Here is a 141881-nt window from a genome sequence, read left to right on the forward strand (position 1 = left end):
TACTATTTTTGGTGTAAATATTGATATGCTGATTGTCATGTTAATGCAGTCCCTTTCTCATATCATGGATGCATCAATGGAAGATCTAGCTCGATGCCCTGGAATAGGAGAGCGCAAGGTACTTTTCCATTGTTTAAAGTGAGTCAAGTCATACTATAATAGGTTCTTGTTTCTTGTGTGATGTTATTCAGTTGATTGCATATATAAGCTAGAGGCATTTTTAAAATTTTGAATACCTTTAAGTAAAGGAATTGATGGTGTGAAACAAAAGGAATCTACTCTGTTCATCAGGTAAAACGCTTGTATGACACTTTTCATGAGCCATTCAAGCGTGTTGTTGCCAGCCGCCCTGCTGTTCCTGAAACTCCTGTCCAGAACAATATTGAACCTGTCTCAGTGAGTGAAGAGAAAGGAAAGGAGAAGGCCACAGAAGATGCAAGCAACAAGAAGAATGAGCCTGAATTGACAGTTAAATCTGCCCTGTCTGCTGCTTTTGCCAAGTATGCTGATAAAGTTGGTCAAAAGAATGCAAAGATGGCAGGGGAGAAGAAAGGAGAAACAAGGGCTAGTGTCGAATCAGAAGCTGAAAAATAAGAACTCCTTGGGAAGTTGCTCCAAGTGGATATACCTTTCCAGATCTCAAGGTAACCACAAGCAGGAGGGCTGGGTAGAGGGGAAATAATTGATATTTTCCCTTATTATGGCGCACTGGGAAGAAAACTGATTGTGGCAGAGCTGCAATTGCATTAGTGAGGCACACTTACTCTAATGCTCTCCTATATGAGGCGGTATAAAAGATCGGAATCACCAAATTTTGTTCAACTGGTGGTCAACACAAGATATAAAATCTGAAAGTCATTATGTATTGGTATGTATATAGACACACACCTTGAAGCAAATTTCTGTAGTGCTAACTATCATCTTCTGCAATGAAAATGGGCAGTCTCTTCAAAGGTTGCCAAAAAAGAAAGAGCACTATAATGCCCTTGAGTGGCTCATAAGAAATTTGTTATATTGAATTCTATTTGTATGATGAACTATGTGGTATGATTTATAGAAGCTTGACAGACTCCCAGAAATAATGTTTCATTCTTGATGAACTTGTAAAGTAGGTTCGCTACATTGCTTCAGAATCTGATGTACATCGAACTAGATTGGAGTTAAATCACCATGCCTGCAGTCTTTATCTTATTATTAGTGTGGAGTTTGACGCCTCACAGCATAAAATGCCAATGTGGGATCCCTTTTATTGATGCTTGCAGGGTTACCATGTTTGCATTATTCTCGATGCATGCAGTGTTAGTATGTTAAAATTGGTTAACTGGTCTGGGAAAAACTGAGGATCCCATCAAAGTCATGATGATTGTAAGTTGATATAACTAGATGGTGGGAGATGATGAAATTTTGCAGGAGACAAATCCCGGTCAGGAAGTGGCCCCGATATTAAGAATAAGAGAATATAGATAAGGAATAGAAGGAAGCTGTAATCAGATATTACAGTCTGAAACTGGCCAAGGCATTTTAGTCTATTTATGCATGGTGAGATCAATGATGAGGACTGTGAAGCACATGAGACATGCAGTGATAACATTTTATCATCAAGCATTTGTTAAAAAGTTTCTAATAAAAGGAAACAGATTTATTAGAGAATCTAAAAGTTTGGTGCCTCCTTTGGCAGAAATTGAGTTCAGAATAAAGTGAGATGGATGGTTTTAGATGGAACAGAGATTAGAATTCCTTATTGGTAACTCCAACCACTTAAGGTTGGTTACTTGGTTGCATAATTTTAATTATTGTCTCGATTTTTTATACTTTGAACATAGGCGTGCCGTGTGTGTAAAAACCGTGTGTGTAAAAATGGACGTGTATCTATCTAGCCTTTCAATGCGCAAAGACACCTAGGACAAGCCAAATCCCTCTTCATCATCTTATACCAATGGAGTTAATGCTTTCTTAGTCAATGTCCATCAATGCCATACTGAATTAGTGTTAATGGGGTAAATAATGAGAATCTTAGTAATTAGAGGTGAGGAAAAGAGTGGAGAAATAAATAAACAAACAAAAGTTTATACTAGTTTATTTGAGCTAGTCACATCTATAGTTCTATACCATTCTAAGTTTCTAACGGTCCCAAGCAACAGTGACGCAAAATTTCAAGGACTTCGCCTGTTACAGAATCTATCTCATGTTTGTGATGCATAATTCTTAGGTTTAAAATAGTAATAGCGACAGTGAAAATTAAGCAATAGGTATAAATTAAGGTTTCAAATTAATGTTGAAAATATTTCAGATTGAAATTTTTAAATATCTTTACTTGCAATTTTTGCCCAATTCTTGTACAATACATTTTCTCGACTCCTTTTTACTAGTTCAATATTTCAAGCAGCTGAAAGATTTTTGAATATTTGGGATATGTTCACCTGAAAGTACAAGTTCAATATATGTGCAATGTAACTTTTGCATGTCACTACAGCACTACACCTTAGCTTGCCTTGAATCATCAAGTGCATGTAAATCTAGACCATCTAGCATTTGGCACTCTTTTAACCCCAAAGGTTAATAGGTGGTGCAGACACCACATTATAGCACATTCATGGAGATTATCAATATCATTTATGTTATCTTTATCTTTATTTGGGTTTATCATTAGAATTTGATTAGTATTTGAGATTGTTTAGGAATCGTATTAAGAGTTTATCTTTATCATTGTGATTCCTGGAAGTTGTATATAAAACTCCAGTTGGTTTATTTTGGATTCAGATGATTATTAATACTAGTTGGAAACCCGTGCAATGCATGAGAAATTTTTGCCTAAAAGTATGTTGGTTTCGAGATTTGCATAGAAAGTATAATCAAATTATATTAGTTTCAAACTGAAACAATAAATAGGACATTAAGACTTAAAAAAAATTTGGTGTGCATCTAACTAAAACTTTCTGTAATCCTCTCTAGTTTCTACCATATAGGATACCAAAAATATTTTTGCACCATAGATTATATGCTAAATATTTGTGGCTAGGATCCTATAAATTGTTTAGATTTTCTGAATGGACAAATGCTATTAGAATCTATGACATCAGTATCTCAATTGTTTGTCAATATCTGAACTTATGATCATCTTTATGCTTATAATGGACTTACCACTTTCAGGCATTTGTGTAAAAAAAAAAAATCTACAATTTGAATGCATCACAAACAATTTGGTCCAATTTGCTATGACTTTCTTAATCGGCTATAAGAGCATATCAAAAGTTATATTAACAAATTGGTCTTCATACCTAGTACCATAGCACCACAGACAACTCAAAATTTAATACGAATTGAATGCAATATGACTATTGGTGCCTAACTGCCTATGCCATATTGCATACCATTTGACAATTTTTGTTACACATCAAGAGAAGCACTCAGTTATCTTAAAAGACAATCCTTCCTAGGGGTGTTCACCAAACCGCACAAACCACCAAAACCGCCCGCAAAATAGCATAACTGCACTGCACCGCAAGTAATAGTGCACCGCACCGCACCACACTGCATGGTGCAGTGCGATTTGCGGTTTTATAATAAGAAACCACACAAACCGCACCGCACCGCAGCCTCTCTATATATTAATATATTTAATTATTTTTAATATTAAATATATTATTAATAGTTTAATAATCCTAGTTTTCAAAAAAAAAAAAAAAGTTTGATAATCCTAGCAAGTGTTGATTAAGAAAGCCAGCCCAAAATAAAGAAAAACTAGTTCAATAGTTTAAAATTTGGACCAAAATAAAGGGAAAGATTAGTTTTGGACTGGGTAGAAAAAACCCAAAATTTGAAATATATACCAATTTCAAATCATTCAAACTGCATCTTATACACTGCACCGCATATGTGACCTCAAAAATGAGATGCGGTGCGGTTATGGTTTTAGCTAAACTTTAAACCGCACCGCACCGCACCGCACTGCACATGTGACCGCAAAAATAAAGTGCGGTGCAGTTATGATTTTAACTAAACCACACTGCAAAGTGCGGTGTTAAAAATGACCTAAAACCACACCGCACCGCACCGCGAACACCCCTAATCCTTCCAATGTGTAGCCCAAAGGTAAGATTGAATATTAACTTCAATTTGGAGAATCCTAATATACCACTCAAAATGTGAGAGAGAGAGAGAGGTTTTGGAAGAGAGAGAAGATAGAGTGATGGGATTGTTAAGGTTAGACTGCACATTTCTTTCCTTTTTTATTTTTTATAGTGATTGTATATCTTCCTTGATCGTACATCTCCATTAGTTTACTCATAAGGGCTAAATTAGGACTTGAAAAGTGAGTAAGAATGTTGGTTTGGTAGATGGGATCACTGAATTAAGACTACAAAATTGTTGTTTGCAAATAAGTTGAAGAGTGTGTGTAGTCCGAAAGGAAGCTTGTATGAAGGAAGAGAGCTTCTAAGTGAGTTAGGTTTTTGGTTTTCAAGTTTCATCTACATGTGGGGGAGGATAAAGAGAGTTTGTTAGTGGGTTAGAGTTTTGGCTTTCATTTACATGTGGAAATGATCATGCTTAGGTCATAATATGTAAGGGAATAAGTGGGTTTGGGCTTTTCATAAGATTTGATTTGATTTAGTCTAATCTCCAATAACAACCCATCTTTTAGATTACAGTAAAAAGAATTTAACCTAATCTTTTTGGTAACAGTGAAAAAAAAGTTAATGAGAAGAGGTTAAAGAGGCTAAATGCAAAATTAAAGTGCCGCTTGATAAGACTTCATGCTTTCTCACATGAGGTCTCTGCTTTAATATTAGATATATATTGATATTGATTATTCAGTGTTTATTCATGCAACATTTGCATTACGTTGATGGTGAATCCAAACAACCTTAGGTGGTGAAGCCTAAGGTCTACGGTGGGATTAATCTAGGTAGTTAATCTAGGTGGGAAGCCTAGGTTGTCCTATCGAAGGATTCTAAGATGCTTTTAAGATACTTCTTATACTAAAATTATGCTTCCTGAATTTAGTCCTTTTTGTTTGCTTTGATCTTTAGCTTTCGACAGTATTCCCCTGCAGACCCTCTTGTCATTTTAGGGCAGATGAATTATTCCACAAGACACTCTTTTTGTCTCTTACCTTAGAGACTTCTAGGGTCGATAATTCCCTCAATAGTTGTCTCCCAACAGATAAGACTGACAGGACAAAAAGGACATACATAAGGCTCTCTTTTAATTTTACTAGGTACCTAAAATATATATTGTCTCATACCAATCTTATAATTCAAAAAAATTATTCAGTTGAAAACTTTTACACATTTTTTAACCTAGTGATGATATAATACCCAAGATGAGAAGTACTTATTCTCCCTACATATTTTACAGAAGGGAAACGTACAAGGTTATTTACAAAGCATATGTCAAATTATTGAACTGCTCCTTCAAGATTCTCTGTGGTCAGAATTTGAGCCTATGAGGAAACGACATCATAGATAGCTCTGCCCTTTGGCCTTTCCTTTGGTCCTTTTAACATGGTTATCTTCTTTGCCCATTTGATTCTGTATATTTGGGCCCCATATAGGCTGCATTTTCAAGCCTTGCTTTCACCAAATGCAGTAAAATATGATGGCTTCTTATTGTACCATGTTTGAAGGGGCCTCTCCAGGATGAAAATTATCAATAAAATGAATTTCACATCCATGATTTCCTTAATTCTTCTTCTTCTTTTCTTTTTTTCTTTTTTTTTGGGGGGTGGGGGGTGGGGGTGTTTACAATTTGCATAATCATCACCTGCAAACTATGTGCATTGCCAGTCCAGGGAGATGAACCTAAAGCTATAATTTGCTAGAGCCTCAACCAACTCTTCCAAGAATATGGGTAAGCACTTGTTTGGGTGAGTTTATTTTCATTGGTTTATTGAGTTTAAAACTTATAAATAAATAAATAAAATGTGTAAAATATATATATATAGAAAGAAATAATATTGAGAGCTTATTTTCAACTTACTTAGTTTATCTGGTTTTTATATAAACCAAATAAACTAAATAAGTTGAAAATAAGCTCTCAATATTATTTCTTTTTACAACTTTTTCAAGGCAAAAAAATGCGAGTTGATTCGCTCGACTAGGCATTTACTTCTCATATATATATATATATATATATATAATTCTCTTGTTACAATATACCATCAACCCTCAAATATTTGATTCTTTTCTGAGAATTAGAGTCAACAAGAGAACATATATAGACAACAATATCTTCAAGTTATACTCCATGCAACCGTTGAACTTGCTTATTCACCCTTTCTTAAGGCATTTCAATGCTCCCATGGAAATGTAATTATCTAGCCGAAGTTCCTTACCCCTTGGTACTTATCCATTTTGTTTCTCAAAGCATTTAAAGAAGTGCGTTAATTCCTCTGAGTGTGTATGGCCATTTGTATGATCCTATGTGTTAGAATAATGATAAAATGATTAAATTCACTATTTCTTAATCCTGTTAAACTTTGTTAAGCGGTATTTTATCATCATAAATTGTCCCACCCTTCTTGGAGTTTATAGTGTGTTTTTGTATTAGAACCTCATTTTCTCTTCCTTGTGCATGTGTGTGTGAGAGAGTGGTTGGGGGGGGATTGTTTCTAAAAAAAAATTGTCTATTTAAAAATTAATTTATTATGGTACTCCATTAGAAGAGTAATTTGTTCCTTGAAATTCATAAAAAACATAAATGTAAAATTTTAATTCCACTAGGAGAACAACTAATTCTTGACAAAAGCAAGTGATGAAGCCTTATATATATTGATCTTTTACAACACGTTTTTTTTTTTTTTTTTTGGGGGGGGGGGGGGGTGTCTGAACAACATATATAAATTAATCTACAAAAAATTGTTACTGAAGATACATGCTCAAAGGAGAATCACAGCTTCTGTACCAGGCCCAAGTGCCCCAAGCTGCCTTTGACCTTCAAGTTCAGATTTATGAGTACAAGTTTCAAGTATGGAATTCTGCTTACAAGATCCCATGCATGAAACTGCTATGTTTATATTGCAAAAGCTCTAGTCAAGGCTTAGAAATCTAAAAAGCTCTTGTCAAGGTCTCTTAGAAATCTAAAAGCAATTGCTGTCTCTAGTGCTGCTGTTATTCTACAAAATGTACTATTAGGGTCTCAGAAGAAACTGAAAAAATCAAGCCAGCCTGCTATGATCACCTTGGAGGAAATGACAAAATCTTCTTTTGTATGGTAGAGAGGAGAATGTTGCACATTTTGAAAGTTTATATTTGAAAGATAAGGGTTTTATTTTTCACTGTGAAATTGTAGGATGGTTGTCACTTAGTTCTCACAAGAACCAGCTTAGAGTTACTGCGACAGCTTGATCACACAGTTTTCAATGTAGCCCTTAACAACTGGGACTTACTGTTTGACTTAGAAATCTACAGGAACTAGAGGAAGAAACAGAAGAGAGGTTTTTGATTAGAGGGATTAGTGACTGCACAACATCAGTCATTAGAGGCCGATAATCTGCTTCTGGTTGCACACACACAGCTGCAATAGCGGCTATCTACAACATCAAATGGTAAAAATAGAGTTAGTAGGATTTTAGAATCAATAATGGTGATAATGATTACGATAGAAGCCAAGCTGACCTGAACTAGATCCTTCTTTGAATACTGGCCCTGTAGAGCCGGATCAACCATTTCCATTACTTTTTCTCTGTTGGTTAATCGTGGAAGAGCCTGTAAATCACAGAATAGATAAAAATTTACACTTACAGAACTTTTGAACATTAGCTCATTGTTTAGGACTATAGGTATTGAACAAAGAATCAAGGTATAATTACTTCAAAGAGTCTTTGGTTATTGAAAATTTGTTGCATCACATTTATATTTAGGGTGTCTTTTAGTGACACAATATACATGTATTTTTTGTGGGATTTTATTAATGTGTGCCCTTAGGGCACACATTAATTTCCATTTTTGGGAAATTTTTTTTCGAGAATTGAAAAAGTAATGACAGCTTTTTAAATTCTCGAGAAAATGTTTCCAAAAACAGAAAGTTTAATGTGTGCCCTTAGGGCACACATTAACCAGACCCTTTTTTGTGTTTATGAAGAATAAGTATCCTTTCAGTGGTTTATGGTGTTGCACTCTCTAGAAGCCTTATTTTGAGACATAAAGAACTAACATAAGAAGCTTGCTACTAATGATATAGACGTGGGAGGAAGAAGCTCTAACTTAGTGAATTCATTAGGAACACCATTTTTTATACTCTAGTCATTGGAATAATAGCACAATAAGCATTCATAAAGCTCTAGTTAAAGATACAATGCTGGTTCAATGATGCTGATATTACTTCTCAAAATGTGACTACAATAAATAGGCTATGATAAAGAACATTTCATTCTTGATTATAGATATGTTTGTGGTTTAAATATATATAGCATCACAGCTAGCATCTTTATGAGAGAGAAATTGATGAGAGAAAAGTTGATGGAGCTTGTCTACTAAGTACTAACCCATGAGACGAGGACATGTTCTCCAGTGGGTCGTTCCGTGTCAACTGGTACGCGACCTGTTAATAGCTCTAGGAGTACCACACCATAGCTATACACATCTGATTTTGTAGTAAGCTTACCCGTTGAAGCGTACCTACATAAACCAAAAAAATTTACGAACTAAACAATTGATAAGAAGCTAATGATTTGTTAAATGCTTTCAAATTTTTTTCATCTTTTGAATTAAGGACAAGGCATTTAAAATTCACATGGTCATTTTGAATTTTTGCTATGCTAAGAAAGTGACATCTTGCCTAATTAACAGGGACCTTAACATGCCCATGTGCATGCTTGTATAACACTGCATTTTCACAAGTATAGTAGTGATTTTGAAAGACAGATCAGGTGCATGACTGTGATGGATGCACTCACTCTGGTGCCAAATATCCAGTGGTCCCAAGAACACGTGTCGAAATCTGACCATTGATTTTGTCTGACCCTGTCTTGGCCAATCCAAAATCGGACACCTTGGCACAAAAATTTTGATCAAGTAGAACATTGGTGCACTTGAAGTCACGGTGGATAACTGGGGATGGGGTTGCATGCTCGTGGAGGAACTCAAGGGCTTTAGCACAATCAAGGGCTATCCTCAATCGGGTACCCCAATTCAATGGCCTATGTTGAATGTGAGAGGGGTGGAGGTGGTGTTGGAGTGTACCATTAGACATGAATTCAAAAACCAATAGTCTATGATGTTGGTCAGCACAATAGCCAAGTAGCTCCACCAGATAAGGAGAGTGTAAGCGGCTAAGCAGATCCACCTACAACATTAAAGAATAAGCAAAAATGTCATAAAATAGTGGCTCACCCATGTGCAAGGATAAAAGCCTTCATTAATGCTTGCTGGCAAATACATACATAGAAGAAAAATTATTTGTATACTCCGAAATTCATGGTTTTATTTTCTACCAACAAGACAAAATATGTCCTTAAGTTGGGGCAAACAAGTTCAAAGGATTCACATTGGATATTGTTAGAATAAAAGCTTTTTCAAAGTAAATCTCTCTTTTTTTTTTTTTTAATTTCACCTTTCTTTAGTTTCAGTTTTTTAAACAACCCTGTTTTCAAAAAGTCGAAATATAAGTTGTACTAAACTGGCATGATATTTATGTTTATGTACGACTCTGTGCGTGTGTGTGAGAGAGAGAGAGAGAGAGAGAGAGAGAGAGAGATTAGAAGGTCAAGGCAAACTGTTTATGCATGTGATATTAGAAGATGAGGTAAGAAGTGGATTTCTGCATATTAAACTAAGGCCTCTCCTTTCCTATCTCAAATAATACAACTGCTTACAAGCAATAAGGACAAAATGGCTATCTTTTCCAAGTCTGTTAACAAAAAAAACACAATAGAAGCAAGAAACTAAGAAAGAAACAAATGGAGGAGAAAGAGCAAATAGGAACAGAAAATAATAAATGAAGTCAGTCAGTTTAATCACCTCAACTCTGAAAGCACGCTCCCCTTGCTTGCCTTCCCTATGCAACATCTTAATTGCCGCCACGGTCCCATCACTCAGGACCCCTCTATACACCACTCCGTATCCTCCATTACCAATTATATTTGCTTCACTAAATTTTCCTGTGGCCACTTCAAGCTCCTTGTACGTATAAACTTGAACCCCTCTAACTTTAGGTGGTGCTGTCCTTCCCTTATTCCCTCCATAAAGGCACCCACCCTTCACATCTGCCACAATTTAAGACATGCCCATCAAAATTAATTGGAATAGAATTTGAAAGGGAGAAAGTTTATTAAGAAATAAAAAATTAAAATAAAAAGGAACAAAAATCCAATAGGGTCATTTTTAGTCATAAAGTTATGTGGATAAATCATGTGAAAGCACATATTTTTGATAACTATATGTGAAAGCAAATTTGGGTGGTTGAAAATGATTTGTTTTGTGAAAATGAGATAACAATGGAGGGCCAAAAAGTGGTGATGATAAAAGGACATTAAAACTTACCATGAAAATGGAAACTTGGATACATTTCCTATAAGCCAACATAGCCTTAAAAGACCAACATCTTCTAAAAATATTGAATTAATAGACTTTGAAAAGAGGTAATCACCTGGGCTAGAATTGACATTCACAGTGGTGTGAGCAATGAACCTGCGACTTGTGTTGTGCATGCTATTGTGCTCCTTCCAATTGCCATTGTTTTTAGCAGATTTGAGTCTTCTGAGCAGAAAAATGATTAGGATTATGGCGAGGAGGAGGATAATAAAGATGATGGATATGACGAGTATAAGAATGGAAGTGGAAGAGAAAATGCCATGGTGATGGCTTTGGCTATGGATTTGTGAATGTAAGTGATGGTGTTTTTGTGTGTGGTTGTTTGCAGTACTAGGAGCTGGTGGGCTTGCAGGTGCAATAGTTTTGTTGACTTCCATGAGCACAAAGAGCAATGCAAGATAGAAAAATGGCAAAGCCTTAGAGAGAGAGAGAGAGAGAGAGAGAGATGAGTTTTTCTAAAAGATGGGTTGCAACTTTGTATTATGGAGGTTGAGTTTCCCTTCTTATGAGGTTACTCTCTCTCTCTCTCGTGATAAACCTCCTGGTTTTGTGTATTATTAATTTATTGTATTTCATTTCGTCCCATCTTATGTATTTTCCATAGAACTGTCTTTGTCTTTGTATCAGAAAAAAACTTGGAAGCTTTTGCACCATTTCACATCCATATACCCATCCAACTATGATTTATTTGCTCTTTCTCCACCAAAAAAAAAAAAAAAACTATGATTTATTTGCTAATTATGTTCAAAACAGTGTGCAAATGTTACATCTTTTGAATTCTTTATTTAGCTTGTTGGTAGATAGATTCATAGATATTTTGATGATAGCTTCTATCACAATTCACAGATGAGGGTGGACTAGGAAACCGTGCATGTAATGTCACCACCAATAAAATTGCTGCTTGACCCACAGGGAATAGAAAGCCATTACAATTTTTGGTTGCCTAGTGCCACTGTGCCACAGAAAAATGATTTAATTACACATATTAAAAAATAATTTGAAGAGTTTGTATTGTACTAGACAATTTTAAAAATTATATATATAAATGATCGGATTTGAATTTATGATATTGGTTCTATTTGAGGATTGTTCTTTACAATCAAGCCAAAATGTCATTTGAATTTTTTTTTTTTTTTTTTTAATGAGATTTGAAACAAATTTTTTATTTAATAACAATATACTTTACGAGCTAAATTAAGTTAAACCCATGAATTAGATGATGTCTTCATTAAAGTTCATTTGGCATGATATATATGGTTCCAATTCCTTGTCAAATCCATAACTAATATTTACTGAGAAGATAAAAAGGAAAAGAAAAGAGGAGAAGAATTTTGTTCAGTCAATGGCTGCATAGAATTTTGGGAAACAGAACTCAATCATTGGACAGTACTGGCAAACTTGTGAGGGATTGCTAATCATTAAGCAAGGCCACATGTATGTGTACCAGACAAGCTAAATCTTAAAAGCCAATTTGTCTAAGAACCATAGAAAGAAAGTAAGAGTTCTATAAGTTTTTTCTTGCTTTATTTCTGAACTGGCTAATCTACATTTTGACTCCTAGGCCCAGCTGGTGAGCTTGACTTTTCAGTATCAAGTAGTGTCTAAGAAATGAATTATATACGCAGCCTCAACTTGTCATCAGATTTCAAAATTATCATTTGTCTTACTTGGGTCTGTCCTAGCAATTATGGTTGAAAAAAAAGAGTAATAAACACAAAATAGGATACTCGTGAGCATATATACTATACTTGTCTAGGAAAGAGCCAAGGTGAAGTTGGAAGTAGGATTTTAAACCATCTAAATTGATCATAAATATATAGTTAAGAGCTCATGACTATTGGCCCTACCATATATACTTGTGTTTGTTTGATTTTATAGATAAGGTCATAAGGTATAAAGTTACTGTTTTTAATTTATTGGTAATTAATACATTTTATTTGTTATGAATACAATCAAACATCTCATAATCAAGAACAAGATATTGTTCAAAAAATTAATATGAAAAACTTTAATAGGTAGTCTACTACCTTGGTGACGAATTCAAATTGACCTAGTATTAAGTTTTTAGTATCCACCTCAACTAGTAGCAAGGATCCCTTAGTTTCTCAAAAAAAAAAAGTAAGGATCCTTTCCATTTGAAATGGATCCATACAAGGTTCATACTAAATTGTATAAATAAAAATGTATCCAGAGTCATGTCACTAAAATTTTAAATGATGTGGCACTCTGTATACTGTTACATTCAGGAAATAAAATCTTAACTATGAAATGAACTCTTTTCCATTTCTATTGATATTGAGAGGATCTTGTTCCCTCAGCTAAGCTTAATTCGGCTTACATCCCTAGAGCAAGTAGCATGCCTAAATTTATTCATACATGATCAAAATGAATTTACGGTATCTGGAAAACTTGGAGCCGATGCAGCAAGTCTGAATTACATTCCTATGGTCTACGGTGCCTTTCTAACCTGGATATTGTTCATGTAAACGGGCTTTGGCACTTGAAGATTTTTACAAGACTTGCTGAAGGAGTAATCTTCTCCAATGAAAGACTATTTCTTATGGCAAACATACAAAATCAGTCTTGAAAAAGAAAATAATGAATGAATGTCACATGATTGAACTTTTTTTTTGGTCATATTTGGTCTCATTCATTGATCCTCCAGATAGCATTCACTCATTGGCTTATTATATGACCGACTTAATAAATTCCTCCATATAGCATTTACTCATTGGCTTATTATATGACCGACTTAATAAATTCCTCCACACAGCATTTACTCATTGGCTTATTACATGATCGACATTCGACTAAATAAATTTTTCATAAGAGATAAATTTTTCCCTCCACTCCTCTTCCCTTTATCCCTTTCGTAATAGTGTGTGGCCACAATTCATTATAATTGTAAGTAAATGACAAATAAAAATTGATTACACATCCATGTAAGAAAAATAATAAGACAAAATTCTGGATAAGAGTTGTTTATTTATAAGAATTCATGAAATTTTGGTTTTTTTTGTTTAACAAAATAGTGAAAATTATAATTCTTAAAAGCATTTCAATTCTCTTTAAAAACGCAAAATTTCACATTCAAGGTACAAAACAACAGTTCTCACTTGTGTTAAAAGGATCTATGAGTAAACTTAATTAAAGAAAAAAAAGTTATTTATCATCAAAATTATATTTATTTTTAAGAGTAATTTTGTTATTAAGAAATTATCCACAATGATCAAATGATTAATTTTATAATTACTACTAAGAGGCTTGTGGTTCATCGTCATTACCCAATGTCTCCCATGGGGAAACTTGGTTCAAATTCTCCATTTTCCACTTATTGTAAGGAAAAGAAAATCTATAATAAATGAAAAGAATATTTATAATATTATATTAAACAAATAAGTTTTAACATGAATTCTAATTTGAGCACATTTAAAACAAAAGAAATGTCAATTCTCCAAAATTCTAAGTTTTATAAGTTCTATTAGCTATCAAAATCTGTAATCCTCAGCAACCAAATCATATGGCGTGATTTTTATTCTTATTTCTTTGGTATCTAGCAAGAAGAAAATTCTGAGTTTTTTTTTTCTTTTATGAGGACTAATGTTGTCCTTACATGCCAATAAGCATCATCAAAGATTAATACTCCCAATCACTGTTATGGCTTTATCCTTCCCTTCCTGTCCCCTTCTCTTACACTTGGGATTGAGAGTGACAACATGTAAGACCTGACCCCCCCAAGCAGTAGTAAATCACTATCTGCATGGGTTGCACTTACTGATCTGTCTCTCTCACACCAGAGATCCCCCTTCTTTGACAGAAAGAGAGATGAAAATTGCTCATCTGTAATTCACAAGAAGCCATGTGGCCGTCACTTTTGGTATAAATTGTTGGAGTACAAACATGCATTTAAGCCAAGTAGGGCCAAGTTCAAATTCATAGCAAGAGTATTAAAATGACAATCATGTTAAAGGCCCTCCCTTTCACATATGTATATAATGTATGTATGTCATCTCAATCTGGTATCATGTGATCTGTGATCTTCACTTACCTAATCAACTGACCGCTCAAAATCAATCACATGATCACTGTTTTTGGAAAGCCATCATGCTCTTTCAATATTCCCACCAACCTATCCTGCAACATAGGACTTATGATTGAGCACCCAAAACTCCTTAATGTACAAATTAATTATCTGCAACCCAGCCAAACTTTGACTAGAATCAATCACTACCAACTTTGCTTCTAGATCAGAAAAGTCAAGAGTAAACAAATTTGTGCCAATCTTTTATTCCAGCAAGTAAATAATTTCCAAAATTTTCAAAAACTTGCATATAATTAATAATTTGTACAAAATATACTATGCAAAAGCTATAACCAAAAAAATTTCCCAAAAGAAAATTACATAAGCACTGAGGCAAAGCTTATTCATCATCACAAAATTTACAGCTCAATTGTACATGCAAAAGAATATCTCTGAAGTGGTAAATTCAACAGTTTCATTAATCATCTGGGAAACCTAGAAACTGATTAATAAGCTTCGCAACTGGCATTGCATCACCTGGAGGATATGGGAGGAGAGACTCCAAATCCATAGACTCTATGGTTTGATGAAGTGTTTGAGGACGAGCACAGTATAAATGCTTCCTCTCCGCTAGTTCTTCTGCTAACTCAATTTGATGATTGTCCATCAAATCTTCATTCACCACCACAATTAAAGGCTTACCAAGTCGCAGTGTCTCAAATATGCTTCCTGACCCTGCACCATGGTCAAAATCAGTCATGGATGTAATCATAAATTATTACAGCAAATATGAATCCTCTGACAATCCAAGACATAAAAACAGAACTATGGCTATGCAACTCTCTCTCTCTCTCTCTGTTCCATTAGTTTAGAATAGAGTTACCATGTAACAGGGTGCAAATTGGAATAAAATCTTGATGTTTAATATTTGCCATTTCCCCACTGGAAGAGAGAAGAAAGTGAAAAGGAGAGGGGGAGGGGGGGGGGATTGAGGGGGCAAAGTTTAGGCTGATACATTCCGAGGAAGCTTCTAAGCTTACCTCTGCATTGTATCCAAAGTATGTTGGGGTTTGGAATCCAAACCCCAACATACCAAACTGCAGGCAGCTTAAAGTTCTTGGACTGCATAAATATCTTAGCTGATTTGAAATTGGTACAGGTTGAAGGGACTTTGGTACAATTTTCCTAATCATTGATTCTCTGGGTACTTCTATTTATTTGCTTCATGGAATTTTGGTGACAAATACAAACATGACCCTCATGAATGGAATGGTAGAGTATTAAGAAATAAGGTTTGCCTGCTAAAAACTTTTCATTTCATGTACTGATGTTCACAAGTACAAATTATACATTCCTTCTAGAAGACAAGACAAATCCTACCATAAGCCTGACTCAAATTTGATATTACCATTACAGAAGTTCATTGTGTGGCAGGCTAAATTCAACAATCAAGTAAACAGCACCATAGGCAACAAAGCATATCCAGTCCAATAATAGAATATCAGAAGATTGAGCAATGGCAACTATTGGAATGAGAATTGAAGGGAAATCACATACATATTGTAGCTATTATAACAATAATATTACTATAAACACCATCCTGATGATATTGTAGCTGTTTAAAAGCCAAAGGAGATGAAATGTCCAAATGACTGGTATCAGTCCGACGAAAGATTTTTTGACAAATAATAATCTTTATTGAAGAAAAAACAGTCTAATGAAAGACTTGAACCAGTAATCCTCCAAATGAAGCCCAATTCGTTAGATAATAAATCAAGCATGGGCAAGAAGGAAAGTGTTATATCAGTATAATCCGGCCATTTCCAACAAGGGATAAGAATTTAGAACATAACTATAAATTGCTTACCTGCGTGACTGATCACCAGAGATGCTGACCTCAGATAATCAGCAATGCTTGATGAGAAAGTAAAGAAGTCTACAGCTAGAGACCCATCTTCCCCTCCATACTGCATAAAAGAAAAGGTTTAGAACATTCATATTAAATGTTTGTGGAAATTTTTTTTTGGTAAATATTTTGACAGAACTTAATTCTAAGAAAAAAAATTTTTTTTTTTTAAAGGTAAATACAAATGCAATTGGTGGCTCTTGAACCCATAAAGTAACCCTCCACCTTGTTCTTAGAAGAAGAAGAGAATATGCCAACTTCAGCAAGAACTCAAATTATTGTTAATATGTTTCTTCTTCTTCTTCTTCTTGAATTTATTTTTTCCAAGTTGAATTTAAAATTTAATTCTTTAACTCTAAATCACCTTACTGTATACTCGTTTTTATAATTATTTGTAGCCCCTTCCCATCTCTGGTGATTAGAGGTGTTAGCTAGGAATGGATGCACAGATACTCCATTTTTGCTCACGTACCTATATCCGATACGTATTCTACCGGTATCATACCAGATACCTCTAAGACACATACCCAATCATTTAAAAAAAAAAATACCAATACATCTAGGATACACCCGTGATATGACTTGGATATTGTTCTAAACTAACCCCTGATAGTGAGAGATAGCCCAAACTTGTAAGAATTTTCATTTATATGTTTTATGTATTGGTTTCAATGTTAAACACTTACCTAGTTATCTATTATTTACTCTTTTGATCTTGGTTTGTATTCTAAACATCATCTAATGGCCACGAATTCACTTTATTATCCATTATTGCTTTTAAATTGATATATACAAAAAATCATATTTAATAAATTATTAATACATGTATCCCTAACGTCTTGTATCCTAAGTTTTTTAAAAAAAGTTGTATCCCCGTACCCGTACCCATACTCGTATCCGTACCCGTGCATCATAGGGTGTTAGTCACCCTTTTTGCATCTAAAGTCTCAACAGGTATCCTGAAATTTATATATAAATCTCAAATTTTCAACAAAAAAAATTTATGACACAGCACAACAGATGAAAACAATCTGAAAAAATCTTCAAGATTAACAAGCATTTATCTCACTCAATTTCAAACTAGAGAAGCAATGTTTCAACAACACATTGAAAATACACTACAATAATTTTATCAGAAACCAGAACAACACACATATAATACCTTCGTGGGTGTGTAGGATCCACGACCCATCTGAATGACAAGATGGGTATACCCTCTTTTCAACAACTCTTGCTTAACTTCCAAACTATCCACTGCTCTAACAAGAGCGTCAAACAAAGTCGTTCCCACGGTTACAAAAACCGTTTTCCTTGCCTTTTCACCGTTCTCGGTGTCTCCCATTTTACGATGGCTTGTTTCTTTCTTCACAATTCAAACCACGCAAATGCCTATAACAAAACCCAGCTGAGAATTAAGCAAATAAAACTATAAAGGGTGAATTTTTGGAATTTCGATTCTGAAGAAAATTCTGTACCTTATTCAGCTGAAATCTATATTCCATTGGATTAGAGAGAGCTGTGATTTTAGGGTTTCAGAGAAGAAGAAGAAGGAAAACGCACCGTTTTTGCATTCTATGTTTCTCTAGTGAAACGCATGGGACAATGGCCGTTTTAGTTTTGCAGGATTGGGCTAGCATTTGGGCCTGGCCCACTTAAAGGAGAATTCATTTTTAAAAGCCCAAAAGAAATAATTAAATACCCATTTTTAATGAGAAATAAAATCCAACTTTTTTTTTTTAGGGGAAGATAAATTCAAAATTTCTATATGCAATTCTGGTTGCTACAAAATTAAAAAAAAAAAATTATGTCAACAAGAAAAATATGTAGATATGAGAGTTTTAAATGACGTTCAGGTTGAATGGTATATCCAACTCTTTCATGAATGAGCTCGATTGCTCGAGTTTGAAGTCCATTGAGACTACATATCCCTTTTTTAGTAATAAATATATAAGAAAAAGTTGTCAATTTTCTTTAGGTCAAATGGCATGTTTTAATTATGTAGCGATACATACATAGGAGATGGCATATTTGACTCCTATAGGATGAGCTTAGGTTAGAACTGGAAGTCCATTGGCACAAAGTCCTCCTTAGGCAATAACACATATATAAAGAGAGAGTTTGTCCATTTGTCTATATTTCATAGTCAAATTAGTGATAGCTCTTAGTGAAAAATGACTAAGGCCCTGTTGTTGTTGTTGTTGTTTTTTTTTTTTTTTTTAATTACTCATTACTCCTCACTTAAAATACCCCAATTTCTTATACCTACCCGTTTGGCACACATCACTCAACTTGTCATCACTCAATTTTTTCAACTTTTTTGTGGGCCCCATACTTGTTACTTGGTCAGAGCAAAGCTGTTAGCCTACCTGCGGAAGGTTTCATCTCCATTTTTTCTCTTTTCTCATTTCCCCTTTCCCCAACAAAGCTGTATTCCCGGAGGAAAAATACAGCCGATGGGAAAAATATATTCTATCTTGAGTAAATATTTTATCACATTCACAATTGGTGGGCCACTCAGCAATAAGTGGGAGGAAGAAAAGGTATACTTTCTTAAATTGATGAAGCATGCGTTGGATTTGTGCAAGAAAGTGGGAGATCTAAGAGGATTGAGATGGAAACCGTTGCAATTTATCTTGGCCATCCATTTACAGTTCACACCCACGTATATTGTAGGCCAGTTCTCTCTCTCTCTCTCTCTATTTTGATGTTTCTCTTGAGTTTTCTTTTGTTTGTGTGTGTATCAACACCAAAAAAAAAAAAATGAAAACCGATGCAAGGCGCGAACCGATGCAAACGAAGTTATAGCCAAGTGAGCTAAGGTCTCAGTAAACACAACACAAAAATGCAAGGTGTGAACCGCTGCAAACCAAGTTACAACCAAGTGAGCCAAGGTCTCAATAAACACAACACAAAAAATGGAGGAACAAGAAAAAAACAAAAAATATCAAAATAAAACCCAGCAGCTTCGGGCATGTAAACAGATGCAGGGGCTGAATTTAGGTCTCACCGGAAACAAAAATTGGTGAACGGAGCTGTGAATGCTTGTCTCGGGCAGAAGGTGCTGATCGGCGAAACTGGAGCTCTGCTTCAGTTATTGTGGGTTTGGAAGAAGGAAAAGGGAAAGTGAAATGAAGAAAGTAAGCTTGGGTAGTTAGGAAAGTTAAGCCAAAATATCCGTTAGAGCTTCTGTGGGTCTGCAGTGATGTAACTACACACTGCTGTGGGACTCATTGGAAAAAAAATTACGAAAATGCAAGGTGTGAACCGCTGCAAACCAAGTTACAACCAAGTGAGCCAAGGTCTCAATAAACACAACACAAAAAATGGAGGAACAAGAAAAAAACAAAAAATATCAAAATAAAACCCAGCAGCTTCGGGCATGTAAACAGATGCAGGGGCTGAATTTAGGTCTCACCGGAAACAAAAATTGGTGAACGGAGCTGTGAATGCTTGTCTCGGGCTGAAGGTGCTGATCGGCGAAACTGGAGCTCTGCTTCAGTTATTGTGGGTTTGGAAGAAGGAAAAGGGAAAGTGAGATGAAGAAAGTAAGCTTGGATAGTTAGGAAAGTTAAGCCAAAATATCCGTTAGAGCTTCTGTGGGTCTGCAGTGATGTAACTACACACTGTTGTGGGACTCATTGGAAAAAAAATTACGAAAATTGCCACTGAGTTAATAAACTCATAACTTGAAAACAAGCTTCTGGTGTTTTTGAAATTGGTAACTCAAAACTCAAAAAACTCAGTTTTGTAAACTAAGTAAGCAAACAAAAAATCATCCAAACAATGTTTCCTTATGTGGGCCCCACGAATTTTGAGTTATGAGTTAACAAAACTCAATTTTGTTAACTCAGTTTTGCAAAATCCAAGGGCTTATTTGGATAGTCCAAAAACTGAGTGATATCACTCAATTTTCATGATCCATCATCTAAAACTCATGGGTCCTATAAATGATGCAATGTTTGGATTTTGGATGTTTGTTTCCATCACTCAAAAACTCAAAATTTTGAATTTGGATTATGGAAACTGAAAACACAATTTTGATGTTTTCACATTTCCAAGTTATGAGTTATATGGCATTTTAGTAAATACATAAAAATAATGGGACCCACCTAAAGTCTTGTCACATTAATTTTCTTTCTTTCTTCATTTCTTCTTCAGGTCACACAGTTCTCCCTTTCTTTCTATTTTTTATTTTTTTTTATTTTTTATTATTTTTCTTTATTCCTTCTTCACTCCATCGCCATTCTTCTCTTCTCTTCTCTTTCTTTGTTTCCTCACACCGATTTTTTTCTTTCTTCCTTCACACCATTTTTTTTTTCATTCTTTTTTCTTGATGGGTTGTTATAGTCTTTTCTGGGCATTTTTGGCTTTGATTTTCGGACTAGATTATTTTAGTTTTTTTTTTTTTTTTGGTATTTTATGGGTTTGTGATGTTTGTGCTACTTATTGGGTTTATGACATGAGATCAAAGTTTCAAATATCAACACCAAACCCTTAAAACTGAGATCTTTTGGCTTCATTTTCTAGGTTTATTTTATGAGATCAAAGCTTTTATTTTTATTTTTTATTTTTTTTCACTTTGCATTCTTCTTTTATCTTCAAGTTGTAGCCGTTGGGTTTTGTTTAAAGAGATGAAGATGTGAAGTGGAGAGGATGCATTTTGTTGAGCATTAATTTTTATGGGTCCCATAACTTTACTTAAAATTGAGTTTTTGAATTGAAATACCACTAAGAATTTCTAGCCAAACACACTACCAATAAAGTTATGGGAAAATTGAGTTAGAGATAATAGAATTGAGTAATGAATTTCAGTGATGAGATTTGAGTGTTGAGATATGAAAATTGAGTTAGCACCAAACCAAACAGGCCCTAAAGTTTTCGACTATTTGTTTCTCCTCTTGTTTTATTTGACCGTTTATCAAAAAAATAGAAGAAAAAAAAGTTGGATGGATATGGGGTTTTAGGATTTTGCTAATTGTGAATTGAATTGAAATAAAAAGGAAATTAAAAACTCAAAACTATACTAAATTCAGGAAGAGTGAAGGTGTTTACTATTTTTATGATCATCTTATCTAAACCCCCAATCCCCAAGTTTGAGTGGTATAGTCTCAAGTCTCAACTCTTGACGTTCAAGGCTTGTATCGCCATAATCTTTTAAGAAATTGACTATTACACTAATGATATTCAATCTAAAAACTCAAACTCATTCAAAATCATTAAGATTATTTTAAATTTGTATGGTCTCCTATTCCACGTGGGTTTCAGTTGGCCTAATTTATAGTCTAATGTATTCGAAAAGAAACCTAGATTCAAATATCATTTACACTAAAAAAAATTATATTCTTTTATGATAATTTGCTAGTTACAATAATAAAAAAGATGAGATTTGAACCTTGGAAGTTTCCATTAGAAATTATTTAAAATACCAATAGAATTATAAGACTTTTGACTTGTAATAAAAATCAATTGATATCTTGAACCGTAAATAGAAAACAGGAAATGGACACTTCAGGTTAAAAAAGAGCCCACTTCCAAAACCAATTCAAAGCTTCTTTTTATCTTTTGGAAATTATAAGTTAGTACTATTGTTATTCACACATATATAGCTCCCACTTATGAGTTTTGAATTTCAACCATCCCATAAAAAGGTATAAACACAAACACATTCTCAAATGAGTAATGATTATTATACATTTGTTATTGGACACTCTTGAGAATACGATTTCAATCGAAGTGATGAAATGTGCAATTTCAAAACATGATTTGAAAGAGAATATATACAAAATCTACAAAAACGAGTGTCTACCCAAATTTTCCCTACTCAAATTACCAATTGTAAAATTAACTAAACACAAACTCTCTAATTGCTACTTCTAAATTCTATTTTCTTTATTTTGGTTAGATTAGCTCACAGGTCACTTCTTCTCTTTTTTTGATACAAGAAAAAGAGAAGTCACTTCATTCTAAAGAAGAAGAAACTATCATTACCAGTACCAACCCACCGTCATCAAAACCAACAAAGATCAAAACCCACCTCCCTCTCTGTGTCTCTCTCCTTCACATAACCCAACTCCCTATTCTTCTTTCTCTACAACAGCACCCTTTTCTTCTTCTTATTTAGCATCAACCCCACAAAGGTCACACCTTTTCTCATCCTCCACCGTGTCCAACACCACCACCACCACCACCACCCACCTCCGCCTCCACCACCAACCCCTCTTATCCTACGCCACCAATGCCACCATACCTGTATCTGACTGCAATAACCGAGAAGATCTACAGTCACGTAAAACTTGCACAAAAATACCATAAGGGTCGTGGTGGATGAGAATGACAATGACCCGGATTCCCCATTCGGTTTCTCTCACTTTTAATCCTCTTGTTGATGTCAGGTGCATGCTCTTTTTTCTTCAAGTTTGCTTCTTTATGTTGTGCCTTTGTGTATGTCTTGTACTTTTGTGCTTTGTAGTTTTTGTGTAATGAGAAATTTTAGGTGCATTGATGAAATGGTTGGTCACTTTAATGTGAGTGTTTGGTTTGGTTTCAATGTAGCTATTGAGCTGTTCTTTGTTTGTTTGGATACAAGGGATTTCATTCGTGTGTATTGTAAAGTGTGTTTACTAAGTGAAGAGTTGCTGGGTTTTTTGTGGGTTTGGTGGTTGGAAAAGATTAGGATTGGTTATTATGTAATTAAGAACTTGAATTTATTTGGTAATTTAATTTTATGTCTTTTATTGGGTATGCTTTAATTGGTTTATAGAGCAACTAAACAATGGAATTGGGATTGTTGTCATTTATTCCCACTCATTGCCTAGGTTCAATCTCAGGTAACAATCTGTGGCTGAAATTCTGAACTTCTTAAAAAAGAAAGTGTTTTATTTATTTATTTTTTGATGGGTGTGTACCGATTACACCAATTTTTAGGGTGTTTAGAAAGAAGCATAAAATGAGATAATTTCTCTTAAAAGTTGGGGGCTATTCATAAATGCAAACTTGTTGAGTTGCTAGTCTATTGCAGAGTTGCTAGATTTCTAGAACAATAACTGGTGCATGGTATTTTTTTTTTTTTTTTCTTTTTTCAATTGGGAGGGGGACAGATTTGCAATGCTCTTTGATAGACGTCCAATACCAATTAGAAATTTAGGGAAGAAACGAATAGAATTATGGTTTACTACTTTTGTAATAGCATGCATATAAATTGGATGTAATTTCTAACTTGCACCATTTTTTTCGAAGGAGCATGAAAAATTCTTTGAGGCCATTGTTCTGGTTTGTTGGAAGAAGCAAACAAATCCTTGGGGGATAAAAAAAAAAATGATATATTCACATTTGATTGTGTCATAGAGGTTATTTCCTTTTTCCATTTGTAATTCTTTAGGCTACTTTGTGTCTCTTTTCACGAAGTAGTCTCATTTTAACAAAATTATTCTTACCTATCAAAATATAGAGGTTAATGCCTTTTGAATTTTGAATTGATAGAAATCATGGTTTAGTGTGTCTAGGTGATCCATATATACTCTTTTGGGTAATTGGAGAGCTATTAGACAGGCCAAAATTCAATGACTGTTAGTCTGCCAATGTTGCTATTTCAAGTGAGCTTAGAACAAGATTAGTCAGGTAAAGATCATTCTCATTTCCTATATGGCTTGTCCATTTATGTTACTTTAGAATTTTTTATTATTCATTTATAATCAGGTTAGTTGGTTCTTTGCAAATATAATTCTATGATAATGTAGTATTTTAGGAGAATATTGTGTGCACATCCTGTGTACATGAGGTATCTCCTCTATTCTAATCAATTTTTTTCCACTTATAAAAAAATCAGGTTAATTGGTTGACAGAACCTGGCTACTACTAAGTGAATTTAATGGTTTAGGATGTTTCGTCAAACTATATTGGGAGATAGAGATACTTATGAGAATATAATTGATACAAAATATTATCATTGGCCAAAGATGGGTCATTTAGCATCTTGCTTACTCCTCTGGCATGCATTTTTCTCCCATGCATAATACATTTGTGTTATTCTTGGTTGCTATCCTAAAGAGTTTGTTTCAAAATTTTGAGTGCGGCATACTTATTTCTATTGAATAAGTGGACATGGAAGAAAAAAGAAAAAGAAAAAAGAGTTTAGGTTGCAGGGGGACTACTGTTGGGAGATAATTCTTTAGCTCATTTTACAATCCAGAATTAAGATGAAGCTAACTACGGGATGAGATGGGAAATTGAAAGAACTGAAAGTTAGGTAGAGATCATTAAAGTTCATACAGTTTAGCTTTCTGGTAATGAAACATCAGTTTAGATTCTTATAGTCATAGAAAGATATAAGTTGTGTAGATACCCTACCAATTTCTTGATAAGAAGTGGCTATCTTTGAAGTCCTATTGAAACGTTTTCTGCGTGCAAACTCTTATATGAATTTTTTCATTTATTTTGAAGGTCAAGTGTCTGCTTCTTTTTCTTCCTTAGCATTTCCCACTCTGGTTAGGAAATCTTTAGAAACATTTTTATTTGAAACTATTTTCTTTGCATTGTTCTGTGATAACATTACTTTTTAGGTTTTTTTTTTTTTCCCAAATCAATTGGTGTCCAAGGTAATTTAATGACTTTCAAATTGATGATCCATTGGATTTTGGAATTTGACCATTTGTCTATTTAACATTTTTTACTGTTCTCTATGGTTAGTTTGAGGTTCTGCTGTGCAATTTTAAATGGCTGATGATTATGAATTAGAATATCTGTGATTGGTTTGAAAGAATGATATATATGTAAATTTTTTGGGGCTACAAGTGAGTAATTTGAGTTGATTTTTGAAATTTAAATTGTTGAGTATGAACTTTAACTGCATATTTGCTTCCTGCTGTCAATCGCTATCTTGATAGAAGTTGGTTAGTTTGAAGAATAATTGAACTTTTGAAGACTACAAATAAATATACATTCATTTTTTTAGTTGTGGCTGGACAATTTAACTGCAGTGTATTGACTTAAATTTTGAGTTTTGTTGATTTCTTGTTATATTTCTTTTCCTCATTTATTTACATCTGGGATCTTTTAGTTCATCATACTTATATAAATGATGACTGACATTTTTTTCATTCCTCCTTCCCCCTTGCTTTTGATGGCAGTATCACCATATTTTTACTTTGCCACTGAATTGGCCAACTGCACGTTCACTTCAGTATACCTTGAAATATATATGCATAGGAAAATCCCTTTCCAGAAAGCTCTAAGCTGGAATTTCTATCAGCCTTCAGGAACTGGCATTGATTTAGGCTTCTTTGAAATGAATAACCTATAGAAGCCCTTACCAAGAGAAGACATCTTCCCACTTGTTATCTTTGAGGAAACATGGCTTGCCACCTCTCTCAACTGCTGTGCAACCTAATCAGCCTTTGCCAACCATGTTTCCTCATGCTCAGATAACTCAAGCTGTCCTGGAGAAGAATAATGAGGGCCATTTTCAAGTGAGAGTAAATATAAGGTATTGGTAAAGGGTTCGTCATACACATATAAATGATGACTGATTTTTTTTCATTCTTCCTTTTTTGAAATAAAATTCCTGGAGAAAAGGTGATTAGCTATGGTAAATAATATGCTATTCACTATTCAGTATGGTTTCTAATTGGGCCAGTGTGGTGGGCTCTTTGACCTGTTTTTAATTGGTGATGAGTATGCTTCTCTTTGTTGGCCCTGCAAAATCAGAGAATAGCTTCTTTTTCTTTTAGGTAGAAGTAAAGATGAATGGTTGGTCCATGTATTTCTTGGATTCCTTGATGTCTATGTTCTGTTGGTCCATGAACTACTTAGATAGGAATGCAAGAATCCAATGAAGGATCTGACCATTGGGTAGACTGTACAGCTGACTAGATGGGTCTTTTTTGTGGAAAATGAGTTAAGAATTTAATGCATACTGGTAATAATGCAAACTATTTTATCTAGGAACTAGTCTAGGTCCAAGATGATGCTGTAAAGGATATCAGTAGTGCTATCAGTTGGCAATTATGGGCAAGGTCAAAAAAAGTACTTGGTTGTCAAAGTTGGGCGTCATAGGAATGGGGATGGCTACCCCCATTGCTTGATGTGGTGTCTCTATAGAGAGAGGAATAAGTGAATAACTACAGAGAGAACTATTCCTGATCATTATTATTATTATTATTATTATTTTTTTTTTTTGAACTTTGTTGGATTGGATGTCTATTTTATGGAGTCATTGTCTTTGTTTGATTTCCGATTTGATAGATCTATGTAATTTCAATGTTTGATTGTATGGTCCCCAGTCGTATACTTCCTGTATACTTGGGTGACTCGATTTTTTGTTATTAATGTAACCTTTTTACTTATGAAAAGTAAGTACTTGGTTGTTGAAGTGATAAATTTCAAGAACATCTCAGATAGTTTAAGGTTCAGTCTTGGAATTGGTTTAATTGAAGCAACCCATCGCTTAGTCTGTTGATGATTTAACCAACTGGGTCTGTCTGGTGTGAAAATGCTTGCTGTAGTAGCAGCTGCTTATTGAGATACAGGTGTCTGGTCCAGAAACTCAATTGGGCCTTCAGTTGCCCTACTAGTACATCTTGTGCATCCTAGTTATTGACAATACCAGGGAAAGGACAATAGTAGGTGATATATGAATGGAAATCAAGAAAATCTTGTGTAGATCTGATAAACATTATTCCAGTCATGGCCGTCTTAATTGCAATACAAATTATGTCATGGAAAGGAGCATCCAAGCATGTACTAGGCAAATGTAATTATTATTTTTTGGGACTTTGCTTTCATGCTTTGCACAGAACGTGATGTAATCTGGAATATGTTCCTGTAGTCCTTAAACCAGCTTGTTCAATAAGTTGGCTGAGGTTTTTTATTTTTTACTAGGGAATATTTTCTGATGCAAGACTTAAAGGTGGAAAATAATTAAAGGAAAAAACTATAATGATCTTTCTTTAGTATCTAATATTTCATTAGAACTGTTCTATGATAATTTTCCAAAGTTAAGCTGCTTGAGTTTAGTTTTGTTGCAAATAGCTCCACTTGGTTTTGTTTTGGTTTGAATTTCTCTCTCTTCCAATGTTGAACAGTAGTTTTTGCATTTTCAGTGTAAGTGGCCAGCCCAGGAGCAAAAAAAATAAAATTAGTAAAGGTAAGAATTCAGAAATGTTTTTGTTTATATTGGATTTTGATGACCTGTCTTTAATATTCTTCTCTGTTCACCCCCCCCCCCCTCTTTAAAAGTTAAAAAAAATCACCTTTCACATGTTCTAGTTTTCTCTTTTTTACCCAAGAAATATCTTTGCCTCATGTAATGTTATTTCTGTTTTCACTTTTCAGCATCATCCTAAGATAGGAAATTACCAATTTCTTTGCACTGGTGAAAAATCCACAGGACTCATGGGTTGTTATCACTCATACAGCTTTTGAAGCACAGTCCCAATTTGGTAAACAGCTATAACTGCTCATGTAAGAAGTTGTCCATAGTTGGAGATCAAGTTCTCTCTGTATGGAATTTACAGAATCTTTCCTTGGTTTATCTCTTTGAAAATCTGATACAGTTTTCTTAACATTGGGTGAGTTACATACCAGAAAAAAGAAAAATAAAAAGAAATCTTTCTTTTACTACCCTTTTATAGAGGTTTTTTATTCTAATAGCAGGAAAAGTTTACACCTTTCTGTTTAAATTGCATTTTGTTTAGGGAAGATTTTATCTTTAATATGTATTTTTGTTTAGGGTAATTAGGAGGAGGAAATTTTCATCATGTAATAATAATAAGAGTTAATTACAATTATTCAACTTTAACAATGGGGGATGTTTGCATTGTGTATCTAAACGATAAAATTCTGCAATCAACATCCTAATTCAAAATTAATTTGCAATTCACACTGTACCATCGAAATCAATCCATAAATTAATAGATTAGTGGATGGTTATCCATCCTAAACTTTTAGGATATTTGTAATGTGCATAATTTTGTAATTAGTACCTTAATTAGATAATATTTTATTTACAAATGTAACTCATTTCCAATTTGGATGATGGAGTGGATATTGCAACTTAATCTTGAAATAGGATGTTGATTATAAAATTTTGTAATTTCTGCATATTACAAATGCCTATTGTTAGGATGGATGGTTATAAATAACCTCACAAATAATAAAGCTAATATCCTTAACTACACTAATTAAACTATATCATGAATCACGATACCTCTCTCTCTCTCTCTCTCTAGAGCTTGTTAAGGGGGAGGCCGGGAGGGAATATTTGCTACACAAGTAACGGGGAAAAGTGGCTTGGAATGTCCAAAAGTGGATGTGAAAATTGTGGGTGCCATGGGAAAAGGGAACAAAAGTGTGGTCTCCAGTCTTATATAGTGTCCAAAAGTGCAAAAGAATCACTGACTACACTTATTGCTGAGGATTTGAATCTTGCTGAGTTAGTTCTTTACAGATGAAAAGTAATCACCTCGATTTTCATGTTACTACTGTAGTACCAGCATTTTTTTTATTGGCATGGTGATTATCTAGCTCACTTTCACTGCTACGAGGAAGATTGCCAGTCCAACTCAATGAAAGACAAATAGAAAAATGAATAGAAAAAAAAAAAAAAAAATATATATATATATATATATGTATGTATGTATGTTGCAATAGGCTTCATGGTAGTAGCAGTGTATGCTAACAAGGTTGGACCATTTTTTGTCCCCTAACATTAACAATCTAATAATTCACTTTAGCTGTCACCAACAACCATCCCATCCAACATAAAGGAGCCTGTGTCCTGAGCTTATTATAATAGCAGCTAGGGTCTCCCTGACCTTAATGTTGGGGTCCCAACTCTTATCTTTGCTTGACCAAGTTTAGTTTATGAAAGACTGGTCCTTCAGCCTTTGTGTGATTGTCCCTCAATTTAGAGGATACATGACCCTTTGAGTGGGGACCCAACTGAGCTCGTTCAGTCCTTTAAGACCAGCTGTTCCTGTGCCTGTGATTTGTGAACAAAAGTCACCACCCAATTTTCAGACTTCAATATGCAGCAACTCTTTGACAGACAATAATAAAACATGATTTTACATCTCACTCCAGTCACTCCACCATTGTTGTGACCCTCCTGTATTTTATTTTTACCTCATTGATTCTAAACTAATGTATAGAAGAGAATGAAAATTTTCAGCATATTTTGTCTTTCACTCTTGTCTTTTCTCCTTAATAAAGAAGAGTGAGAGGGGACTAGCAGTGGTGACCCTACATGAGCGTGAGCCTAGTAAGTAACCTGTGTCTGAAATCAATGTTTCACGGGCTTGAATGAATGAGGGAGCTGTAAAAGGCTTCTCATGTGGAGTTGGTATCTTGGGTACCCGTCCTATGGAGTGGGTCTCTCACAAACGTGTGGGTGCCCTTCAAGTGGAGTTGATATTTGTGTATCCGTCTTATGGAGCGTACCTCTCGCAAGTATGTGGGTGTTCCCTCAAGTAAAGTTGGTATCTTGTGTGTCCGTATTATGGAGCATACCTTCCACAGACATGTGAGTGCTCCCTCAAATGGAGCTGATATCTTGTGTGTCTGTCACATGGAGCGTACCTCTCACAAGCATATGGTGCCCCCTCAAATGGAGCTAGAATCTTGTGTATCTGTCCTATGTACCTCTCACAAGCATATGGTGCCCCCTCAAATGGAGCTAGAATCTTGTGTATCTGTCCTATGGAACATGCCACCTATGAGCATGTCACATGTCTGTGAGAGGCACGCTCCATAAGACAGACACATAAGATAATTTTTCCCTCAAGTGGGTTAAGACCTAACATGACCTTAGCACCGCTTAAACCACTCAAGACCAATCCATGTGAAGACCTTAAGAACTAGGCCATGAATTTGGAAACTAGAGAAAATGTTAGTATTAAAAACTATGAAGGAGCTACCTTACATTGATCCTTTTATTTGATGGAAAGTAATATTAACATTAGTAAAACATGGATTGCACTATTGATCCTTTTCATTATCTACATCCTTATTTTATTTTTCATATATTCAATGGAAATTTTAATGCTCATTAAGTCTTGCGTCTTAACAAAAGAGTTCATTGCACTATTGCTATAGTGACATCTTGAGGGAAGTAATTCCTGTGGATTTTTCATGGAGGGATTGCTATTGTAAAGGCGTTGTTGTAATTGTTAGGAGGACAATTTTTTTAATGTTTTGAATTTGAAATGAAGTCGTGCTCTTCATCAAAGATTTCGTACACATCTTGAGAGAGAATAATGGAAAGTAATCACTTTCCATATTAACATGAGTAATTTCTAGATTTGAATAAATCAATATTATCAATTTGTAATACTAATCCAAAATGTGAAATTAATTTGTAGTCGGAGACAAACCTTGTCCTGTCCAAATATAGCATCCATTCTAACATGTTATTAACTAAGTAAACAAAGGATTTAGTTTTTTGATTTTTGGAATTGTGGACATATGTTTTATGGCTGAACCACAGTGATTCTACTTAGAGGTGTGATTAAACGCCTAAAGGACCCAACTCACCCGTGTAACCATAGTCGATAGGTTCAATCGATTTTGACATTTGTGATGGTTATTGGTTAGTAACGAATCAAAACAAATAACACCTGATTTTATTGGGTCGAGTATCAGATTTTCCATATTGAAACTTGACTATTGAGCTTTTCCCACTACTAGCTTTCCATGTTGCCGCTATTTCACTTTGTGTACTATTTTTAAACCCAAAAGATGAATCGGCTTAAACCTAAACCTAACTGTCTTGTGAACACTCCCTATCCTTTTATTCTTATACTATTTTTTATGTAATAAAAATGTCATGTCCACAATATTTTTACAACAAATCTTAATTAACAAGTTGTTACTTGCTATTTCTAGTGGGCAACAAAGTAATTTCAATGGTAGATTCAAATTAAAAACTCGTAACAACCTACCAACTAAGATTTATTGGGAAAATATTGTAAACGTAGCACTTCTCTTTATGTAAATATCTAACATTATTAACAAAAAAAAAAAAAAAAGGAAATCTTATTTCAATTTATTTTTGTTATGTACATGTGAAGGAGTCTTTTAGGAGCAAGATGAACTTAGTTAGATCATATCAATGTAAAATAAAGAATAAGTAGACACAGAGGAACATGGCAAAGTACAAGTGAAATTGCGCATGCACCTGCACATGTGTGAACAAAATGTACCTAATAAGCAATTAATATTTGCTTGTTGCTTTGCATGATCATGATCATGAGGTGGGGCTGAAGAAGGTACAACTGACAGTCAAGAAGAGCCATAGGGGACAGTCAATAGTAGCGCAGCAGCAGCAAGCAAAGCATTAGATCTTATATTTATTATTATCATATTTTCTCTACCATTCCTCTTCTTCAGCCCCTACTTTCACAATCACATACGACAACAATGCTGAAAACAACAACACCACCAACAACAACAAATACTGGTGTTGTAGTGTCATTTCCAAACTATTAATTGGTTGGGTTGCTTCCTTATCTTTTCTTTTTCACTGCAGGTTGAGTGGCCTGAATAAGTATAGGTAGTGTATAAGCAACTAATATTTTTTTAGAATTCTATGTCGTTCTTTTTCATAGGTTGAGTAGTTTGAGAAAAGGGTAGTGTAGAAGCAACTACTAATGAGGTGTAAATAACACTTCTCATGAAAAAAAAAAAAATCTTAGAAGTTAGGACATGGGTTATGACTTATTACTGAAGTTTATACTTTAATTTAGTGTGTGCTTGAGATTAGGTTTTTATTTTTTTTTAATTTTTTTTATTTACATTTTTTAAAATCTTTAATTGTTTTTAATACTTTTTAAAAGTACAAATATACTTCAACATACTTTTAACAAAAAAATTCAGCAAATGCGATTTTTTTTTTTAATAAAAAAAATGCTTATGTACAATTTTTAATTTTTAATTTTTTTTTTTAAGATGTAACTATACTTTAACTAGCTTTGGACAAAGAAATAAATTAGTAAATCTGTAAAAAAATGCATGCTTATGCACGTGATTCTCATGAAGAATAATATATAGTAAATCCCATATGTATATATATATATCATCTGAATCTTCCTCCGAGGTTTGTGCATAAATTTCTACGGACTAAAATTATATGTTTGTGCTCAAGAGAGTGAAGACAACAATTTCCATCTACTTTTATTGTTCTGTTTTATCCAGAGTGTTTTATTTATCCTTTTTCGGCATGCAATTCTGCTTTAACTGTGACAAAATTTACCGTGTCTTCATTCCCATGCAGATAATATTCCTTAGAAACTTTGACTCTGACTGTCTGACATCAGGTAAAATCATCATCAGACTTAATCAACAATCCCAATGGCAAATATCTCTACCTTAATTGTAGCTCTAGATATATATACTACATGAAAATAGTTACAGTTCTTGACATCTTGTGTTGTGTTGAGGACTAGTTGTACCAAGTTAGGCATTGATTAACATAAATCCAAATCTTAAACTTCATTTTGAGCTCTAACACCATGAAAGTGGTTTGGTTTAAATTCAAAAAGAGCATGTTTTAATGGTGAAATATACAATCACTCCACTAGAGATTGCCTTTAAAGGATTCGAATGTTCGATGAATTTAATATGGCTGCCAAAGAATTGGATTTTAGCCCTCAAAATTTGAACCATTAAAGAGTTCAATATAACTATTTACTTATAATTCCAACAAATGCAAATGAATAAAGAAGTTGATTAGTCAATGTTTGGCGATAGCAAAAGCCAATTTCTGAGCAAACCCATGCACAAACACAATAAAGCACATAAGCATGATAGATTTTTTTTAGGGGTTGTGCCCTGTAGAGGGGGGGTCTTTTTGTCACCATCCAAGCATCTTTTACAGGCAAAGGAAGGGTTTAATGACAGCATTTCCTTCACTGGCGAGGCTTTTAAGAAGAACAAATAACAATAATAATTTGGTTGCAAAAGAAGGGTCCAAACACTTTTTAATTCTGTGTGTTTTTGACTCTAGTGCATGTCTATATAAGATCCATTTGGAATAGTTTTAAGATGCTGTGTGTCCGTACTGTAATGATAATAGTAATAAATAAACAAAAAATATCTCACTGTCTCTGAAATGACAATTTTGCCTGCCTTGAGATATTTGTTTGAACTATGCTCTGAGAGAGAGAGAGAGAGAGAGAGAGAGAACTTTAGAAAATAACCTAACTTTGTTATCTACTATGGCCTAGATAGTTAAAAATATTTATTATTGCTAGATAAAATCTAGGATTATAATTTATTTGCCACAATTGTAATGTGAAAGAGTGTGTGGTGAAGAAAAAATAATAGATCCATATATAAGTAATAGACATTTACTCCTCACGTTAAAATTGTAATAAAAAGTTGTGAAATAGTGTGTAGTTCTAAATCTCTCTCTCTCTTTATGCCTAGAAAGGGAGTAAATGATTGGTCAAGGGCAAGTATTTAAGGGTCAAGTTGGTGCTATAAAAACAAAAGGACCACTTGAGCATAAAAACTAAGATATGGAATAATGGGCATTTAAACAAAATCACAGTATTCTTCTCAAATTCATATCACTATCAACCTGTTTTCCATTATAACAATTCTCCACAATCTCCCAATATAGTCAAGTTTGCATCCATACCATACCTCCAAAAAGCTGCTTCACAAAATAAGTGGCTTTGATCTAAAAGGAGTATTTTTAATAGAAAAGTGGAACCAAGATCGATAGTGCATGTTTCCTATAATGTTAAAATATAAATGCAATCTTTGTGTAAGATGATCACACACACACAAACCGAGTAGAGTACAATCATTGCAGCAATGATGCGACCATGGTATTTCAATACTGTGAAAAAATAAAATAAATAAATAAATAAAACCTTAAAAAAGGCCAAGGTTTCTGTTTTAGCTAAAAAATAAAATTAAAAAAAAAAGTCTGATACAACTCATGTGCTTGATGAACGTCACAGCAGTTAATTATTGTGGTGGAGTGGAGGGGTCTCACAGCGATATACAATACAACTCATGGTTTAGTTGTATATGTCAAAAATTATTTTTGCTAATTTAATTTACTATTTAATTTATTTTTTCTATTATTTATGAGTCTCGTTGTATTTGTTGGTATTATTTATAGATTTTATTGTACTTTTTCAGTTAATTTTTACCTTTATTTACAATATTTTCAACAAAATAAGCCGTTGTCAAAAAAATCTTTATTTTATTTTCATTTCTGTTCAATGATTGATTAAACAGTGTGTAACTCTTTTTGATAAACAATGTGTAACTCTGTTCCTCTATCACAGCCTCATTCTTGCCATGAGATTTTGATGTGATTTGATTAACTCATTTTCTATGGATTTGATTTATACTGTTTAGTACAAAATTAAGAAACTTTACTAGCTAGGTATATAGGTTTATAGATACCATGTTTTCTTATAAATCAACTTTTTTGTTCTTCCTCAAAAAAAAACTTTTTTGTTTTAAATTACTAATTTGGACAAAGTTGAGCTTGGTCCTTCAACTATTAAGTTTTTAAAATCAAATCGATTTCTGCGTTCAAATCTCTTCTCCGTCAAACGAGATTATCTAACAATGACATTAATAAACATGGTTATGAAGTGTGCATTTAAAAATTGATATCGCAATTAATATATCTTGAAAATTGAGAGACGAAACTGACATGTTTAAATTAAAAACTGGGAAACAGATTAAATTTACAATTTTAACCTCAAAATCTTTTTTTAAAGATTGGATCCAGCTTAAAAGTTGATAAGCCCATATGCAAATGAAGCCCATGGAAAATGGGGTAGATGACAAGCTTGTGCAGTGGCGCCTCTTGGCTAGTGATAAATTGATTTATAGTGGACTTTTGGCAAAAATAATTTTTGCTAACTTATTTTATTATTCAGTTTATTTTTACTATTATTTATAAGTTTTATTACACTTTTAGATACGAGTTTCACTATACTATTTTAACTAATTTTTATTTTATATATCAGATTTACAACAAGAATTTTTTAATTTCATTAAAATAAACTAGTCTCAAACAGGACCATAAATGTAATTATGTCTTTACATATTGCCAAGTTAGGCTGTTAAGCACTTTTACCCAAAAAGCAATGTCTAGACAAGCCACTTCCAGTTGTTTATATATACTATAAGATATTTCTTGTATCTCGAGCAACCGCCTTTTGTGCTTGTTAAAATATTTTAAGTTCAAAAAACAACAGACTGGCATGAAACACAGAGACAAAGCTTAAAGATAAGTGTTTAATGCTCACCAAGCGCCTTTGAACTCTCAGACTCTCTTTTATAGCACCCCTTAGTTAATTCTCACTATTCTCAGCTTACAGTTCCAGCCTTACAGATCCATTTCCTTCTTCTCTCTCTCTCTCTCTCTCTCTCTCTCTCTGTGAGAAAAAAAGATGAATAAACAAGATGTCATGAAGATGCAGGTACACCATTCTAACTGTTTTCATGTTTCATGTTCTGAAATGAAGCTCTTTTAGGACCCTTTGTTCATTTCTTCCACTGTTTCTCAATTGATATGTTCTTTTTTTTTCTTCTTTCCTTGTAAAAATTTGGTTTTTGTAAGTCATTTAAAGTTGTTTGTGGGTTGCTTTTCCTTGCAGTCTTGTGTGCTTAGAGTGAATATACACTGTGATGGATGTAAGCAGAAAGTAAAGAAACTATTGCAGAAAATGGATGGTATGTACTTTATTATCTGATTTTTTGTACAGAATTTAAGTTCTATGTTTTAAATTTCTATGCTAGTATGTGATTTTTTAGTATGACTTTGTAATTTTATGTATGTACAATTTAATTGGGTGTATATAGTTTTTATTTAGGCTCTTGTTACTTTTGTTTCTGTGTAGGAGTTCATTCTACCAACATAGATGCAGAGCAAGGCAGGGTGACTGTGACAGGAGTTGTTGATCCAGTTAAACTCATAAAGAAGTTGGAGAAGTCAGGGAAACATGCAGAGCTATGGGGACCTCAAAAAGGTTCAAACTACAACCAAAACCAACTCAATAACCAGTTCAAGAATATGCAATTTGAGCATGGAAAAGGGGGCAAAGACAACAAGTCTCAGAAGGGTGGGAAGGACCAAAAGGGTGGCCATGGCCAACAACCACAACACCAAATGAAAGGTGCTAAAGATTTGAAGGTGCCCATTAAAGACCAGAAATCTGTCAAGTTCAGTTTTCCTGAGGATGAATTTGATGATGAGTTTGACGAATTTGATGATGAGTTTGATGAATTTGATGATGAATTTGATGATGAGGAGTTTGATGATGGTGATTATGAGTTTGCTCAAGGCCATCACTTACCCAACAACAAGATGGGGCCTGTAATGGGTAAAGGCCATGGGCCATATGGGCCTAATTTTACGATGAATGGGCCTCCCATGAATGATAAATGGGGTGGTGGTGGTGGTGGAAATGCCAAGAAAGGTGGTGTTATTGATATACCTTTAGAAGTGAAGGGTGGTATGGGTGGAAATAAGGATGGTAAGAATGGCAATGGAGGGAAGAAAGGTGGTGGTGGCGGCGGTGGTGGGAATAAGAAGGGAGGTAAGCAAAACAAAGGTGGTGGAGGAGAAAAAAAAGGTGGCAAAAGTGGTGGTGGGTTTCTAGGTGGATTGCTAGGATTTGGTAGAAGTAGTAGCAAAAGAGAAAGTGGTACTGACAAGGGTTCCAATAATCATGGCAGTAAGGGTGGTGGTGGTGGAAACAATAATGGCAATGGAGGCAAGAAAGGTGGAGCCAAGAATGATGGGGTCCATGAAAGTAACAAAAAGAAAAATAACTTCCATGACATTGATGCTGCTTTCACTAATCATGGCAAGGGAAACAAAGGTGGTGGGGGTGGTGGTGGTGGTGGTGGAAATGTTGGTCAAATGGCCCAAAGAGGGCAAATGGATCAAATGGGCCAAATGGGCCTTAAGGGTAATTATCCTATGGGCCAAATGGGCCAAGGAGGTCAAATGGGCCACATGGGTAGTTATCCAATGGGCCAGATGAGACAAGGAGGTCCAATGGGCAACATGGGTAATTATCCAATGGCCCAAATGGGAGGTTATCCTGCGGTGCAAGGTCTACCTGCGACCACAGCAATGAACGGTGGATATTATCAAGGAATGGGACCTGGAATGGGGCCAGGCAATCCGTACAATCAACAACAATACATGGCTATGATGATGATGAATCAACAAAGGGCAAATGGCAATGACATGTATCAACCGATGATGTATGCGCGGCCGCATCCGGGCGTTAATTACATGCCGGGGCCACCCATGCCGCACCCTGCGCAGTCCGATCCTTACACTCACATGTTTAGTGATGAGAATACTGGTAGTTGCAGTATCATGTAAATTTAGCAGAGATTTTTAAGTTATATTTTGGTTTGTTATCTTAGGTATGTGTAATTTGTGGTGGTAGTGGTGATAGTGGTACGAAAGTGCAAAAGTACCATTGCTTATGTTACTTGGAAATGATTAAAATTAGTAAATTTTGTTCCATTACTTTTTGATCCATCAAAACTTCAATTCATCTGTGTGGTGATATTATTCTTTCCCTTGGGCCCAAAAAAAGCAAAAGGGATAGTATTTCATAATGTGTAAAAAAGATAAGAAACATATAAAGATGATGTGCACTTTTATGATTTCATTGGTACATTTCACTTGAAGACTCCTTTAGCAAAAGAGAGAAGAGATGATTAATTAGAATGATAAAATCAAACTAATAAATTTTGTATTATTCTCCTCTCGTACCTTCCAATGCATTTCACTCCTCCCTTTGAGTAGAGAAAATTTTGATAAATTTATTTATCAATTATTTATTATCAGATATGAATAGAGATTTCAGATTAGAGAAAGCTGTATGGTGGTGTCTCGAGCACATAGACAACTCTCGGGTCTCGAGTTCAGTCAACACTGTAGAGAAAGCAATAATTGACTTCCTGAGATTCTTGCCTAAAGATAGGACTGCTACACCCAACTCCACAATTACCAACACAAGTAATGGTTAAAAATCAGGTGATCATCTTTGGTAATATGTCACTACGTAAGATTCAATATAAATAATTACATGCCATAAGGAAAGTAACATACTAAGTACACTTCACAATTACCAACACAATTAATAGTTAAAAACCAGGTGATCATCTTTGGTAATATCTCACTAAGTAAGATTCAATATAAATAATTACATGCCATAAGGAAAGTAACATACTAAGTACACTCCACAATTACCAACACAATTAATGGTTAAAAATCAGGTGATCATCTTTGGTAATATGGCACCAAGTAAGATTCAATATAAATAATTACATGCCATAAGGAAAGTAACATACTAAGTACACTTCACATATGTAAAGTTGAATTTATTCAACTATGTGTTGGCTTTATTTCATACCAAATTTGTTTGTAATTCAGCAATTAGAAACCTTGTATTTAGGTGAGTTTTATATAAGGGTTGTGTGTGAGAGAGTGTGAAGAATTGATCAAGTGTGTGCATCAAAGAGCATTTCACGATTGACTCGCGAGTGGTGACTTGCCAAAAGTGTCACATGTGTGAAGTTGAAGGATCAGGACAGCTGGATCATTATAGGATAAAAAGTACAGTTTGACTATTTTGTTATTTGGCGACTGGAACTCGTGACTCATCCCAGTTGCGAGTCACTCACCAAAGCACCTTGTTTTCCAGAAAAATGACTTTTTACATTCCTTCTCATACCCTACCATAGATACCTTTATACCCACGAAATGCAGAAAGCTTCCAGAGAGAATTTTGAGAGATAAACCTTAGAGAAAAACAAGATTGACTCATCCATAATCTTATACATTTGATTCTCCAAATTCCTCTACTCCCACCTTCTCCATTGTCATACCCTTGAGAGGATCTTTAGCCAAATCCTTACCTCACCATATTCATATCAGTGAGAAGGTTATTTGGTGCTTAGGAAGCAGTTTAAGAGAGAACCAATTCATTTGGTTGATACAATGGGCTTATCGCGGGATCCGATAAACTAGAGAAGACAAGGTTAGGCTTAATCCTGTTGGAGCAAGAAGTTTGGAGGGCTTAAGAGCATCGGGTAGATTAGGCTTGGAGGGCGACAGAGAGGTTTTTCGTTGAATTCTTTGGTTTCCTCTTCAATAACACGTGCTGGTGTTATCTTGCATTTGCTTCTCTCTATCCCTTACTCTTTGCATTTAATTACTGCCGTGTTGTGATTAAATTATGGCTTAGAGTAGTTTGTTTATTTGAGTATAGCTTATATTTATCATTCCACACATATATTGTTTGAATATAAGCTTGTGTTGGTAATTTTGAAATTGGGGGTCTAAACATTCACTAGTGTTTTACACACTAAGTGAGCTTTCAACATATTTGTGAATTCTTCAAATTAATTTCTAAAAATAGTATCATCTAACTTAGGCAAAGGAGATGTTTAGGCTAATACTACATCGGCATCTTTCTAAATGCTTTTCTTAGTGTTGGTGTTTATTGTTCAAGTCAATCACAAAATTAACATCAAAAGTATTATAACTCAGCTGACACTTCTTGGTAATTTTAATGAAAAAGGTTCAAAGATGAAATCTTCTCTTACCCATTGTTATAATGGATGAGTATGGCCATAGCATTGAATGTTATGTTGTCTATAGCATTGAATACACTTAATAGCAAAAGAGTAACGTATTAGTCAATGACCACGGAAAACAATAAAAGTTTGATATTAATGACAAGCGTTTCTTGGCCCATAAATATGAACATTCATTACAAGAATGAATGAGAGGGATATAAAACTCGCACAATGTAAAAGTAAAATGTACGCACTCTAATACTCCCTCCGTCCCACTTTGTTTGTCCTCTATTTCATTTTGGAATGTCCCAAAATATTGTCCTATTTCTAAAAATAAAAACTATTAGTTTACTAATGTTCCTATTATACCCCTAAGCCTCATTAAGAATAACTCTTTTTTAAAAAAAGCTAATAAATTTATTTAAGGATAGTTTTGTAAGCTTATATATTTTTATAAGGCAGACAAGATAATAAATGATGTTCTCTTAAAATATTTGACTTTTCAAACAGGACAAACAAAGTGGGACGGAGGGAGTAATCGATATCTACAAACTAGCCATGTTATTTTCTCTTATTGATCTTATTAAGTGAATCTTTTCTCCATTTCTAACTTGATCATCAAAGGGCATTTGGCCAACCCCACACTAGTGTTCCATCCGTTTGTCTATTCACTTTCTTTACAGATTGATCATCGAAGAAGTTGCATCATTGTCCATCAAATAGATGAGAGAACAATTGACAATTTTTTGCATCATTAATAATTATACAATTGTAAATTAAAAATATATATAATTAACAATAACATCACAAAACTTGTTACACAAAGAAGTTCATTGAAAATTATGAGAGACTATTTTCTTATCTTAATAAACTGGTAATCGCGAAATAGTAAAAATGATTTTGAAATCAATCTAATATCATTTATAATTGATAATCCAATTTGAAAACTTGTAAACAACTTGAACAGCTCTAGGGGATTCTTCTCTCTGTCCCCACGGTGGGAACTATGGAGGGGATTCTCCTCCTTGTCTCTCTGTTGCTAAGAAAAGGGAGATTTTTCTCCTTGTCTTCAACAGTAGAAGTTGTTTGTCCCTTCTATACGAAGGAGTGTTTTGTTTTGGGATTGTCCTTTTGTCTCTCTAGGGATATCAAGAGTATCTATGGAGCTAGTGGGGTGTTTTTGTTGTGGGGTTGGGGAAACGCTTTTCTTTTTGCGAGGAGCCTACTACTCATTCGACGTCGACTAATATGGACGAAATCACTGATACCTGGGTATTATGAGCGAAATCAATATTGCCCAACAAGGAGGAAGACGGCGGAGACTGAGAACGTAGGGAGGAGCACAGTAAGAGCGATGGAGGAAGGCCGTGCTGATGTGGTGCACATGAACGTTACTTCAGTTACAACTCCTGAAGTAACGCCCTCAGTAATGCTGCCCCTAGCCACGCAGCTGGATTGGGCTTCAATGCCTGCAATTATTGAGGATTTAGTGCTGCCAAAGTCTACGCCAATTAGCAATAAGTCCAACTCAATTAATACACCTTCTATTTCGGTGGAGGTATTATTGGCAAGGATTGTTACACCCAATTTGGAGTCTACCAGCCAGCTAGCACGTACAATTGGAGTTAATCCAATTAATGCCTTGAAAAAATATTACAAGGGAAATCAATTTCAAGTGGCGGAATTAGTGGCAATTCGGGATAATAATGGAGCTGTGCTGGCTTCTTGTTCAAAAAAAATTCATCAAGCTTACAAGCCTGACAAGGTTGAGGTGCTGGTTGCTTTGAAGGCAGTTACATTTGTGCGTGAATTGGGTTTTCGAAGAGCTACTCTTGAAGGAGATTCTCTCGATCAGATTAAAGCTTTGAAGTCAACAGAGTGTAGCCTATCTCCAACAGGTCTGCTGGTAGACAATGTGAAAAGGGTTGCTAATAGTTTTGAACAATTGTTGTATTCTCATGTCAAGAGAAACAGCAATAGGGTTGCTCATAGTCTGGCGAAAAATGCATTACGCATACCAGATTTTCAAGTATGGATGGAAAATGTCCCATCACATATTGTTTCGATTTTAGATTTGGATGTAATTGTTTCAAGTTAATAAAATAACTCAGCTTCTTTCTCAAAAAAAAAAAAAAAAACTTGTAAACAACTGTGTTTTGGTTCAGGAGCAATAATAATTAATAAGCATCACTCTTCAGACTACAACTCAAGAATCAAGATGCATTTTTATTTGGTTTTAAAACACATGTATTATGTAATAGTCTTCTCTTTTTTCTTTTTCTTTTTTTCTTTGGGAAAGGAATAGCTTTTGTTTTAGGACACAAAAGAATCTTACTTCTTTACTGAACAAATGTGTAGTATTGAAGCGTTACAGTAACGGTAGGAGCTGCCTAAAAAGATGTGTTCTTCATATTCTTTTAAATGTTGGTGTCGGTTTGGAATGAGACGTTCAGCGCCGATCCCTATGTGAACCATTTCATACTTTCAACTTTTGACTTTCATCTTTTCTTATTCGCTTTTTTAATATTTTTGCTTTGTGATCATGGAAAATTCATCATTTTGAAAATTTTCAATAATTTTGTATTTAAAAAAAAAAAAAAAACAATCATTTGCTGCAAGCTGTGGTAGGGTAGTCCATGTATCCATTGGCCATTTATGTCCCCTAGCAAACTCAAGTGGTAAAAGCGAGAGGAAACCACATTGGGGTTTGGCTTGGTTGCTAGAGAGTACAAATAATTTATTTAGGATGTTGTATTAATACCATATCCAAGTAATACCAGTCATTTTATATTATAATTTTTTATAAATTATTTATGTCATCGTGTCGTTTTGGTGTTTGTATCTGTACTCGTACTTATGTTAATATCTGTGTTTCTTAGCTTGGAAATAAGAGTTTTTGTATCATTTCACATAATGTTTAGCAAGAGTTAAGCATTTTAAGTAGTAACGCTTCAATAAATGTATTGTGCCTACGATAATAACTCTATTAACGTCCCAATAATACATGTAATATTACTCATTACTGGCATGAGATCGATGAGTACACACATGAGAATTTTTTTTTTTCTTTTTTCATTCTGAAAAAAAATAGGGTGAAGTAAATTTTGATTGATCATGAGAATGAATATTGTCAAATAAAAAACTAATCAAATTTTTACTGTTCTTATTCCTTCCATGAAAAAAAAAATTCATTGAATTTACAAGTTAAATATTGTGTTCTTCTTTCGTTCTAAATTTCATAAAATCTTAATTAAGATTATATTCAATTCATTAGTGTTAAAAATACTCTACAAACAATCATCCTTGCGGCCACTTATATGGAGCCAACATATAAATCATCCATCGCTTAATTTGATTCCAAATCAAAATCAGGGCTACACATCTTGGCGCAATGCAGACCAAACTAACAATGTAAAACCTAACTTTTACCTAACTTTTTTTTTAAAGAAAGTTTCAACCTAACAATGTTTTTCCTCTAATTTAGGTGTTCAAAGTTCTTAAATCACTTGACTAGTCCTCGAATTAGTATAATCCTTTTTATTCCACACACTAGATAATTAGGAGAAAGGATATCGAACACATGATCTTGTGAATTACATGAGGTCTTAACTCTAAAGTTTAATCACTATTAGCCTAATCCCTTGGAAAAGCCTTGCAAGATAGTTTGTGTGCACTTGCAGAATGGAACAGGCATTATATGTTACATTTTAACTCTAATAATTTATAACCTCATTAATCTTGGACATAACCTTCAGTGAACTTTGAATGACTTTTGATTATTTAGATGATGGGCTTGATGTCATGCATCGGTTTAATTATGCTTTATTTCACTCAGTTTCCTTGAATTTGTCCTTAAACTACATCAGCATTTTGGAAATGTTTATCTCATTCTCAGATACCCAAAAAAAAAAAAAAAAAAAAGAAGAAGAAAGAAGAAGAAGAAGAAAAGAAAAGAAAAGGATGAAGTAATTGCCATTATCAAATCTCCAATAATTAAAAGTTAACATATTGCAACCACCGCGCACCCTTGGCACAATGGTCACTTTACAAGTATAAGTGCTTATGGAGTGTGAGGGGTAAGAGCCAAAGTTCAAGTCTCCAAGAGGAAACTTCACATACATATACACTTAAAATTAAATTAGAGTAGAATTTTTATCTTGTAACAAAATAAAAAAAAAGTTAGGATATTGCAGTTACAGATTTAAGTTTACTGTTACAAGAAAGAATTAAACAATTGCTTTAAATTAGATTAATTCCAAACCATGTAAGAATAAATGCATGTTTTGTTGTTGTTTGTGTGTGTGGGTATATGTTTTGATTCTAGAAAGCTAATAGTAGCAGTGTGGCACCCTGTAGAAAACCCCAAGCCCATATTCAAGCCCACTGTGAACTCATCCTAACACTCTGCATGGCTTGTAAAGCCCTCCTAAAATGCCATGTGGCTCTCACACTCATCAACTCTTTGTTTTCTTACTATAGATTGTGCTCATTTTTTGCATAGCTTTGCTGAACTTAGCATGTGAACCCATAAGAAAAACAACTCACAAAGCCCATCATAAGCAAAATGGGTCCAAACTCTATTATGAACAATGCCAAAGACTTAGTGCCCATATTCCTTCACTCTGGCTTAGAAACACGCCTTTATAAAATGGACAATATGCTCTTAAACCTTCATATGCCACACCATCTAGTTTCCCAAGCAAGCTTGCCTAATTCCATCAATGGCTCGTTTGCTTCATTATCTTCTAGTCCTCCTTTCTTTCTCTTCTCTTGTTTTGGCATCCCCACCACCCCAAGCCAATTTCAAAGCAAACAAACTCGTTTTACAAGTGCACATAGATAGTCCCACAAATCTTCATGTGGCTAATGTCCACACCCCTCTTTTGCAAGTTCCATTTCTTGTTAACTTACAAGGGAAATTCTTGTGGGTTAATTGTGATCAACAATATTTGACATCAACCTATCATGCTCCCTATTGCCACTCCACTCAATGCTCTAAAGCCAATAGCCACACTTGCCACACTTGCCCTTACACGGCTAGGCCCGGGTGCCATAACAACACATGTGGGCTCATGGTAGAGAACCCGGTGACACATCAAAGTGCCATGGGTGAACTTGCACAAGATGAGCTCTTAATTCAGTCAACTCAAGGGTCTAACCCAGGACCAATGGCTAGGGTGCCTCAATTTCTCTTTACTTGTGCACCTTCCTTCCTATTACAAAACGGGTTACCAAAAAAATGTTCGAGGGGTTATTGGACTAGGCCATGCACCAATTTCTGTACCAACTCAACTTGCTTCACACTTTGAATTTCAACCAAAATTCGCCTTGTGCCTCACATCTTCCACACGCAGTAACGGAGTCATTTTCTTCGGAGATGGACCATACTATATGCATCCAGGTATTGATATTTCACATCCACTAAGCTATACCCCATTAACCGTGAGCCAAAAAGGAGAGTACTACATACAAGAGAGTTCAATAAAAGTCAACAACAAACTTGTTCCACTAGACACATCTCTTCTATCATTCAAACAACATGGTTTAGGTGGAGCAATGATCAGTACCACAACTCCTTATACAATTCTCGAGCACTCGATTTTCACAACAGTTACTCAATTTTTCTCTAAAGAGCTCTCGGGGGTACCCCAGACAAAACCTGTTGCACCATTTGGGGTATGTTATGAATCAAACAAAATTACAAGCTCAAGGCTTGGACCTGGAGTTCCCAACATTGACCTTGTGTTGCACACACAAAATGTTATATGGAGAATTTTTGGTGCAAACTTAATGGTGCAGGCACATCTGGGTGTGACTGTGACATGTTTAGGCTTTGTTGATGGAGGGTCTCATCCAAAGGCTTCAATTGTCATAGGGGCATACCAATTGGAGGACAATCTGCTTCAGTTTGATTTGGCAAAGTCAAGGCTGGGATTAAGCTCCTCGCTGAAGTCTCGAAGGACGAATTGTGCCAACTTCAACTTCACTTCCAGTCCTTGAGAGTTTTTCTGATCATATTATGTACTTTTGTACCTATGTGGTAATAATAATGTTAATAAAATAAAAGGTCCTAGTGACTTTGATGGCTATGAAGTATGGTTTAGTCCAGAACTTGCTCAACTGGGTCTCAAATCCAGATATAACAATCATTCGGATATGATTGATCATTGGCTGATTACCTAGTTTGATGAAGATGTTATTGTTCGTTTCATGTCTCTAAATAAACTAGCTAATAGCTGGATTACTCTCTTCTGTATTTTATATTTGTTATTAGTTTTTGTGAGATTAAGGCTATATTGTCACTGTCTGAATACTGGGATACATGTCACATCGAGGGTTGTATATCTAAAAAAATACACAACCCAACTACAGTAAGTTGCTTAATTTACAACTTTAATTGTTCACTTGGATGGAAACTTAAAAGACGTTATTTTATTCACCATCTCTCTTCTAGTTGCTAGGAAGGCATTATTTTATAATATTTTATGATGTAATATTATTTTATTGTGTTGCATAGAAAAATAAAAATTAGGATATTAGGTGTATTGTAAGAGCATTCCCATTAAGGATGTTAAAAGTGTCATATGCTAAATTTTAGCACCAATGCACCAAAAATCCAACTCCATCAAACATTTCAAAACTCAAAAATTTTGAGATACTGCTGCAGTAAGAGCACTATCATCAGGTGTGCCAAATGCCAAATATTTGGCATTTGGCACACCAAACAACAAAAATAGGCTCTCATGAGGTGTGCCAAATGCCAAAAAATTTGGCACACCCCTACAGTACCGTCTCAAATATGAGACGGTACGGACTCATGTGCTATAATTTTTTTTTCATATTTTATTCTCTTCTCTCTCTCCGCAACTCAGTTCTTCTCTTTTTCAGCTCTCTGGTCTCCGTCTCTCCTCTCCATCTCTCCGTCTCTACGCCTCTTTCTCTCTCGCTTTTTTTTTTTTTTTCTGAGAAGGTGATTCCGATCTCAGTTTCATTTTCTTTATCTTTCCGTCTCGGCGCCTCTTTCTCTCTCTTTTTTTTTTTTTTTTCCTGAGAAGGCAATTCCGATCTGAACCTTTGCTCACCGATTGAAGCTCGCTGATCTGAAGCTCTGCTCGCCCAGGGGTAGTCGCCGATCTTTGCTCGTCGTCCTCCATAGTCGCCGTTCTTTGCTCTTCATCCTCCACAGCTCTTGCCGCCGATCTCGTTGCCGATGGTTGGTTGAATTTGGTCATTGATTGATCTGTTGGGTTTGGGTTTTGTTGAAGATTTTGAGTTTTTTTTTTTTTTTTTTTTTTTTTTTTGGTTGAGGTTTTTGGAGTTGAAATTTGTTGGAGATCCGATGATTGTGGTTGTTGTGGCGGTGGTTGTGGCGGTGGTTGTTGTTGTGGCGGTGGTTGTAGCGGTGGCTGTTGGATCCGGTGGTGACTGGGCTGTGCATTTGTATTTGCTATGTTTTGGATAAATATATTATTTTAATGTGTAGGAAATATTATTTTAATGTATAGAATTGAAGTATAGAACATCTGATAAATGATATGTTGTAAAATGATGTTCTAAAATGATAAAGTGGGTTTTTGATGTGTTAAAATGGCATTTTTTTTTAGAGAGCTGATGAGAATGCTCTAAAATTGTATTATTACAACCTCACTGTAGCACAAATCCTAAACCAAAAATTATTTTTTTATTCCAACGGTAACTATGCGTGTATTTGTTTTTTTATTTTTCCCTTCTTTCTTCTCTCTCCTCTCTCACTTTCCTCTTCTCTCTTTCCCGTAGCTTCTTTGTTTCTCTCGGGTTCATGATTTGAGCTCCTCCCCTCCAAGATTCGTCAGTTGGGAACTTCAAAGCCTAAACGCCTTCAAAGTGTTGCCGTCAATATGCAGGTAGAGCTTGACGACGGGGTAATTTGATTTTGTGGGTTGTAAATTTGTGATTTCAAATTGTGATCGGTGTGGGTCTGGTTGTGGGTTTGTGTCGTAGTGGGTCATGGTGCAGTAGATTGGCATGATGGGTTTGCTTTTGTGGAGGTTTGCCGTGGTGGGTTTGTGTGTGTGTGTGTGTTTTGCTCACCGGTGTGATGGGTTTGCCTCTTTGTCTTTCTTCTTTCTTCTCGCCGATCTGGGTTTTGTGATTGTGATGGTGGTTGATTTGTGATTTGGAAGAGGAAGGTAGCGGCTGGGCGGTTTTTTTTTTTTTTTTTTTTTTTTTTTTTTTTTTTTTTTTTTTTTTTTTTTTTTTTCGTGTGGTGGATTTTGGTTGCCACAGTGGAGGTTGATGTTGGTAGTGCTGTGGCGGAGGTGGCTGTGACTGTTGCTATTGGATTTTGTGGAGGTTGTTTTTATATTATTTTAAAGTATTGTATATATTATTTTAAATGAAGTGGGAAAAAAATAGAACTTTATATATAGTGTATTGTAAAATGAAGTGTTAAAATCAATAAAGTAGGTTTTTGAGATGCTAAATGCTAAATTTTTTAGAACTTTTGATGGGAATGCTCTAAAGTGGAATGGTATAATAGATAAAGTAATAAAAAAGAATGGAGTGTGATTTTTCGGCGACAGAGAAGACAAGGGAAGAAGCAGCAGAATTACAAAGAAGCACCAAGAAAGTCAAAGAGGACCTCTCCCCTGGCTCCACAACGAACATAGATGGTGGCCAAGTGAGGGAAACTCTGTCCTATAAGGCAAAGCTCACGGGAGAGCTCCCTGGGGCGTATGCCCAAGCCTTTGAGGTACACTCTGATCCTGAGATAGAAGCTTACTCTGATGATGAAAAAGAGGATCTGTCGAAAGGGGAGGTTGCTATCAAGCTATCTAGAGAGACAAAGCTGCACATCAGGGGAAGATGGGCTCACTCACTCATTGTTAAAGTTCATGGAAGAACTGTGGGCTTTCACTTCTTACACTCCAGAATTATGCAGTTATGGAAACCCGTGGGAAGACTTGATTGTATTGACTTGGGGGATGATTTTTTCTTGATAAAGTTTGGCTTAGTTGAAGATTATGATAAGGTATTGAAAGGGGGGCCATGGTTCATAGGCGAGCATTACTTGACCATACGTGCATGGGAACTGTATTTCAAACCCAACGCCACTGCTTGCTCCAAAGTGGCTGTATGGGCTCGTCTTCCACGACTACCCATTGAGTTTTATGACATGGGTGTCTTGAAAGATATAGGGAATGCTATAGGCCCAGTGTTACGAATTGATGCTATCACAGCTTTCGGTACCCGTGGGAGATATGCGAGAATTTGTGTGCAAGTGGATCTCGCAAAACCATTGGTGAGGAAGGTATTCATCGGATGTTTTGGGCAGGAGGTATTGTATGAGGGTATTAGCTCCCTCTGCTTTACCTGCGGCAGGTTGGGACATAGAAAAGAAGCATGTTCGTACCTTGTTAAGGAGGTAACGGAGACACAGACAGTGCTCAGGGAGCCCGGAAAAAATCTGGATGACGTGGAAAATCCCCAAGATTCATCGTCAGAGACAGTAGGTAACGTTAAGGACGAATATGGGCCTTGGATGCTAGTGGAAAGGAGGAAACAAGGCCCGAGGCAAGGTTTTAACCGTCCAATCCACTTTAAGCCTTGTACAGTCCAAGCTGGAGTTTTTAATGCAAAAGATTTAGGCCATCAGCTTCGGTCCCGTCCAGCTATTGTTCCACCTACTAGCCCCCCTAGCTACTTTCCTGAGGGTAAGCGCAAGTCAGTGGGATTGGACACTTCGAATACTGAGAGTCTGTCCACACCGTAAAAGAAGGAGCTTAACGTTAACCACACTTCTCCCTCAAGTGGTGCGGTCTTGTCTCAGTCCAAAACCAAACACAGCTACTCCAACTACAAAGCAAAAAATGGGTCAAAAGGGAAAGGGAAAGGGAAGTTGCAGCAACAGTTCCAGGGAGAGCAAAAATTGGCAGGAATGGGCAATAAAAATCAACGGGAAAATCATGAGCTTAGCCCCATCAATGCTGGAGCAAATCTGATCAAGCCCCACCATGATCTGGGGTTGGTCCGAACCGAGTCTCATGGAGGCATGGAGTCACATTTTCCCTCTTACTCCCAAGAGCAAGAAAAAGGGGTTCTTACTTTTGACGGATCCGGCTTGGCTGGAGTGGGAAAAACCATGGTGGAGATTTCCAATGGACATTCCATCAAGGGAGGAAGGAAAAATACTGGGGTGGAGAGCACTGTCACTAAATTCGCTGGAGCGAATCTTGCCAAAATCAAATCTTCTGGAGGGAATACAAATAAAGAAAATGTTAGGAATACCGGTCTCAGCTACAAGTTTGATGGGGTGTTTGGAAGCCATCACTCAAGTCCAAATGTGTGGGGAAAGCATCCAAACAAATCTCCTAATTATGTCCAGGGAAGTACCGATGGGGATATTGGAGCATGCGATATGCTTGTCGAAGACCAAGGGAATGGCCAAGACCAGCTTGAGGAATTTGAGCTGGAAGTTGCTGAATCAAGCAAAGAACCAACTCCAAGTTACTAAGGAGCCTGCTACTTTACCTCCAGTATCAATGAATATCATATGCTGGAATTGTAGAGGGGCGTTGAACCCCCGTTTCAAACCTACTCTGAATAACCTTATTAGGAAGCATAATCCACCCATGGTAATCATAACTGAAACTCGAATTGGAGGGAGCCGAGCTAAGTATATCACTGACATTCTGCCTTTTGATGGAGCAATTATTACAGACACCATTGGTTACGCTGGAGGGCTGTGGCTTCTGTGGAAATCTGATGAGGTGGAAGTCACTCAATTGGCAAAAACTGAGCAGGAAATCCATGTTGTTATCAAGGTAATTTCTTCTAATCTTTCTTGGCTTTTAACTTGCATTTATGCTAGTCCTAGATTTGTTGAGCGTAAATTGTTATGGGGCAATCTTTCTAATGTTGCTTTACTTTATAATATGCCTTGGGTGATGTTGGGGGACTTTAATGAATTACTATCAAATGATGATAAGAGTGGTGGTAACCCGGTCAATATGAGTAGAGCCCTCCTGTTCAAAGACTGATTGCACTCTTGTGGTATGATTGATTTGGGGTTTCATGGAGCCAGATACACTTGGGTTAATAAGCAGGATGAGGGGTTTTTTATTCAGGAATGGTTGGATAGAGCTTTTGCTAATTGTGCTTGGTCTAATCTGTATCCAGAAGCCACTGTGAGACATTTAACTAGGATTCACTCAGATCACTGTCCAATCCTTTTGTCCTTAGAGAAGACCCCAGAGTTACAACTCCCCAGACCTTTCAGGTTTCAACCGATGTGGATGTCTCATCCTTTTTTTGGAAAATTATTATCGGGTAATTGGACGGATCAACAGGAGTTGGAAGGCAACCTGCAGAAGTTCACTGAGGTAGTGAAGAGATGGAATAAGGAGATTTTTGGGAATATTTTTCAGAGAAAGGCAAGAATTGAAGCAAGACTAAAGGGTATCCAAAAAGCTTTAGCTTATGGTCCCAGTAGGTTCCTCATTAGGTTAGAAAAGCAGCTAAGTGAGGAGTATTGGGAAGTCAGTCAGCAGGAAGAGGAGTTTTGGTCTGTTAAATCTTGGTATAACTGGCTAATCCAAGGTGACAAGAACACAGCTTTCTTCCACACGTCCACTCTGATTAGAAGGAAAAGGAATAAAATTTCCTGTCTTAAAGATAGGATGGGGAATCTTGTTCACAGGAAGGAGGAGATTGTTGGCCTATTGAGGGAAGGTTTTATGCTCTTTTTGAAACTAGTCAGTGTATAGCTCAGAGGGTTCCATGGGACATTCCAAGTTGGCCCAGCCGCTTAATGGAGGAGGAAAGAGAAGTGCTTGAGGAAGATGTGACTAGTAAGGAGGTCAAGATCAGTCTGTGGAGTATGAAGCCATTCAAAGCTCCAGGTCCGGATGGGTATCATGCTGGGTTTTATCAGAGAAATTGGCATATTGTTAAAGACTCGGTTGTTAAGCTTGTTGCTGAAATTTTTGAAAGTGGGTCAATGCCAAACCACTTAAATAAGACCCTAATTACTCTTATCCCGAAATACCCGGGGGCTGATTGCTTGGGCTTATTTAGGCCTATCAGCCTATGTAATACAATCTACAAACTTGTCACTAAAGTACTAGTTAACAGAATACGACCTATGTTAAACAAACTAGTCTCCCCTTTCCAGACTGCCTTTATCCCGGGTAGGAAAGGTATGGATAATATGATCATCGTCCAAGAGCTCATCCACTCCATGAAACAGAAGAAAGGAAAACAAGGTTACATGGCAATCAAGGTGGATCTCGAAAAGGCCTATGATAGAATGGAATGGCACTTCATCTGCGATATGTTAATCATGTATAAGTTTCCTCCAAAATTAATTAGCCTCATCATGAGCTGCATCTCTGGCTCCTCCATTTTAGTGCTCTTCAATGGAGGATGCCTTGAGCCCTTCCTTCCTTCTCGAGGCATAAGACAGGGGGATCCACTCTCCCTATATTTGTTCATCCTTTGTATGGAGTTGTTGGGTTTCTTGATTGATGATATGTGCGTAAATAATCTCTGGAACCCCCTTAAGGCATCCCAATCTGGCCCTGCCTTCTCTCACCTCTTCTTCGCAGACGATCTTGTCCTATTTGCGAAGGCGGATAGAAAGAATTGCCAAAGTGTGAGGGATGTTTTGGATACTTTCTGTGAACTTTCAGGGCAAAAAGTGAATTTGAGCAAATCTAAAGTTCTTTTTTCAGCTAATGTTGATCCGGATTCTTGTGCAACTTTCAACAATCTTTTGGGAATCTCATCTACACACAACTTTGGGAAGTACTTGAGATTCCCCATTAAGTATGGAAACTCCTCCACACGTGATTTCGATTTCATTCTTGACAAAGTTCAGGCAAAGCTTCAAGGATGGAAAGCCAGTCTGCTCTCCATGGCAGGGAGGTTAACTCTCACCAAAGCAGTCCTATCAGCCATTCCCTCAGATGTTATGCAGGGGTGCTATTTGCCTGAGAGGATTCACACCAACCTTGATAGGATTAGTAGGAACTTCTTATGGGGATCCACAGAAGAGAAAAGGAAGATTCATATGATGGGGTGGAAAAAAGTAACAAAACCAAAAGACAGAGGGGGTCTCGGCCTACATGCAGCAAAGGAAAGGAATCTCACCTTAGCTGCGAAGTTATGTTGGAGAATGAAGAATGAGGGGGAGAAACCTTGGGCTAAAGTTCTAAGGCATAAATACTATAGGAGAATGGTTACTAGTAAAGCACCAAAGTCGAGAACCTGGGCAGCAATCAACAAGGGAGCCACTTTGTGTGAGAAAGGTATAAAATGGGTTATTGGACACAATAGTCAACTATCATTCTGGGTAGACAAGTGGCTTGATTTTGGGTCACTAAGGAGTTGTGTGGAAGGACCCCTGAACAAGGGTGAGGAGGAACTTCGAGTCTATGATGTACATAAGGATGGAATTTGGGATCTGCATAGTGTGTCTTTTGAGCTGCCCCCCCTTTTGGTTCACTCTATCCGAGCCATCCCCATCCGAGCTGCTTCGAGAAGGGAAGATCATATTTGCTGGATATCTAGTTCGAAAGGTGAGTTTGATTCTAAGAATGCGTATATGCTAGCTACAGGATTAAACCCAAATGATCCCAAATTTATAGGTAACTGGATTTGGAAGCTTAAAATTCTACCCAAAATACAACTGTTTGTTTGGAAATGTCTTTTAAAAAGCATTCCCACGAAGACAATATTATCTTTGAGAGGTTTTATTGGAGACACATCCTGTGACTAGTGTCATGAGGATCAAGAAACCATTATCCACATTATCAGAGACTGCTCAGTTGCATCTAGATTCTGGGCAAAGGCTGACTGCCCTTCTCATCTCCGGTATTCTTTTGATCTTGATATTACAGAGTGGTTAAAGTTGAATGCATGCTTCTCCTCCCAAGTGCCGGGTAAGGAACAACAATGGGCCACCTTTTTTCTATTTGGAATATGGAATCTTTGGTTATTTAGAAATAAAAGATTGTTTGCTAGGCCATCCCCCTGTAATCTTCATAAGGCAATGGAGAATCAGGTAGCGGAGTATTTTTACTGTGTGTTGGATCATGTAAATGGCACAAGAGTAAAGCGGATGGCAGTGGGATGGACCAAACTGCAGCCTTTGTGGACAAAACTGAACACTGATGGGTCAGCGCTTGGCAACTCGGGTCTTGCAGGTGGAGGAGGAATTATCAGAGATTGCCATGGAGAATGGATCAGTGGATTCGCTAGATCTATCGGTTTTACCACTAGTTTTGCTGCAAAGTTTTGGGCATTAAGGGATGGACTAAAGCTTTGCTTGAGTCTTGGGATAAATGCAGTAGAAGTAGAAGTGGATGCCTCATCCGTTGTCTCTTTACTTGCTAATGCAGCAGAAACTAATAGTGAGATTGCTTCTCTTGTTGATGGCTGCAGGGACATGCTAAAGAGATTTCCTCAAGCTCGGATCAACCATTGTTACAGGGAAGGTAACAAGTGTGCAGACAGACAAGACTTGGTACTGAAATGGAGAAAAATTTTGTTGTTTTTGAAGCCCCTCCCTCTGTTATTACCCCCCTTTTATTTTTGGACAAACTGGGCACGACCCAGGATCGTATTTGTAATGAAGTGGTCCTAGCCACTTAAGTTTAATGCAATATCCAATTTACCAAAAAAAAAAATAAAGTAATTTTTTAAATTGTAAAATAGCAACTTTTATACAACCCCAAATGCTAGTGCTTAGAAGCAAACAAAGTTGCTCACCAATGTCACCATGCTGGCAAGACATGCCTAGGGCACGTTATGAAGTTTCAGACTTGGATAGAAGAAGCTCCTTTGTGCTTTCGCAACTCCTCTTAGATGTATCTAGTTAACATTTTTTTTTTTTTTTAAATACCTGTTGAAACTCCCAAAAGAAAAAGAACAGGGAAAAAAAAAATAGCACTACCTAACATAGTTTTCGACCAGACTATTCCTTTGGTTTAAGTCAAATCCAGCTTCATTATTATATCAGTTCAATTTGTACGCATATATAATGTAAATTAGTGATTTGATTTTCAACTTGTATATTAAGCATCTCATGAAAATAATATTAACACAATCAACCATGAAAATCTTACTTTTATCCTAAGCAATTTATGCAGTGGATTAATGAATTTATTGCACAAGTTTAATATTTATTCCTCACACAAATATCATTGGCGATTTATATCAACCACAGTTATGATAATAAATCAGAAAAGTAGTGATAATAAAGCAATTAACATGCAACGCAAAGATATGGTATCAAAGTAGAATACTAATGAAGAACCTCTATAATGGAAAAACCACTTCGATGATCCAATCCCATAGAAAACTCACTAGAAGAAATAGTTATAACAAGGTACTTACAAAACCTTTGCACAACTAGACACTCTATTATAATTTTAGAAAACATCTTGCTTGCCTTTCCATCACATTTCCCCAAAATCTCTATTATAACAATTTAATGTATTTTCAAGAGATTCTTCTGTTGTAGGTTATCAGGAAAGTTTCTCTCTCGCTTGGGACAGGTGATTTTCATCTTTCCCAATGACTGTAGAACTTTTGTCCCTCCTTTCAAAGGTGGGTTTCTGTTCCTCTCAGTGACAAGTGCACTGAGAGGCTTGTGGGTATTTTTCGTGGGTCACTGGGAAACAATTCCTTCTTTTCTCCTTTTCTCCATCCCTTTCTGACTTTTCTTTTCTTTCCTTATTGACTTCTAAACCTCCTTTTTCTTTTTTGGTTCCTTTCCAATAAAATCACGTTATGGAAGACCTTACAAAAACGTGGAGCAAGCTTAAACTTTCAGATTGTGAGGGTTCCAGTGTTAGACTATTAGAAAAGCATGCTGTAACAGAGTGGGTACTGGCAGCCAAGTTTCTAACCAGGCGAGTACTCAACCTTAAGGCTATTGCAAAAACCTTCTCCCCCCTGTGGAGAGCTTCAAAAGGCTTCCAAGTTAGAAGGGAGGAGGACCACATTGTCCTCTTTACATTCAAGGATCAGCCTAACATGATGAGAGTCCTAGCTGGGGAACCTTGGAGCTTTGATAAATATTTGGTGGTTATGCAAAAGTTTGATGGCTCAAAGGACGTGAGACATATGGGGTTTGAACTTGCCACCTTCTGGATCCAAGTCCATGATCTCCCGCTCAGGTTTAGAAATAGGAGGGTGGCTGAAAAATTATGCGAAGCCTTGGGCACAATAAATCACGAAGAAGAGGAAATGGACATAGCAGGGGAAAGATTTGTGAGGGTAAGGGTTACTCTAAACATTTCCAAACCTCTTTGTAGGGGTAGAGTGATTACCCTAGAGGATGGAAAGGATTTATGGATTCCTTTCAAGTACGAACGACTCCCTAACCTCTGCTATAGATGTGGGTGTCTGTCGCATGATGAACGTAGCTGTGAGTTAAGGTCTGCTAGTGAAGGAAACTAGGGAGAGGAAAGCCCTCAGTTTGGACCCTGGCTTAGAGCATCTCCTTTTTTGCCATCTAAGAGTAAGCTGGTTACAGTTCTGAGTTTGAAAGAGGAAAGTAAGAAAGACAATCAGCTCCCAAATCCGGTGCAGAGCAACAAAGTTCCAGTAATGGTGCTCTGGACTGACAGCCCCTCATCGGAGGTAATCCGTCCCGAAAACCAAGGAAGTTTTTCAAATCCAAATGTCATGATGGATCCGGTTTTTTAGCTGAAAGTTCCGACGCCCCCAGAAGTGGTGCAGAGTGACATGACTGAGGCAGGTCACATGCAAGCTAGTGCGATAGAGCTGGATGATGTAACGGAAGCGGGGAAAACTTTTGAGGAGATGTTGGAAGCTTTGGACAAGGAAATTGAAAGGTACGAGCACTCTCCCAATATTAATTCTGAAATTCTTACCCCCTTGGGCCCAACCAAGTCCAGCCCAACAAGTGCTACCCCTTCCCCTTTTATTACTAGCCCATTAGCCAACATTACAAACTTAAGCCCAACCTTGCCTATCCCAACGCCCACTTCTTCTCCTAAATGGACTAGGATCATGAGACAAGTGGGCTCTATTGAGGAGTCTGAGGACCTCAACGTTGCACTAGGAAAAAGAGTTGCTCACCTCCCTCACTGTGACTCAAAACCTTCTAAACGTAGAGCCATGGTTACGTTAGACCAGAAAGAAAACATTTGCCCATCGGTGGAGGCTGGTTCCCAGCCCCGCCGAGATCAATGAGTTGCCTATGTTGGAATGTGCGGGGGCTTGGGAACCACCGTACGATTCATGAGCTTGCTAACCTAGTGCGAGTATAAGACCCCTCTGTCCTGTTCCTAGCCGAAACTTGGGCAGATAAAGAAAGGCTAGAAAAAGTGTGTGATGATCTTAACTTTGATGAGAAATGGATAGTGGACAGAATTTCTAGAGCTGGAGGTTTGGCTCTTTTTTGGAAAAATTCTGTAAGTATTAAAGTAGTTGGTTCTTCCCTTAATTTTATTGATGCAATAGTCAATGATGGTCAGGTGGATGCTTGGAGGTTTTCTGGCATCTATGGTTTTCCGGATTCAAGAAGAAAGGTGGAAACATGGCATCTCTTACGTGATCTAAATAATAAGTTCCACCTTCCCTGGGTTTGTGCAGGGGACTTCAATGAGATCCTTAGAGCTCATGAGAAACTCGGCGGGTCTCAGTGAAGGGAAGTGGAGATGGAAGCGTTCCGAGATGTGGTTGATGAGCTTGGTTTCATTGACCTTGGTTTCACGGGAAAGAAATTTACTTGGAGGGGAAAAAGGGGTGAGGCAATGATCTTGGAAAGACTAGACCGGGCCTTCGCCACCCTTGCATGGTTGGAACTTTTCCCAGCCACTCGGGTTCAACACTTACACTCCAATGCCTCTGACCATAACCCTATTGTCATCAAGCCTGAAGGGATAGTGCATTGTAAAAATAAACCTTTTCGCTTTGAAAGCATGTGGCTGAAGGATGATGGGTGCAGGAACACAATAAATGTTGCTTGGGGTTTACCATCCCCTGTGAGCGATATGAACCTTGTTGCCTCAAAAATTAACTTGTGTGGAGTGAAGCTGGTTGATTGGAGTCGGTCTGCCTTTGGGAGTATCAAAAGGCAGCTTTCTGAGGCGTCAAAATCGCTTGTCCTTGCTGAAGAGGCTGCTGCAAGGGGCGGCTCTTATGACCAGGTCCGAAGCATTAAGCCAGTTATCAATGAGCTCCTTGACAAGGAAAGCATGATGTGGTTTCAGAGAGCTCGTTCCTTGTACCTACAATCAGGGGATAGCAACACCCGTTTCTTTCACAGCAAGGCCTCCCAAAGATACAAGAGAAACTGCATCCAAGGGCTTAAAAATAACCAGGATATTTGGTGCACGGCTGAGCATCAACTCCAAGAGATTGCTAATGCTTTCTATTGGGACCTCTTCACCTCTTGCAGTCCGGAGGAAAACCACCCAATTTTTGATTCCATCCAGCCAGTGATCTCGGCGGACATGAACAAAGATCTTGTTAGGGTCTTCATAAGAGAGGAGGTGGAAGCAGCTCTAAAAGATATGGAACCGCTCTCGGCCCCTGGCCCGGATGGTAGGCCTCCTATTTTCTTCCAAACTTACTGGTCTGTGGTTGGTGATGATGTTACCTCTGCTGTTTTAAACTGTCTTAATAATTGCTCTATGCCTGCTGAAATCAATCACACATTTATAACCCTCATCCCTAAAGTTGAGAGCCCTGAACGTATCTCTGAATTTAGGCCTATTAGCTTATGTAATGTGATTTATAAATTGGTCTCGAAGGTGTTAGCTAATAGGCTCCAGGGGTTACTTCCTGATATAATCTCTAAAAATCAAAGTGTGTTCCAAGCAGGAAAACTCATTTTTGATAATATTTTGATGGCATATGAAACTCTCCATTATATGAAGCATCAATCTGGAAAATCTGGTTTTTTGGCTCTTAAATTGGATATAAGCAAAGCATATGACAGGGTCGAATGGTCTTTTCTGAAAACATTAATGTTAAAAATGGGCTTTCATGTGAATTGGGTTAACTTGATGATGATGTGCATCACAACAGTCTCCTACTCTCTCTTGATCAATGGGGAACCTTCTGGAAAAATCACTCCGTCCAGGGGTATCAGACAGGGCGACCCAATTTCCCCATATTTGTTCCTTCTTTGCTCTGAGGGCCTTCACGCCTTGATTGAGAATGCAGCCCAGGCTGGTCTTATACGTGGCATTTCTATATGCAGAAATGGTCTGCGATTAACACATCTGTTTTTTGCAGACGATAGCCTCATATTCTGCAGGGCTTCAATTCAGGAATGCATCCACATCCAGTCCATCCTCTCAGAGTACGAGGCTGCCTCGGGGCAAAAGCTAAATCGAGAGAAAACGACCCTCTTTTTTAGCAAAGCAACCTCAGCGAGTACTCAGGAAGACATTATCAACTTACTAGGGGTCTTGGAGGTAAAGCAATACGAGAAATATCTTGGCCTCCCTCGGCAAGAGGGCTAGTTTTGCCTTCATCAAGGAAAGAGTATGGTCGAAGTTGATGGGTTGGAAGGAAAAACTCCTCTCTTAGGCCGGGAGAGAGGTTCTCATAAAATCTGTAATCCAAGCGCTCCCATCCTTTGCCATGAGCTGTTTCAAATTACCTTCGACACTTTGCCACGAAATTGAGGTCATGGTTCGTAAATTCTGGTGGGGGCAACGTGGTAGCCGAAGAAAAGTGCATTGGGTGAAGTGGCATACTTTGTGTCTCCCTAAACAGAATGGGGGTATAGGTTTTAGGGAGTTTCAGCAGTTCAATGATGCTCTTCTGGCCAAGCAAGTGTGGAGGCTACTCACTAACCATGACACTTTGTTCTACAGATTTTTCAAGTCAAAATACTTCCCCCATGGTACTATTTTTGAGGCAAAAAATAACTTGGGCTCTTTTGCTTGGAAAAGCATTCTTAGGGGTCGGGACATCATCAGTAGGGGTGCTAAATGGAGGGTTGGTAATGGTCGGAATATTATGGTTTTCGCGGACCAATGGCTGCCTAATGAAGGCTTGGGTAGAGTATCCTCCCCTCCTGGAACCCATGACCCTGAATTACGTGTGGCTTCTATAATTGACCACGGCTTGCACTGCTGGAAAATTGATTTGGTTGATGCTATTTTCTCCCCAGCCGAGGCCAGAGTTATCAAAGCTATCCCGTTGAGTTTTATGGACTCCCCGGACTGGTTGTTCTGGCCTTGGTCTCGTAGCGGAGTCTACTTGGTTAAATTGGGGTACAAGCTTGCTCGTGACTAGGAGTCTCTAAATGCTCCAGGTGCCCCTGCCCAAGCTGTTTGCAATAGCACTTGGAAAAAAATTTGGAACCTCCACGTTCCAAACAGAATCCGCTCCCTCCTCTGGCGTGCCTCCATTGACTCGCTCCCCACTAAGGTGTATTTGACCCGTAGAAAGCTGCTGCAAGTCGACACCTGCCCCAACTGCAACCTGGAACCTGAGACAGTAGTTCATGCCCTGTTTTCCTGTAAGAAACTTGACATCGTGTGGCTTCCAAAGTTTGCAAAGCTTAAAGAGCTTTCTGCTTCTCTCTCCAGCTTCGCAGACCTTATGTCCTTAGCACTTCAGGATCCTATGTGTGTGGAAGAGTTCGCAAACACTATATCCCTGCTTTGGATGACTAGAAACAGAGCATTCTTCAATAGTGTCTGCTTGCCCCTTGTAAAAATCCCAGAGCAGGCCCATGCCTTGGTGCAAGAATTCCACCATATTCGGCCAACTCATGCAAAAATCCCAAGAACTGCCCGTGCGGTCCGCTGGAAACCGCCACCCCCTAGTTTGGTGAAAATTAATTTCGATGGTGCTATTTTCTCAACCCATTCCTCAACTGGTCTTGGCGTGATAATCCGTGACCATGCTGGACTGGTTTTGGCTGCCCTGTCACAAAGTATTCCCCTGCCTACTTCGGTGGAGACAGTGGAAGTGATGGCAATGAGAAGAGCTCTCTTGTTTGCCAAAGAGCTTGGTTTTGAGAGAGTTGTGGTTGAAGGAGACTCGGAAGGGGTCATTAAAGCTATCAAGGAAAAATTTCTCCTCTCTTCTGGCTGGGGTCACCTCCTTAAAGATATCCATGCTCTTTCTCTTTCTTTTAGTTGTATTTCTTTCCTTCATGTTAAGTGTTTGGGTAATCGGGTTGCTCACTCTTTAGCCCGTAGATCTTTTTGTAATCCTTTGATAGTTTGGATGGAGGAACTACCCCCAGACTCTGTTGATGTTTACAACCAAGATCTTGGCTTTATTAATGAATAGCCTCTGCCCTCTTTTGTGGGCTAACCTCTCAAAAAAAAATGTATTTTCAAGAAGACTGATTTGTGCTCAAGGGAAAACTCTAAAAAAAAAAAAAAAAAAAAAAACCCACAAAAAAGCAGGTTCCAAATATAGAAATTTATAATGATGCAAAACATACAAAAAAAATAATTATCTCATAAAATCAAACTCAACCCTAACACAATTATATTCATTTAACCCAAATTTGATATGTTTTGACATTAAGATTTTTTTTTTTTTTTTTTTGGATAAAGACATTAAGATTTGCTAACATGTCTAGAACCCTAACATCAATTATCATAATCTAAATTTAGTGATAACCAAACTATATATAAACCCCTTTGCAACTATATGTGCTAGTCTGCTAGATATATTAAGAAAATTAAAGACTCATGAGTTCGTGAGGAAAACACCAAAGGTTCAAAATTTTCAACTGGTTAATTAAAGAAAAATCCATTATTGGTTGAATACATTTTAGTTTTGTTGTGTACTAAATTTGCCTCTTCAAAACATATTGTTGCATTTAGATGACTACATCTGTCTCTTCGAAGTTTTAGAATGATCACAGATAAGGAAGTCAAACATGGACCATGTTCTTTTGCTTGCTAGGAAGATATGGACCTAGTTTGGGGTACAAACATCGTCTATGAGGTCCAATATGAGGCCTTCCCATACATGTTGCCATATTGGTGAAAACAATCTCTTGTAAATTACTAAATTGTAATCCCTCAAGTTGAATAACAGTAAGGTTGAAAGAGAAAAGAAGCAATATTAGATCATAACTTAAACAACTCACCCTAATTTGTTAAGAGAGAGTAGCGTCTGTAGACCTTTGGCCCTTCTGCTCACGCACCTTGAGTCTGACCTTAGGGAATTATATTGTAGGCTAAACTGCTAAGTACAACGCTAAAGTTTGGAGTTGTTTAAATTTTACACCTTGAAATTTGAGAAATTGGATTTTACACATTGAAATTTGATTTTGTTAGCAGAACTCCACCTTTCATTAGATTTGGCACTAAGTGGCATGCTGACATGTTGATGTGTATTATTTTTTTTTCAAACCAACTTCCCAAAACTACTAAAAATCATACTTTAGTTCACACTAAACTCATTTCTTTGTTTTAAGTGAAACGACATCATTTGGGGAGGCTGATTCACACACATTAGCATGCCAACATGTCACTTAACTGGAAAAACTAATAGAGGGTGAGATTTTGCTAACGAAACCAAATTTCAAGATGCAAAATCCAATTTCTCAAATTTCAAGGTGTAAAATCCAAACAACCACAAATTTTAAGGTAACTTTATAATATACCCTATACAATATTAAGACGACATTCAGTTATATGAGACTTGCTCACCTTAATAACTATCGGAATAACTTTCCTCACTTTTTGATGTGGATATTAGGATATTTTACTCGACTTAGTTATTGTGGCAAACAAAAAATCTTTAATTTTTTACCTCAAAGGGGTTTGAATTTCAGATTTTTTTAGCCGATGATAAAAAAATTTACTAGTTGAGTTGATTGGAACCCATAATACAAGTCTATTTAACTCATAAATAAATATCATTTCAATCCATCTTAAAAGAATAGGCTAGGGGACTTAGGTGTTCATTTCTCAATGAAAAAAAATATTGAATTTTAAATGTAAAATTGAGTAATTAACAAGCTATTTTTACTTATTCTGTACTGTTTCAAAACTATTTGGATATACAACCCTTTTTAAAAATTTTCAATCAAACATAAAACTCATCCCTTCAAAAGACGAGTTTGAACTCGTCTCTTCAACATATGATATTTGTAAAAGGTTAAATTACAACAAATAGTTTGCAATTTGATGTGATAATAAATGTGATTTGTACCACTTTTTTTTTTTTTTGGATAGAGGTGATTTGTACCACTTTATCGACGAAGTAAATATTATTTAATTTTTAATGATTTTTTTTTAGAGATTTTCAACCTATAGCGTCCGCTCCTAATGATAGCTCTTTATTATCAGACCAAGACACCAATCAGTTTTTGGTGTAGGCGGGGATTGAACCCCAGATCTTTTATACAACTATTAAAAACTTTACTAGTTGATTTAACTGGAACCCACAAATTTTTAATGATTGGTGATACATTAATTTATAATTTTTAGGTAGTAAAATTAATAATATCCCTAACATCATTCATTTTCCAAATTAACCTACAAACATTACTATTTTATTATTATATATTATAGCATTTAACAAAAATGGCCCTTTTTAACATATATAGACTTGCCTTGATTGATATATATATATATTTTTTTTTGGCTGACTTATAATTTCTTCTCTATAATATTAATATGTCAATTTTTTTTTCCTTAAAAAAAATGTCAAATTTAAAAACTCAAGATTTGGAAGTTTTTCTTTTGTTGGATCCTCAAGAATTAGAGTTAATTTTTCTCAATGGGTGAAAGGGCAAATTTCAACAAAGAAAAAAGGTGGCAAATTTTGGTCCTCTTAATATTCCCATAAAAATTAAGAAAATACAAAAAGCCACATCAGCAAATATGGTGGTTCCAACTGTACGTGTCATATCCAATAACAGAACAGCACTAGTGTAAAAATTAAAATAAAAAAAAATAAAAATCCTCTACTCACAGTCTCACTCTCACACTTTGCAAAACTGCATTGACACAAAACAAAAAGAAACAACAACCCCTCCCCATTTCTCTCCTTCTCTCTGAAAATATTACAACTTTCAATTTTTTTAGCTGAAAAGAATTGCACAACTTTTTACAATTACAACAACCATAGAAGAGTCAAACAAAGCAAAAAGGGTTTTTACAAAACCAAAAACCCTCTCAAGAAACCACCAAGAACACACAAGGACAAAAATGCATTCATTTGGGTACAGAGCCAATGCTCTGCTAACCTTTGCAGTGACCATCCTAGCTCTCATGTGTGCCATGGCCTCTTTCTCTGACAACCTCAGCCACCCATCTCCCTCTTCCAGTGTTCAGGTCCTTCTTTATTTTTTTTCTGTCTTTTGGGTATTTTTTATTTATGGTTTTTGATTCATTTTTCTTTGATAGATCTGTGTTTCATTAACTTTTGATTTGTTTTCTTGTGGGTTTTGGGTTCTAGGTGTTGAACGTCAATTGGTTCCAGAAGCAACCAAATGGGAATGACGAGGTAATTCTTGTTTTTTTAAAATGTTGTTCTTTTTATTAAATATCTGGTTATTTGTGAATTAAGCTGCAAATTTTTGTTTGAAATCTGTCACAGTTTTAATGGGTTTTGTGGGATTTGATTTGTTTTCACTTGTTTGTGGGTAATTTATGAACAAGACTCGAAATTTGTTTGAACGATGGTGTAGGCTTTGATGGGTTTTTTGAATTTCAGTTTGTCATTGCTAATTGTTGTTTTTGTTATTTTATTAAATTAGGCCTCAGATTTGTTGTGATATTCTATGGAGGTTAATTGGTTTGTTTGGTTTTGAGTCATATGCATGTCATTTTATGAGATTGGAAATGGAGTAATATGTTTTATTTTATCTGTGAAATTGTTTGAAAGATGGTCTCTTTGAGGTCTATTCTCTAGCCCAATAGAGGGTACCACATGTTTGTGTGACTTCTTATGTCTGTATGTGTATGTATTTGCACGAAGGCTTTGAATTTTGGGTCCAGTAGTTTGGTCTGTTGATAATCAGTTTAAAGATCACTATGTTTCTATACTTATGTGCAGCTGTGCATAGGATTTGCTTCTCTAAAATATTGGACTAATTCCTTGGGCTTTTTTTGGTAATTGTTTTTTATCTGACTAATAAGAAATAACATCATGCCTAATGATGTTTTACAATGATTGTTGTCATGTTATCATCTCTGCTAAAGGAGGGTGTCAATATCCAGTTTATCTGATGTCAAAAATGCATTTTAAAGGTAAAAATAATGCAAAATAGCCCTGCAACATCAAGAGAAGGGGTGCCTCCTAACAAACGGAGTTACAGTGACTAGGCCCAGGTGACTCTTTACCAAAAGCACAAGTCTCTGTGGAGTCATAAACCATGTATGGAGTGACCCTTGTAAAGTTGGTTACTCCACCAATGCTGGATTGGTCCAAATCTAAGGTAGAGCATCCTTAAAATTACAGATAGGATGATATATCATTTTCTTCATTAGCCTCCAAAGCCTTCCCTTTGATTTTAGATTTAACTTTTTGGATCCTGGTTTCAGACCCGAAACCTATCCCAAATACTTCCCAATTACCAATATTGAGTACTAACAGTACAACCAATGTTGGCACCCCTAGAACCTTGGGAGGAGGATGTCATAGTGGTAGGAACATGTTACTTACTGTATCATTATTGAATATAGAGCACATTCCATCTTACAGCAAAGGATGATGTGATTTACATTTTCTTCTATCATTTGGTGTAGTGATAAATGTTAAGATATCATTGAAGTTGACTTCTTTTTTGTTGCATTTTTCTAGACTGGAATTTACAGGTATGCTTTAGATGACCATACCATCTAAGAAAAATTACTGTAAACTGCTAGGAACACATTCTTTGATAAGATTCAAAGGCAGAAGACAATTGCATTTACAATATATTTGGATTGGAGAGAGGAGAGGGGAGGAGAGGGGAGTAAAGGGAAATGGGCTTAGGTTTTACATTCCCCCTTGTTTGGATATTTTTTTGAAAGGGAGAGGGAAAGGATTTGTGGGGGGTTGAAGGGGCTTCCTCATCCCTCTAAACCCCTTCTTTCAATTTCATTTATGCTATGTTTGAAAGTTTGGAGGGGGAGGAGAGTAGAGGAGAATGGTTATCCTTCACCTTGTTTAGATGTTTTTAAAATTAAGTAAGGGAGAAAGGAATAATTAGTCTTTTCATAATTTGTAATTTTGTTAATATGGTAAGGGTAAATTTTGTAATTCATTTGGTCAAGCATTTCTATACTCTACTCTCCCTCCAAATCTCTCAAATTTGGGGGAATTAAAAATGAAGGGTTAGAAGTAGTTAGAACCCCTCCAAATTCCTCCCCCTCCTCCCTTAAAAAACAACCAAATAAGGTAATTTAACTTACTCTTCCTCTCTCTACTCTACTCTCTCCCCCCCTCCATCCAAACAAGCTATAAATTGGGGGAATTTGGAGGGGCAAGGATTCTAGTTTAATGATTTTTAATGTACTTCCAAATTTTCCCTTAATAAATATTAAGTACAAAATTTAATAAATGAAGGGTATACTTGTCCCTTTTTTATATATATTATGATTATTATATTTTCTTGTCCTTTCCATACTACAACCAAACAAGGTTTGGGGTATCTACTCCCCTCTCCTCCTAATTTTTAATACATCCAAATGAGGGGAGGGATGTCTTCTCTACTCTACTCTCTACTTCTCTCCTCTCCTCTCTCTCCAAACTTCCAAACATATTGTTAGGGGGCAGAGTTTGATCTTGAGGAAGGAAAAAGCAAGCCTTATAAAGGATTGTAGAAGAGAAGAGATTCTTTTGCTTCTTATTAGGCTTATTATGTCCTGATCGGCTGTGAAGTAACTACTGTAGGTTTTGGAGTGAGAGAGATCAAATCATTATAGCTTCTTTCCTTTGCAAATGATTAATTACCATATGTACTACTCAAAACCTTTTAGGTGTATTATTGTCTGCTTTTGTTCTTTGATACAATCTATTTTTGCGAAAGAAATTCTTCTTCTACCCAAAACATACCCAATGTTGTTTGAAGCTTCCTGTAATTGCTTATTTTTTAATGTTATTAGATGCTCAAATGCTGAGTGACTGTTACTCTAGTGGGTGACTTTCAATATGTTGAATTAAGGTCAATGATCTCAATTAAGCTAGGAGATACTTGTTATGTATTTCTGGTGGCAAGATAACTTTTTGAAGTTTTACCGTTACCTATCAACTGTTTTATTACTAAAGGTGTTTTAAGTCCACATCAAACTTGAGCAATATTTCCTCTGTACTCTCTATTCACCTATTAGTTGTTGGTTCTAATTGAAGTAACGTGTCTTCCACTTTTGTGCAGGTCAGCTTGACATTGAATATATCAGCAGACTTACAGTCATTGTTTACATGGAATACGAAGCAGGTTAACCATTTGACAATTTCTTGTGTTTCAATTTTGCAATGATTCTTATTCATGCTGTACAGACTGCTTTTAATTGTATTTGGTACAAAAGAGGGTTGTCTGAAATTAATGTTTGGGAAACGCTATGGACTTATCATGCTCACAGCTCATATATGGAGTATAAATATGGGCTTTTATTTTTTTGGTTTGTCTGTTTGTTTGTTTGTTTATTTATTTATTTATTAAGTATATATGGAGTATAAATATGAGGTTCTGGCTAAGATGTTTGGTGTCCAAAACTCCAGGTGTCTGATTAGGTATGTTTTAGAGATTGATATATTTGCACTGAGTTTTAGAATTTCTTAAAATTGCTATTTTCTATCGATGCTAATTCTAAAGTATTCATATGTGTGGCTTTGAATAAGAGTTTGGGATCTATCATTCTAGATATCCTGTTTAGTGTATCTTAAAGATTGATTTAATTGTACAGAAATTCTTTCATATTTCTTTCTTTCCCTCTGTTTTGTTTGGTTGGTGTTATTTTCCTATGATTTTCATGAAAGTTGAAAATCTTTATAAAACACTGCATGCCAATTCATATTAATGGATTTGCTTGAATATAATTGACTCTTCACTGAAGTTCCTGCCAATTATTCTTTTATAATAATATTAATTAACTTCAAAGCTGATTTAGAATTTATATCCACTGTACGTATCTTTTCAGGTTTTTGTATTTCTAGCTGCCGAGTATGAAACCCCAAAGAATTCCTTAAATCAGGTAAGCTTAGGCATTTTGCTGCATTTATATTTTTGAGTCCTCTGTATCTTGTCGTGTTGAGTATTTACGGTTTAGTATTTCATTTCTAGAGATGTATTGAACTAGAAATTGTTGGTCTTTTACATGTTCCCAATTGCCTATGTCAGTGCCACAACAGCCTGTATGGCATGCCCACTTGACTATTGGCATATATTTCATGTTTTGCTGCACAAATACCATGTCCATCGCATGATTTGTTTTGAAATTTCATTTTTGCAGATTTCACTTTGGGATGGCATTATAGCTTCTAAAGAGCATGCAAAGTTTTGGACGCATACCTCTAACAAGTATCGTTTTATTGATCAGGTATTCTGCCTTTATGTAGTAGTCTTACTCAATTCTCTCATCCTTTTCTTGGCTTATGAGAAAATTAATTTCACCTTTCATTTGTGCAGGGAAGCAACCTTCGTGGTAAAGAGTTTAACCTGACATTGCATTGGCATGTCATGCCCAAGACTGGCAAGATGTTTGCGGACAAACTAGTCATGTCCGGATACCACTTGCCGAAGGAATATAGATGAGGTTTCTTGTGTATGTTGTTGTAACTTCAGCCTTTTTGATATGGGGATACAAAAGGTCAGCTGAATTAGGTCATAAACAGGCAAAGTTACATGTTTTAGAGACTGAGAAAATGAATATTGCTTGCAATTTTAGACCCACAAAAATATCGTTGCCAGTTATCAGTTTCTTGCTCCTGCCCCACAACCTTTTGCTCCATTCTCACTTGAGGCATACCTATGAAACTCAGTTACTGAACAGACTTACCTATCAAAACACACATGTTTATTTTTATAGGCCTTTCTAGTTTCTAGGCTGACTAGTCAAAGCATGGAATTAATTGCCAATAATTTTGTTTTGTATATGCATTTCATCGTGAGTGGGATTTTCATGATGGCTTGTTTTGCCACTCATAGTCGTAGGCTTCTTTCTCACGCATGAGATGAAGCATAGACGAGGTTGCAATTCAATGGGAGATACATGCTACACGATTGGAACATGGATTTTATTCTGACAAAATTTTGCAACAATGTTATCCTAATGATTGATTGGTGGTTTAAAATTCTGAAATTGGGTTCAAGTAAAAGGCAACAGCCCAATAGCAACTTTTGTAACATTCCATGTCTGTGGTTCAAATCTTATCTTTCACTTCTTTTCTATGTCTATCTACCTTTCTTTTTTCTACCTATTAAGATAGGAATTATAAAATTGGAGCATGGGGTCCTCTAAAATCAAATTAACAAATTTTATGTGGACAAATTTTCAAGTATAACTTATTCTCTTAAGTTTGATTCTTTCACAATTTGGTCCCATATATATATATATATATATATATATATATTTAAATGCCACATTTTTAACTTCTAAAGTTTTGGATTAAAATAAAATTATTAATAAATCTTTAAATGATAGCATAACAATTTCATTTAAATTCAAATCTTGGGGGTTGAAATGTAAGGTAACAATCAAGCCAAGAGCTGTGTAGCATAGTAGCATTGTCCTGTTCTCCCACTGAGGAGAATTTGGATTCAAATCCTCTTCCCTACTTAATGAAAGCCAAAAAAAAAAAAAAAAGAGTTTAAAATTAAGGCTTGTGAACAAAAACAATTAAAGCTTTTGAACAAAATTTTTATAAGCAAACATGAGGTGAATTTTGTTTTCCCTAGATAAATCGGCAACTTTATTTTATTGAGGATAAAGTTTGGGTATAAACTTTGTTGCAGCCTAAGTCTACAATTCCTTTCAAGATCTATTTATGAACAAAGTTTAGTTACAACTCCATTCAATATCTTTTTCTTGGATGTGAATTTTGACAAATTTATTATTAAATTATATTTTCTTCTTACATCTTTTATGCTTGCAAAATTTCTAAAAGATAAAAAATCAATAACTATGTTATCAATCAAATGTTTAAATTTTAAGTTTTTGTAGTCTAAAATTATGCGTAAAAAATAAGTTTTTTTTTTTTTGGGTAGCTTTTAGATTCTTATATCTTTTATGCTTGCAAAATTTCTAAAAGGTAAAAAATCAATAACTATGTTATCAATTAAATGTTTAAATTTTAAGTTTTTGTAGTCTAAAATTATGCATAAAAAATAAGTTTTTTTTTTTGGTAGCTTTTAGATCTTTTTTCTATTGATTTTTTAGTTTTTTTATGTTTTGAGAGAAGAGAGGCATAAAAGGATAGTAAAAATACAAATTTACTCATGTTTTTAACCAAGGTGGATAACTGGAGACAAACAGAGTATACTTAAGGTGGGTAAAGTGCCAATTTTTAAACAATGGGTAGGTAAAGTGATTTTCGGGCAAACCATAGATGGGCAGAGTGTAATTTCCCCTAAGTTTATATATTGAATAGTAAATAACATCCGATTAGCACAAAATTTGACATATGTGTTAAGAACATAAAGAAAATTCAATTCAAAAAATTTTCTAAATATATAATTGTGTTAATTTTTTTTAGTGGAATTTGTAGTCTTTTATACTACTATTTAAGGAGTTTTCCTGTTTGGACCGGATTTTTTTTGTTCCAAAATACCCCTTCAACTTACGTTTAAGTAGGGGCAAAACTTAAGGATAACACAGTAAAAATATATCTCTAACTCTCACCTAAAACATTTCTTACAAAATAGGATCACTCTCTTACTAACCCACTTCTTCAAAGTAACTATATGTTTGTTGTTATTTTTTTTTCCTTTAAAAAAATAAATCATCCTCACGTTATCTTCAAATCAATTTTTTTTTTAAAAAAACATCCTCAAGTTTATCCAAAAAAAAAAACTAAATAGATATATATTACAATTTATTTAAATTGTTTTTAACTTCTTTTTAAAAATTAAAAACAAAAAACCTAATGAAAAAAAAAAAAAAAAAAAACCCCACGTTTCTATTAAGGAAAAAAGGTAAAAAAAAAACTCCAGTTTGTGCTGTTTGTTGTTGTTGTTGTTTTTTTTTTTTTTTCTCCTTTAAAAAAAAAAAATCATTATTGGAGCTTGATGAAAGAGTATATTGATATTACAGATATTCTCAATTATAACGGCTTTGCTTGGAATGAAATTTAGCAAACAGTGATAGTTGTTGATGATGATGTTTGGGAAGCTTATAACAAGGTCCTATTTTTTCTCATTAATAATGTTGCTAGGTTAAAGGGTTTTACCATTTCATTTCGCACTGAGCATGCCATAGTATGGTAAACAAGTGTGCACACACACATACACATTCGTATAGTTGAGCCAAAGACTATAGGCTATAAATAATAGAATTAATTATTAAAATTTGTGCTACACTCAAACCTAGGAGTAATGGGTTTACAAAATTTGGTGTTAAGGAAGAAATAGTATAGTATCATTAAATGGTGTAATCCTTTTCTCCTTTTTTTTTGGAATATATTAGTATGGATTAGAAATCTGTCATATCCTTTAAATTTGGTGGGAATTATATGTGGTTGAAGGAGATTCCAACCTCCAATGTACAGTTATTTGTAATTATTAATAATTTTCTATTATCTCTATATTAAAAAAGAATAAGAATGAAAAGAAGCTTTTGTAAAATTTTACACTTATACAAATTACTTCACTACTGTGTGAAACTAACTTATCTTACCTTTGAAAGTTTGGAACAATAATTCTTTCATAAATTATCCTTTTTCTTTATTTTTTTCTATAAATTATTTTTGGAAATAAGAACACAATGGTAGCCAGTGATATGGGTGTATTGAGAAGAATGGCAAAGTGGAACTTATGATACATGAATGCTGATTTGGATTGCATTCTGGATGCTCTCTTTTGTTTTTATTTTTTGTGTACTGTTGTGACACTTGTCAAAATTCTTTGTTTTTAACAGATATGGTTATAGGGCAAGATGGACTACTGCTTATGTCAACACTCTCCACTGAAATTCTCAATTCTTGTGAACAGACCCCCAACTGGCATCTTCAGCATGATAGGGGTTTGAGTAAAGGGGATTGTAGGAGCAACATGAGGCATCTAATTCAGATTCCAGGTGGGAAAGGGAATGGAGATTCACACTTCTCTATGGACCTATCATCATTTTGTGGGGATGTACAACTGGGCTAAGCTATCTTAGTTGTCTGCTTATTTGCTTTAAGACTCCCAAATTACAAAATGAAAATGGGTTCAACTGATTCGTTTTGGTGGGAGAGTATTGGGAAGTGTTCAAGGCTATAAGGTTGGTTCTCTTCTCATGCTAAAATATGGCAGTTTGGAATGTGCTGATTGAACAAATGTGGACATTGTGATTGGCAGAGATTATATTTGACAAAAGGATGGTGGATTGCTCTTTTTAGAGTATTTTAGAGTTTGCCGACCCATTTTCCTTATCTCTTCAGTGTGCTGATCCATGTGGCAAATATGTAAGATAAACTGAATTGCAATTTCCTTTTTTCATTTTTTTCATTTTTTTTTGATTCATTTGATAATTATATTTTCTTCCTTTCTAAGAATCATATCAAATAGTTGTCAAATCGAATTCCAAAAACAAAAAAAAAAAAAAAAAAGAAAAAAAAAGCTTTTCTCTAATAGTTTTCCTGTCTTTCCCTGACAGTGACATTGGCTTGGAGAAGGAGATTCCTTTTCTCAGATCCACTTGTCATCCCTAGTAAATTTGATGCTTTATCCATTGCTTTGTTCACATGTATTTTTGATCATTTTAGTTAGTCTATGATAAAAACTACTTTTACGAATTAGGTGTTGCAATGAATAGCCTTGTCCCGGCAAGTGCATTCTCAAATGCTTTGTTAAATGAATTTTTATCCCCCCATAAATAAATTTTATCATTCCTGTTGGTGCATAAAAGAACGCCATTCCTGTGCTGATTGGTGAATGTCCAAGAATAAATCAGACATAAAAAATGGATCATTTGCTTAACAGTAATAAAGTTGGTGATGGATTCGTGGCCGAGGCTTAGATTGAAATGGTCAGACTGTTCAATGGGAAATTTGGTCTCACCATCATACTTTGAGGCATAGATACAAACATTAGAGGAGGCAATGTAATGAAACAAAGGTTCTTCTTGAACAAAGAGGGTTGTCTTGATATCAGGAGAAATGGTAACCTCTGAGATTATGTCTAGGATTCTTATACCTAGGTGAATTGCCATTTATCCATTCTAGTATATTTAGACAATTATTTGCTCTATTTTGTTGCTTATATTATAAATTATCTAGGTGCATCCTAATATTTTGTTACACAAAATTGGAGTTCAACAATAATGTCCTTTGGATGGAGATTGATGATAATTGGGAGTTAGAGTTGGGAAGCTTGCTAGTTGGTATATCCCTAGAAGGCAGAAAGTTGTTGACCTTACTTTCTAATGCACTGTCTAAAGAGTGATTTACTTAAGCACTACGTACTTATAAATTGTTGACCTTTTATGTGTATTATTGTCTGCTTTTGTTCTTTGATACAATCTATTTTTGCGAAAGAAATTCTTCTTCTACCCAAAACATACCCAATGTTGTTTGAAGCTTCCTGTAATTGCTTATTTTTTTAATGTTATTAGATGTTCAAATGCTGAGAGTGACTGTTACTCTAGCGGGTGACTTTCAATATGAATTAAGGTCAATGATCTCAATTAAGCTAGGAGATGCTTGTTATGTATTTCTGGTGGCAAGATAACTTTTTGAAGTTTTACTGTTACCTATCTCCTGTTTTATTAATAAAGGTGTTTTAAGTCCACATCAAGCTTGAACAATATTTCCTCTGTATTCTTTATTCACCTATTAGTTATTGGTTCTAATTGAAGTAACGTGTCTTCCACTTTTGTGCAGGTCAGCTTGACATTGAATATATCAGCAGACTTACAGTCATTGTTTACATGGAATACGAAGCAGGTTAACCATTTGACAATTTTTTGTGTTTCAATTTTGCAATGATTCTTACTCATGCTGTACAGACTGCTTTTAATTGTATTTGTGTACAAAAGAGGGTTGTCTGAAATTAATGTTTGGGAAATGCTATGGACTTATCATGCTCACAGCTCATACATGTAGTATAAATATGTGCTTTGTTAAAAAAAAAAAAAAAATTGTAAGTATATATGGAGTATAAATATGAGGTTCTGGCTAAGATGTTTGGTGTCCAAAACTCCAGTTGTCTGATTAGGTATGTTTTAAAGATTGGTAATTTGATATATTTGCACTGAGTTTTAGAATTTCTTAAAATTGCTATTTTTTTATTGATGCTAATTCTAAAGTATGTGTGTCTTTGAATAATAGTTTGGGATCCATCATTCTAGATATCCTGTTTAGAATATCTTAAAGATTGATTTTAATTGCACAGAAATTTTTCATATTTCTTTCTTTCCCTCTGTTTTGTTTGGTTGGTGTTATTTTCCTATGATTTTCATGAAAGTTGAAAATCTTTATAAAACACTGCATGCCAAATCATATTAATGGAATTGCTTGAATATAATTGACTCTTCACTGAGGTTCCTGCCAATTATTCTTTTATACTAATATTAATTAAGTTCAAAGCTGATTTAGAATTTTTATCCACTGTATCTTTTCAGGTTTTCGTATTTCTAGCTGCCGAGTATGAAACCCCAAAGAATTCCTTAAATCAGGTAAGCTTTGGCATTTGCTGCATTTTTATTTTTGAGTCCTCTGTATCTTGTCGTGTTGAGTATTCATGGTTTAGTATTTCATTTCTAGAGATGTATTGGACTAGAAATTGTTGGTGTTTTACATGTTCCCAATTGCCCATGTCAGTGCCATGACAGCCTGTATGGCATGCCCACTTGACTATCGTTATATATTTCATGTTTTGCTGCACAAATATCCTGTCCATTGCATGATTTGTTTTGAAATTTCATTTTGCAGATTTCACTTTGGGATGGCATTATAGCTTCTAAAGAGCATGCAAAGTTTTGGACGCATACCTCTAACAAGTATCGTTTTATTGATCAGGTATGCTGCCTTTATGTAGTAGTCTTACTCAATTCTCTCATCCTTTTCTTGGCTTATGAGAAAACTAATTTCACCTTTCATTTGTGCAGGGAAGCAACCTTCGTGGTAAAGAGTTTAACCTGACATTGCATTGGCATGTCATGCCCAAGACTGGCAAGATGTTTGCGGACAAACTAGTCATGTCCGGATACCACTTGCCGAAGGAATATAGATGAGGTTTCTTGTGTATGTTGTTGTAACTTCAGCCTTTTTGATATGGGGATACAAAAGGTCAGCTGAATTAGGTCATAAAGAGGCAAAGTTACATGTTTTAGAGACTGAGAAAATGAATATTGCTTGCAATTTTAGACCCACAAAAATATCGTTGCCAGTTATCAGTTTCTTGCACCTGCCCCTCAACCTTTTGCTCCATTCTCACTTAATGCATACGTATACAACTCAGTTACTGAACAGACTTACGTATCAAAACACACATGTTTATTTTTATAGGCCTATCTAGTTTCTAGGCTGACTAGTCAAAGTATGGAATTAATTGCCAATAATTTTGTTTTGTATATGCATTTCATCGTGAGTGGGATTTTCATGATGGCTTGTTTTGCCACTCATAGTCGTAGGCTTCTTTCTCACACATGAGATGGACCATAGACGAGGTTGCAATTCAATGGGAGATACATCCTACGATTGGAACATGGATTTTATTCTGACAAACTTTTGCAACAATGTTATGCTAATGATTGATTGGTGGTTTAAAATTCTGAAATTGGGTTCAAGTAATAGGCAATAGCCCAATAGCAACTTTTGTAACGTTCCATGTCTGTAGTTCAAATCCTATCTTTCACTTCTCTACTATGTCTATCTATCTTTCTTTTTTCTATCTATTAAGATAGGAATTATAAGATTGGAGCATGAGGTCCTCTAAAATCAAATTAACAAATTTTATGTGGACAAATTTTCAAGTATAACTTATTCTCTTAAGTTTGATTCTTTCACAATTTGGTCCCATATATATATATATATATATATATATATATATATATTTAAATGCTACATTTTTAACTTCTAAAGTTTTGGATTAAAATGAAATTATTAATAAATCTTTAAATGATAGCATAACAATTTCATTTAAATTCAAATCTTGGGGTTGAAATGTAACAATCAAGCCAAGAGCTGTGTAGCATAGTAGCATTGTCCTGTTCTCCCACTGAGGAGAATTTGGATTCAAATCCTCTTCCGTACTTAATGAAAGCAAAAAAAAAAAAAAAAAAAAAAAAGTTTAAAATTAAAGCTTGTGAACAAAAACAATTAAAGCTTCTGAACAAAATTTTCATAAGCAAACATGAGGTGAATTTTGTTTTCCCTAGATAATTCGGTAACTTTATTTAATTGAGGATAAAGTTTGGGTATAAATTTTGTTGTAGCCCAAGTCTACAATTCCTTTCAAGATCTTTTTATGGACAAAGTTTAGCTACAACTTCATTTAATGTCTTTTTATTGGATGTGAATTTTAACAAATTTACTATTAAATTATATTTTCTTATATTTTTTATGCTTGTAAAATTTCCAAAAGATAAAAAATCAATAACTATGTTATCAATCAAATTTTTAAATTTTAAGTTTTTGAGTCTAAAATTATGCATAAAAAAAAAAGTTTTTTTTTTTTTTTTGGTAGCTTTTAGATTTTTTTTCTTTTGATTTTTTAGTTTTTTTTTTTTTTTTTTTTTTTTAATGTTTTGAGAAGAGAGAGGCATAAAAGGGTAATAAAAATACAAATTTACTCATAATTTTAACCAAGGTGGGTAATTGGAGACAAACAAAGTATGCTTGAGGTGGGTAAAGTGCCAATTTTTAAACCATGGGTAGGTAAAGTGATTTTCGGGCAAACCATAGGTGGGCAAAGTATAATTTCCCCTAAATTTATATATTGAATAGTAAATAAAATCAGATTAGCACAAAATTTGACACGTGTGTTAAAAACATAAAGAAAATGCAATTCAAAAAATTTTCAAAATATATAATCATGTTAATTTTTTTTCGTGGAATTTGTTGTCTTTTATACTACTATTTAAAATCATGGGTAGGTAAAGTGATTTTTGGGCAAACCATAGGTGGGTAAAGTGTAATTTCCCCTAAGTTTATATATTGAATAGTAAATAACATCCGATTAGCATAAAATTTGACATGTGTGTTAAAAACATAAAGAAAATGCAATTCAAAATTTTTTCAAAATATATAATCATGTTAATTTTTTTTAGTGGAATTTGTAGTCTTTTATACTATTATTTAAAACCATGGGTAAGTAAAGTGATTTTCGGGCAAACCATAGGTGGGCAAAGTGTAATTTCCCCTAAGTTTATATATTGAATAGTAAATAACATCCAATTAGCACAAAATTTGACATGTGTATTAAGAACATAAAGAAAATGCAATTCAAAAAAATTTCAAAATATATAATCATGTTAATTTTTTTTAGTGGAATTTGTAGTCTTTTATACTTCTGTAGGGCTAGAGAATTCGTGATCCCGACTTACTTTACATTAGGGCCCAAGGCCCGCGCCTAGGAGAGACGTTGCCGAGGACTTGCAAGGAAAGTCCAAATGGCTTAGAGATGTAGCCGAGGATGATCTTGTCCTCGGCATCCCAAAACCTAGAAGGAAAGAACGGCACGCCATCAAAAGCAGCCCCCAGAGCGCTCCCAGAAGAAAGGGCGAGTATAGTAGGAGGCGCACGGGGGTACAGTGTAGGAGCGGTTCAAGAAAAAGCTGTCACCTCCGCATTGAATGCGCCAACAAACGTCCTGGCCGCATTAATGGGGAAAGGACCCCTGAACAGTGTGACTTCGGTTATTGCAACTAACAGAAGGTGGGGAAAGGCGGCTGATGGGACAAGCACTCGAGTAGTTACCTGCTTGATCAACAGATGGAAGGTCAGGATCAACTATGAAGAGCTATATAATGTAAGAATTCATCCATGCCAAAGGGGGGGGGGGAGAGGAGTATTATGTATTGTCTCTAGGACCATTGTAACCTAGGGAAAAAGGAATAATAAGAACGTTAAGCTCATCGGACGAGGTCCAAGGACCGGAGCCACCCAGGTCGTGCCGAGGAGAAAGTCTTCTTGGATAAGCTCAGTTCACCTCTGTGCGATCATCATGAACACTATCACTAACGACTGTCCGTTCACCAACGCCTAGCCTTTTAGCCCACTCTCTACAAATTTATTGTTTGAGCCTTTAACGTTCGAACCCAATACCAATTTGGGATCGTTATAAATTGAGTCCTTACAATTGGCGCCATCTGTGGGGAAGGCTTGCGCGTTGGTGCAGGCGGCGGTTAGTCATGGTAGGATCAAGCCCCTGTTAACAAGGGTCCTTCGAAAGAAATAATTTTGGTCGTGGTGCAAGTTATGTGAAAGCCTCTCCATCATTTCCAGCAGCACGCGGTTGTTGCCCTAACTCAGCTCCCACTCAGGGCTACACTTCGAAGTGCCAGTGGCACAGCCAGTTCTAGAAAACCAAGGTCTTGCATGGTCCTCGGACTCAAACCTATGGGGAAACTAGTCACTAGAAAATATAAGTGTTGGACAGAACTAAGGTCTTGCATGGTTCTCGGACTCAAACCTATGGGGAAACCAGCTACTTCAAGAAAATATAAGTGTTGGACAGAACCAAGGTCTTGCATGGTCCTCGGACTCAAACCTATGGGGAAACCAGCTACTTCAAGAAAATATAAGTGTTGGACAGAACCAAGGTCTTGCATGGTCCTCGGACTCAAACCTATGGGGAAACTAGTCACCAAAAAATATAATTGTTGGACAGAACTAAGGTCTTGCATGGTTCTCGGACTCAAACCTATGGGGAAACTAGTCACTAGAAAAATATAAGTGTTGGACAGAACTAAGGTCTTGCATGGTTCTCGGACTTAAACCTATGGGGAAACCAGCTACTTCAAGAAAATATAAGTGTTAGACAGAACCAAGGTCTTACATGGTTCTCGGACTCAAACCTATGGGGAAACTAGTCACTAGAAAAATATAAGTGTTGGACAGAACTAAGGTCTTGTATGGTTCTCGGACTCAAACCTATGGAGAAACCAGCTACTTCAAGAAAATATAAGTGTTAGACAGAACCAAGGTCTTGCATGGTCCTCGGACTCAAACCTATGGGGAAACTAGTCACCAAAAAATATAAGTGTTGGACAGAACTAAGGTCTTGCATGATTCTCGGACTCAAACCTATGGGGAAACCAGCTACTTCAAGAAAATATAAGTGTTAGACAGAACCAAGGTCTTGCATGGTCCTCAGACTCAAACCTATAGGGAAACTAGTCACTAGAAAATATAAGTGTTGGACAGAATCAAGGTCTTGCATGGTCCTCGGACTCAAACCTATGGGGAAACTAGTCACTAGAAAAATATAAGTGTTGGACAGAATCAAGGTCTTGTATGGTCCTCGGACTCAAACCTATGGGGAAACCAACTACTTCAAGAAAATATAAGTGTTAGACAGAACCAAGGTCTTGCATGGTCCTCGGACTTAAACCTATGGGAAAACTAGTCACTAGAAAATATAAGTGTTGGAAAACCAAGGTCTTGCATGGTCCTTGGACTTAAACCAACGGGAAACTAACTACATCAAGAAAGGCTTAAGTCCTAAACAGAATGGAAATCCTGCGCGGTCCTCGGACCTCCAACTCTAAGGAAACTAACACAACCGAGTGTTTAGATCCAGTACAGTCATGCCTCGGTCCTCGGACCGGATGCCCAAAACAAGTTAAGGCTATGAATATCGTCTAAAACGTGGCAAAGCACCCTAGTGCCCGGCGACCCCCTCGGACAGTTCATTTTAGGTTACACGTCCTCGGGTGATCACCCCATACGCAATATAGAACATTTAGCTATTATCCCGGTTAGTCTCATATGGTTAACCTACTTGAAGTCAGCATTGTTGTGCCCATTAGTTTTAATGAGTTCAAAGTGATAACTCTTTGCTAACAAGGGCATCGGCCCTAAGTACTGTTCGAAAGAAAAGGACACCAGCACATCCATTCACAAAATAATTATTGCGGAAAAGAAAGAACATGCAAAATGGGATAAAGTCATCTTTTATTAGACAAAGAAGTAGTACAGCATACAAAAAAGGGACTTAGACAAGCCTATACCAGAAGCTAACTACAGAAACAAAAAAAAAAAAAAAAAAGGGATACACGGAAACGATGGATCCTTCAATTTTGCTCTAGCAATGACTAAGCAAGTCTGGATCGCACCAGTGATGGAAGAGAAGAAGAAGCAAAGGCACCTGGTCCACAACCTTGCTCTAGCAGCGACTAAGCAAGTCTGGATGGCACCAGTGATGGAAGAGAGGAAAAAGCGGGGATGCCAAATCTCCGTACCAGCTCTGACAGTAATCGAGCAAGTATCATATTAGCAGCAATCGAGCGAGAACGGATGGTACCGACGACGGGAAATCTCAGTGCTGTCGCACCAAAAATCTGATGCGACCTCCACCTGCTTCGGATTTTGGCTGAAAGAAGAAGAGGCTCCTTTCTTGCCTTATCGAGGAGAAGAAATGTCTTGAGTCTTTGTCTCCCTTGCCCTGACCGGGCCATCTTGAATCTCGAAGATACCCAAGGCTTTTGAAGAGGGTGTGGTCCCTTCACCCTCATCCTAGCCTTGACCATGTCACCCCCTAAGGCTCAGTCACACTGGTAATGGGGACTTTGGGCACAATTGGAGGGTTAGGGATTTGAAAAGCTTAAAGGGTCTGCAAATAAAGGGAATGACCTCCCACCATGCTTATTATATGGGGGGCAAGCCTGGCGGCATTTAATCTATACAAATCTCCAAGAAACACTACAAACGAGATAAGTCCCACCCAATTCCCAAAGTAGTCTTCAGCCATTGGATTTGCGTCGCCTTGTAAAGAAACCTTATTAAAGGCGCGCCTCGTGTACCGAAACGGCAGGAACGCTGTGTGGGTAAACTAAAAGAATGTCTCACAACCAGGAACGTGTCCCAGGCAAACGAAGAGGCTCCGGCATTGATGAAGGACAAGACTTGGCAAGCCATGACATAGGCCCGACGTCACCAAAACCCTCCTCTCTGTCCGAGGAGCCGGACAGCAGGATTTTGAGGGGCTATTGTGGGGCTAGAGAATTCGTGATCCCGGCCCACTTTACATTAGGGCCCAAGGCTCGCACCGAGGAGAGACGTTGCCGAAGACATGCAACGAAAGTCCAAATGGCCTAGAGATGTAGCCGAGGACGATCCTGTCCTCGGCATCCCAAAATCTAGAAGGAAAGAACGGCACGCCATCAAAGGCAGCCCCCAGAGTGCTCCCAGAAGAAAGGGCGAGTACAGTAGGATGCACATGGGGGTACAGTGTAGGAGCGGTTCAAGGAAAAGCTATTACCTTCGCATTGAATGCGCCAACAAACGTCCTGGCCGCATTAATAGGGAAAGGACCCCTGAACAGTGTGGTTTCGGTTACTGCAACTAACAGAAGGTGGGGAAAGGCGGCTGATGGGACAAGCACTTGAGTAGTTACCTTCCTGATCAACAGATGGAAGGTCAGGATCAACTGAGAAGGGCTATATAATGTAAGAATTCATCCACGCCAGGGGGGGGGGGGAGAGGAGCATTATTTATTGTCTCTAGGACCATTGTAACCTAGGGAAAAAGGAATAATAAGAACGTTAAGCTCCTCGGACGAGGTCCAAGGACCGGAGCCACCCAGGCCATTCCGAGGAGAAAGTCTTCTTGGATAAGCTCAGTTCACCTCTGTGCGATCATCATGAACACCATGACTAACGACTGTTCGTTCACCAAGGCCTAGCCTTTTAGCCCACTCTCTACAAATTTATTGTTTGAGCCTTTAACGTTCGAACCCAATACCAATTTGGGATCGTTACAAATTGAGTCCTTACAACTACTATTTAAAACCATGGGTAGGTAAAGTGATTTTCGGGCAAACCATAGGTGGGCAAAGTGTAATTTCCCCTAAGTTTATATATTGAATAGTAAATAACATCCGATTAGCACAAAATTTGACATGTGTGTTAAGAACATAAAGAAAATACAATTCAAAAAATTTTCAAAATATATAATCATGTTAATTTTTTTTAGTGGAATTTGTAGTCTTTTATACTACTATTTAAGGAGTTTTCCTATTTGGACCGGATTTTTTTTTTTGTTCCAAAATATCCTTCAACCTACGTTTAAGTAGGGGCAAAACTTAAGGATAGCACAGTAAAAATATATCTCTAACTCTCACCTAAAACATTTCCTACAAAATAGGATCACTCTCCCATTAACCCACTTCTTCAAAACAACTATACATTTGTTTTTTTTTTTTTTTTTTTTCCTTTTAAAAAAAATCATCCTCACTTTATCTTCAAATCAATTTTTTTTTAAAAATCCTCAAGTTTATCGAAAAAAAAAACTAAATAGATATATATTACAATTTATTTAAATTGTTTTTAACTTCTTTTTAAAAATTAAAACAAAAACCTAATGAAAAAAAAAAAAAAACCCACGTTTCCATAAAAAAAAAAGTAAAAAAAAAAAACGTTCTGTTGTTGTCTTTTTTTTTTTTTTTTTTTTTTTTTTTTTTTTTTTTTTTTTTTTTTTTTTCCTTTAGAAAAAAGTCATCCTCACATTTGTCTTCAAATCATTTTTTTTTTAATCCTCAAGTTTATCCCAAAAAAAAAAAAAAAAAAAAAAAATCCTTAAGGCTCCCTAGTTAATTGCTCCATTCCGCACTATTATCCATATTGGCAAAGAGAAATGATATGTCCACAACATTTTTACAACAAATTCTAAGTGGCAAGTTGTTATTGGTTGTTATTTTTGGGGCAAAAAAGTAATCTTAGTATTAAGTTCAAATTTGAACTAATAACAACTAACCATCTATAGTTTGTTGTGAAAATGTTGTAAAAATATTGTGGATGTAGCACCTCTCATGGCAACCCATGTTTAATAGTATTTTTCATTTTAAAAGAACAAACAACCACACAAACACATTTTATTAGTCTCCCACTCCAAAACAAAAACCTCCCTCTAACATAACCTCCTACTACTCTTAACTGGTGATGCTTATCAGTTATCACACCACATCTAAATGTTTCCAACCACCATGAATCTCTTAAGCAAAAGCTTGTTTCTAGAACTATTTTCATATTTCAATTTGGTGATTGTGCTGCCCGAACCAAAGCAAAACAAAAACCAGCAAATGGAGCAATTGTTTGTAGTGGAAGCCCTTAACAAGTGTAGCAATAAAAAGTTGTTCAATAATGGAGGTTGAAACCTATGTGAGTAACGCTCAAATTTTTTTTTTTTTTTTTGGGTCTTCAAGGGAGTGTTAATCAAACCTAGAAAGTTGTACTGTGTTATTAGTAGTTTAGCACCGGTGTTAATTGGATGTAATTTTAGATGTTGAAATCTTTGGTTAAAAATTCTTCTTTTTGAAACCAAATTCAATAAGCTATTGAAACCTTCTTAATCTATAGACCACAAATCTATTTGGAAAAACGATTTTGTAAATATTACAATTTTTATTAAAAGTTTGTACCATGATTTTATGTAATTTTCATTTATATTTTTTATATGCCCAATTAGCTTTTTGACTTGAATGGCCAAATTTTGTTGAATTTTAACTTGGCAGCAAGTTTTTTTTTAATTAGAAAACATTAAAAAATCAATATGAAATTACTAATTCGCTGCAGTCATATTAATTTGTAGTGTAAGAATCCTTCACCTAAGGCTATACATTTTTTTTTTTTTTGGTGAAGTCATCTAAGGCTATACACGTTTTGTAGGGATCAACTTACTTATGGGGGGTGTCTACAAAAGAATTTATCATTAATTTATTCATTATAATAATTCATTATCCTAATATTATATTTGATTTTTTTTCGCCTTAGGAAATTCCATATCTGATTGTGGTTCTTTTTCCCAGTATTATGGTGGTGACTGGTGAGGAAGATTCAAGGGAGATGGAGGACATCGTACACAGGTTCGGCTAAAAGGATTTGAGGCATGGAATAATATTTTAATTTTGCGAGTGTGTAGTGAGTAGTGAATAAGTATGTTGCTATTCAAGATGCATGTACATGTTGTCTACTAAGGCAAAATTATCCCTTGCTTCATGATATAGAAGTCAATTGCAGATGTACATTTTTTTTATTTGATAAAAAGAAAGAAACATGTGAGTTAAATTAGAAATAGAAATTTATATAGAAGGTGTTTAATTTAGACAAAAAAAAATTATATAGAAGATGTTTAATTAGATGAAGACTACCTTTCAATATACTAGCCTCTGAGTACGCGCATGACTCTTCTATTTTTTGGGTAAGGGTTAATTTAGAGTATTTATTATAATTTGGGATTACTACATCTTCCAATCACAAAAAAAACCTTTCATCACACCCCAAGATTTTTTTTTTTTTTTTTTTTTTTTTTTTTTTTTTTTTTGTGATTGAAAGATATAGTAATCCCAAATTATAATAAATGCTTTAAATTAACCCTTACCCAAAAATATAAAAGCCTTTGAGTACGCGCGTGCTTAGAGGCTAGTAGGCTATTGTAGCCAAATTTTGTCATATTTTTATTGGATGTAAATTTTGATAAATTTACCGTTAGATTATATTTTCTTCTTATATCTTCCATGTTTGCAAAATTTACAAAAGATCAAAAATCAATAATTATGTCATCAATTAAATGTTTAAATTTCAAATTTTTATAGTCTAAAATTATTCAAAAAAAAGTTTATAAATCAAATAGTAAATAAAATCCGATTAATATGAAAATATTTTACATGTATTAAAAACGTAAAGAATATTTATTCTAATGGAAAAATTTTCAAAATATGTAATTATATTAATTTTTAAAGTAGGAGTTATAATCTTTTTTTTTTTTTTTTTTTTTTTGATAAGGAGGAGTTGTAATCTTAAATTACAATCTCGTCTACAGCCAAACTTTCTTTTTAACTAAAAGAAATTCATAAAATATTTACAAACATAGGACAATGTCAATATTCTTCCAAGCGTATTCCTCCTGCCATAACCTCTCGGAAGGCTATAGTATTATTGTATAAAATATTGTTTTGTAAAACATAATGCATTGACCAATGCCAATTGCTAAGAAAAATCGTTTTCTTTATAAAGAGGAGACATTTTAAACTTACTGTATGGACAAAATTTAAATACACATTCTTAGGTTCAAATGCAATATACTAACTTCCTTATTTAAATTCAAATTTTCCATCGCCTAGTTGCATTAAATTTAATTAAAAAGTGTAATATACTATATCTAAGGACATACTGATTTACAATTGAAAATAAGACTATAAAAAAAAAAAAATCACATGCACGAGATATATATGTATGAACAAAGTTTGTCTACAAACTTGGTTGTAGCTTGATGTTACAACTCCAATTTAAAAAATTAACATGGTAATTGTAGGGACACGTTTTGCAGCCCGAGCCCAAAATGTATGGGATCTTGGCCCAATAAGCCCAGTACAATAAATTTGTAGAAAGTGGGTCAAAGAATTAGACCCTAATGAATTGGACAATGACTAATATGGATTTAGAGGACGATCAAACAAAAACAAGAAGCACTGATCTGAATGAATTCACTGTCCGAGGAGGTAAGTTTCTATATAAATCAATTAAATCGATTACAAGTATAATTTTGATTGTTACATTGTTCTCTCTCTATTTTCAGTTCCCCTTTCCATGAAGGATCTCTTACATTATATAGTTCCATTTGGACGATCTTGATCCTACACTTGTTGATCATTTGAGCCACCACTTGAGTGCTTGTCCCATTAGACACCCTTTTTGGCATTCTGTGAGTTATGGTTGTCAAGGCAACACTGTTCAGGGGTTTTCTCCACATAAATGTGGCCAGAAAGTTAGCTGCAGGGCATTCAATGCGGTGGTAGAAGCTTTCCTTTAGATATTTTTGAGTTCCTATCCTTCTTGTATGTTCTTGATGCACGTCCCTGTTACCAGAGCTTCCTGAAAGGTCATCTTGACTACCGAGATATACATTTGAGCTGTATTTAGCATATCCGATGAGATATTCCTACTTGGACCGCCCTCCCATTTATACGTTACTCATGAGATTCGGAGCTCGAATCATCCACTACTATTCATTCGTCCTTGGATCACTCATGCCTTCGGCTAAGGCCCAAGGCCCAATACATGATTTGGGCCCTTAACCCTACAGTAATATATTTCAAAAATTTAATCGTTAAATTGCAAGTTCTTAATATTCTTAACACATATATAAAATTTCATGTCAATCAGATTTTATTTTCTATTCAATCTATAAACTTATATTTTATATATAATTTTAGATTACGAAAACTTGAAATTTAAATATTTGATTGATAACATAGTCATTGATTTTTGATCTTCTAAAAATTTTACAAACATAGAGAATATGAAAAGAAAATATAATCCAAATGTGGATTAATCAAAATTCGTATCTAATAAAAAGATATTGAGTGGAGTAGTAGACTTAAACTACTACCAAGTTTGTTGCAAAAAACTTTTCAAATATATATATATATATATATATTACTATTCTCCATTTCGCAGCATGTATTGTGTAATAAAAATCTAACTGTTAAATTGTAAGTTCTTAATATTCTTAACACACATATAAAATTTCATGTCAATTAGATTTTATTTTCTATTCAATCCATAAAATTATATTTTATGTATAATTTTAGATTACAAAAACTTGAAATTTAAATATTTGATTGATAACATAGTTATTGATTTTTGATCTTCTAAAAATTTTGCAAACATAGAAAATATGAAAAGAAAATATAATCCAAATGTGGATTAATCAAAATTCGCATCTAATAAAAAGATATTGAGTGGAGTAGTAGACTTAAACTACTACCAAGTTTGTTGCAAAAAACTTTTCAAATATATATATATATATATATATTACTATTCTCCATTTCGCAGCATGTATTGTGAAATAAAAAAACTTTATAAATCTTAAATGCGACACATAAGATAATGGAAAAAGTTTGAAACTCTTCAAACTTCTTATATATATATATATATATATATATTTATTAAATGTGAATTTTAAAAATCTAATCATTACATTATATGTTCTTATTATTCTCCCATACTTGCAAAATCTCAAGAAGATTAAATTTTTAAATTTCAAAATTTGTATGTTAATAACATAAATGTTAGGACATATGTGTTACACATGTTAGGAGCATATGTTACTATTTTATGTAATTGGCTAATCTTTTGACAAAACGCATTTTACTTGTATTTGGGTAGATCTAGGATGTGTTTAATACTTCAAGAAATAAGGTTTCAAGTTCAAGTGTTAAAACCATACAAGTCTGTTCAAGATTCAAGTATGAAAAGTATTGTTCATTAAAACTCGACAGCTAGCATCTATCAAGCCTTGAAGAGTTGTTCCATCCCGTGGCTCGACAGCAGCTCAACAGATAGGGTATCTGTCGAGATTTATGAAGTTCAGTTTTTCAGGACTGTTTTTCATCTAATCCATGAATATATGTTTAGGCTTTCTTTTTTCACAACCCTAGACATATAAAAAGATTATTTTAAGGGCCGTCAAAGGTGACACAAGTTGCACAAGTGTTGAGCAAAGTTTGTTCATGCAAATTGTGACCGGAGACAAAATTTGCCTTAGTTCATCTTTCTTGTGAAGAAGCTAATGTGTTTGTATACCGTAGGGTTTTGTAACTAAGGAGCTTCTCGATCTTCATCGTTGAACTGAAGAACTTTGCAGCCAACAACCTTTTCTAGTTGGTAATTGAAGTTGCGTACTGGGAGCTGTGCATCAAAATGAGAGATTGTCACTACAGAACAAGTCCAATTAGGTATTGGGGTACTGTTTTTCATCTAATCCGTGAATATATGTTTGAGCTTTCTTTTTTCACAATCCTAGACATATATAAGGATTATTTTAAGGGCCGTCAAAGGTGACACAAGTTGCACAAGTGTTGAGCAAAGTTTGTTCATGCAAATTGTGACCGGAGACAAAATATGCCTTAGTTCATCTTTCTTGTGAAGAAGCTGATGTGTTTGTATACTGTAAGGTTTTGTAATTAATGAGCTTCTCGATCTTCATCGTTGAACTGAAGGACTTTGCAGCTAGGGCTGTCCAGCGGTTCTTTGACCCGTCCAAATCGACCAGGTCCGACCGACCCGCATCCCAACGGGTGAACCCGAAACCTGTAGTGAGTCGGATTCGGGTGTATTTCTTTCAAAACCCGATTATTCGGGTCGGGTAGTAGTTTAAGGAAGAAAAAACCCGTATTACCCGACCCGACCGATATTTAAAAAAAAAAAAAAAAAGAGTAATTCAGCACTCAGTTTACCCGTGAAGACTGAGTCACTGAAGGGTGCTGTCCAGGACTGAAATGAGGAGACTGATTGGACTTAAAGCACTCAGTTTTTTTTTTTTGTTTTACACGCTAAGTTCAAATCAGCCAAATTGCTCCTAAGATTTTTACACACAAAGCAATCATGGCCGTCCGATTTGAGCGTGATCAACGGTTAAAGCATTCAGTTTTTTTTTTGTTTTTTTTTGTTTTACATGCTAAGTTCAAATCAGCCTACTTGCTCCTACGATTTTTACACACAAAGCAATCATGGCCATCCGATTTGAGCGTGATCAACGGTTTTGATCCTTCTGAAGATCAACAAAATCATTCCAAGTTTCCAACACACAAAAGAAAATCCCACAAAATCTCTCTTCAGACTCTCAGAGGTGCAGAACGGCTAACCCTCACCTCACCTCAAATCATAATAAAAAATTTCCACTTCCCCAAGCCATGGCCGGTTACCCTCCCTCAGCCTCAAGAGACCCTCAACCCTCATCTCTTTCTCTTTTAAATAAATCTGATTTTTCTCTCTGTTCCACTTTTCTCTGCTCTCTAGTCTCAAGGGCTGATTCAAAATCTCTCTTTTATTTTGAAACACTTGACTTCAATGCAACTCTCCAAGTCTCCAACGGACCAAACACCAAACCTTGCTGGTTCTCATCTTCACACGTAACCCCGCTGAGCAGAGGATCGGAGTGTTATCGCTGGTCTGTCGCACCAAGGGCACCGTCCGCCGCCTCTCAGCCTTTAAGCACGGCGACCGCGGTTTTGCTTTCCTCGTCAACAGGTTCTTGTCGCTCAAACAACCTTAAAAATCTGTTCTTTCTCTTTTTTATTAGTTATTTAGATTCTTCAGTTCTGATTGTTTTTTAAAGCTTTTAAGATTATTTGATTGCCTTATTGTATAAAGAATGGTGAGGATTTAATGAATAATACAGACACCAAACAAAGTTTGTAACTTTTTGAAGTAAAAAAATATTTGAGGTGACGGATTGTGATTAGTGCTCAAGCACCTCCTTTCCATGTAAGAACACTGTGATGTTGAGGAAGTTTGTTCAAAAACCATTGGCTATGTGTAACTAAGCAAAGTTTAAAAAAAAAGAAAAAAAAAAGAAAAAGACAATGAGAGTCTCAGATTACTTCAACTGAAGTTGTGTCTATGATCTGGTTTTATAAAAAAAAAATAAAAAAGATTTGGGAAAATGTATTGGGCCTCTATGTTTTGAACAAGGACAATTTCTTTCAAATGCTTATAGTTATATCAGTTCTTAGTTTTGTCTTGACTCTTAAACAATGCATACTTGCAATTTAAATGAAATCATGAAGTGCCATGTAATTTACCTTGATACAGAACACTGAGTGTTAAATGAAATCAGTACTAGTGAAGTAAATTCTTATGCATAATGATATTTCTTATTTTACAAAGCTTCAGTGTATGTGATTTTGCCCTTTAAGAGGTCAACTACAATGATCTTTCTTAGTATTAGTTTTTTTATGGTTGTTTGTTTATGCTTAGATTTGATGTCTTTAGGTCATGGAACCCTCTACTGATGCCCCCCCTTCCCAAACAACACCCGCTGCCCAAGCTGGACTTGCTGTCCAAGCTGAACCTGTTCCCACTCCAACAAATGCTGAGGCACTTCCACCTAGACCTAGTGATAAAACCAAAGTGAGTGAGATAGCTGCTGATTGTGGTAATAATAGGAAAAAGTCTACTGCTTGGGATCATTTTGAAAAAATAAAAATGAGTGAGGGTCAATTTAAGGCTGTTTGCCATTATTGCCAAAAAACTTACCGTGCTAATAGTAAGGGTCATGGTACTACTAATTTATTGAATCATACACCAAACTGTGTTAAGAACTCTAATAGCGCTTCACTTAAAGGGCAACAAACCTTAGCATTTGAACCCAAAATGAATGGGGAGGAAGGGTTTAAGCTTGTACCAACAGCCTTTATTGTTGAGGCTTCTAGGAAGGCACTCGCAGAAATGATTATAATAGACGAGTTGCCTTTTAGGTTTGTTGAAGGGTGTGAGTTTCAAAAATATTCAACAACCTTACAACCTAAGTTGCAAATTAGGGATATCCCATCTCGTCAAACTGTGGCTAGGGATGTGATTAGCATTTATGGTGTTGAGAGAGAGAAACTAAGGGAAGCCTTGAAAGGTCGTAGGGTGTGCCTTACTACGGACACATGGACTAGTATTCAAAATCTGAATTATATGTCCCTCACAGGTCATTTTATTGATGATGATTGGAACTTGCATAAGAGAATTTTGAATTTTTGTCAAGTGGAAGACCATAGGGGGAAGACTATAGGTAGAAAGATTGAGATGTGTCTCCGTGAGTGGGGTATTGATGGCATATTCACCTTAACAGTGGATAATGCTTCCTCTAATGGTACTACCATTAAATTTTTACAAACAGTAACTAAAGATTGGAAGGGGACTGTTTTAGAACATGAGTTCTTGCACATGAGGTGTTGTGCACATATCTTAAATCTGATTGTGGGAGATGGTATGAAAGAAATTGATGCGTCCATTGCTAGGGTGCGTGAAGCAATGAGGTATGTGAAATCCTCACCAAATATAAATCAAACTTTTAGGAGTATTATGGAGAGATTAGGTATTGAATCCAAATGTTTACTAAGTCTTGGTGTACGAACTAGGTGGAACTCTACCTATCTCATGTTAGATACTGCTGAAAAATTTGAGAAAGTGTTCCTAAGAATGGACTTTGAGGATGATAGCTATTCTTCATACTTTTTGAACAAGGAAAATAGTGGTGGTTTGGGATCTCCTTGTGGGGTTAATTTTCAAAATTGTAGAACATTTGTGGGTTTCTTGAAACTTTTTTACAATGCAACTAAAAAGTTCTCCGGTTCTTTGTATGTGACTTCAAATACATTCTTTGATGAGATGTTTGTGATTCAAGAGAATATTGCTCATTTAATTAAATCTCAAAATCATCTCTTGAAAAACATGGCAACTAAAATGGAAGCTAAGTTTGAAAAGTACTGGGGGAAAGGGGATAAAATTAATAAGCTTTTGTATGTGGCTGTGGTGCTTGATCCAAGGAAGAAAATGAGGTTTTTGAAGTTTTCTTTTTCTGAAATTTATGGGGATGAAGTGGCTAATGAGATGGTTGACTTGGTGGGGAATTTCATGGCTAGGTTGTATGATGATTACTCTAGGGTTGATTCACCAAATGTGGTGCTACCAAGTGAGAATGAGAGGACACACATGGAAGGTGATACAGTTGGTTGTAGTGATCTGTATGCAATGGTTAATTCACAATATGAGCGGTTTTTAGAGGTTGAGAAGTCTATAGGGTGTAGCAATGAGATGGAAAAATATTTGGCTGAAAATTGTGAGAGTAGAAGGGATGTGAAATTTGAGATTTTGGGGTGGTGGAAAGCCAATTCAGATAGGTACCCAGTGCTGTCCAAAATGGCTAGGCATGTGCTGGCTGTACCTGTTTCTACGGTTGCTTCTGAATCGGCTTTTAGTACCGGAGGGCACATACTTGATCCATTTCGAAGTTCACTCTCCCTTCTCATGGTTCAAAATCTTGTTTGTGCTCAAAACTGGCTGCAAGCCCATGTCCCAATTTCTTTTCGCAAGTCAAAGGACGAGATGGAGGCCTTGGAGGATGAATTTCATGAATTAGGTAATATGTTTAACTTCCAATCTTCTTGTTTACTAAGTGTTATTAAATGTGTCATATACTTGAGCAAAATTTAATCTATTGTCTCAATTTTTTCTTTTCTAGTTTTAAATCAAGCAACAACAACAGCAAGTTCTAGTTCCTGTTCAAACAAAGGTGATACTCGTACCACAGTCAATATTGATGAATGATCACTGATTGGGTATGTTTCTGCCCTTATAATTTTTGTTCATATTGGTGTCCCTTTTGGTTATTTCGTAGCTGTTATTCTGTCTTTATATAGTATTGATAAATATTTTTCCCCTTGTATTGTAGGAGGATGGAAGGTCGCCTTTTGTATAGGAGGCAGTTTTTTTGGATATATTTTGAAGCTTTTTTGGACAGATGTGTAGCTTTTCTAATTATAATTATACATGAACTCTTGTCTTGCTTAGAGGAAGGAAAACTTAGCATCTGTGTAGGCTTTCCTCTCTATAAGTTATGGACATGTTAACTATAGAAAATAAAGTAGTTCTTTACTGCCTTAGGAAAGCTATTTTTTGGAAATACTTAATAGTATTTCATAGTTGTAACTTATTATGTATACTGCTGGGAATTGCCTACTGCTTTGGTAGTTTATTGCCTTGTGCAGTAACTGCCTTCTCTGCTGCCTCTATGACTTTATATATCAAATTATGAAGATGATGTATTTTTAGTAGTGCTTGTAGCCTGTGTGGTTCTGGAAATTTATTTGATGTGTGGAATGGTTGGTAGGTACTAGGTATGTTTTCACCTTGACAGATTGATGAATGTGGAAACAAAATGGTACTGCCCAGGCCTTAAGGCTTAGGCAATTTGGAAAATATTTGTTATAAATTTATAATGTGTGGATGATGAACAAGTGGTAACAAAATGGTAATTGTGTTTTATTGATGAATGTGGAAACAAAATGGTACTGCCCTGGCTTTAAGGCTTAGGCAATTTGGAAAATATTTGTTATAATGTGTGGATGATGAACAGGTGGTAACAAAATGATAATTGTGTATTTGTGTTTTTATCTGTTTGATTAATGCCTAGGTTTTACATTCTATTGATATTTAACAGGTATCCAGATTTTACTTTGAATTCATACTCAATGAAGGCCCATTTTACATACTTTGAATTGATAATGTATTGATATTTTACATTCTGGGAAGTATGAATTTGGAGTTTTGGACAAATTATAGTAGAGATGAAGGCCCATTTTAAAAGAAATTTAGTAAAAAACAGGCCCAATCTGATATGTTAAGATTCAAAAACTATTAATTCCTTGAAAAGCCCAATAATTTTGGCCAAAAGGCCCAAAAAAAATTAAATCCAATAAAATTTACAGAAAAGGCCCAATAAGAGGTCCAACCCGTCAAACCGATGATCCGACCCGTTCAAACCGATGATCCGACCCGGCGGGTTTAACCCATATTTCAATTGATTGCGGGTCCTTTTTTTAGTGACCCGACCCAATCGGGTCGAGTGCGGGTTGGGCCCAAATCCGGGCTGAATCGACCCGTGGACAGCCCTATTTGCAGCCAATAACCTTTTCTAGTTGGTGATTGAAGTCGCGTACTGGGAGCTGTGTATCAAAATGAAAGATTGTCACTACAGAACAAGTCCAATTAGGTATTGGGGTAAGGGTTCAACTGTAGGTTAGTATAAGGTATTAGGATTCCTTTACTTGTAATCACTTGTTGTGATAATAGTGAATTCTCTGAAGTGGTAACCTTAAAATCACCCGGTGGGATTTTTGCCGTGTAGATTTTCCCCATTCGTAAATAATCCACCGTGTCAATTTATTTTCCGTTGTATACTTAGTTTAATTGGTAATTTGTTTGTGTTACTACGCATCTTGCATGTTAATTTGATTAGTTAATAAATTTGACTAATTAATCAATTAATTCATCACAAAGGGTCAATACATTTTTTGGCCTATCAATAAAGAACATACAATCTAATGGTCAAATTTTCAAAATTCACATTTAATGAAAAAAAATAAAAAGAATTTGAAGAGTTTTCCTTCAAATTAGTTTGGAAAAAAAAAAACTTTGTAAACCACTCTCACACATGTGACACATCCTTTCCTAGAGTACTAATATATCATTGAACAGGTGCAGGATATAACTATCCACGGAGAGGAGTATGTCTGTTAAAACATCCAAACAGCCACCACAGTGTTCTTCGTAAATCCATTTTAACAAGTCACACTTCGAAGTTTCACTTCTTCACTCCCCCTCATTCTCCCTTCCATCCAAATAGGCCATAAGGCTATTGCTAAATTTACTATAAAGGCTTGCAAATGGACACGATAATGAATGTGTTTAGTGCCACAACAACATAATAAATGTTCTGAACTTTTTTTTTTGTGTGTGTTTGTAAGACTTATGTTGTAAAATTTGTAGCATCACTCATTTAAAATGTACTCTTCATTTTTGAAAGAGTTAAGCATGTTGAAACAGTGTGCAGACCTTTGGCATACTTGTATTGGAAATTTGGCTTAATTCATCCTTTTGTGGACCACATATAATTGAATATTTTCCCCCTCTTTCATTTTCTATCGATTTTCTCGAGAATTAAACAAGGTATTATTATGTATAATTTGAGCTGGAATTTTACAGTAGTATCTCTTTATTATCTTCATTTTGATAGCTGATTTGGGTTTGAATTTTTATTTTGCAATTATAGAGTTCCTAAAATATTTTACATTCATTTTTAAATGAGTGGATTAGATTTATGATGTACATTTTAAGAAAATATTGACTATCACCATTTTGGTATCTATTTAAATTATTGATGATGTGCCATTAGCAATCCACTCAATTCAGAACAAATAGATAAGATTTTAGGAAGTCCATGATGAAGTTAGCCTAAGAACTCTGGAGGATTCTAGACATTGGTATAATCAGTGTGTTAGCTTCAATGATCAATAGTTTGTGTTTGAATTGTTAAATGAATTGAAACAGGTATACAATCTTATTAATGAGTTTCAGATATTTCTGGTGAATTTGAATTTTCCACCTCTACAGCTAAGGACTAGGTTGACTTATTGTTTATGTATTGGAAGCTTAGCATGTAAAAGGACTCTATCACTAGAATGATAGTCTCAATGTTGTAGGGGAAGAAATGGGCACCCAAATGCCTGCATGTAGCGATCGTACAAGGACAAACTGGACACCAGCAATGGAGTGCTATTTTATTGATCTTTTATTAGATCAGGTGCATAGGGGGAATAGGATGGGCCATACATTCAACAAACAAGCTTGGACTGATATGCTGACCATGTTCAATGCCTATTTTGGATCCCCATATGATGAAAAGGTCTTGAAAAGTCATTACACTAATTTGTGGACTCAATTCAATGATGTAAAGAGTCTACTTGATCAGAATGGATTTTCATGGGACGATACCAAACAAATGGTGGTTGCCAGTCATCATGTTTGGGATGCTTACATCAAGGTGCATTAGTTTTGTTAATGTTTAGATTTGATCTACAACTTTGGTGTCATAGTGAGTGGTGACTTGACATTATATACATGCAGGCTCACCCAGAGGCACAGTTTTATAGAAACAAAGCCTTGATGAACTTCAATGATTTGTGCTTGATATATGCACATACAACAGCAGATGGAAGATACAGCCTATCAAGTCGTGATATAGACTTTGATGATGACATTCAAGGAGTGAATACTGGTGTGTTTTTATATCCTGTCATGGATCAGCAGAAATGATGCATATGCCATTGGCATTGGAATGTATGCTATTGGGTTTTTTTGCTTAAATTACTATTTTTCATTGTGATTGATTTGGTTATACTATCTAATTCTTTATTATTTATTATTACTACTATTTTATTCTAGAGAGTATGCATAAAACAAGCAAGGGCCATAAGCAACAACCCCCCTCCCCCTTTTTCTCATGAGTCTATCCAGAGATAGATGGGACTCTATGCCCCTTAGAATTTAATAAATTTTGAAGTAATAATGGCCTCTTACCATCTTTGAAATTTGTACATTGCAATCTCTCTTTTAGCCAATCTTTGGGCAGTCAACCATGGTCTGCTTTCCACAAGAATCAGAATTGTGGTTACTGCTGATTTTGAGCTTATCCAATTATGACCTAAGTAGTACCTAATGATAAGACTTGTAGTTGCTGTTGTATTGCAAACCTGTCTGTATTATGGGGAAACAAGCACCTTTATTCCTATCCACGGAAAAGGGAAAAAAATGTTGCAGAGAAATGAGCACATTGTGCTTGGCTTTGTTTGAACACTTGGTTGAACTCGTCCCGATGGTTTATTTTTTGGGAAGTTGCATATCTTACTTCATTTGATAGCTAGGAACTGGGTGCAGCAAGATTGATTGAAATTACATATGTTCTATGTTAGCTTATAGTAATGAGCATTCAAGAAGTATAATCTGTTTTTAAGGAATAAAAACTGCTTTTACTGATTAGGTGTAGCAATGAATAGCCTTGTACCGGCAAGTAAAGAGCATTCAAAAATAGATTAGACACCAGCCATGGACCGATATTTTGTCAAACTTTTGCTGGACCAACTTAAAAAAGGCAATAAGATCTGTAATACATTCAATAAACAAGCATGGAATGATATGCTCACCTTGTTCAATGGAAAATTTGGCTCTAAATATGGAAAGAGTTTCTTAAAACACCGTTTTAAGAAATTATTGAAATATTATACTGATGTGAAGAGTCTACTTGAGGTAAAGGGATTTTCTTGGGATGAAATTCAACAAAAGATATCAGCAGATGATTATCTATGGGATAATTACATCAAGGTACACTATCATATATATTTGGTTATTGGTATTCATTTTTACTGTATTTCATTTGTACAATTGCTGATGTAGGCACACCCAGATGCACATTCGTATCGTAGGAAGACCTTGCTAAACTATTGCGATTTGAAATTGATATTTGGAAATGCAGTAAGCAATGGACATTGCAGTCATTTATTGCAAGGGAGAAACTTTGAAGATGATATCATACAGATCAAGATGGGTGAGGTTCATTTCTTGAATAAAAAGGAGGACCTTTAGAGGGAACCTGTATTCTTGAGGACACTCCTCTCCAATTTATTAGTATAATTCTGTTTACTTATCGAAATAAAAAATGTGGTTTTGTCTTTATACATGCCACTTTGGATTTATTGATAATCACAATTAAGACTTTGGTTAATATTCGGATGTCCAGTAGGTCTTTAAGCTTCACAAAATGGAATTTTATCAGATATGTTTAATTAGAGAGATTCGTATTCTGTATAACAGTTATTTTTTTTTCTCATGTTTGCATTCCTTAAATGAAAATTTGATTTATAGGTTCTAGTTTTTTCATTACGTGCCTGTAGGCATGCCCAGTTCATTAAGATCCATGAGATTTTAAATCATTTTAATAATTTCTTTAAATTTTCTGTTAGGGTTAGGACAGATTTATTGGGCTGTGGATTTTGTTTTCGACCCCATCTCATTGCTATTCGATGATGTTGAATTATATGAATTACTGCTTGTCAATGGATGGCAAGTATAATGTTCTTTTAGCTTAATTTATGTTTAAAAGTCTGAAACGTTTTGATGAATGAGAAGTTATCTATTATCCTTATAAATCAGTCAGTTTTACCTATCCTGTAGCTGAAGAAAAGGAGGGCCATGCCTCTTCTGATAGTGAATGTCGGAGAGCAAATTGGACATCAACAATGGATCATTACCTTATTGAATCGTTACAAGACCAGGTGCTTAGAGGGAATAAAATTGGTAATGGATTTGTGGTCGAGGCATGGATTGAAATGGTTAGACTGTTCAATGCAAAATTTGGATCTCACCATGACAAAGATGGTCTGAGGAATAGATACAAACATTTAAGGGGACAATATAATGATATAAAGGTTCTTCTTGATCAGAGTGGGTTTTCTTGGGATGAAACAGGAGAAATGGTAACTGCTGAGGATTATGTCTGGGATTCTTATACCAAGGTGAATTTCTATTTGCTCATTCTTGTATCCTTTAGATATTTGTAGTTTTATTATGTGACTTATGTATAAAATATGCAGGTGCATCCTGATGCTCAGTCATATAGAAATAAATCTGTTCCCAGCTATCACAAATTATGTGTTATATATGGTGAAGAAGTTTGTAATGGAAGATATCGCATTTCGACATGCAATGCAGATCTTGACAGTGATGAACCAGAATTGAGAATTGGTAGGTTTCTTGTTTCCGCAGCAAGAGCTTCCCAAATAATTTAAGGAAGTTATTATCTGCTTATTTATTGTCTTAATTTCTTTGTTGTGTTCTTAACCTGCTATATCAGTCTCCTTTCAGTTGCATTATTTCCTTATCTTTCATTGCTATCCTAATTCTGATGTACCAGAACCCATGCAATTATCATTCTAAATATTTCTACATGGTCGTTGACCAGGATAGACAATGCTGATCTATCTAACTTTGGCTAAAATGAGAGTGTTACCACAGCATTTAATTAAAAAAAAATGAAGTATAAGTTGTCTCATTGGACTTTTCATCTTTGAAATACATATTTCTTATTGCATGAATTAACAAAATCTTTGCTTTGTAATAGGGGAGGATATGAATATTCAATGCTATGCAAACAGTGGTTGTTCGACAACAGATTGGACACCTTCAATGGACCGTTATCTCATAGATGTAATGCTAGAGGAAGTGCATAAGGGGAAGAAGATTGACTACACCTTCAACAATCAAGCATGGATAGATATGTTTATGTTGTTCAAGGAACGATTCTCATTACAACATGACAAAGATTTTCCGAAAAGTCGTTATAGAAGTTTGGAAAAGCAGTACTTTGATATGAAAAATCTTCTTGAACAGAGACGATTTTCATGGGATGAAACACAGCAAATGGTCACAGCTTTTGATGATGTTTGGGATGCATATGTGAAGGTGCTTTGTCAACTTATTTTAGTCTTAAATGTCAGTTTGAGTATACATAGCTATTGGCTAAGACTTTGTTTATGTAGGAAAACCCAGATGCAAAACCATGCCGAATCATGCCGATGCCAAATTATAATGACTTGTGCTTGATTTATGGAAATCCAGCTTCTGATGAACGGTGTAACGAAGCACGTCAAGATCTAGGATGTAATGGTTTTGGTGAGATTTTGGTTCGACAAGCTTATAAGCAATCTCAGCATTTGCCTATTTTTTCCCTCTTCAAGTATTTGGTCTTTAGTCAATGAGCAATTAGATATATGTGTTCAATGTGTCTGGATACATTTACCTGTGCTATTTCATATTGCATTGATTGCAATAGCATTTTGTCAAGATATGTTTAAATGCTTTCTTGAACCAAGGGAAAAAAACAGAAAGAGAACAAGTCCCTACTACCTCTTTAATATGAAACATAGTGATCATTGAAGTTAAAAGAAAATTTTTGTTTTTTTGTTTTTTTAAAATGAGCAAATAAAGATTACTTTTCCCCATATTTACGTTATTTTATAATTTTCTGAAGGTGCCAGACTTAACAATAGCTATCACCAAAGAACTGATTGGACACCATCGATGGACCGATATTTTATTGATCTAATGTTAGAGCAAGTTCGTAATGGAAGTATGGTTGATAAAAAATTCAACAAGCTAGCCTGAAGTGATATGATTGCAAAGTTTAGTGCAGAATTTGGGTCTCAGCATGACAAAGATGTCCTAAAATGTCGTTTTATGAGTTTGAGGAAGCGGTTTAATGATATGAAAACTCTACTTGACCAAAGTGGTTTTTCTTGGAATGAAATGCAACAAATGATACGTGCTGAAGATGATGTCTGGGATGCTTATGTCAAGGTGATATTTTCTTCTGAATTTCCATTACATAAACATTCTTTCTGGTCCCAACAAACTTATAGATAATTTTTGTAGGTACATCCTGATGCAAGAACATACCGCAATAGAACTCTCCCAAATGTCAATGATTTGTTTTTGATCTATGGAAATGACAACACTGAGCAAAGGCAAAATTACTCTGATCACTTTATGGATGTTGAGGACTATGAGCTGGGAGTAAATATTGGTCCCTCTCTCTCTCTCTCTCTCTCTTATTACAATATTACCTTTAGGTAGACAAGATTGGTACAATCAGTTAAGGACTTCTCAGAAAATGTTTGAACTACACGTGTGATATTAGAGGAGGACCATCTAAAAACTGCACTAGCATGTTTGATTTACAGGTGCAATAGTTGTCCATTTGCTAGTATAATTACTATAAATAATTTGTCAATTTTGTTGTTGTAATAAGTATTAATTTGTTACTATCCATGCAAAAAGGAAGTTTTAATTTGATGCTAGTACAACTACTTGACTCAATTTTCCTGAAAGTTTAGTACAAAAGAACTGAAATTTGTCCATTTCAAGTAATGTTTGAAGCTATTAATTTTGTCAAACAGTATGAAACAACATTATTATTACTTTTTTTTTGGTACTGTATGCCTCCAGAATAAATCCTCTCATGTAATGACAGTTATTTTTAAATTTGTAGGTGAAGAGGATTACCAGTCCCCTGCTATGACAGCTATTATTACAACAACTTTGTTGTTGTAATAAGTATTAATTTGTCACTATCCATGGAAAAAGGAAGTTTTAATTTGATGCTAATACAATTACTTGACTTAGTTTTCCTGAAAGTTTAGTACAAAAGAACTGAAATTTGCCCATTTCAAGTAACGTTTGAAGCTATTAATTTTGTCAAACAGTATGAAACAACATTATTATTACTTTTTTTTTTGGTACTGTATGCCTCCAGAATAAATCCTCTCATGTAATGACAGTTATTTTTAAAGTTGTAGGTGAAGAGGATTACCAGTCCCCTGCTAATAATGATCCTCTGAGGATAAATTGGACAAGGGAAATGGACCGTTATTTTATTGTCCTTATGTTAGAACAGTTGCACAGAGGGAATAAGATTGGTCGTACATACAATGCTCAAGCTTGGACCTGGATGAATGCATCATTTAGTAAAAATTTGGATTCCTTTGTGACAAAGATGTACTAGAAGATCGGTATTGGAGCTTGAGGAATGAGTATACGGACATCACAGATATCCTCAATCATAATGGCTTTGCTTGGGATGGAATTCGCCAAATAATTACAGCTGATGATGATGTTTGGGAAGCTTATATCAAGGTGCTATTTTTTCTTATTTGTAATGTTGCTAGGATAAAGGGTTATCTCTTTTTGTTTCCCTTGGTTATCACTAAAGAGCACTAAGTATGCCACAGTATGGTAAACATGTGTGCGTGCACACACATTCTTTCTTTCTCTCCCGCTTGATGAAATGATAAACAGTCTTCATGAAGTAAACTATATGCTAGTGCGTAACGTAGGGTGCAGAACATAATCTTATCGATAGTTGAACATTGAACTGTATAATTTTGATCAGCTTTTATTTAAAAATGGCATTTTGCAGGATCATCCAGTTGCAGTTACATACAGAGATAATATCTTGGGTGATTATTGTGATTTGTGCTTGATTTATGGTAATGAAAGTCAGCATAGTAGATCAAGTTATTTCGACGTAAAAATGGAGATCAACACCAACACCCTGGGGATGGGGATTGACGATATAATTGGAGAGACGCTATCTCCAGCTATTGAGTTTGAAATATCTCATCAGAAAAGAAGGCGAAAATTTGCTCCTTTGTCAACCTCAGCATGTATCCAAAAGGTTAGGAGAACCATCAAGAAAGAGACACAAGAGGCAGTTGAGGGGAAGCCATGTGTAGTAAAAACATATTTGGGTACTGAGGAAGACAAAGACTACAGCTCAATAGAATGTATAGTTGCAGCACTTCAAACCGTTCCTGACATGGATGATGAGATCTTCTTGGAGGCTTGTGAACTTTTAGAAGATGAGAGAAAGGCCAAGATGTTCGTGGCCATGGATGTCACAGCACGGAGGAAGTGGTTATTGAAAAAGCTTCAACGGTAGCATCTATTTTTCTTGTTAATGTCAGATATAATTTTGGTACTTTTTTGTTGGGGAGTTTTTCCAATGTAAATCAGATCCTATATTAATGTAAAGGCATTTTTCAATGCAATTTCCTGTATGATTTCCTTATTGAAATTGGGAAAAAAAAAAGGGAATTGAACTTGCTTTTGCTGGGAGGTCCTGCACATGGTGATGGTTGATTGTAGCTGGATTTATGGTTGATTGCCTGGAATGTTGATGAAAAATACATTCTCAATCGATATTTTTCCCAAAACAAAAATAGATTGAAGCTTTAACATGTGTTGCACGTTTACATTTTTTAATGCATATATGACATAAAATGGACTTATTTCTGTCCAAATTAGGGCATAAAATTTTATCTACAAGTGAAAAGGATTTCTTGCCATTTAGCTAGCATATTGATATACAATAAATCTATAAGCACTAAATCTTTTAATTGACTTTTCACACATCCCCTTTCCCTTTTTGAGTGTGGGGTCATTCTACCGTACCCCCCCAAAAAAAAGGGGGGTACGGTACCCACCTATATCTGAGCCGTTAATATCTTAGGGTTTTGATCTTGTCCGTTGATATAATTTTAAAGGTTTTAGGTTACCGGTTAAACAGGTTTTAAATATAAACAAAAAAATTAAAACATTCATCAGCCTTTTCAGCCTTTCTCCTGTCTCACGTTTGCGTCTCTACCCAGCTCTGTTTGCCTCCAAACCCTCAAATCGTTTGCTCTGTTTCTCAAATCGTTTGCTCTGTTTTTCTCTCTAAACAAAACCCTCAAATCTTTGATACCACATCTGCGGCGCAACCCACAAAACCCTCAGAGCCCGGCGCACCCACAAACACTCAGAGCCCGGCGCACCCACAACCTCAAATCGGAGGCGCTTCTTCTCATCCAATCCACTGGTCGGCGCCGCTCTCTAGCTTATTCTCTTCCAATCCATATTCAAATCAGCGGCGCACTCATATCCAATCCAACTCGGCGGCGCTTCATCTCTTCCCGGACGACTCGACGGTGCTTCTTCTCTTCCATTCTAAATCGGCGGCGCCACCCACAATATTCAGGTTCTCTCTTTACATATGATTAACGCTGATATGGGTTTATATTATTTCTCTAAACTTTGTGGGTTTATGATATTATTGTTTTGTTTAAGTTTCAGTTCTTATATATTTGACAAATTAATCTTTACACGGCTTGTCAGTCCACCATTGATTGCCTGGATCACTACTGCCATGTGAAACCAAATTGTAATTAGGTTACCGATGCTTTGGCAAAGGAATCCTGGGTTGGGCTAGAATTAGAATGTCAGGTTTGGGTTGAAGACTTACCTGGGGACATTATCCCCCTTTCTCTGTTTGATTAGTTTTCTCATGTTTTAATAATAAAAGCATCGGTCTGTCTCACAGACTGGTTTCTCAAAAAAAAGAAAAAAAAAAAAAATCTTTACACTTTTGAGTTTGGAATGTGAGACGTGGGAACCCTTATCCATAAGTTGGGATAAGATTAGATTTGGTTGGTAGTGTGGGGAGGACACGATACTATGAACCTACGGACTTAGGAGTTTTTTTTTTTTTTTTTTTTTTTTTTTTTTTTTTTTTTTTTTTTTTTTTTTTCGACCACCTTGGCAGTAAGAACACCAATTTCAGTGTTGGTTTGTGCTATTTTTTTGAGTTGGTTTCCTATTTTAGAGTTGGTTTCTCTAAAATTTAGAATTTGAAAGAAGCTTGGTGAGTTTGCTCAGAGTTTCAGGAGCAGATATTTTATCTGGATGATGTTCACCATAAATTGAAGTTGTAATAAAAACAGCCTTCCTAATTAGATCATCTCCTGTATCAAAATTGTGTCCCTCTTTTAGCATTAGTTTCTACTTTCTACTTTCTAGCAGTGTGGCTCTACATAGCCCCTTGAGAATTCTTCTGTCTTTTATAAATTTTAATATCAAAGCCCTCTGTTCTGCATCAATTATTTTCTTTCAAATAAGAGCATTTGGCAACTCAAACTTACATTGTTGAAAGAGGGAGTACATGGGAGTCATTCTCTAAGCCAATTCAAGAAGATCAAACAAAAATGGGATGAATTTGTTATTGATGCCACCTCTGTTTGATTCCTTGCTCAACTTTCTCATTCCTTGGCCTTGCTTATTTGGATATTTGTTGATGCCTTTTTTTTTTTTTTTTTTAATTTAATTTTTTTTTTTTTTTTAAAACTACACTATCAGCTGTTAAATATCATTTTATTACCTTTTTTTTTTTTTTTCAAATTTTAAATTTTAAATTTTTTAAAGTTGAAAAATCATTTCAACGCTTTTTCCTCTACTTGATGAAAAAGCTACTACTAAGCCAAGGCCTAGGGGTGTTGAATACTGAATAGATTTTGATGATTTAGCAGGTTTTGCATAGGTTGATGCTTTGGCTAAAACAAGTGCATTGTAGTGAACATCAACTAGTTTATAGCTACAATTAGATTCGAAACAAGTTTGTGGGGAGTAAAATTAGCAGTTGTCAAATTTTTGAGAATATGGTCTTATTCAGAAACACTTCTTGATTGACTTCACTGCATTTCCTTAGTTACTCTTCTAATTAAAAAAGTATTATTTTAATTTTTTCACTTATTATCTCCATTTTTTTATTTTTTTTGGTATAAAAGGAATTCATCCATAACTTGGTTCTTGTGCCAGGCATGCTTATGTTATGATAGTGGATTGTTGTTGTATGTGTAAGCAAGCTGGGGAATCTATGATCACTTATTGTTAAATTGCTCTATGGATAGAGATCCATAGTCTTTCATTTTATGCCTCTTTGAGGTGCAGTGGGTTATGCCAAAGAGGGTGTAGATTTGTTGGCATGTTGGAAGGGGTAGTTTTCTAGGCAGAAAAATGGTGATATTTGGAATGCAATCCCTGTGTCATGTGGATTATTTGGAAGGAACAAAATAACTGGACATTTGAAGTCCTTGAATGATTAATGTTGGCTGTGAAGTTGATTTTTCTACATACTTTGTATGATTGGATGGCTCCCACAAGTGGTCATTCTGTCTATAGTTTGCTGGATTTAGATGCACCTTCAGTTCACAACCCGTGTATTTGATGGTGTTTCATCTTTGCTCTTTTTTATGTGAATAAAAACTTACTTAAAGAAAGAAAAAAAAATCCTGATAATCTTTTGGGACTCTATTTTTTGAGCTCCTAATCACTTTTCCTCTTTGTATCTTGAAACCAGTTGGACTTTTTTTCCTCCACTATGAACATGAGTACCTAATGTTCTTTTATAAAGTACACAGTGATGAAAGACAAACGAAAAATTTGCAACAATAAATTAAAGAATAAGAAAATAAAGGATGGGACCTAGGATTTAGCACCTTGGCTTGCTTGGATTCAAAACCAAGTGAAAGAAAATGCTAGGGGTCAACACCTAGGGTTGGCTAGGGTTGGCACCAAACAATTGAAATAACACTAGTGAAAACTTTATTATCAATTAAACTTTGTATTATAAAATTGAACCCAAGGCTTCTTAATAGAGTTCCAAAACATTGCTTACAAGAAAAGAACTTTAACTCCTGATCCATATAGGAAAAGAAAATTACTAATTAAGAGATTGGGCTTAGGTCTTTAGGCCCAATTGATAGTAGACTCCTTATATCTTGTGTCCACATCACACAAATTTATTTTATGTTTAGTTTCAAAATTCACCTTCTGTCTAGTTTCAAAATTCAACCGTGAAATGAATTTACTTTTTAATGCATGTTATTGCTTACCTTTTTTTTTTTTTTTTTTTTTTTTTTTTTTTTTTTTCCATGTTATATTGCAATAGGAGTATGGGGAGAGCGAAGAACATTGAAGAGCAAGATGCCATTGAAGAGCAAGATGCTCCCCAAGTTAGGCCCCCGAAAAGACCACTTGGAGCATTTATAATTTATTAGTAAGATTCACATAATTCAGTATATATTCACTTGTTTTATTTATCCTAATGTTATATTCAAGAAAGTGAGTTTTGTTCAATTTGGATTTTTAGTAAAAAGCAAGTAGAAATGATGAAAGCTGAAGGCATTGTCAAGATAAGCAAAGCTGTAAGTTGAATAATACTTATATTTTTTTAGGTTATTATTATTTTTTAGTTCACATATTCATGGACATCATACTTGAGTATGAAAATCTAAAATTACAGGTTAAGGATGAGATTACAAAAAAGTGGAATAATCTTGATGACGACTCTAAATTAGAGTATAGGAGGGAAGCACGTGAGAATTGTGAAAATTATGCAAATTTAAAACATAATATTCCTTGCAAACCACGTAAAGTAAGTATTTACCTACGAAACTTTTAGAATGCATCACTATGTATTAAATTTCGTTATTGAAAGTTCAAAAACGTGTACAAAAACACCTTTGAACGTTTAGACCCCCAAATAACAACTTAATCAATTCAAGCAATATGTCAAACAACTAGTGTGCGGAAACTTAACATATGCTATCAAACGAAATTGATTAAATACTATCTAAGCCATAACAGATTAATATCCACAGCAGATAAATAAAAAGGCAAAGATAGAGAGGAAGGAAGATGCAAACACAAAGACAACACGCGATGTGTTATCGAAGAGGAAACCGAAACCCTCGGCGAAAAACCTCTCCGCCGCCCTCCAAGCGGTAATCAATCCACTAGAAAATATAGTTGGGATACAAGGACAGCAATAGACCCTCCAAGCCTAATCTACCCAGTGCACCTAAGCCCTCCAAGCTTCTTGCTCCAACGAGGTTGCGCCGAACCTTTTTCTTTTCTAGCTTTCCGGATTCCGCTACTAGACCGTAGCATCAACCAATGAAGATTGGTTCCTTCCTAACTGCTTCTCAGAAATCCAAACAACAGACTCACAATGATGATGATGGTGAGAACCTGGTTTGGTATAAAGCCTCTCAAGGATTTGACAATGGAGAGGAAGAGAGTTGAGGAATTTGAAGAGTCTCTAAGGTATAGATTGTGTGTGAATCAATCTAGTTTTTCTCTAGGGTTTCTCTCTCAAAATTCTCTCTGGAAGCTCTCTTTCAATCGTGGGTAAAAGGGGTATTTATACTGGAGTGGAGAGGAATGTGAAACGTCAGGTTTTTACAAAACAGGGGTGGCTCGCGGCTTGACCTCGCGGCTTGACTAAGTCGCGAGATCCAGTCGCGAGATAACCGTATGGCCAGTTGTCCTGTTTTGTCCTGTAGTGCTCCAGCTAGCATGACTGTTCATCTTCCAGCATGCTTGGCACGTGTGCTGCTTCTGGCGGCTTGCAGCCGCGAGTCACCCGCGAGTCCCAGCCGCGACACTCTGTTTTCTTGCACACTCTTGAGCAAACTTCACTCTATCTCACTCACTACCCTTACATCAAACCCACCTAAATACAGGGTTACTAAATGCTGAATTACAAGCAAATTTGGCACGGAATAAAGCCAATACGATGGTTGAATAAATTCAACCTTACAGTTATAAAACCCTTTTTATTCATTTTATAATGCAGGTTTCATTAGATACTCAGTGTACCCTTGGTCGCGTTCGTTCGATGGTTAACAAATTGAATCTAAGACAAAAATCTGTCATTCAAGAGTTAGGGTTTGGTAGTTTGTTGGATTTAAAGTTTATAAATTTGGATAGAGACTTATGCAAATGGTTAATTGATCATTTTGACCAAAATTCATGTGCATTGGATATTTGTGGTAAGAGGTTACCGATTTCCACTGAAGATGTAGAATATATTTTAGGAATAAAATCAAATGGGGTTGATATATCTATTGTTGGGAGCGCAGAAGAGATAAATCATATGTGCCAACAATATGGATTAAATGTGGAAGGGGATATACCAATTAAGCTCTTAGAGGATGAGTTGAATAAGATGGAAACATTTCGAAATGAATTTGTGAGTTATTTTTTGCTGTTTATAGTGGGTACTTTATTATGTCCCACTACAAAATCTTATATGAAACGGTCTTTTGTTTTAATTTGCCGTAATGTTGAAGAGATTAGAAACTTGAATTGGGCGAAGTTCGTGCTAGATTTTCTCATTCAAGGTGTACGCAAACATAAAGACAATAATCTTATAGCAGTTGATGGTTGCGTGTTGTTATTAATGGTAATATGTAGTAAATAGTTACATTCAAGAATACAATTCTATTTCTTAAATTTCTATGAATCTTGATTATAATTTTATAACATTTTATACATTTGCAGTTGTTTTATTTTGAACACGTTAATGTTGAAATTGACGTTGAACATGTTTCCAAACGACATCGACCACGTATTTGTTTTTGAGGAAAAGAGGAAGTTAAGCAAAGGATGCTGAAATTACATTCAATTGGAGGTTTTGATAGTCCTAAGGTAACAATTGATTTTTTATAATGTTTGAATACTTATTATTCTATTAAATCTAGTGCTTATTTGAATTTTTACCGTATGTAGTTGACATTATTTATTTTATGTTTATTATAGTTAGTAGTAACACAAATGGAGGGTGGATATGAGACTGCCAATATTCCATTGGAAAAGCAATATATTAATCAGCCTCATGCTATGCCATGTAGGGATGAACACAAGCCAAATATGGTATTGTTTCCACTCAATAAATTTTATGACTTTGATGATTTTTTGATAATGGACATGTTTTTATGATTGTTCCTATAAATTAATCCACAGGATTCTGATGAAGCAACTCGTAGATTTGAGCAATCATTAACAAGTATTAGAGATGATATGCTAGTTTTGCATAACACCATGAATGTCCTTGCAAAAAATATGGAAACATTTAAGAAAGATATTGTTTTGGAGTTGAAGAATGTCATTGCAAACAATATGGAAACATTTAAGAATGAGATTGTTTTGGAGTTAAAGAATGTGTTTGCAAACAATACGGAAACATTTAATAATGATATTTGTTTGGAGTTAAAGAATGTAGCAAAAAGGGAACGTACTGGACATACCATTGATTTGGACCTAAATGATATCGTAGAAGACCTTAAAAATGAGACAAAGGTGCTGCCTAAGAAAGAGTCTACATCTCTAGTCCAAGAAAAAATGGACCACGATGATACGGTTCATGTTAAAAAAGAATCTAAAAAAGAGTTTACATTTCCAGTTCAAGACAAAAGGCACCAAGATGATACATCCAAACCTATTTGTTTGGAGTTAAAGAATGTAGCAAAAAGAGAACATACTGGACATACCATTGATTTGGACCTAAATGATATTGTAGAAGAGCTTAAAAATGAGACAAAGGTGTTGCCTAAGAAAGAGTCTATATCTCCAGTCCAAGACAAAATGGACCAAAATGATACAGTTCATGTTAAAAAAGAATCCAAGAAAAAGTCTACATCTCCAGTTCAAGACAAAATGCACCAAGATGATACAGTACCCATTAAAAGAGAATTTAAGATGGTGTCACCATCTCCAATACAAGACACAATAGAGAATGACCGCAATGTTCACATGGTTGGGCTAAGCAAATCCATACAAAAACCTGATAGCAAAACAGTCCTATCTCGTAATGTGGTAAGCAATACAATACTTGCTAGTCAAGTATTTTAAAATAGTTTAGAATTTCTATTAGCTACACAATTTTTTAATTTTGTTTATTTGTTATATATTGTGCAGGATGTGGATATGCTACAATTAACTTTCCCACATAACAATAGAATTATTGCATCATGTGTTACACATTCTGCCAAGAGTAAAGTTACCAAATCTCTAAAACGTAGCCCAATTGTCACCTCCCAAGCTGTAGTTCCAAATTTGAAAAAGATGAAAAAAATCAAAGATACGTCCCAGGTGAATCCTTTAATGTGTACGTTAATAAATTAGGGTGTGAATACAACATATTTTCCTATGTTAATTACTATATACTATATTGTTTTAGGAATCTGGACTGGTTGATGAGGAGAGTATCAATGAGTTCGCACCATTTACTGAATTGGAGAAGATCATATGCAATTATATTTTCAATAAGGATCTAGATGGGAGGTTTGTCATTTTTGTTTATATATAGAAATTAATATTAATGCATTTTTTGAATAAGATCTAACTAAATAATATGTTAATGAATAATGTTCAGTGAAGTTCTTTCTAGCATGAAATATGAGTATGGTGATCGTGCGGCTTTTTTTTCATTGCTCCCTAACCAATGGATAAGCAGTCAGGTTAGTTTATGAAATTAAAATAGGAAAATATAATATTAATTTTGTTTATTTATTCACTAATTGTAACAATAATATTTTATGCTAGATTATTAACTTGACCATTTGCATGATGACTTTGGAAGAGAAAAAGTATGGAGCACTATATGCGTGGCATTTGCCAACACATTTCTCAGTAAGTTTGCTTAATTATTTTTGGTTGTGCATATAGTATTTAATTTAGATATTACTTTTCATTTTTTATATATGTTTCGGGTTGTGCTTATAGTATTTCATTCCTTAGTTATTTATATATATATATATATATATATATATGTTTGTAGCAAAAAATGATTGAAGAAGATGGAAATCCCACACTGGAATGGTTTAAAAGGACATATAGGGACGATGACAAGTATATGTCCAGATTGATGTGTTGTGAACAGGTAAATTTACTCAACACACTTGTGTATTTTAAATTAACACATGCTAATATATTGCTTGTTTGTACTTGTAGATTTATATCCCTATGAATGACAATAATAGTCACTGGTACTTATGTGTCATTGACTTTAGTTCAAGAAAAAAATGTATACATATATTGGACTCTTTGCCAAGCACAACTAGGCAAGACATTCGAATAAAAAATGTGCAAACAGTGGTACTGTCTCTTTTTCTATTGATTTTAATAATAATTTTGATATGTGGTTTACTTAAGTTTTGTACTTAATAATTGCTTATAATCTCACTTTGCGATAGGTAAAAGGCCTCGATAAGTTATTGAGTTATTTGGAGAAAGACAGCTATACTAATAGTATTACCAAATTTCCATTGAAATCACCCCCGTTGGATCCTATACAAGATAATGGGTACGTACTGAATTGTAGATTTGCACATACGGATAACTATTGCATGAATCTTTAGGTTTTTTATATTTTAACTATTTTCATATTTCAGGTATGATTGCGGCATGTATGTTATTAAGCACATGCATACAAAAATTATCAAACAGAATCTAACCTTGATGGTAATATATTTATTGGAAGTATATTTTACAGTTTTCGCATAATTTGCTTAAGCCTTTTATTCATTAACAATGTCTACTTTTTTCAGGAGAATTGGTCGAAACGTATTCGATACAAGTTGGCGTCAAATCTAGTGCTTTCAATGGAAAATGAACATCGTTCAAAAATAATAGAAAATGCAAGAAAAACTACACTACAAGATATTTTTCGGTCATTGGAATGACTTTGATTTGTATAATTTGATAACTGAGTTTTTTGGAAAATGCTGCAATTTATTGAATTTTATTTTTGATTGAAAGGGAGATTGAATTTTGTGAGTTGCACTACCCTTGTTTATGTGAGTTGCACTGCATGTTTTTAGATATCAATTTATGTTGTTTGATTGGTGAGGATGCTAAGATGCATATATATATTTGTCAACAACCATCTCAGTTTAAGAGAGTTTGTATAGTGTTGGTACCTTGATTTCAGACAACTTGAAAGCCCTGGTCGTAGTTATCTAGAAGATGAAATGTATAAAAGGATTCCTTTGTCGCATGTTTATAGGCTCTAAAGTCTAAGAGTCTTCAAGTGAATTTTCTGTTTTTGAAGCAATATTATAAGGGGCATATAAGGTCTTTCACTAAAAACTTTTTCCTTAAGTGCTGGGACTCGAAAAGTTTGTCTTAGGATCTATGTTATTCTACAAAAGAATAATGATGTCTCTCTAGGATGTTCTAGAAAGATTTAACTATGTGGATTTGGTAGAAGTAGATGTAATTGAGAAGAAGAGAAATGAATGTTAGGATGGTAAGAAGGGCTCATATGTGACAAAAGAACTGTCACATTTACATCGCGCATTGGTAAGACGGGGCCCAATGGTAAGAAGACGGCCATGCAGCATTACTGCCATTGCTGCATAATGGAAAATCTTAATACACTCAGCATTATTAGAGTAAGAGCTACATAACGGAAAATCTTAATACACTCAGCATTACTGCCATTGCACACTTTGTATTACTACTACACAGTAGGGGTGGCAAATGGGCGGGTTGGGTCATAAATGGGTTGGGTCATAGATGGGTTGGGTGTATAATTACCCATTTATCCATTTATGACCCGTTTATATATAAATTAATTATCCATTACCAACCCAATCTATTTAATTAGAAACCCACCCATTTAACCCAATATGACCCAAATACCTCTGAAACTACTTGAATACCCTCTTGACCTCCAAAATACCCATAAATACCTAAAATGATGCAAATACCCCTAATCTTCCAAAATTACCAATATACCCTTGGACATCCAAAATTATCCCCAAATCTCTAAAATTAGCAAAATACCCATGAAACCTCTAAAATGACCAAAATACCCCTGATATCTCTAAAATCACCAAATATGCTTAAAAACCACTAAAATGACCAAAATACCCTTGAAACCCAAAAAATTACCAAAATACCCCCAAAACTCAGAAAATTACCAAAATACCCCTAAAACCTAAAAATTACCAAAATACCCTCCAAAACCTAAAAAATGACCAAAATACCTCCAAAACCTAAAAATGACCAAAATACCCCCCAAAACCCAAAAAATGACCAAAATACCCTTAAAACCCAAAAAAATGACCGAAATACCATCAAAACCTAAAAATGACCAAAATACCTCTGAAACCCAAAAAAAGACCAAAGTACCCCCAAAACCCAAAAAAATAACCAAAATACCCCCAAAACCTAAAAATTACCAAAATATCCCTGAAACCCAAAAAATTACCAAAATACCCCTAAAACCTAAAAATGACCAAAATACTTCCAAATCCCAAAAAATGGCCAAAATACCCCCGAAACCCAAAAAATGACCAAAATACCCCGAAACCTAAAAAATTACCAAAATACCCCCGAAACCCAAAAACTGACCAAAATACCCCCAAAACCTAAAATGACCAAAATACCCCGAAACCTAAAAAATTACCAAAATACCCCCGAAACCCAAAAACTGACCAAAATACCCCCAAAACCTAAAATTACCAAAATACCCTCGAAACCCAAAAAATTACCAAAATACCCCCAAAACCTAAAAATGACCAAAATATCCCCAAAACCTAAAATTACCAAAATACCCTCGAAACCCAAAAAATTACCAAAATACCCCCAAAACCTAAAAATGACCAAAATACCCCCAAAACCTCAAAAAATGCCAAATACCCTTGAAACCTAAAAAATGACCGAAATACCCTCGAAACCTAAAAATGACCAAAATACCACCGAAACCTAAAAAATTACTGAAATACCCCAAAACCTAAAAATTAGCAAAATACTTCTGAACCCTAGAAATTTACCGAAATAACCCTAAAACTAAAAGATGACAGAAATGCCCCGGTAACCTAAAAAATGGCTAAAATACCCTTAGAATCTAAAAGATAATCAAAATAACCCCGAAACCTAAAAAATGACCGAAATTCCCTCGAAACCTATAAAATGAATGAAAGACTCTTAGAACCTTTAATTTGTCAAAAATATCCTTGAAACATCCAAAATACCCTGAAATCTCTATTTCGGTAATTTTATATGTTTCAGGTGTATTTTGGTCATCTTACATGTTTAGGGGCATTTTGGTCATAATTTGGGTTTCAGGGGTTTTTATTGATCATTTTTTTAGGTTTTGGGGTTATTTTGGTCATTTTTTTAGGTTTTTGGGGGTATTTCGATCATTTTTTAGGTTTCAGGGTATTTTGGTAATCTTTTTAGGTTTCTGGGGTATTTCAGTTATTTTTTTAGGTTTTAGAGGTATTTCGGTAATTTTTTAGGTTTAGGGAGTATTTTGGTAATTTTTTAGGTTTAGGGTGTATTTTGGTAATTGTTAGGTTTTGGGGGTATTTTGGTCATTTTTTTGGGGTATTTTGGTCATTGTTTTAGGTTTTGGGATTATTTTAGTCATTTTTTAGGTCTTGGGGTATTTTAATCATTTTACAGGTTTCAGAGGTATTTTGGTCATTTTTTAGGTTTCGAGGGTATTTTTGGTAATTTTAAGGTTTCAAAGGTATTTCGGTCATTTTTAAGGTTTAGGGGGTATTTTGGTCATTTTTTAGGTTTAGGAAGCATTTTGGTCATTTTTTGGGTTTTTAGGGTATTTTGGTAATTTTTGGGTTTTGGGGATATTTTGGATATTTTAGAGGTTTGGGGGGGGGAGGGGGGGTCTTTTTCTCATTTTAGAGGTTTTGGAGGTATTTTTCTCATTTTGTGGGTTTTGGGGGTATTTTGGTCATTTTTTGGGTTTTGAGGGTATTTTGGTTAGTTTTTGGGTTTTTGGGATATTTTGGACATTTGAGAGGTTTTGTGGGGTATTTTGCTCATTTTAGAGATTTTGGAGGTATTTTGGTCATTTTGTGGGTTTCGAGGGTATTTTTGTTATTTTTTGGGTTTTGGAGGTATTTTGGTCATTTTTAGGTTTTCGGGGTATTTTGGTCATTTTTTGGGTTTCAGAGGTATTTTGGTCATTTTTTGGGTTTTGGGAGTATTTTGGTCATTTTTTGGGTTTTAGGGGTATTTTGGTTATTTTTTGGGTTTTGAAGGTATTTTGGTCATTTTTTGGGTTTTGGTGGTATTTTAGTAATTTTTAGGTTTTAGGGGTATTTTGGTCATTTTTTGGGTTTCAGAGGTATTTTGGTCATTTTTTGAATTTTGGGGGTATTTTGGTCATTTTTAGGTTTCAGGGGGTATTTTGGTCATTTGCTGGGTTTTTGGGGTATTTTGGTCATTTTTTGGGTTTCAGGGATATGTTGGTCATTTTCTTAGTTTTGGGGGTATTTTGGTAATTTTTAGGTTTTGGGGGGTATTTTGGTCATTTTTCAGGGAAATTTAGATTTTATGTTGTTTATTTAAATTTTAGATGGGTTTAGTGGGTATTAGTGAGATTATCCATTTAGACCCATCTAATTAAATAACCAAATGGGTCTTTACCCATTTAACCCAAATATTCAAATGGGTTGGGTTAAGACTTATTCAAATAAGGTGGGTAATGGGTGGGTTCATGGATATGGATAAAAATTGCCACCCTTACTACACAACATTACTACTATTGCACACTTTAATATATTACTAATATTGCAATTTGCACATAAATTGGTTCATGTGGTATTGTGTGGACGGTGAGTGTATAATAACTAGTGAGGAATATGTCTATTGTTAATGGAAAATTTTTCATTGACTCCTTTTGCTTCCCCTTGTAGATGGTCCCCCATGTGGACCTTTTTGTTACACTTGGACTTCAATATTTGAAATATCTCAATGTCACGTTAGTCATTAGTGTTTTGTCTTCGGTTATGAAGGATCTTAGACGGTGTTTAGATTAGTGAAAACTAAGTTGTATTAGTTTTCATCATCCAAAAGCCAAATCATGTGGGACCTATAACGTACTTTCAAAATTCACATTCCCAATACAATGTTTCATGTTCCCATAACTTCAAACATATAGGAGTATTTTCTTAGTCTTCAATTGATTCACAAGTTTTCCATCAAAAAAAAAAAAAAAAAGATTCACAAGTATAAACCAAGTAACATTTATACGTAAAAATTTCAACGAAGATGCTACACAATTACACGTAATCCAAGTGAGCATATATCAACGAGCACTTTGATTGCACATTGTATAATTGGAAAATATTGCGCAAAATAATAATTTTTATAACTCATTTTATGAGTAAAGTAATTGATATATAATTCAAACACTAGAATATCAATACCACCATTTCATTAAATATCAATTTTCATGATTTTTTAAAATCGTTTTTCTCTCTTCACACAGAAGAATCACCATCTACTCTTTTCCTTCACCCTCCGAAACGCAAAGAAACAGCCCAATTGTAGCTCCTCAATAACCAACCCGTTTGCAAAGGTTCTCACTTGAGATGACTTGACTTCACTTTGTTTTTCCTCTACCTCCTTATTTCCCACAGCTGAAACAGTTTGATCCACAGTAGCTTTTCCTTCACCCTCCTGAGTTGTCGACTTCTTCTTCTTTTTCTTCTCTATTTTTCTCCTCTGAGGAATTTTTCCCAGTAACATTGTCCAAATCAACACCAAGGTCCCTGTGCACATGTACAGACAAAACTCATGTTAATAACATGTAAACTATATGAATTTCAACAATATAAGCAATTAGAAATCTCTCTTTCTTTCTTTTTCTCTTTTTTCTTTTTTTGTGATCATTCTCAACAGGTGAAGCTTGGTTCAGATTGGAACTCCTCTTTAACTCAGGCTGCTTTTCATCATCAATAGGAACATTGATTTCGGTGTTGTTACCAGATTCAAGAGCCTCTTCCTCTTTAGCCTGTTCTTTTCGCTTCTTCTTGTTTTTCTTCTTTTGCCTGACATTGTTTTTATGAATGGCTTAGCATATAGACACTAAATAAACTATTTCGGAGGCTTCCCAGCTCATAGGATACATTTTTTTTTTTGGATAAGTAGCTCACAGAATGAATATTAAGAGAGAAAAAGTTTTTGAAGCTACATTACCATATACCAAGTGCATCAAGTATAGAAAAACTAACATAAGTTCTGACCAAAATAAGAAAAACTGAAGAAGCAAGTATCGATGGTAACAGAAAATAGGTGGATCCATCACACCTTTCTGGATGATGTAGCTCTGCCCCACAGATGTTTCAGTTTTGATTTTGCTTCTTGTCAAAGGGCCTACATGTACTTCAACTATCTATATAGCTCAAACATGAACAGCACATATCTATCTCATAAGGACTTCAATATCATTGCAATTCATTAATGATCTCTATATAGATATAAAACTAACAGTACTAGTCCTGGAATACAGAATTAGAATATCAAAATAAAAACAGAACCTAGAACAGAAAATTTCTAACCATTAAGCCACATGACTAAGAACTCAAGGTTTGCTTCTAAGATCAATACTCAAAGAGTTTTTCATATTAGAAAACATAAAGCAAGCAACTAAAAAGAACCGATGATAACAAGATGAACTTAATACCAACTCCAATCCAGTAACTCTATTCCAAAAACTAACAATGTGATAACAATACCAAAAATGAAGTTTAACCAAAAAAGCTAACAGCAGGAAAAAAAAAAAAAATTCATATGTTGTCTAGTAAATATCCCATCGACATTTCACTATTAAAGAAAATTATAATAATTTGTTTCCAAATCAGGTGAGCCAACAGCTGGATGTTCCATGGATTCAGGGACGTTGTCACCATCAACATGTTCACCTTGTTGAAGATGTGTAGATGGACATGTGCGCCTTGTGTGTCCAACATCTTTACAACTGCTGCATCGCCTAACTTTCGCATGGCTGTGGCTGTTGCTCGTGCTACCATGGTCACCTTTAGTCTTGACAATGGCTGGATCACGAACATTTAAGTTTGCTTTATTGGACGCAATGCGTATCCCATCTTCAGCAGCTTCTTTACTTGAATTATAAAGTTCTTCCATGCGGCGTGTCAACCTTGCTATTTCAACCTTCAATTCTTCGAAGCCTTGTGTTGTTCTTGAACCAAAGTAACACATCTGACTACAACTAGCAGACAATGCACTAAACCGTGCCATACGTATGATATCAGGAGACATTTGGGATTCAAGTTTGTAAGGCAGGTCGGACTTTGCTGTTTTCAACCATCTGTTCATTATACATGTCGGTGGAATCTGTTTCAAATGTTCAACCTTCATAATAGCAAATAGGTGCCCACAAGGATATCCATATGACTCAAATAGCAAACAAGAGCACTTCATAGATTGATCAGCTTGACAATACACAACCTCCCATCTTGAGTCAGGGGATGCATACTGAGATAAGGTGTACGTACGAAAACCTTCCTTATCTTTGTAGTAAAGCACAATGAATTTTTGTTCATTCAATAATTCTTCTTGAACCATGCTGAATATCTCCCTTGTGAATATAGTAGCAGCATGTTTCTCTATTTCAGCTAACCCAGTAATCAGAATAGGTTCAGTATAATTTGAAGAAAAATCTGCCCCCATCTCATTGTGTCTAATACGTGAAAGTGCTCTATCAACTTGCTGGAACAACTCATAAAGCCTAGTCTTCCTATCCAGAAATCTATTCAAGAATGCATTCATGGCTTCACAACGTTGTGTACTCCTGCACCCAGAAAAAAAATGACCTCTCATGTAAGCTTCAGCCCATTTCATTTTTTTAGCATACATTTCATGCAACCATTCATGGTTATGTAAATTGTGATTGTCGACCATTTTCTTCCACATGTCTTCAAATTCATCTGGTGTAACATATCGTACCATACACCTAATAAAACTTTCATATACTTTATCATGTAGATTTGCAAAAGCATTCCTTTCAAGATGCCACACACATAAACGATGTCGAGACTTTGGAAAAACCGTTTTAATAGCTTTACTCATTGCTTTGTCCCCATCTGTCACGACTGAAATAGGAGTCTTATTGTTCATTGCTACAAGCATATTTTGCAACACCCAAGTATATGTTTCAACGGTCTCATCAACCAATAGTCCAAAACCAAATACTATAGTTTGCCGATGGTGGTTGACTCCTACCAATATAACAAGGGGTTTTTTGTATACATTTGTCTTATATGTTGTATCAAATGCAACTACATCTCCAAAACATGCATAATCTAAGCGACTTTGAGAATCTGTCCAAAACAGATTAGCCAAACGGCTTTCTTCATCAATAGTGTATTTAAAAAAAAATGAGGAGTCCATGTCTACTTTTGCTTGTAAATATCCCAAAGCACATTCAGCATCACCATCTCGCGTATTGTTGTTGCGAATTGCTGCTACGTAATTGTAGAGGTCTTTTGAAGTGAACCCTATATTCTCGTATCCTCCAGCTTGTTGGATCATATGATCCATGATTTGATTTGATTTGACCCCAACATTATGCAATGCTATAATCTGAGCCTTATCAGAATCCTTAATAGTCCTATGTGAACGGAGAAATTGAGTCTCAAATTGCGGAACTAAGTCATGATTATGCTCCCTTTTAAACTCTCCTACCACCCATTCACCTAACTTTCGTTCAAACCTAATACGAAAAGCGGCCTTGCAACCACTTCTTGTTATTGGTCTCTCACACATGCAATTTACATTGGACTCATTTTTCCTAATTCGCAACCCCTCCTTTGCACAAACCCATCTTCTAGAGGTCACAATATTATCTTTATTACGCTTTATCTCATCTTTACGAATACTAAACCCAACCAACTTTGCATATGTGTTATAAAACTCTCCACCATCATCTAGGGAACTGAATTTCAAACCAGTTATTTGGTCATCAGTCAACTGATCTATTCCTTTTTCGAGAATAGTACTCCAATGTTTTTCCAAATCAATAAAATCAGTCTTCCCTTCGTTCTCCGTATCATGATCCATGTGAACCAATATATTATTCCTAAACAAAGAAGATGTACAATTTTCAATTAAAAAAAAAAGAAATAAAGAGGACCAATATATTATTCTTGTATCATGATCCCCTGTAAACATCTCTATAATGTTCTGAGTTTCCACTATTATTTTAATAAATTTTTGATACGGATTTATTATCTATACTACTATTTAAGGGGTTTCATCTGTTTGGATTCCTCAATTTTTTTCTAAGTAATTGCAAAAATGAAATTGTCTACAACTTTTTATCACTAAACGGTTTAACAAATTTCAAAAGTTTGACACATTTTTTTCCTAAAAATCCGCCTACATTATCTCTATTTAGATACATTCCACACACTTTTTACATATCCTAAATAAAAAAAAAAAAAATCCCACATTCACCCATCTTCCTAAAATTTAGCATACCTCTTCAAATCCCAATTAAAAAAAACAAAAATTTTATCAAAAAAAAAAAAAAATATATATATATATATTCCCAGCCAAAAAAAAAAAAAAAAAAAGTTAACAATTGGATAAGATAAACTACGATGAACTATCGCTTTAAAAAAAATCTGTCTACAAATTCTCACAAACACAACTTCAAACTCCCGCCCATTATCATTAAGCAGTTATAATGTTCTCCCTCCATCCCTATCCTTCATAGCAACAACTATTTTTGTATGTAGCCTTTGTAATGAACGTTGTTTTATGTTTTCAGGATAAAAGTTTGCAATCAAAGGGTAGGGGACGTGAAGCCCGTGCTACAAATGATATGCCACCATTTTGAAGTCCCTTCATGTTGACAACCTGGCTGCTAAAGTTCATTATAAAGTCTACATTCCTAACAGAGCAACATCATCTCTAGAGGTAATTATTTCATGTTGTCTGGATGTAAATATATGTTAGAATGTATTGTGGGAGTTGGATTTGGGAAGTGTCTTCCTGAGTTTAGTAAGCCCAGATTCACATGTTTAATTTTTTTAGTACATTCTGTGTAAAGAGATCAAAAAACAATTAAAATTTACCAAAAAAGTAGAAAATAGAAGAGCCTCTGAGCACGCACTCACGCGCGTGCTCAGATTCTAGTATTATATGATTTATGTTTGTCTTTTGTCTTTTATCTTTTGTCTCTTTGCCATTATCTTTCTTTTTCTTTTCTTTTTTCTGTCACTGACCCATTCACCAATCCCACTACCGACACTATGAACTTATTATCCACTAACGACAAACACTTTTACCATTTTTATTCTTTGAAAGTTGATTCAGTTTTCCTTTTGCTGTGAGCCTTTAACTTGTCCTTATTTTGTTGCCCAACTACCACACAACAAACAGTCAAACACTGATATTTTGAATTTTCTCTAATCTCTAGAGACTCTACTCTCTATCTTATCTATATAATATAGTCACACAGAGGCACAATTCACAAAGACAAACACAGACTCATTAGTAAGATAGCCACATAGTCACAGAGTCACAAAGCCAAAAAGCCAAAGAAAAATAACACAGGCACAGATTCCTCATCAGTAAAAACAAAAAAACCACAAGCACAGATTCTGAGATTTTGAAGGATAGATTAAATACTTGACTGTGAAGGCTGGAGCAGATCAAAGCCAGCAGCGGCGTCACGGCGAGATGGGTGTCGCGTGGTGGGTATGGCCGTGTGGGTGTCGCGTGGTGGGTATGGCTGTGTGGGTGTCGCGTGGGTCTGCGAGATGGGCCTCGCCGCTCTCGCGTGGTGGCGGCGTCACGGTGTGGGCAGCAGCAAGGTTTCAAGCTCTCACCTTGCGTTTTGGCAGCTTCACTCACGGCGTGGGCAGCGGCGAAGTCTCTCCCCTCTCGCTGTCTTTTTTTTTTTTTTTTTGAAAAGCTTGTCACTCTCTCTGTCTTGCCTCAGCCTTCTTTTCTTTTTTTTCTTTTGTTTTTCCGTTTGGGCTTCGGAGACAGGCTGCTGGGTTTACATTTTTGGACTAAACCCTTTTCTTTTTTTTTTTCTTTTTTTTTTTACATGTGGGCTGGCCGGCTGGGAGGGGTCCAAGCTTTTTGTACGGGGGCTCAAGTCTTTTTTCTTTTTCTTTTTCTTTTTTTTTTCTTTTTTTTTGAAAATTAACCTACTCAATTATTTTTTTTATTTTACATGTCGGCTGGCCGGCTGGGTTACAATTTCAGAGGGGGCCCAACCTTTTTGTAAGGGACCCAAATCCTTTTTTTTATTTTTATTTTTATTTACATGTGGACTAGCAGGCTGGGTTACAATTTCAAAGGGGGCCAAGCTTTTTGTAAGGGGCCCAACTCTTTTTTTTTTTTTTTTTTTTTTGAAAATTAACCTACTTAAAAAAAAATATGGTTGTCCCTAGCCTTGCGAAACCAAAAGGAAAACAAAAACAAAACAAGATTAATAACAATTCAGCAATACAAATGTCAAACGGCAAAAACCCCAAATGGAAAACTAAAGAATAAGGATGAGATGTACTGAGATTTTAGTGACGAGAAACGGTGGAGACTTCGAACAAAAGGGCATAGAAAGAGAGGAAAATTGGTGGCTGTTATCACCGACATTGAAGGAAAGAAGATTTGGGATGGACTAGGGTTTTTCTTGGGTGTAGGATCTTGTGGGCTTTTCAGCTTATGACTATTTCATACTAGATCTGTAGTTTTAATTCAAGTGTTTACTGAAAATTTTAAAATTGTTAACAATCTTTGTATTTGATTTTTTGCATAACTTGCTAATTGTATAGTCACCCTATTTCCAACCTTAGACACCACAATAAACACACAACTGTGATTAAGTTGCAGATGTTGTATAAGAACAATTAGAAAGCACATAAGATTATACATCTTCGGTTTTATAGTATATATTGATGACGCATAGAAAACCAGTAGGCTGAATGCTTCGGGTTTCAATGGGCTTGAGATTGCTTGGAAGGCCTGAAAAGAAAGAAGCACAAGATCAAAGATGACTGGGGTGAATTGGCCAAGAACCCTCTAATGCTTAAGTTAGTTTTTTGTCTTGAAATCAGGAATTTCAACTCTATAAGTGGTGAAAACTTACTTTGATTTCATATGGCTAAGTCCTTTTATAGTGAGTTTTGGAGTGGTTACTTCTTTAGTAACTTCCTCAACGTGGATGGAAGTTAGAAGGTTTAGACTTAATTTCTACAACTGTCATCAGAAGTTAAGAACTTAGTGGGAAGTTAGAGTGATGAACAAAAATTTTGCTCCTACTTTTGAATAGTAGAACATGGTCTGAATCATAAGCTTTTGGATATAGATTTACTCCGAAAATTTTGAAGTGTTTGGCGGTCGTCCAGGTGACTCCATGCTGGATGACCTTTCTGGTCTTGAACGACACTATGGATGAATTGGAGATAGTCTAATTTTTGGTTTACCATCATATATAAATAATAAAAATATAAACATCAAGAACATGACCTCAACTATGTTATTTTATAGGGAGGTATGACCTTAATGTGATGGAAGCTACCAATGGAGATACGTAGGAAGTTAATGGGTATATTCAAATATTTGTGGAAGAAACCAAGATAATTCCAACTGATTTTTTTTTTGTGAACAAGAGTAATTATTGTGGTTGGGCTAAATTCATGGGATGCTTTTTTTTTTTTTTTTTTTTTTTTTTTTTGGGTTTTCGATTTTAGATCTAAATTTTTAATAACTTTAAAAAAATTATTATTGTGATAAGCGGTTATTAGTAAGTAAAAAAGTGACCTCAGTGATATGTCTAAATGTAAAATTATGGTCAGATTTGATATTGGTAGTGCTTACAATGACGATTGAACTGTCAATTGTAAGGAAAAAAATTAGGGTACCACCGAATGTGACAAAAGTACGGTAAGAAGTAATGTGGGTACTACCCTATGTAATAACGGAACGATCAAATTTGAGAATAAAAAAAATAGGGTACCACTGAATGTGACAAAAATAGAGTCAAATGCGATGTTGGTACTACTTAATGTGACAGTGGAACCATCAAATGTGAGAAAAAAGTAAGGGAGCCACCAAATGTGAGAAAAAAACTGTCACATATGATGCTGGAACTGCACAATGTGAGGATGAAACCGTCAAATGTGAGAAGAAAAGTAAGGGAATCACCAAATATGAGAAAAATAACTGTGACATGTGATGTTAGAACTGCACAACGTGAGGATGGAACCATCAAGTATGAGAAAAAATTAAGGAAACCACTCAATGTGACAAAAGAACTGTCATATGTAATGTTAGAACCGCACAATGTGAGGATAGAACCGTCAAATGTGAGAAAAAAATAAGAGAACCACCAAATGTGAGAAAAGAACTGTCACATGTGATGTTAGAACTGCACAATGTGAGGATGGAACCTTTAAGTGTGAGAAAAAAGTAAGGGAACCACCCAATATGACAAAAAACTGTCACATGTGATATTGGAACTGCACAATGTGTGCATGGAATAGTCAAGTGTGAGAAAAAAGTAAGGAAACCACCAAATATGAGAAAAGAACAGTCACATGTGATGTTGGAACTGCACAATGTGAGGATGGAACCATCAAGTATGAGAAAAAATTAAGGGAACCACTCAATGTGATAAAAGAACAGTCATATGTGATGTTGGAACCGTACAATGTGAGGATGTAACTGTCAAATGTGAGAAAAAAAGTAAGGGAACTACCAAATGTGAGAAAAAAACTGTCACATGTGATGTTGGAACTGCACAATGTGAGGATGGAACCTTCAAGTGTGAGAAAAAAGTAAGGGAACCACCCAATATGACAAAAGAACTGTCATATGTAATATTGGAACCGCACAATGTGAGGATGAAACCGTCAAGTGTGAGAAAAAAGTAAGGGAACCACCAAATGTGAGAAAAGAACTGTCACATGTGATGTTGGAACTGCACAATGTGAGGATGGAACAATCAAGTATGAGAAAAAAATTAAGAGAACCACTTAATGTGACAAAAGAACTGTCATATGTGATGTTAGAACCGCACAATATGAGGATGGAACCATCAAATGTGAGAAAAAAAAGTAAGGAAACCACCAAATGTGAGAAAAGAACTGTCACATGTGATATTGGATCTGCACAATGTGAGGATGGAACCGTCAAATGTGAAAAAAAAGTAAAGGAACCATCAAATGTGAGAAAAGAACTGTCATATGTGATGTTGGAACTGCACAATGTGAGGATAGAACCATCAAGTATGAGAAAAAATTAAGGGAACCACTCAATGTGACAAAAGAATTGTCATATATGATGTTGGAACCGCACAATGTGAGGATGAAACCGTCAAATGTGAGAAAAAAGTAAAGGAACCATCAAATGTGAGAAAAGAACTGTCACATGTGATGTTGGAACTGCATAATGTGAGAATGGAACCGTCAAATGTGAGAAAAAAGTAACCTGGTATAGCAGGTTACCAACTAGTGGGTACCGTACCCCCCTTTTTTCGGGGGGGGGGGGTACCGTAGAATTACTCTTGAGTGTGAGATTTTTGATAAAAAATTATTGTGCTGAGTGGATTCTACTTTCTTCACTTTTTCATTTTTCTCCTCTTCGAATAACCAAACAAAGGAAGTTCCCTTCCCTTCTCTCTTCTTTACACAATCAGTGTCATGGACAGAGGGGAAGTTTGTAGGAAAATGAGAAACGTGTGGACAAAAGATAGCTACTTTTCCAGAAAGTCAAAAACGTGTGGACCCCTCTTTGAACTTTGTTGGATGGATTGCATGGAAGATGGCTACCTACTTTTATCACCACTATTAAGTTTTCCGTGCGATGCACGGATAATTTTGTAATATTTTATGTAAGATGGTTTTAGATAATATTGTGTATATATTTATTATAAAGAAAAAATAAACTAAATTAGAGTAAAGAAACATATACATTTTAAGGTATTAAAAATTAGTTTAGTAGCTTCATTGCATATTTGTATCTTTCTTAAGGTAAGATTATTATTTTTTTAAAAAAAATCATGAAACCAAAAATAAATGCAAAAGAGTAATGGGATCATAAAAATCAACTAATTTGTGTTGTGTTCACATATTTCATACCATGAAATGAGAGTTTGTCCAACTCTTTGACCATCTTCCACTTATCGATAGTGTGACATTATGACATGGTTTGGATCAATGTGTATGCATGTGTCTTATAGATGATTTAAAATTGAACCATGGTAGAATATGGCTCTACATTGTGCACCAAATATTCTCTCTACTTATATACCCAAAACAAAAACTATCCAACCAAATTAACCACCCCTAATTTTAAAAAGAAAAAGGAAAAAAAAAAAAAAAAACCATAGGGTTTTCGTGTCTTGATGGTAGTGGGTGGCCTGTATAACAAAGGCAGTGACCCCTTAGATTCCTCTTTCTCTCTCTTTCAAATGTTTTGTCAGTCTCAGGTTTTTTATTTTGGTAATATATAGTGAAACAATGCATTTTATATAAAAATCCACAACATTTTTGTGTCTCTCTATCTTTCTTCAGGGCCTTATCTGGTTAGTTATTACTATTAGTCCTTAATTATTATTTTTTTGCTTTTTTTAAAATACTAAAATGGTGGGTGTGCTAAAAGACATGAAGAACAGAGAAAGGTGTGGTGTAAGTTTAGTAAATTAATGAGACATTAATAAGTTAACAGTAAAATAAGTTAATATGAACTTTTGGGTAACAGTAAAAAAACTTAATGAAAGAGGTAAAAAAAGAAATGCAAAATGCAAAATTAGACCATTACTTGGCAAGACCTCATGCACTCCCGCATGAGATCTCTGCTTTATATATATATATATATATATATATATATATATTGATGATTATTCCTTTATAACTTGTAATCACTAATCAGCATGAGTCTAAAAAAACTTTGTGATAGAACTTTATCATACATACAAAATAAGCATAGATTCTTTTTTTTTTTTTTTTTTTTTTTTTTTTTTTTTATCTTTTTTTTAAAAAAAGGATATTGCTATTGTGTTCATCCTTATAAGAATTTAAGCATAGATTTTTTTTTTTTATCTTTATTTAAATAAAAAAAAAGGATATTGTTATTGTGTTCATCCTTATAAGAATTTAAGCATAGATTAAATTTTCATTATTTTTGACAATTTTTCTTTGATTCCTTTATAATTTATATATTGTGTTGGTTTAAATGAATTTTTTCTCAAGCTTTCAAAGGATGAACTTTAGATAAGATGTTCAACTTTTATACGCCAAGCATTGACTGTAAATCTTGTACATGGAACAAATCAAGATAAGAAATTAAGACTATGGTCCATTTTTGTTCGCTTGATTTGTCTATGTAAGGTTGAATTTATTCAACCATCTAATTGGCTTTATTCCGTACCAAATTTGCTTGTATTTCAGCATTTAATAACCCTGTATTTAGGTGGGCTTGTTGTAAGGGTAGTGAGTGAGATAGAGTGAAGTTTGCTCAAGAGTGTGCAAGAAAACAGAGACTCACGGCTTGGCCTCACGGGTGACTCGCGGCTGCAAGCCGCCAGACGCAGCACACGTGCCAAGCATGCCAGAAGGTGAACAGTCATGCTAGCTGGAGCACTACAGGACAAAACAGGACAACTGGCCATACGGTTATCTCGCGACTGGATCTCGCAACTTAGTCAAGTCGCGAGGTCAAGCCGCGAGCCACCCCTGTTTTGTAAAACCTGACGTTTCACATTCCTCTTTCACTCCAGTATAAATACCCCTTTTACCCACAAATGTAAGAGAGCTTCCAGAGAGAATTTTGAGAGAGAAACCCTAAAGAAAAACAAGATTGATTCACCCACAATCTATACATTAGAGTCTCTTCAAATTTCTCAACTCTCTTCCTCTTCATTGTCAAATCCTTGAGAGGCATCTTACCAAACCTTGTTCTCACCATATTCATCACTGTGAGAGGGCTGTTTGGATTTCTGGGGAGCAGTTAGGAAGGAACCAATCTACATTGGTTGATGCTACGGTCTAGTAGCGGAATCCGGGAAGCTAGAAAAGAAAAAGGTTTGGCACAACCTCGTTGGAGCAAGAAGCTTGGAGGGTTTAGGTGCACTGGGTAGATTAGGCTTGGAGGGTCTATTGCTGTCCATGTATCCCAACTATATTTTCTAGTGGATTGTTTATCGCTTGGAGGGCGGTGGAGAGGTTTTACGCCGAGGGCTTCGGTTTCCTCTTCGATAACACATCGCATGTTGTCTTTGTGTTTGCATCTTCCTTCCCTTTTATCTTTGCCTTTTATTAACTGCTGTGGGTTGTGTTTTTAATTTGGCTTAGATAGTTTTTCCAATTCCATATTATAGCTTATGTTAAGTTTCCGCACACTAGTTGTTTGACATAATGCTTGAATTGGTTAAGTTGTAATTTGGGGGTCTAAACGTTCAAGGGTGTTTATACACTTATTTGAACTTTCAATTGGTATCAGAGCGGGTACACTTGTTGTGGTTTTATTACCTAAGTGTGATCCTGGACCCCTGTGTTGTGGTAGCTGTTATGGAAAATATCATGCTGAATTGTAGCTTAAGTGTTTGTGAAAATGACTCTATGCATATGTCTGAAGGGTGTTTTACTAATGATCTTGTAGAGTTGTTAAAAACTAAGAAACATGCTAGGATATTTGTTCACATGCTGGAATATTTTGAAAATCAGAATCATGTCTTACACAGTAGCATATCTGAATCTAAATCATTGATTAAGAAATATAAAAGAAAGAATAGAATGTTGTGTGAGATGATTGAGAGTCTGAAAATGAAAATTCAATCTGAAAGAAGCATGAAAACTGATAATGAGTTTTTGTTTGAAGGTCAAGAATGTTTGTCTCATGTGAGCTTATTTGTGCATACCTCATTGAAGGTGTTTAATGCATGTTTGTGGTATCTTGACAGTGGGTGTTCTCGCCATATAACAGGGGATAAGTCACTGTTTAAGACACTCAAAGAAAAGGTTGGTGGCTATGTGACCTTTGGTGATGGAAGTCATGCTCAAGTCCTAGGCAAAGGAACCATTGAGATACCTGGATTACCGCTGTTGAAAGATGTGTTATACATAAAAGGGCTGAAGGCAAATCTGCTGAGCATCACTCAAATTTGTGATGATGATTTCCTGGTACAATTCTCTAAGAAGGGATGCTTGATCATCAATGAAGATGGGATTCAGGTTTTGGAGGGAAATCGGACTACAGATAACTGTTATGGAATAGTTCCCACGGCACCCATATCGTGTAGAAGTGCTTGTGTGGATATGTTGGAGCTGTGGCATCACAGATTTGGGCATGCCAACTTCAAACAAGTAGCAAAAGTGTCCAAACTTGAAGCAGTTGAGGGACTTCCTAAGTTTGGAAAGGTGAAGAAGACCGTTTGTGGTGCATGCCAAACGAGGAAGCAAACAAAGGCAAGTCATCACAAGGTGAATGTGATTGCTACTTCTCGGTGTTTGGAGTTACTTCATGTTGATCTAATGGGGCCTACCAGAACTGAAAGCCTAGGGGGAAAGAGATACATTATGGTCATTGTGGATGATTACTCAAGATACACTTGGGTTGAATTCCTTAGAGAAAAATCAGAAGCATGTGAGAGGTTGGAGATTCTGTGCAAGAAACTACAAAACGAAAAAGGGGTCCCTATTGCCAAAATTAGAAGTGATCATGGGAGGGAATTTGAGAATGCAAGATTCGAGTCCTTCTGTGAAAAGAATGGAATCAAAAGAGAATTTTCAGCCCCCAAAACTCCACAACAAAATGGAGTGGTAGAGAGAAAAAATCGTGTGATTCAGGAGATGGCAAGAGTCATGTTGCTTAACAAGCAAATACCTCAAAAATTTTGGGGAGAAGCTGTCAACACCTCATGTCACATTGGCAATAGAATATTTTTCCGAGTAGGTACAAAGAAGACCGCCTATGAGATTTGGAATGGAAAGAAGCCTAGAGTGAAGTATTTCCGGGTGTTTGGAAGTAAATGCTATATCCTAAATGATCGGGAGAATCTTGGGAAGTTTGATGCGAGAAGTGATGAGGGTATTTTTCTTGGGTACTCTACTACGAGTCGAGCGTATAGAGTTTTTAACAAGAGAACTAAGATTGTGATGGAGTCCATAAATGTCAAGATTGATGATGCCTTATCTAAGGTGGAGATGATTGATGATGTAGAAGGGCCGAGCACCAAAGAGCCCGATGTTGAGGTAGAAGCTCTGGATATAGAAGGTGAAGAACCTACACCAGAAGTAGAATCGACTCCCATCAACCCAAGAATGGAAACGAGATCGATGTCTAGAACATCAAGCCCTCTTACTCCTCCGGAAGTTCATCCTCCTATCTCTCGAAGTGATGAAGTCTCCACATCAAAGAAGCCATCTTCAAGAGTAATTAAGAACCATCCGGAAAGCAACATCATAGGGTCTCTAGATGAAGGTCTTCGCCTCAGAAAAGGAAACATCCTGTTAGCCAATCATGTAACATATCACTGCTATCTTGCGCAGTTTGAACCAAAAAGGGTTGAAGAGGTCCTTCAAGATGAGAATTGGGTTGAGTCAATGCATGAAGAGCTGAATCAGTTTGTGAGGAATGATGTGTGGGAACTTGCTCCAAGGCCTGAAAACGTTCATGTTATAGGCACAAAATGGATTTTCAAAAACAAAACTGATGAAGATGGAGAGATAATTCGAAACAAATCTCGGTTAGTAGCTCAAGGATACACTCAAGTAGAAGGAGTAGACTTTGATGAATCCTTCGCTCCTGTGGCAAGACTCGAATCCATTCGAATTCTCATGTCCATTGCATGCACTTTGAATTTCAAACTCTGTCAAATGGATGTAAAGTGTGCATTTCTGAATGGATATCTAAATGAAGAAGTGTTTGTTGAGCAACCAAAAGGATTTGAGGATCCTCACTTTCCAGATCATGTATTGAGATTGAAGAAAGCCCTTTATGGCTTAAAACAAGCGCCTAGAGCCTGGTATGATCGGCTTACACATTACCTTCTAGATAGAGGATTCAAAAGGGGGTATGCCGACCGAACTCTGTTTGTCAAAAATGATGAAGATTATCTCCTTGTGGCACAAGTTTATGTTAATGACATAGTGTTTGGGGCAACCATTGAAGATCGTGCTATTGAATTTTCTAAGGAGATGAAGAAGGAATTTGAGATGAGTATGGTGGGGGAACTCACATTTTTCTTAGGTATTCAAGTCAAACAACAGAAGGAGGGTATATTTGTATCACAAGAGAAGTATGCTAGAAACATTGTCAAGAAGTTTGGACTAGACTCCAAAAAACATGCCTCCACTCCCATGAGCTCATCCACTAAACTGAATGTTGATTCTTCTGGAGTAGAAGTAAGTCCTACCTTATATAGGAGCATCATTGGGAGTTTACTCTATCTTACAGCCAGTAGACCAGACATTGCATTTAGTGTTGGCGTTTGTGCTAGATACCAAGCTAATTCGAAGGAATCTCACCTGACTGCTGCTAAGCGAATCATTCGATATGTGAATGGTACTTCAAACTATGGTCTGTGGTATTCAAAAGACTCAAATGCTTGTCTTGCTGGGTATTCAGATGCTGACTGTGCTGGAAGTGTAGACGATCGGAAAAGTACTTCAGGCGGCTATTTCTACCTTGGTAACAATCTTGTCTCGTAGATGAGCAAGAAACAAAATTCCGTGTCTCTATCTACTGCTGAAGCAGAATACATCGCCGCTGGAAGTTGTTGCACTCAGCTTCTTTGGATGAAGAAATTACTTCATGACTATGGAATTCCTCAAGAAACGATGTGTGTCTTTTGTGACAACACCAGTGCCATCAATCTTTCCAAGAATCCTGTCCAGCATTCAAAATCTAAACACATAGAGATACGTTACCATTTCATTCGGGATCTGGTAGAGGAAAGAGTTGTGTGTCTTGAGTTCATACACACCGACAATCAAAAGGCGGACATCTTCACCAAGCCTCTCGATGGTCCACGGTTTGAATCACTCCGTAAGACCATTGGTGTTGGTACAATTCCTTGACTCTCTTGTGTGATGTGTGCTTCACATATTTATAATATGATAAGCTTGTTTGTGTTGGGGCACACACTACTTTGTTAGCTCTTTGTGCAGCATGATTATTGTTTGTTTGTCTATTTGTGAATACTGTTGCTCCTTCTTATGTTTGTTCAATCTTTTTCTTCTTTTATGTCAAAAATCCAAAAATCACATAAAAATTAGAAAATCAAAAAGTTTGATTGACATTGTTGAGCTTTTGTCTCAAAACTTGTTTTGCCTTGTACCTTTGTGCTAATGGCTTTGTGCATTTTCGAGCATTACTTGTTTCTTTGCACTTATATCACTGTGGGAGAAATCTTGAAATCTATTTGATTATTGTAAATAGATCTTCAATCTTGTCATGAATGTTTAGTGAATGGTTATGTTGATCTTGAGACTTGCATAGACTTGTGTCTATATATCTTCCCACTCTTTATTTTTGTTTTTGCTAAGAAGAGCTCACCAAATGTAAATCTCCAAATGAAAAGAGATATTGAGCTGCAAAAGCCTGTCGCACATTCTAGTATTCGACTAGGAAAAAGGGTAAGCGACCTTATATTAAAGAGAATGTTTATTCAAACAGCCAAAGGCTTGTTCATTAAAGTGAAATATCAAATATCACTCTCACAATGAGAGGTGATTGTCTCAAAAGATCAAAATGATCAAATGTTATGTTTGAAAGTGGAGTAAAATGTAAAGCTCCAAGATAAGTTATCAAGTTTTGTGGGAGGTCATATATACATATTTCTATAATTGAGATGGATCACTTGATCTAGTGCTAATTGTGTATGCCTTGGTTGAATTGATCATTGAAACTTCACATTAGACTAAGGACTATCTCATTGTCGATATCCACACACAACACACAAGTTTATGTTCAATAAATGCCATATTCATTTATGTGATTGTACTTGATGAAATGTGTTTTCACATGCTCAATCTTTGTTAATTTAAATACAAATTTTTTTTTGAGTGTTCTTAGGTGTTTTTGGAAAGTATTTTGTTTAAAAAATCTGAAAATTTTAAAAACCCAGTTTTGCCCTGTTTTGGCGACTCAGTCGCGGGTAAGTCAAGTCGCGAGCCTCAGTCGCGTTTTCGCGGGTCATTTTTGGCGACTATTTCGCGAGTGGAAGGTCCAGTCGCGAGGGTTACTAAGAGATTTTTCGCGGTTCAGCTCGCGACTCACTCGCGGGTAGACCTTCCAGTCGCGAAAAACACTTAGAAATTTTTTTTCAAACTTGTCTTTGAGTGTTTTGGTGGCTTGAACTGGCGACTTTGTGGCGACTCATTTCAGTCGCGAAAAACGAGTGTTTTGGCAAAAATAGGGGCAGTTTTTAAATTTTTTTTGTTTTCCCTCAATCTTTTTGTGACTGTTCATTGTCTCTCTCATCTGCTCTTACCCATTCACATCGTGCCTCCATTTTCAATCTCCATTTTTGCCTCTTTTCAGCTCAAAATCCTCAAGTAACAGGTATGGTTTTTCTGTCTTGAACTCTATTCTACTTGTATTTGTGGTTTTCCCTCTGGATTATTCGCATTTGTTTGTGATTTTGAGATGGGTTTTTAGCTCGGCTATTACTCTTTGTCCATGCTTTGCTTTTGGAAGCTTTTGTTTCTGTTTTGAGCTATTTTAAATTGTTGGTTTTGTTATTCATCATGTGCTTAGCTAGGGTTTGCTATTTGTTGGTTTCTCATCTTGTCTGATCCGCTATTGATGTGTTGATTCAAAATGATCCTGTGTTGTTTGTGTTTTTCTCAGCTGATTGTGTGGTTTTATTTTGACCCTCTCTACTGTGTAGTTAAATTTGGGCCATTTGTGTCATTCATTGCTATTTTCTGGTCATTTTCATCTAGCTATTAGGGTTTCTTCATTATCCCTAAATTACCACTAACCCACTGCTAATAAAGTTTGTTGGATTGTGTTCTATCATTTCCTCTATTCATGATTCAGACTAGACATGTCACCATTCAAGAAAGCAGCTGTGAAAGGAGGTAGTTCCAAAGGGAAGGAACCCGTCATTGATGTTGATGATTACCCACCTCAAACAAAAGAGACTCGTTCTTCATCAAAGAGATTCGATCCCAACAAGTTCAGATCCTATGCAGCCTATCAGTCTCATGAGAATTATTTTCAAAATGCTACACCATTACTAGAAAGAACTGTGGATCAATCATCACTTCATGACACTGACATTCCTAAATGGTTTGCTCACAAGGACTGGAATTACCTTCTCTCTGATCTGGATGACGCGTATGAAGATTTGGTAAATGAATTTTATGCCAACGCGATTGTGGAAGAAGATGAACTTAAGTGCTGGGTTAGGAAAAAGAGCTTTTCAGTCTCTCCTGCATATCTGGCAGAAATCCTTCACATCAACAGACCAATATTCCGACATTCACCGGTTTATGATGATCTTTGTCCTGATGAGGAGCTTCTCAAAGAATGTCTTGGACAAGACTTGGAGTTCTCACCCAATGGAAAATCCATCAGTGTTTCCTCTCTTCCTCCAAAACTGAGAGTGCTTACAATTGTGATGTTTCACAATTTGTACCCTTTATCAAGCACTGGGTATATGAACCTCGGACGTGCTTTGTTTCTTCATGATCTAATCTCTGATGTAGAAATTGACATCTGTGCTCATATCTTTCATGTTCTGCGCAAAACGGTTCTACGAACTGAGTCCTGAACATGCATTCCTTTCTGCTGTCTCATTTCAAGGATCTTGAAGCTCAAGGGAATTTATCCAACAGCAGATGAATCTCCTCTCTCGAAACCGAGTCCAATCAACATGCGTACATTCAATGCAAGCATTGGATATAGTCGGAAGAGAGCCAAACCAGAAACTTCCGCATCTCACAGTGGCTTTCATTTCAGCACTCTCTCCCTTGATGAAAAGCTTGATCACATTGTATCCTCTGTACACGAGTTGAATTCAAAGATGTCTGGTCTCACATCTACTCTACACCATCACAGCACTCGATGGGATATGAAGTTTACTTCACTTCAAACTCAATTGGATCAAATTCAGAGAAGACTAGAAGAGGATGTATAGCCTATTCCATGACAAAAAGGGGGAGTGATAGGCCTGATCAGAGGGGGAGGATATTACCTAAGGGGGAGTGTTTTTGCATTCTTCTTAGGTTTAAGTTGTTATATTTTATTCAGTTTAAGTTGATATATTGTGTTTTGTACCTGTTTTGTACCCATGTGCTTATGTAAGCTTTTAGGGTTAATGTTTTTATGCATAATCTGTAGGCTTTATGGTTTGTACCTTGCTTAATGCAGCCTTTTATGCTATGTTGAAATCAGTACTTCTATCTAAATGTCTTGCATTTTGATTTATGTACTGTCACTCTTGTGCCCTTGTAGGATTGTTCCTAGATGCATATACTTTGTGTATTATGCATTGGTTGAGTGTTGAGCATACAAGTATCTTGCCTTGTGCTTGTTAGCATGTATGTCCTTGTATTCATTCCAAGTGTGAATGAGCATTGTGGTCACTACCTTGTAGTGATTACTTGGTTGATCAAGCCATGGTTTGTTTCTTAACTCCATTTTTGCTTGATCACATATTGCTTGTTTCATATGCATTTCATAATTTTCTGCTTACAATGATCATGGTGTATTGTTGTGTTTCAGGAGTCTTATGTTCATATGATTCAAGTGCTTCACAGCTTCTAGAGTTAGGTGTGAGTGAGTTTTGTTCAACTGTTCCTAACTCACATGTTAAGTCTAGAGTCTGTTTTAGGGTTTTGTCATGGAATAGCCAAAGGGGGAGATTGTAAGGTTGAATTTATTCAACCATCTAATTGGCTTTATTCCGTACCAAATTTGCTTGTATTTCAGCATTTAGTAACCATGTATTTAGGTGGGCTTGTAGTAAGGGTAGTGAGTGAGATAGAGTGAAGTTTGCTCAAGAGTGTGCAAGAAAACAGAGACTCACGGCTTGGCCTCGTGGGTGACTCGCGACTATAAGCCGCCAGACGCAGCACACGTGCCAAGCATGCCGGAAGGTGAACAGTCATGCTAGCTGGAGCACTACAGGACAAAACAGGACAACTGGCCATACGGTTATCTCGCGACTGGATCTCACGACTTAGTCAAGTTGTGAGGTCAAGCCGCGAGCCACCCCTGTTTTGTAAAACCTGACGTTTCACATTCCTCTCTCACTCCAGTATAAATACCCCTTTTACCCACAAATGTAAGAGAGCTTCCAGAGAGAATTTTGAGAGAGAAACCCTAAAGAAAAACAAGATTGATTCACCCACAATCTATACATTAGAGTCTCTTCAAATTCCTCAACTCTCTTCCTCTCCATTGTCAAATCCTTGAGAGGCATCTTACCAAACCTTGTTCTCACCATATTCATCACTGTGAGAGGGCTGTTTGGATTTTTGGGAAGCAGTTAGGAAGGAACCAATCTACATTGGTTGATGCTATGGTCTAGTAGCGGAATCTGGGAAGCTAGAAAAGAAAAAGGTTCGGCGCAACCTCGTTGGAGCAAAAAGCTTGGAGGGCTTAGGTGCACTGAGTAGATTAGGCTTGGAGGGTCTATTGCTGTCCATGTATCCCAACTATATTTTCTAGTGGATTGTTTACCGCTTGGAGGGTGGCGGAGAGGTTTTACGCCGAGGGCTTCGATTTCCTCTTCGATAACACATCGCGTGTTGTCTTTGTGTTTGCATCTTCCTTCCCTTTTATCTTTGCCTTTTATTAACTGCTATGGGTTGTGTTTTTAATTTGGCTTAGATAGTTTTTCCTATTCCATATTATAGCTTATGTTAAGTTTCCGCACACTAGTTGTTTGACATAATGCTTGAATTGGTTAAGTTGTAATTTGGGGGTCTAAACGTTCAAGGGTGTTTATACACTTATTTGAACTTTCAGTCTAGACATCAATTTTCTCTCTTGTCAAAAGTCCGACTTTTAGGCGGAAGTTTCCTTGATTATTACTTGTATACAAAATTCCAAGATCATAAAATTGGAATAGGTCCCTTATTGACCTAACCAATTGGAATAGGCTGAAATTTCTTCCCATCCACACTAAACGTTGTGTACACTCCAAATTTTTTCTGCATCTCATAATGATATGTTGTGGAAAGGTGTCATCCAAGTCCAACATGATTGAGAGTTGTAGTTGAGACTATGGCCTAGAAGTTTTACTATTCAATACTTTGCGAGAAAAATTAAACACTCATTTGATATAATAGGAGACTCTGGAATTTGACACTGTATACACTGGGGTTTGTTCTTGATGTTGTGAAATTGCTGTAAGTACTAAAAAATATAGGTTGATTAGTTGGCAAGTCATGTTCTTTAAGTGTGAAAAGTCTACAATGGAAAACTTTTATGTTCCTACAATAAATGTTTTGGAGAGAAAATTGTTAGCCCCCTCATCCCATTGGAACCCCCCTATTTATACAAAGGAAAAAGAGTCTAATATTCCTGAGTGTGACTTAGTTACATGGAATTTTTGTGCAATTGTGCCTACATTTCTTTTTAAAATTTAATTATAACTAGGCGCGAACCCACACGTTGCGCGTGATAATTATTTTTATGGTAGTTTTATTAATTTTTTTTTTTACAATTTAAACTAATCTAATAATGAGTAATGTATTTCGTAATTATATTTTTATTTATTACAGGAACAATCCAAAACACCAGAAAAATGTAAACTAAAAAAAAATAATAAAACTTAACAATGATTAATTGAACCAATATTAAGATAATTTTTTTTTTTGATAATCTATTAAGGTTATTTTCTTTGTAGAAATTATAATTTAGGCCACCCAAAACATATTATCAAATAAACAATTATTAGCAAAATCTAAGAATTAAATTTCTATACAGGCATTGTTATAAAATAATAATAGTTAAAATAAATTGCAAAAGTTAAAATTTGTCACCTATCCGATTATTTTTGTTTGGCTAACCTTTTCTTTTCTTTAAATGAATTGCATTATAGAGTATTTCTAATACAACTATTAAGAGTACTTTGTCCACCACAAAGGATTAGAAAATAAGCAAAAATTATTAAAATCTCATAGTTTAACATCTAAATTGAGCACTATAAAAAAATCATGCTATGTAACAGAATAAATACCAAATTATCCAAATCATGCTATGTAATAGAATAATATTATATTTTTATATGCTATATTTAATTCTTTAGAACGCAATAGGATAACATTTTACAATCAAAGTGAATAAAAAAAAAAAAAAACAACAATTTAAAAAACAAAACTAAATCGCATTAACCAGAAATAGAGTTTTAAAGAATATAAAAAATTATCAACCTAAAGTAGAGATGTAAGAAAAATAAAAAAAAATCCACCAAAAAATTTAAAGAGAGAGATAGAGAGAGAGAGAGAGAGAGAACCATTTTTTTTGTGAGGGAAAACTATGCATAGAATAGAAGAGATAGTGACAAATTTATAGTAAGAGGGTGTGAAATAAGAAGAAACAAAAATAAAGGAAGATGAAGGGAAAGAGGAAGAATGATATTAATATAGAGGGTAGTGGGGAGATGAAAAGGTAAGGGAAGGAGAAAGATTGAAGAAGTAGTAGGGAGATGAAATGCTAAGAGAGAGAGAAAGGTAAATATTAAAAAAAAAATGTTAAAAACAATTGTAGGAAAATTGGAAAGAGAAAAAAAAAAAAAAAAAAAACCTAAAGCTTGAAAGACTTCAAATTGTTGTTGTTGTTGTTTTTTTTTTTTTTTTTTTTTTTTTTTTTTTTTTTTTTTAAGCTGAAAGGGCTTACACAAAACCCTAAAGCTGAACTGAAAAGGCTCTGGGTTGGGCTTAATAGTGGAACTAAATAAATAAGAGGTGGGCTAGATTAATTATACAGATTTATTATAAGGTGATAGTGGAAGTAAATAAATAAGTAGTGGACTTGATTTATTATAGGGTGATAGTGGAAGTAAATAAATAAGTAGTGGGTTGCATTTATAGGGCTGAAAATTGTAAAAACCATTTTAAAATTGTAGGACAAATTATATTAATTAAAAAAAAATGACGTGGTAGCTGATGTGGTGCAACATGAGAGCAACAACATTAAACGCTACGCTTCAGCTTTTAGTAATATATAGATATAAATTTTAAACTCTAATTTGGTGATTTTTATATGATTTTTGTGGTTTGATTTTGATTTAGTAAAGACATATTAGCCAAAAGAAACGAAGGTAGAGCTACCAAAGAAATCTATACTTTCAGATTAGCAATTACCGATGGCCAATGCTGCATTGTCATTTGTGGTTGTGGAATGAATAAGTGGTAGGTTGTTTGGGTGACTAATTGAGGCAAAGCAATTAACCATATTAAAAGGGATTAGCAACTTTTTCTTTCTCCTTTGCCATTTGTGGTACGTATATGCCTTTTTCACATATGCTCAAGTGAAGTACCCATTAGGATTTCCCTTAATTATGATAAACATATTAATTTTTTTTAAAGGAAGTTCTATATTTATTGAATGAGATATATATCTATATATATATATATATATATATCTTATATCTCGAGGGCTATATAGCTGAATTGGCACCTCCCCATACACAAAGTGTCTAGGGTTTAAGGGAGAAAATGTTCAAATTGTGGGGGTCAAGGAGAAAAGGTTCAAGTTGCGGGGTTAGCATAGATACTGTAATTATTTCTAAAAAAAAAAAAAAGATATATAAATATATATATATATTTATATATCTATATATATATGTATATATTGTTTTCCTTGAGCTAAAGCAGTTGCAATGGATGTGTGGAGTGGATGGTTTTTTTTTTTTTTAGTCCTTGAGTATTTTGGTTTGTTTCAAATGAGTAATGGCTCCTCTTAGGCTCTTAAAATTTTTGGTTTATTAATTTTGCTATCTATAACTTGATTCTTCTTTACCTAATAAAGTTTGGAATTTTTTGTAAGTATATTTTTTCTTCAAGAAAATGAATAGAAATCTACCTTCATGTTCATGCTCATGTTAATGTTCATATTTGTAAACATAAATCATATTTAAGCCCCTAATTTTAAAAAGAAAAAGGAAAAAAAAAACCTGTAGAGGTTTCGGTGTCTTGATGGTAGTGGGTGGCCTATATAACAAAGGTGATGACCTCTTAGATTCCTCTTTCTCTCTCTTTCAAATGTTTTGTTAGTCTTAGGTTTTTTTATTTTGGTAATATATAGTGACACAGTGCGTTTTATATAACAATCTACAACATTTTTGTGTCTCTCTATCTTTTTTCAAGGCCTTATTTGGTTAGTTATTATTATTAGTCCTTAATTATTATTTTTTTGCTTTTTTTAAAAATACTAAAATGGTGGGTGTGCTAAAAGACATGAAGAATAGAGAAAGGTGTGGTGTAAGTTTAGTAAATTAATGAGACATTAATAAGCTAACAGTAAAATAAGTTAATATGAACTTTTGGATAACAGTAAAAACACTTAATGAAAGAGGTAAAAAAAAAAAAAAAAAAAATGCACAATGCAAAATTAGAGTACCACTTAGCAGGACCTCATGCACTCTCGCATATGGTCTCTGCTTTTATATATACTAGTCGTAGACCCGCGCGTTGCGCGTGATAATTTTTTAAATTAAATATTATTTTAGTCCCTAGACTTTATAAAGAGTTTTTTTTTTTTTTAATAATAGTTTTATCATATTTTTCATAATCTTGTTTATAACGTTTTTTACCATTATCATTAAATTTTTTTAAATCATGGTGCATGAAGATTATGATCACACACACACACACACACACATATAATTTCCCTAGTTGGAGTTTGATTAGTTTTAAGTTTAAATTTTGTATTATTATATTTAATTGTTGATTGTTGATTTAATTAGGTGAATGTAATGATTGATTTTATTGCACTATAAAATTTTCGATGTCCTCTATATAGCCATCTCTATTTTATTCCTTACTCCTCTTGACCACCTTTTTATTTTCCAAATAACAGTTATTAATTGACGTTTGATTTCAATTCTTTTTTTCTTCCTTCATTTATTCTTTATTACTTTGTATGTTCCTAGCTAGTTGTAAATTTTATGGTTATCAATAAGAAATAGATATCATAGATGGCATAAATAGTTATAGATGTAGTTACATTAGTGGTATATATATATATATATATATTTTTTTTTTTTTTTAAGGAAATACGAAAGGCATTTCTCTATTTTGGTCCCAATCGATTAAGATATCTATAATATATTAACGGAAGTAATAATGAGCCTTAATTTTTTTAAATATATGAAGTGGTTAGGTTAGTGGTATGTGAAAGGTCTTATAAAAAAAATTTAAAAATAATTCCAAGGAAATGTAAAAGGCCTTTTTTTGAAAAAATAAATTGTGACTTTTTTTTTTTTGGGATGAGAAATTATGACTTTTTGAATTGTAGAAATATGATTGTTTTAATTACCTTGTCTATAGATTTCATTATTAAGTTATAAACATCTAAATTAAAGTAGATGAATGTATAAATGCAAAATTATATGTAAAGTTAATACCACACAAGATAAATATGTATAGATAATTTTTTTTTTGATTATTCATGAATCATTATTTCATTGTGTAGTTATAAATATCTAAATTAAAGTTTTGTTTTTTGAAAAAAAAAAAAATCTAATTTAGGATGGTCTCATTAAATATTTTATTAATACTATAATTTTAGTTATTAACCATTGGTTTTTCTTAGTTTTTAAATTAATAAAAACCTTAAATATACCTTTTTTTTACCTTTACACACACACACACACATAGTGAATCTTTACACATACCTTTAAGAAAACTCTATATATTCCACTTTTTTGGATGTGTAAAATTATAGACTACTACTCCATAATAATAGTGGCTAATTAATTATATATATATATTTTTTAGTGATCTCATTTGTAACGCTTCTTACCATTATCATATATTTACTAATTGATGATTTGCATAACAAAGACGATAAATGAGAGGTAGCATTGTTCATTAGATTTTCAAAAGTAATAGTGTATGAAAATTATATATATATATATATATATATTGTTGGAAATAAAGGAGAGATAATACTTGAATTTTCCTTGGAAATTACAAAATTTGATTTACCAAAAAGAGGTGGCAGAGATGAGGCGTGGACCAAGTCACTGTCTTGAGACAAATCGTGCCGTCTACGGTATATCCGATGTAGTTAGACAAATAGTTTCTGCACGTTGTCCC

The 141881-nt window shown here is 35.3% G+C and overlaps 15 protein-coding genes and 1 long non-coding RNA gene across 21 annotated transcripts in view; 13 read left to right on the forward strand and 3 right to left on the reverse strand.

Moving 5' to 3' along the window:
- LOC115982687 (DNA excision repair protein ERCC-1) overlaps positions 1 to 1169 on the forward strand; it is a 5577-nt gene extending 4408 nt beyond the window's left edge. The window contains exons 8-9 of one of the 3 annotated variants that reach the window (XM_031105362.1): positions 50 to 138; positions 272 to 399. In XM_031105362.1, the coding sequence (XP_030961222.1) occupies positions 50 to 138; positions 272 to 308 (126 nt within the window). In that variant the 3' untranslated portion in view covers positions 309 to 399. Of the gene's footprint in view, positions 1 to 49; positions 139 to 271 lie in introns of all 3 variants that reach the window. The other 2 variants (XM_031105363.1, XM_031105360.1) reach the window with 2 other exon arrangements.
- A 6115-nt stretch (positions 1170 to 7284) lies between these two features.
- LOC115980068 (probable serine/threonine-protein kinase PBL7) lies at positions 7285 to 11082 on the reverse strand. Its single transcript, XM_031102284.1, has 6 exons — positions 10588 to 11082; positions 9960 to 10204; positions 8897 to 9285; positions 8486 to 8618; positions 7617 to 7706; positions 7285 to 7531 (listed from the first exon to the last, which is right to left on the reverse strand). The coding sequence occupies exons 1-6, from the start codon at positions 10907 to 10909 to the stop codon at positions 7370 to 7372; spliced, it is 1341 nt and encodes a 446-aa protein (XP_030958144.1). The 5' UTR covers positions 10910 to 11082; the 3' UTR covers positions 7285 to 7369.
- A 3755-nt stretch (positions 11083 to 14837) lies between these two features.
- Positions 14838 to 18037, reverse strand: LOC115980069 (UDP-N-acetylglucosamine transferase subunit ALG13 homolog). Its single transcript, XM_031102285.1, has 4 exons — positions 17935 to 18037; positions 17622 to 17848; positions 16421 to 16520; positions 14838 to 15288 (listed from the first exon to the last, which is right to left on the reverse strand). Exons 2-4 carry the CDS (start codon positions 17799 to 17801, stop codon positions 15032 to 15034), a joined length of 537 nt encoding a protein of 178 aa, XP_030958145.1. The 5' UTR covers positions 17802 to 17848; positions 17935 to 18037; the 3' UTR covers positions 14838 to 15031.
- A 4357-nt stretch (positions 18038 to 22394) lies between these two features.
- On the forward strand, positions 22395 to 28017 carry LOC115980070. 2 transcript variants are annotated; one of them, XR_004089306.1, is made up of 4 exons: positions 22395 to 22851; positions 25585 to 25940; positions 27556 to 27599; positions 27788 to 28017. It is a non-coding gene; the product is annotated as an uncharacterized LOC115980070 (long non-coding RNA). The 2 variants fall into 2 exon arrangements; XR_004089307.1 differs by lacking the exon at positions 25585 to 25940.
- Positions 28018 to 35636: 7619 nt separating this feature from the next.
- LOC115978988 (heavy metal-associated isoprenylated plant protein 34) lies at positions 35637 to 37973 on the forward strand. Its single transcript, XM_031100928.1, has 3 exons — positions 35637 to 35904; positions 36082 to 36157; positions 36325 to 37973. Exons 1-3 carry the CDS (start codon positions 35875 to 35877, stop codon positions 37821 to 37823), a joined length of 1605 nt encoding a protein of 534 aa, XP_030956788.1. The 5' UTR covers positions 35637 to 35874; the 3' UTR covers positions 37824 to 37973.
- A 6781-nt stretch (positions 37974 to 44754) lies between these two features.
- On the forward strand, positions 44755 to 46033 carry LOC115980146 (gamma conglutin 1-like). The gene is given in 2 exon segments (XM_031102426.1): positions 44755 to 45267; positions 45269 to 46033. Coding segments are annotated over 2 exon segments (1278 nt in total).
- A 5033-nt stretch (positions 46034 to 51066) lies between these two features.
- Positions 51067 to 51777, forward strand: LOC115980148. Its single transcript, XM_031102427.1, has one exon. The coding sequence runs from the start codon at positions 51067 to 51069 to the stop codon at positions 51775 to 51777; it is 711 nt and encodes a 236-aa protein (XP_030958287.1).
- A 12227-nt stretch (positions 51778 to 64004) lies between these two features.
- On the forward strand, positions 64005 to 68994 carry LOC115979407 (signal peptidase complex subunit 3B-like). Its single transcript, XM_031101437.1, has 6 exons — positions 64005 to 64317; positions 64442 to 64489; positions 67344 to 67406; positions 68110 to 68163; positions 68422 to 68508; positions 68598 to 68994. Exons 1-6 carry the CDS (start codon positions 64192 to 64194, stop codon positions 68721 to 68723), a joined length of 504 nt encoding a protein of 167 aa, XP_030957297.1. The 5' UTR covers positions 64005 to 64191; the 3' UTR covers positions 68724 to 68994.
- A 3182-nt stretch (positions 68995 to 72176) lies between these two features.
- Positions 72177 to 75501, forward strand: LOC115980149 (signal peptidase complex subunit 3B-like). Its single transcript, XM_031102429.1, has 6 exons — positions 72177 to 72260; positions 72506 to 72571; positions 73988 to 74050; positions 74728 to 74781; positions 75038 to 75124; positions 75214 to 75501. The coding sequence occupies exons 1-6, from the start codon at positions 72177 to 72179 to the stop codon at positions 75337 to 75339; spliced, it is 480 nt and encodes a 159-aa protein (XP_030958289.1). The 3' UTR covers positions 75340 to 75501.
- A 14544-nt stretch (positions 75502 to 90045) lies between these two features.
- LOC115980150 (zinc finger BED domain-containing protein RICESLEEPER 2-like) lies at positions 90046 to 92253 on the forward strand. Its single transcript, XM_031102430.1, has one exon. The coding sequence runs from the start codon at positions 90046 to 90048 to the stop codon at positions 92251 to 92253; it is 2208 nt and encodes a 735-aa protein (XP_030958290.1).
- Positions 92254 to 95184: 2931 nt separating this feature from the next.
- On the forward strand, positions 95185 to 97205 carry LOC115981472 (L10-interacting MYB domain-containing protein-like). 3 transcript variants are annotated; one of them, XR_004089360.1, is made up of 4 exons: positions 95186 to 95641; positions 95725 to 95875; positions 96638 to 96978; positions 97051 to 97205. XR_004089360.1 is itself a non-coding variant. In XM_031103636.1 (3 exons), exons 1-3 carry the CDS (start codon positions 95309 to 95311, stop codon positions 97077 to 97079), a joined length of 513 nt encoding a protein of 170 aa, XP_030959496.1. In that variant the 5' UTR covers positions 95185 to 95308; the 3' UTR covers positions 97080 to 97198. The 3 variants fall into 3 exon arrangements, 1 of the variants encoding a protein (XP_030959496.1); XR_004089361.1 differs by having other exon boundaries at positions 97130 to 97205; XM_031103636.1 differs by lacking the exon at positions 96638 to 96978 and having other exon boundaries at positions 95185 to 95641; positions 97051 to 97198.
- A 687-nt stretch (positions 97206 to 97892) lies between these two features.
- LOC115980151 (L10-interacting MYB domain-containing protein-like) lies at positions 97893 to 99410 on the forward strand. The gene is made up of 4 exons (XM_031102431.1): positions 97893 to 98168; positions 98247 to 98397; positions 98774 to 99114; positions 99192 to 99410. Exons 1-4 carry the CDS (start codon positions 97893 to 97895, stop codon positions 99408 to 99410), a joined length of 987 nt encoding a protein of 328 aa, XP_030958291.1.
- On the forward strand, positions 98778 to 100761 carry LOC115980152 (L10-interacting MYB domain-containing protein-like). The gene is made up of 5 exons (XM_031102432.1): positions 98778 to 99114; positions 99202 to 99324; positions 99683 to 100008; positions 100084 to 100234; positions 100700 to 100761. The coding sequence occupies exons 3-5, from the start codon at positions 99823 to 99825 to the stop codon at positions 100759 to 100761; spliced, it is 399 nt and encodes a 132-aa protein (XP_030958292.1). The 5' UTR covers positions 98778 to 99114; positions 99202 to 99324; positions 99683 to 99822.
- A 418-nt stretch (positions 100762 to 101179) lies between these two features.
- LOC115981473 lies at positions 101180 to 102304 on the forward strand. The gene is made up of 2 exons (XM_031103638.1): positions 101180 to 101343; positions 101627 to 102304. Exon 2 carries the CDS (start codon positions 101741 to 101743, stop codon positions 102146 to 102148), a length of 408 nt encoding a protein of 135 aa, XP_030959498.1. The 5' UTR covers positions 101180 to 101343; positions 101627 to 101740; the 3' UTR covers positions 102149 to 102304.
- A 7192-nt stretch (positions 102305 to 109496) lies between these two features.
- Positions 109497 to 111384, forward strand: LOC115982510 (putative ubiquitin-like-specific protease 1B). Its single transcript, XM_031105125.1, has 9 exons — positions 109497 to 109680; positions 109783 to 109956; positions 110045 to 110148; positions 110240 to 110324; positions 110410 to 110496; positions 110645 to 110746; positions 110818 to 110961; positions 111060 to 111169; positions 111258 to 111384. Exons 1-9 carry the CDS (start codon positions 109522 to 109524, stop codon positions 111367 to 111369), a joined length of 1077 nt encoding a protein of 358 aa, XP_030960985.1. The 5' UTR covers positions 109497 to 109521; the 3' UTR covers positions 111370 to 111384.
- A 6066-nt stretch (positions 111385 to 117450) lies between these two features.
- On the reverse strand, positions 117451 to 119703 carry LOC115980153 (protein FAR1-RELATED SEQUENCE 5-like). The gene has a single exon (XM_031102433.1). It carries the CDS (start codon positions 119701 to 119703, stop codon positions 117451 to 117453), a length of 2253 nt encoding a protein of 750 aa, XP_030958293.1.
- Between the last annotated feature and the right edge of the window lie 22178 nt (positions 119704 to 141881).

The sequence above is a fragment of the Quercus lobata genome, chromosome 3, assembly GCF_001633185.2.
Source record: "Quercus lobata isolate SW786 chromosome 3, ValleyOak3.0 Primary Assembly, whole genome shotgun sequence".
Lineage (NCBI taxonomy): Eukaryota > Viridiplantae > Streptophyta > Magnoliopsida > Fagales > Fagaceae > Quercus > Quercus lobata.

Excerpts from the sequence above, each read along its gene's own strand:
- LOC115981473 (XM_031103638.1), top strand. The coding sequence starts at position 101,741 with ATGGAGATCAACACCAACACCCTGGGGATGGGGATTGACGATATAATT.
- LOC115980150 (XM_031102430.1), top strand. The coding sequence starts at position 90,046 with ATGGAACCCTCTACTGATGCCCCCCCTTCCCAAACAACACCCGCTGCC.
- LOC115980151 (XM_031102431.1), top strand. The coding sequence starts at position 97,893 with ATGGATCATTACCTTATTGAATCGTTACAAGACCAGGTGCTTAGAGGG. Across the intron at positions 98,169-98,246 it reads TCTGGGATTCTTATACCAAG|GTGCATCCTGATGCTCAGTC; the intron begins GTGAATTTCTAT and ends TAAAATATGCAG. Across the intron at positions 98,398-98,773 it reads TGAACCAGAATTGAGAATTG|GGGAGGATATGAATATTCAA; the intron begins GTAGGTTTCTTG and ends GCTTTGTAATAG.
- LOC115981472 (XM_031103636.1), top strand. The coding sequence starts at position 95,309 with ATGGGCACCCAAATGCCTGCATGTAGCGATCGTACAAGGACAAACTGG. Across the intron at positions 95,642-95,724 it reads TTTGGGATGCTTACATCAAG|GCTCACCCAGAGGCACAGTT; the intron begins GTGCATTAGTTT and ends ATATACATGCAG. Across the intron at positions 95,876-97,050 it reads CATTCAAGGAGTGAATACTG|GCACACCCAGATGCACATTC; the intron begins GTGTGTTTTTAT and ends TTGCTGATGTAG.
- LOC115980152 (XM_031102432.1), top strand. The coding sequence starts at position 99,823 with ATGATTGCAAAGTTTAGTGCAGAATTTGGGTCTCAGCATGACAAAGAT. Across the intron at positions 100,009-100,083 it reads TCTGGGATGCTTATGTCAAG|GTACATCCTGATGCAAGAAC; the intron begins GTGATATTTTCT and ends TAATTTTTGTAG. Across the intron at positions 100,235-100,699 it reads TGAGCTGGGAGTAAATATTG|GTGAAGAGGATTACCAGTCC; the intron begins GTCCCTCTCTCT and ends TTAAATTTGTAG.
- LOC115978988 (XM_031100928.1), top strand. The coding sequence starts at position 35,875 with ATGAATAAACAAGATGTCATGAAGATGCAG. Across the intron at positions 35,905-36,081 it reads AAGATGTCATGAAGATGCAG|TCTTGTGTGCTTAGAGTGAA; the intron begins GTACACCATTCT and ends TTTTCCTTGCAG. Across the intron at positions 36,158-36,324 it reads ACTATTGCAGAAAATGGATG|GAGTTCATTCTACCAACATA; the intron begins GTATGTACTTTA and ends GTTTCTGTGTAG.
- LOC115980068 (XM_031102284.1), bottom strand. The coding sequence starts at position 10,909 with ATGGAAGTCAACAAAACTATTGCACCTGCAAGCCCACCAGCTCCTAGT. Across the intron at positions 10,205-10,587 it reads GAATGTCAATTCTAGCCCAG|ATGTGAAGGGTGGGTGCCTT; the intron begins GTGATTACCTCT and ends AAATTGTGGCAG. Across the intron at positions 9,286-9,959 it reads AGCGTGCTTTCAGAGTTGAG|GTGGATCTGCTTAGCCGCTT; the intron begins GTGATTAAACTG and ends TTAATGTTGTAG.
- LOC115980148 (XM_031102427.1), top strand. The coding sequence starts at position 51,067 with ATGATTGATTTGGGGTTTCATGGAGCCAGATACACTTGGGTTAATAAG.
- LOC115982510 (XM_031105125.1), top strand. The coding sequence starts at position 109,522 with ATGCACCAAGATGATACAGTACCCATTAAAAGAGAATTTAAGATGGTG. Across the intron at positions 110,325-110,409 it reads ACCAATGGATAAGCAGTCAG|ATTATTAACTTGACCATTTG; the intron begins GTTAGTTTATGA and ends ATTTTATGCTAG. Across the intron at positions 110,747-110,817 it reads GATTGATGTGTTGTGAACAG|ATTTATATCCCTATGAATGA; the intron begins GTAAATTTACTC and ends TTGTACTTGTAG.
- LOC115980149 (XM_031102429.1), top strand. The coding sequence starts at position 72,177 with ATGAGGCATCTAATTCAGATTCCAGGTGGGAAAGGGAATGGAGATTCA. Across the intron at positions 74,051-74,727 it reads TTACATGGAATACGAAGCAG|GTTTTCGTATTTCTAGCTGC; the intron begins GTTAACCATTTG and ends GTATCTTTTCAG. Across the intron at positions 75,125-75,213 it reads AGTATCGTTTTATTGATCAG|GGAAGCAACCTTCGTGGTAA; the intron begins GTATGCTGCCTT and ends TCATTTGTGCAG.
- LOC115979407 (XM_031101437.1), top strand. The coding sequence starts at position 64,192 with ATGCATTCATTTGGGTACAGAGCCAATGCTCTGCTAACCTTTGCAGTG. Across the intron at positions 64,490-67,343 it reads AACCAAATGGGAATGACGAG|GTCAGCTTGACATTGAATAT; the intron begins GTAATTCTTGTT and ends ACTTTTGTGCAG. Across the intron at positions 68,164-68,421 it reads CAAAGAATTCCTTAAATCAG|ATTTCACTTTGGGATGGCAT; the intron begins GTAAGCTTAGGC and ends TCATTTTTGCAG.
- LOC115980069 (XM_031102285.1), bottom strand. The coding sequence starts at position 17,801 with ATGGGAGACACCGAGAACGGTGAAAAGGCAAGGAAAACGGTTTTTGTA. Across the intron at positions 16,521-17,621 it reads GATCCTACACACCCACGAAG|TATGGAGGGGAAGATGGGTC; the intron begins GTATTATATGTG and ends TCTTTTATGCAG. Across the intron at positions 15,289-16,420 it reads TCTGGTGATCAGTCACGCAG|GGTCAGGAAGCATATTTGAG; the intron begins GTAAGCAATTTA and ends ACCATGGTGCAG.
- LOC115980153 (XM_031102433.1), bottom strand. The coding sequence starts at position 119,703 with ATGGATCATGATACGGAGAACGAAGGGAAGACTGATTTTATTGATTTG.